This window comes from Nuphar pumila, chromosome 10 (genome assembly GCF_984573655.1).
Source record: "Nuphar pumila chromosome 10, dmNupPumi1.hap1.1, whole genome shotgun sequence".
Classification (NCBI taxonomy): Eukaryota; Viridiplantae; Streptophyta; class Magnoliopsida; order Nymphaeales; family Nymphaeaceae; genus Nuphar; species Nuphar pumila.
The window spans coordinates 79,880,217-80,024,395 of NC_143258.1; the positions used below are offsets into that span (position 1 = coordinate 79,880,217).

At 37.2% G+C, this 144,179-nt stretch overlaps 7 protein-coding genes and 1 pseudogene across 7 annotated transcripts in view; 4 read left to right on the top strand and 4 right to left on the bottom strand.

The window, feature by feature from the left end:
* Positions 1–12,051: 12,051 nt before the first annotated feature.
* Positions 12,052–16,898, bottom strand: LOC149826978 (protein RER1B-like). The gene is made up of 3 exons (XM_090019091.1): positions 16,221–16,898; positions 12,503–12,683; positions 12,052–12,414 (listed from the first exon to the last, which is right to left on the bottom strand). Exons 1-3 carry the CDS (start codon positions 16,565–16,567, stop codon positions 12,364–12,366), a joined length of 579 nt encoding a protein of 192 aa, XP_089875217.1. The 5' UTR covers positions 16,568–16,898; the 3' UTR covers positions 12,052–12,363.
* A 10,199-nt stretch (positions 16,899–27,097) lies between these two features.
* LOC149826979 (uncharacterized) lies at positions 27,098–32,536 on the top strand (annotated as a pseudogene).
* Positions 32,537–34,595: 2,059 nt separating this feature from the next.
* Positions 34,596–37,949, bottom strand: LOC149826980 (putative fructokinase-4). The gene is made up of 7 exons (XM_090020189.1): positions 37,687–37,949; positions 36,086–36,349; positions 35,906–35,977; positions 35,773–35,811; positions 35,250–35,357; positions 35,039–35,136; positions 34,596–34,944 (listed from the first exon to the last, which is right to left on the bottom strand). The coding sequence occupies exons 1-7, from the start codon at positions 37,846–37,848 to the stop codon at positions 34,755–34,757; spliced, it is 933 nt and encodes a 310-aa protein (XP_089876315.1). The 5' UTR covers positions 37,849–37,949; the 3' UTR covers positions 34,596–34,754.
* Positions 37,950–40,022: 2,073 nt separating this feature from the next.
* LOC149826981 (gamma carbonic anhydrase 1, mitochondrial-like) lies at positions 40,023–66,236 on the bottom strand. The gene is made up of 5 exons (XM_090019092.1): positions 65,974–66,236; positions 43,346–43,489; positions 41,074–41,199; positions 40,781–40,932; positions 40,023–40,591 (listed from the first exon to the last, which is right to left on the bottom strand). The coding sequence occupies exons 1-5, from the start codon at positions 66,086–66,088 to the stop codon at positions 40,310–40,312; spliced, it is 819 nt and encodes a 272-aa protein (XP_089875218.1). The 5' UTR covers positions 66,089–66,236; the 3' UTR covers positions 40,023–40,309.
* A 20,108-nt stretch (positions 66,237–86,344) lies between these two features.
* LOC149826982 (small ribosomal subunit protein mS77 (rPPR2)-like) lies at positions 86,345–86,953 on the top strand. Its single transcript, XM_090018406.1, has one exon. It carries the CDS (start codon positions 86,345–86,347, stop codon positions 86,951–86,953), a length of 609 nt encoding a protein of 202 aa, XP_089874532.1.
* Positions 86,954–120,361: 33,408 nt separating this feature from the next.
* On the top strand, positions 120,362–123,925 carry LOC149826983 (gamma carbonic anhydrase 1, mitochondrial-like). The gene is made up of 4 exons (XM_090019093.1): positions 120,362–120,596; positions 122,749–122,874; positions 123,016–123,167; positions 123,357–123,925. The coding sequence occupies exons 1-4, from the start codon at positions 120,473–120,475 to the stop codon at positions 123,636–123,638; spliced, it is 684 nt and encodes a 227-aa protein (XP_089875219.1). The 5' UTR covers positions 120,362–120,472; the 3' UTR covers positions 123,639–123,925.
* A 2,073-nt stretch (positions 123,926–125,998) lies between these two features.
* LOC149826984 (uncharacterized) lies at positions 125,999–130,182 on the top strand. The gene is made up of 8 exons (XM_090020190.1): positions 125,999–126,261; positions 127,599–127,862; positions 127,971–128,042; positions 128,137–128,175; positions 128,589–128,696; positions 128,810–128,907; positions 129,002–129,113; positions 129,665–130,182. Exons 1-8 carry the CDS (start codon positions 126,100–126,102, stop codon positions 129,914–129,916), a joined length of 1,107 nt encoding a protein of 368 aa, XP_089876316.1. The 5' UTR covers positions 125,999–126,099; the 3' UTR covers positions 129,917–130,182.
* Positions 130,183–134,704: 4,522 nt separating this feature from the next.
* The window catches only part of LOC149826985 (proteasome subunit alpha type-1-A-like), a 19,544-nt gene continuing 10,069 nt past the window's right edge, over positions 134,705–144,179 (bottom strand). The window contains exon 2 of the mRNA XM_090019095.1: positions 134,705–135,515. Coding sequence (XP_089875221.1) covers positions 135,084–135,515 — 432 coding nt within the window. The 3' untranslated portion in view covers positions 134,705–135,083. The remainder of the gene's footprint in view (positions 135,516–144,179) is intronic.

Sequence of the window (144,179 nt, forward strand, 5' to 3'; positions counted from 1 at the left end):
GACCAATTTTCACAAGATTATAAGATTGTATTTTTTCACGTTCCACTAACCTTAAGGGCACGTTTGAAAGTGGAAAAGATGTAGTAAAAGTGATACTAAGATAGAAAAATTGAACGGTTTTTAATCCTTCCAAACTAAAGAAATTTTTTTGAGAGTTTTTCTAAAAAGTACACTTTTTGATAGAAACATTTTTTCAAAGGGAGAGTTGGAGGAATGTTTACTGCCAATAGAAAATTGTGAGGTCCACCCACCATCACCATCACCCACATCAGGAAAAACTGTCATCCACACGATGATTTTCGAGTATCCATCACCACCATTCATCTTACTACTACCCACCTCACTCATCAATAGAAAATAGTGAGGTCCACTCCCCACCACCCACCATCACCACCACCATCACCATCACCATCACCCACATCACGAAAAACTGCCATCCACACGATGATTTTCCAGTATCCATCACCACCATTCATCTTACTACTACCCACCATCACTCACCATCACTAACCCCCCATCCACACGATGATTTTTCAGTATCCATCACCACCATTCATCTTACTACTACCCACCATCACTCACCTCATTCACCATCACTAACCCCCCCCCCCCCCTACCATCAATCACCACCTATCATCTCACCCACATCCCGAAAAATGGTGTTGACGCTCCTCCACCACCATCATCTATCTCACCATCACCCACCTCTCGAAAATTTGTGTAAGAGAAGCTCCACCACCCCCACTCCATCCTCTCTCTCATTTTTTTTAAGATTTTTTATTTTATTTTTCTCATGCTATACAAACAAGTAAAAAAATTTTATTTTAAAAAAAAATATCATATCAAAACTTCTCGTAGGCAAATTTTTTTGTTCCTATAAGAATTTTTCTTGCTTTCAAACGTGAGGGCACCTTTGAAAGCAAGAAAAACTCTCATGGGAAATGAAAAATTTGCCTATGAGAAGTTTTGACATGATAATTTTTCTAAATGAAAGTTTTTCACTTGTTTGGGTAGCTTGAGAAAAATAAGATGAAAAATCTTAAGAAAAATGGGGGGGGTTGTTAGTGGTGGAGTTTCTCCGACGTGGTTTTTCAAGAGGTGGGTGCGTGTGGTGGTAAGATAGGATGGTGGTAGTGAAAAATCAGCATTCGGGGTGATGGAGCTTCTCTGACACAGTTTTTCGAGTGGTGAGTGATTATGGGTGGTAGTGGTGGTGGTAGTGAGATGGATAGTGGAAAATCATCATGGGAGAGAAGTTTTTGGGGAGGTGGGTGATGGTGGTGGTTGAGCTTCTTTGGCATGATTTTTCATTAAGTGGGTGATGTTGGGTGGTAGTGGTACAATGGATGGTGAAAAATCATCCTAGGGAGGGTGGTTTTTCGGGAGGTAGGCAATGGTGGGTGGTGGTGGTAAAGATGGATGGTGGTGTGTGGTGATGGCAGTCAGATGGAGAGAGAGAGCTAGCAAAATTCTTTAAAAAACATTCATCCACCCCTTTGAAGGAATGTTTTTTTATAAAAAAAAAAATACTTTTTAGAAAAACTCCTCAGAGAAAATTTTTCTTTCGTTTGGAAGGGTAAAAAATTTGTATAGATTTTTCATTTTGTATCACTTTTCCTACATCTTTTCCACTTTCAAATGTGCCCTAAGAAAAGTATGGTGATTGTGATTTACAATTACAGGATCCAAGGATCATAGAATTTTTGTTATAATCAAACTCACGACAGGTGTAGAACAACACTTTGGGGGACTCCAGTCTTCCAATGTTTAGCACTATACACTGAGGTCAATCACACTCTCAATCTTGGTGGGTTTTCATCATCATCATAAAAAATGAGCTACCTGCTAGAATTGTTTTAGATTGTCAAGAAGAAAACACTTGCTACAATAAAGTAAATTAGCCGAAAGGATCGCATCGTGAGTCACCTAACACTTGTGTCATTCTGTCCAAACATTAATTTGAGCATTGTTTGGACTTAACTGCTAAGATGGCCTTAATCCCCAGCATTCTTATCGAAGAAAAAAAGATGGCAACACTCTTGGAACCCTATGGTGCCTAATTTCATTATGAATGGGGGTCATCGAATCTAAATGGGGTATGTGCTAGAAGGAGAGGTTGAATCTTCAACCTTGTAATGACACATGTTCGATCATTGAGCTATTTTAGTTCTCTGTGCATGGTGAGATTTCCTCAATTCTTTGTTAGAGTTCATTTCTAGCTCATGTCTATGTATGTCATATTGCCATGACTATGGATCTATATATAAGGATCCATGAAAGGATTGAGCTTAACTCCACTATTAACATTGAGATAATGCCTTATTAAACTTTATAACTCCCTCCACAACCATGTAAATTAGGTTATATGCATTTATTAAATAATATAATTAAATTACATAAATTATATTAAATGCATGATGCATTATGTTAAACATATTATATCTTAAATGGTGCATCATGTGTCATATATAATATTTTATGATAAAATATGCACCAAATAAACCTGCATGGTTTTTTGGATTATATAAATATCTAAATATGATATTTTTCTTACATGTGTGTTATGTTTTTAAATACTCATGTGAGTTTTTCATCATTCATTTTCAAGTACGAGGTTTTCACACATGCCATGAGTTATTTCTTATATAGCTATGTGCACTTTCCCAAGTATGATATTTTTTACACGAGTCATTTTCTAGATAGTTTTGTAGTCTTTTCATCATCATATATGAACCATGATTCTTTCCACATATAGTATGGATTTGTTATGTCATTATCTTTTCGTGCACTTATTTCACATAATTATATAGATTTTTCATCATGTCACAATTTAAATTGTAACCCTTAATGTGCAATGTCATATTAAACAAATACATCATATTATGGGTTTCATTTTTTAGTTAGCCATGAATTTCTTATGACTCTTTTATGATCATACAATTAAACATTATCATGTCAACAAGTACACTAGTGGACTGCTATGAATTTTTATAACTCATAAATTTATGATAAATTATGATTAGCCAAACATAATAAGGGATTCACTTTTTAATATTTCACCATAGTCAATACTCTCACTATCCATGTGCATCATCATCACATGCAATATGTTTTAACTCAGGTTAATCACCACCAGATTATTTTGGATTGATATATTTATATCCAAAGTCATAAATATGATTTCTAAAAATATGAATACAATCATGTTACATACCATACATAAAACTTCTAAACCATAAAAAAATATCATGTTGCATACTATGCATAAAGCTTCTAAAGTATGAAAAAATATTCATTCATGCATTCATACAAACAAACCATAAGAAGCATATTCTATCATGATTATTTATCATCATATGCAAAATATTCACATGCATGTGTAAAATTATAATTCAATTCTCACTTTTCCAACGCACTGCATTTAAGCAATATATGCATTAAGACATCACAAACTAAAACAAATATTTATTAAAGTAAAGCTTAGGCCCCCATATCCATATTAAATTTGGATATAGACCATATCCATAATTAATGGGAGTTGTTTTCTCATCTCATAACCATTTGGATATGCCAATAATGATAAAGTCATTCATTTTCGAAGGCTTTATTCTTATCAAATATGATAATAAGTAACAAACCATAAGCATGTCAACATATAAGTTCAGATCCATTAACAGATCCAAAACAAAAAAAATAACCATATCCAAAATTGACTTAAGATTTTATCACCAAGTTCAACATGATTCATAATGAGAAATGGATCTACTTGAAAGTTTAAGCAAAATCATGGGTCACAGGATTTGATTGTAGTCTAAATCCATATCCTTAGGATTCCAAATTCAAATGGATCTATATAATATATCCAACATTATATTTTTCTAGATGCCTTCTTTTCATTTTTTGTGGTATTTTCTTTCCTTCTTTATATATGTGTGTATTTGAGAGTGGTCATCAACAAAGGCTTACTTTTCAAGCAACTAATGAAGAGAGAGGCTCCATATGCATCATACAGTGTCCACATGACATCTATTATGAGTAGTGTGCCCCCCCCCCTTCATCTTCCTCTTTTCATGCATCCTTTACCAATACGAAGCTAGTGTTGTCGTTTCATGCCATCACCTCCTACTTTCTTTCTTTCTGTTTCATTCTCTATCCATGCACTACAATCATTCAAAAGGTTTTTATTCAGATGGTGGGCAACTTGAGATGGTTGCTTTACACGAAGCTTAAGAGAAGAGTAATGGTAGCAGAGAGAAGGACGTTGTTGGTCATACATGACCTCCATGGCTATGTTTCACAAAGAGTCTCACTCATTGAGAAGAGAGGTGGGCCAACTCTCTCTCTTCAATGAGTGAAACCGCCCAGAATAAGGCCTTATCCAAAATGAAGCAGCTCTGAACATGAAACAATTGCCCACTTTATGCTGGGTTATTGGCTACCCAAGAGGGTGTAAATCCCAGCATTGTTATCTCTCTTATTTAAAGAGAGAGACGGCTTACTCACAAGAGACATAAAAAATCAGTGAGAGCAAAACCCCTCCTGAAGAAGGTCATATACACTCTCTTCATGCACATCAGTGTGCATAGGGACATCTCTAGATCATCATTTGACGTTTGGAGCCATGAGTCATTGATCAACAATCACCGAAACAACAACAAATGTCAGTGCTCTTTCTTGTTTATTCGGATTTCGGCGACCCCTGTCTCTGTTTACAAATAATAATAAGGGAAATTGACTTTCGACTCGGGTCTACCCGTGACAGTAAAAAAAACAGAATTCCAACTAATCAGGTTCTTCATAGCCGCCTGATCGGTTTCACCGTCGCTGATTATTCAGATTCCACTCTCATCGACTGAGAAATCAACAAAAAAAAGGGAAGAAAAACTCGAAGCTTCCTCGCGAAGCTTTTGTTTCTCTCCAAAAACATTGAGCCTTTTATATGCATTTAAAGGTGATTTACCAAAAATACCCTACTCTTTTCAGGTAATGTTGCTGCCAAAATTACCTGTTACCCCTGGTCTTTTCAGGTATTTTTGGTCAAGTCCTACTCAGTTAAATTATGTGTTTGCCTCTGATTTTAATTTAATTATTTGTTCTGTCCTTCTGTAATAAATTTACTGTATTGCACTTAAACTTTGTTGTATTTGACCTATGTATCCTTGAATAACAGCAGAGGTCCTCAGCTTTTCTGGTAATTCTAGAAAGGGACGTGAACTCAAAAATATTATCCAGAACAGGCTTAGGTTTCTGATTTTTTGTAAAAAATCTCTTATTTTTTTAATTCTTGTTTTTTTAATAATATTTTTTTAGCAGTGCTCCTCTGATTTTTTTTTAAATTACAAAAAGTGCTTAGAAAATGCATATTTGCTTAGTACTTGCATGAAATAACAAGGTAGCTCATCATGAAATTATTGATTATGAAAGTTATATTGCATGAATTTATGGCTAATATTTTCTTATTCATATACTTGTTGCATGTTGGATTTACTTTTATCATGCTTTGCCATTTTAAAATATCTAAATTTAAAAAAATGACAACTAGGGCTTGTGCAACTGAATTGGCTAAAACTAACAAACTTAATGGCATCAATTTCCATACTTGAAATAGGAGAATCCCTATTGTTTTAACTTTAGAAGGCACTGAGAATGACTTCATTACTGAAATGAGAGACCTTGGCGCCGAAGCTACCAAAGCGGTCAAATCGGCTTTTATAAATATAAAAGGGATAACATGTTGGCCAGAACCATCATGCTCACCTATATGGATGATGACTTTATTACGGTGTTTGAAGATTACCCAACAGTTAAGTCAATGTTTGATGTCATTTCTAAGAAATATGATACTACTTTTAAAACATACATACAATTACTACTAGAACAATATAATTCATGTCAGTTGCAAGAACAGGATAATGGTGTTGATCATATGAACAAAATGCTTGTTATGGCAAAGGACATGACAATAGTTGGGAATATTATCCTTGACCATAAGCAGATATCCACTATTCTGCATAGTCTCTCATCTTCATGGAAGATGGTGTAAACGGCTTTTAGACTGAATTCTAAAAATCTAACCCTGAAAGAGCTTCCTACTTAGTTGAAAATTGAGCAGCAACATATGCAACAAGATAGAAAAACTTAATTACATTTCGCAATGGATGCTCCCAATCACAGTCATAGCCCATCTACACGTCCACCTTTTAAGAAGAATTTTTTTAAAGGTAATGGCAAATTTAATAAAAAGAAGGGTCTAACATTTTGCAAGCAGCAGGCAGTCGCCTCCCAGGTCAAGTGTTTCAAGTGTGAAAAATCTACACTTCAAGAAATATTGTTGGAGTCAACCGAACACCAACAATAGAAGAAACAACAAGAATCGCTAGCAAAAGGAGAGACGAGATATAATCTGTATGATATCAGAATGCTCTTATGTAGACCAGGCTCTTTTAGTATGGTGGGTGGACTTAGGAGCAACACGTCATATAGCAATGAGCAAGGAAGGAATGGTGGACATGGTCGAGTATAATACTTGTGAACATCTGGTGTACATGGGCAACAACGCATACTCTGATATTTTTTGTGTCGAGACTTATCGCATTGAAACTTTAAGAAATAATGTGTTGTTGTCAAATGTCCTGATTGTCCAGTCCATGTGACATAATTTAGTATTTCTCTCAGCCTTGGTTGCTAAGGGCTTTGAAGTTAGATTTCTCCCAGGGAAGGTTACTATGAGAAAACATGGTCGAGTGCTATTTGATGGGGTTTTTGATAAACATATTGGATTTCTAAATTAGTAATTCTGGTATGAATAAAATTCCTTAGATTTTTGCTTATATTGACACTATCCTTACTGTGGACGTAAATGTCTGGCATCAAAGACTTGGACACATTAACTTGAAGAAAATGAAGAAACTTTTTGAATTAAATCTAATACATGACTTTAATGAATCTTCATTTCGAATATGTGAACCTTGTATTTATGAAAAAATGATACAAAAACTTTTTTCACATAATGTAATTAGAGCATCTGAATTATTAAATCATTCACACTAGCATTTGTAGTCCCTTCAAGACTCAAGCTCATAAAGGAATGCAATATTTTATATATTTTATTAATGATTTCTCTATATATAGTTATGTATATCTTATAACTCATAAGTATGAAGCATTAAAAAAAATTAAAGAATATCGTAAAGAGGTCAAAAATCAACTTGGTAGGAAAATTAAAGTTTTACGGTATGATCGAGGAGAAGAATACACCTCAAATAAATTTTCTGAATATTGCAATGTCAATTTGATCAGACTGCAAACTATAACTCCTGGCACACCTCAACAAAATGGTGTGGCTGAGAGATTTAATAGAACTCTCATTTATATGGTTAGATGTATGTTATCTAATTCTTCATTACCCAAAGTATTTTGGGGAGAAGCAATACATACAGCAAAATATATCTTAAATAGGGTTCCTTGTAAAGCTATTGACTCTACACTTTATGAATCATGGACATGAATGAAACTTAATCTAAGTCACCTTTGAAGGTGGGATTCAGTAGCTCATATGAATGTTATAGAGTGATCTAGACATAAACTTAATATCAGATCTATAAGGTGTATCTTTATTGGATATCTCAAAGGATCCAAAGGCTATGGATTTTATATAAGGGTTTAATCGAAAGTAATGATATTATCTTCTTAGAAGATTAAAACATGGAAGAAATTATTCCTGAAATAAGCAGAGACAATCCACTTGATGTGTATTATGACTCTGGTGACATGCAAGAACATTCAAGTAATGACGAACCCCCTGCAATCTCTCCATCTTTTTCTAATCAGTCTCAAGTTGGGCACAAAAGGTCTAGAGTTCCTCAGTCTTACTTAGATGACTATTATGTCTATCTGTCGAATGAACTATGTTATACTTTAGATATGGATGACATAGAAGATAATATGCCATATGATGAGGCAATAAACTCACGAGAGAGAACAGACTAGGTAAAAGCCATGGATGAGGAGATCGAGTCCATTGAGAAAAAGCAGGTCTGGGAATTGACTGATTTACCTGAGAAAAGAAAATCCATTGGATGTAAATGAATTTTAAAAAAGAAATTCAAGTTCGATGGTAGTATTGATAAATTTAAAACAAGATTAGTTGCTAAGAGTTTTTCTCAGAAAGAAGAATTAGATTATATTAACAAATATTCACTACTTGCAAAATTTGCCTCAGGTAGGATAATACTCGTTATTGTAGTTCACTACGATCTATATTTGCATCAAATGAATATTAAAATTATCTTTCTTAATGATGTGCTTAAAGAAGCCATATTCATGAATCAATCTGAAGGCTATACAATAAAAGGCAAAGAAGATAAAGTGTATAGATTGAAAAAATCTCTATATGGACTCAAGCAATCACCACGGCAGTGGTACTTAAAGTATTATAAGGCAATTACGTCATTAGAGTTTGTGGCAAATAAATTTGACCACTTTGTTTATGTCTGAAAAAGTGAGAGTAAATTTGTTATTCTCTCGTTTTATATAGATGACATTCTTTTGACTGAAAATGACAACGAGATGATTGTCAAAACCAAATTATGGTTGAATGCTCAGTTTGAAATGAAAGACATGGGAGAAGCATCCTATGTTCTTGGAATTAAAATCACTCGAGATAGGAACTCAAAGCTTTTAAGCTTAAGTCAAGAAAGGTATCTAAATCATATACTCAAAAAAATTAAAATGAGTGATTGCAAGCATGTTAGAATACCTATAGTAAAAGGTGTCAAATTAAGTAAGAATGATAGTCCTGGTGATGGACAAGAAAGGCTAAATGTCTCATATACACAAGTCATTGGAAGCTTAATGTATGTTATGCTTTGCACAAGGCTTGATATTAGCTTTGTTGTTGGCCTCGTTAGTTGCTACCAAAGTAATCTTGATTGGCCTCATTGGCAAGCAGTAAAAAGAATTTTTTTATATTTAAAAGGAACTATAAACTTGAAATTATGTTTTTAAGCTGATACTTTAGAATTAACTGGGTATTCTGATGCTAACTTTATTGGTAGCAGAGATGATAGTAAATTCACTTCTAAATATATTTTTCTTCTTGGAGAATGAGTCATTTCCTGGTCATGTAAGAAACAAGGCTGCATAGCTCAGCATACTCAGGAAGCATAATATATTGCATGCAATGTAGCAACTACATTTGTCATTTGGATAAGCCACTTCGTTAATGATTTGAAGCAGGATATAACCAACGGGCCAGTCCAAATTTATTGTGATAATCAGGTTGTCATCTCTCTTAGGAAGAGTAGAGCGGATAATTCTAAAAGTAAACATATAATGGTAAAATACCATTATATTCATGATATGATTAAAATGAATGAAATCAAAGTCAATTACTTACCTACATCTGATAAGATTGTTGATCCCTTGACAAAGGGCATATAAGAGGAAATGTTTTCAAAACATGTATCCTATATGAGATTAAAATATGTTTAACAAAGACATATGTCTCGATGAAAAACTAAAGAATACAACTCATTCGAAGAATGTTGATGCAAGTGAAATACTCCAATAGTGAGAGGTAAAATTTTGCATCATGATTAGTTTCACATGGCCAAGTGGGAGATGTTGGTCATACATGACCTCCGTATCCATGTTTCATGGAGAGTCTTACTCGTTGATAAGAGAGGTGGGCCCATTCTCTTTTCAACGAGTGAAACCGCTCATAATAGGGCCTTATTTAAAATGAAACGTGCTTTATTTTGGATAAGCTCAGAACGTGAAACGGTTGCCCACTTTATGCTGGGTTATCGGCTACTCAGGAGAGTGTCAATCTCGAGCATTGTTATCTCTCTTATTTAAAGGGAGAGAAGGCTTACTCACAAGAGACATTAAAAATTAGTTGGAGCAAAACCCCTCTTGAAGAAGGCCGTATACACTCTTCACGCACATCATTTTCGGTTCATCAGACATACCCGCCTATGATGACAGACGATGATCCTTGGCAACATTTCATGGTGATTTGGCCAACAACATTGGCGATTTTGGGCTGATCAGGTGTTAAGGGAAAAAATCTTCTGGTACCGGTTTGATCATGGCCGATTAGGCCTTTAAAAGCCCTCAACCGAAAGTCTGCAAGTAAGGCTTCAAAAGCCCTAAACTGGGCAACACCACCAGGGCTAACAATAACCCAACACAAAATAGGATTTCTAAAACCTTCAAATAGAGCAGAGATGAAGTTATGAATGCATTCATGTGGGTATCGTGATATATATCCATGCGCTTTAAAAAGAAACGATTTTGCAAACTTTATATTGCATGCATATCTATAGATGTCCTGCATGCGTGAAATCAACATGATTTGCATATCAAATCTGTGCAGAATATTTATACAGGCATGATGAGCTTATTTTACATGCATTCAAGATGTCATGTATGTGCATCTGAACATGTGCAGGATGTGTGTGCTCGATTTGTCATGTTGAGACACTGTCGTACTAAGCACAAGTATATCATGCTTTCACAAAATAATTTGTTTTATGTACATATTTTAGTGTCGGTTTGTACATTTGTGCATTCATGAATTTTCTTTCATTTTTCTCAGAGCAGAAATACGGTAGTGTATGTGAAATTCTATAATGACACATATAAAGCATTTTTACTAAAGATTCCATGCTTGATTAGAATTTCATTTCAGCACGCTTGCACAACATAGTCAATCAGTACTTATCTGGTTTACGAAGGTTGGTGCAGAAAAGGCTCGAGGTAACAACAGTGTTCAAGCATCACGGATCGAGTGCAGGAACTCTGATACCACAGTTGGAACCTTATGGTTCCTAAATCCAGGATGAGGCATGTGCTAGTAGGGGTTGAACTTCCAACTTTGTTATGACATACATTCTACCATTGAGCTATTTCAGTTCTCTTCAATGGTGGGATTCTCTAAATCCTGCATTAGAGCTCATTCCTAGCTCATGTTTGTGTATGCTATGTTGCCATGGCCATAGATCTATTCATAGTGATTCATAGAAGGATTGAGCTTAACTCCATCATTAACATAAAGATAATGCCCCCATTAAACTCTATAACCTTTTTCATAATCATGTTCGATTAGGTTACATGCATTTTACTAAATAATATAATTAAATTACATAAAATATTTTAATGAACCCACCGTTCTTGTGGCTCTTGGGTCCTATTTGTGTGACCCTATGGCCAGAATCCGATACTAGATCCAAATCAAACATCGCAGCCACCAAATCTTGAGGATAGTGATCACTGGCGGTGATTACTCATTGATAAAGTTATGATCACTACAGTTTTGTAACAACTCTCAGTGGGTCTTCATTAAGCTACTAAATGTACGTTAGCTTTAATAGCACCTAATCATAATCTCAATAAAATCTAAAACCATTTTGTTGTAAACATGACACCGAATAATAATATGAAAATCATAAACTTGAGAGAGTGAGAGATGAGAGTGACCAAGTATCATGTACATAAACATACAAGATAGTCCAGAAACTCTTATCAATATGTCTACGGTTAGATGCCGGTGTTTTCAGAAGTCAGTCTGAACCACAATTAGCAGAAGCAGAAAGTAGTAGTTGGAGAACGCGATTTCCGTGCCTATATATTCTCATGATTAAGAAAATCCTGAATCTCCCAAAAAAACTGATTTCTTTGACAACCTCAATTCCTTTAAAAATCCCGATTTTCATGATTGAGAATCTTGGTTCCTAAAAGAATCCCAATTTTCATTTCTAGAGGATTATGACTTTTACAACTGCTTGTGCTCTGCTTTGGCCTCTTGAATCCTCTAAAAAATTGAAATAACCACTTGATTATGATTCCAATAATGTTCCCCGATTCTGATTCCCACTTTGGCAGCTGTGTTTTGGCCAAACAAGTCCATCCAACTAATAATTACATATCCAAGAAAACTAGTACCAAAAACCGTGCTGAACACATCAATGCAAGACTGCTTTATTCCAACGTCGATGAATATGCTAGCTTAATGAAAAGAGATCGCAGGGCATGAAGATACAAAAATATGAAAGTCAGATACCTTTGATACTACGCATAATAAAAGATGCCACGACCATGGAGTGGAAAATTACAGTAAGCATTTTCAAATGTCTTACAAGAGATATTTAAGCATTACCAACCATCAAAGAAACACAATATGAAGAATGAATCATCACATGGATAGAAGTCCTGGTCATATACTATGAAATGGATGAATAAGAGGGCAGCGTGGAAGAGACCGCATCCAGGCATTCAACCAAAAGCTTCAAAATGATTACAAATAGAACTGTGTGGCCTGGTTCATGTGTTCTTCCTTAGTCCTAGGCCAATATAGTGGGATCAATCTCTTGAAATGCCATCGTTAGCAGAAGATTTCTTCCCAGTGTACCTCTGTTAACACAAACAAGCAAAGTGAGAACCATCTTGAAACGAATTACAAATAACAAGGAGACCATAGTTAGGTGTTTTCAGAGCTCACCTGCTTGCCAACGCTAAATGGAACATACTTGTACTTGATCATGTGTAGAATCTGACGCTTCATGGTAAGGACAAAGAGCACTATCCAGTAACACAGTAGTATAGGCCAGAACACTGGAACATCAAATACTGAAAAGAACGTCATAACAAAAGCAATACAGAATGCCTTTGTTATGGAATACCTGAAAAAAAAAGTAGACAATCAGACATGATTCCAACACGATAAATCTGGCATGGTCCTACTCAAAACTTTAGCTGGACAGTGGAGGTCACTAATATCCAGGTTTAAATAATTCTTTGCCCCTTCAGATCTTAATTTCTTCCAAAGTTCAGACACTCCCATGCAATCTATGAATATGCATCAAAATCCAAAAAGAATCTTCACAGGTTTTAGATTTTCCAGAGTGGTGTTTCCATAGAACAACAAACATAACTATTACCAAAGTTTCTCGCAATTTATTAACCAAAGATGAATTTTTTATATGTAATGCATATAAAAACATATAGCTAGACACGATACACGTTAAATTGAAATGCATGTAATCAACAAACGATGTTAGGGACATGATAATCACCATGTCCAATACAAATTTAACAGTGTCAGTGAAACACACTTATGTGCCTGGTATCACGTCCCATGTTGTGTTGTGCTGTGCTGACACAGAAAGATCATGCTAAATTAAGTGTCAATGTGACCAGAAAAGTAGTCAAAATGCACCTAAGCACGTAACATAATATTATATGCAGATCAAAGCTAAATGATATGGGAAAGACCGACCTAAATTACATCAGAAAGGAATAACTGCAAGAAGCAACCATGTAAGAAACACATGCTACATACACTTCATATTTCCTATAGGAAATAACATAGAGAATAACCTTAAAATTAGGCATACAAAGTGACAAGCACAAATTGTCAAGTAAGATCATGCCCTTAACATCTATATAATGTTGGCAAACAACTAACCAAAAATCTGCAAAAGAACGACTAAAATGCTTCTTACTTTAAAGTGAGTTACAAAACCAAGCTATTGATTATTCTAAAGCCAACTAAAATAGAGCAAATCGAAGAATTATGATGTTCCTGATTCCTTATTTCCATCTTGATCTCCAGGTTTGAGTTGAAGCATCTCTGCACATGAAACTGCACTCAGATTCTCATATGGCATCCTAGATCAACAAGTGGACCCACTTGCAATGGTCCATCGTGACACTTGATGATGAGAAAGAATGACCACCATAACACAATCATCCCTTTGTTGAAGCAGTTAGACAGTAAGAAACCACCCAATTTTCATGTGACATATTGTTGTAAGAGATTATACATTCAATCTAGATAACATCTTAGCATCCAACAGTAGCTTTCAACAAGATTCTATGCACCATTTTTTCTGGTGCATGATACACTCCAAATCCTCGAGAGGACAGATTACTGCACTTGTCAAATTTGGACAACAACTGCAACCAAGGTAAGTCATATCTTAAATGGCTATGTCCACTGCACCATTATCAGACTATGGTTTAATTTAAACTTAATAGCAACACATGATTTATCCTTCCAGAAAAATGACCTTACCATGAACATCAATTATGTGCTCCATGACTGCATAGCATAGTCACAAATATCGGTCTCGGCAAGGTAATTTCTCGCGATAATATAGGTTTAGTTGATAAATCTTGGGAAAGACTCGGTGCTTAAAAAAATAAAAATATATAAAAACAAGAGATCAATTATGTGCTCCATGACTGTATAGCATAGTTACAAATATCGGTATCGGCAAGGTAATTTTTTGCAATAATATAGGTTTAGTTGATAAATCTTGGGAAAGACTTGGTGCTTAAAAAAATTAAAAAATATAAAAATAAGAAAAATAAGTAAGAAAAATAACATGTTTAGACAATAAAGTACTATATAATAAAAGAAATAAGTAAAGAATATAAATGAAAGAAGAAAAACATAGTTAAGATCATAGTCACAGATATCGGCGATATTTTGAAAATATCGCGATATTATCGTGATATGATGGAAAAACGATATTAAAGGTAAAATATCAGACTTATATATCGTGATATTATCACGCTAATATCACGTTATTATCAATTAGTTTTACTTTTTTATTTATTTTTTACATTTTAAATATATTTTTCTTCTTTCTTTTACATATTTTACTTATTTCCTTTATGATTTATGTACTTTTTTGTCTAAACATGAAATTTTCTTACTTATTTTTGTTATTTTTTATTTTTTAAGTTCGAATATTTTCCCGAGATTTATCACCAAACTGATAATATCGCGAGAAATAGCATCACTGAGATATATCCGATACCGATATTTGTGACTATGGTTAAGATATAGAAAAAGAGTAAAAGGTAACTCATAATATCGCAATAATATCATGACATATATAAATCTCAGATATTTTCAAAATATTGTGAAAATTTTCCTTTAATATCATTTTATGAATTTACAGCTATATTTTCAAAATATCATGATATTTTTCCTTCAATATAGTTTTATGAATTTACAGCTATATTATCGCTATATTTTCAAATTTCAAGATTCTCAAGTTCTTTCTTTCAGTTTGTGCAAGCCAAAATCCACGTGAATCCAATTCAGTGAAAGAATTTGTTGGCCGAGCCTTATGACATTGACTAGAGTAAACTTCTCATAATGTAACCAAGCCTCGACATCTTCTGATATCTCAAGTGCAATATGCTACTCATCTTACAGGTGGACCAGGACAGTATAATCTTGTGGCTGCACATGCTGATATGTTTCATCCTGGGTCCACCTGCTACACCTTCACCTTCCTGGTGTATCATGACAACCTAAAAACTGCTCAGCACCTAATTTCCACTATCTTCTCCATCGAGTGAATGTAAGCACAATAAGGCAAGCCACACATGGGCCATCATACTCGATCAAGATGATTTTCTGTGACAAATCATGAATGGTCCTGAAAGAAATGGTGGCTCCCACACACCCAGACAAGTTTACTCCTTCAAGGGCATGAATTAAATGAACACAGCCATCACCTCTGCATATCTCTCCCATGGCCTCCTCCACATGCCATGAATAGCCTGCAGCTTCTTGATTTTCTGTTCCATTTCTGAAATTATGAATGGAACACTTCGAGCATAAATTAGGTAGGAGAAAAATAGAAGCGAACACCCCCCATGCAAAGCCGGGTTCAAATGTGCAACCAACAGGTTCAGCCTTTACTACAAGCTGCAGTAAATTCAATTGTAACATCGACATGAAAGCAAACGAAACAGCAGATAGTTTAACTGGAAGAGACCAGACTTCACATGCACTCCCCCATACCTGAACTCTGTTCACTGAAATTACAATAACTGACAATTTAGAATACCAATCCAAAGGTTTTATCAATATTATCCTACCAACTTGACATTAGTTCTTATACAGAAACCACCACTTAAAATCCTGATATCTATGAATTTGCATCCGATACGAAAACTAACTGATTAAATACAAACCTTTGGTAAAGGCATTCTGTAGAACACTTATTATCATGTCAAATATACATTAGATTCCACAGAATACTTAGTATCGTGTCAAGCATATATTGGAGAGGATACTGTCAGGCTCACACAAAAGAGTCATTACAAGAGCTTGTACCATTAAACCAAAGAACTACTGCAAGAAGAAAGAGAAAAAATGAAATTCCAAAAGGAGACAATGAAGGAGAACAAAATACCAGAACTTGAACTCAGGGAGACGCCGAATGAAGGGCTTAAACTCGTCGGAGCCTTTGGTCGGCAATGACGCCCCATCGAGAACTTCGAGCTCCGGATCCTCCTTTGGCGAGAGGAACCCAATCAACAGGTTCAGCACGTAGATCCCAAGCCCATAAGAAACAATGTAGAACCCCTGGACGTAGTAGACCCGCAGGGAGTAGATCACGGCAGCCACGAGCGTGCCCAGCCACCTCCCGACAGGGTGCGGTGTAGATCTGTCCAGGTAGTACAGGAACGCCCTGGAGAAGTCGTTCCTCCACTTGGCGATCGGCACCTGAGCCGCCGCGTCGCCTGAAGACCCCTCCATCACTCCTCGACGCTTTCAGATCCAAGATGAAGGGATATCGAGAACGAAGACGGATAAGAGAGAAACGGTTCAAGACAGCCGAACGAGGAAAAGCTCCATCGACTATTAGGACTTCCGGGTAAGAAGAAGGGGAGATCCGAGACCAGATTCTAGGACTAGGGTTCTTTACCAGATGGCGAGATCTAAAAAATTTAGGGTTTCTACCGCGAGGGATCCCTCTATTGCACCTGAAGGAGGAGCAGAAATTTAGGGTTTGGAAGGAGTACCTGCCGGAGAAACGGCGGACTCCGGCGATTCGGGAGATCGGAGGCAGCTAATTTTTCACGCGCGCGCGAGAGAGAAGGTTGGGGATTTTATAACATGCTTGTGGTTGAGTTCAAGGTAAAACCATCCCTTGACACAGAAAACTATTTCAAAAATAAGCCCCCATTTTTATGGGTTTTACACAAAAGATACTGGATTATTTTCAGTATTTTTATGAAAAAATCATTAACCGTGAATAAATTGATGAACCTTTGGATGTTAAAAAGTATCTACTTTATACAAACTTATTATGGATCTAGATCTGGATCTAGATAGAAAATCCATAAGAATCAACCCTTCAAAATAAGTTTTAACTATACGTTAAAAATATAAAGCATTCACTAAATTTCTTGTTTTAGACGAATTTGGATTTAGCATATAATCCAAATCTAAGTAACCTCAAAACAAGGACTTGGATTCATTTAGTAGAACCGGTACAGGTTCTGAATAATTTAAAGACGGATCTATGAAGATATTCAAATCACTCAAAACCTTTAAGTATTAAGATTGGGTCCGTTAGATTAATTCAATTTCAAAACAAAATTGGATCCAAATAAGATCCATAGTGATAAACATTATAAATCCAGAATTGGATTTAGAAAAAATGGATCAATTTTCAAACGTGCTAGTATATATATATATATATATATATATATATATATATATATATATATATATATATATATATATATATATTAGTATTTTTTATCAAAAATCCAAAATGAGACCCAAAATAGGCTTCATATAAGATGATTTAGGATTTTGGGTTCATTCGAACCCAATCCAAAACAAAATGAATATATATATATATATATATATATTGAGTTGGGTCCAAATAACCCAATCCACTCTCACAGCACCTCCCTAGGTTAGACCCACTTATAGGGATGGCAGTGGATCAGGGTGGGGCGGGGGACAAGGTCTCCACCCCCGCCCTGTTTCAAAATTCTGCCCTCCATCCATGCCTCCATCTCCGCATAGGTTTTGATTTTAACCTACATCCTTGTTTCATGTCCTCCATCACTGGTCCAAACGAGACGAGGTGGGGCGGGGGCTCATTTTTCCTCTGTCCACTACCATCCCTAAAGAGTATTTTAGCATTTTATTAATCAGGATCGGGGACTGGGAGGGGTAAGGCAGGGAAAAACGTAAGTCCATCCTCGCTTCCATCCCCTCACGGGTTTTGATTTTAACCTCCATCCCTTGTCCAAACCAAGCGAGGCAGAGCGGGCCCCCATTAGGGGTGGCAATCGGGTCGGGTTGGCGGGTTGGCGTGTCAGCATACCTCAACCCGAACCCGACCCGTTTATTAAACGGGTCGGCTGTGGCAAACACGAACCCGGCCCGTTTAATAAACGGGTAACCCGACACGACCCGCCAACCCATTTAATAAATGGGTTGGGTCGGGTAAACAGGTTTTCAGGTTCGCGGGTCGGGTTGGCGGGTTGATGGATCGGGTTGGCAGGTAGGCAGGTTGGCGGGTCGGGTTGGCGGGTTGACGGGTCGGGTTGGCGGGTTGGGAGCCGGGTTGGCGGGTCGGGTTGGCGGGTCGACCCACCCGCCTAACTCGTTTATTAAACGGGTTGGCGGGTTGGCATACCCCCAACCCGAACCCTACCTGTTTAATAAACGGGTTACACGGGTCGACCCGTTTATTAAACGGGTTGGCTTAAGCCCAACCCGAACCCGCCTAAGAGGCGGGTTGGCGGGTCGGGTCAGAAATTGCCACCCCTAGCCCCCATTTCCCCCCAGTCCACTGCCATCCCGACACACTTAGGATCCAACTAGATCCTTACCCAAACTACCCCTATGGATATCAGTTTGAGGATGGATTTAGCCAGATCCAACCCAAACTGATCCACTACCCCCAACCGACCCCCCACGCAACTCCCCTCCCTCACTCGACACTCCCTCTCAGCCTCTCCCTCTTTGTGTCTCCTCAACCCCCAAGAACATCCCTCCTCCTCTAAGTACTTTTGGCGGGTCTCCACCTAAGCTGCCTCCCGACCACCACCAACATTGGTGCACCTGTGCCCCCAACGCAGGTAGACTGTCTCTCTTCTTCTTCTTCTTCTTCTTCTTCTTCTTCTTCTTCTTCCACCGGAGACAAGACCATCAGGGGGCACGACGATGCCACCTACGCCATCGTCACCCCTTCCTCTGTCTTTCCTGTGAATGCACATGACAGCCATTGCAACAGCAGCCGGAGCTGCAATTGCTGGCCACTGCCTCTGACAATGGCCCAACCAGGGGGAAGGGCGGTGCCCTTCTCTCACTTAGTCGGTGTTTTCATGTCTGCCTGAACCCGAGGCATGGGTTTTATCCACCCTGCCATGCCACCAAAGATGAGTAGGGGCCTTGGGTAGTGTCGAAGGAGCCATTGTGGCACTTGTGGCGCTGTGGCGCCCCCCTCCCTTTCTGGTTGCACGAGCAGCAGCAACAACTGTTGCTATTGCATGCATGGTGTTGTCGAGTTGAGAGCTCAGTTGAGTCCATGTTTACAAATAGAACTGAGCTCGGCTCGATCATGTTTGACCCCCTTTATTGGCATGCCTTTACAGGCACAGTCGAGCTTAACTCGGCTAACACCGAGCCTAGCTCGATCAAAGGCAACCTTGGGCTACCTCTTGCTTGGCTTAGCTGAGCTGAGGGGGAACTGAGCTCAGTCCCTATATGAGACACTGAACTCAGCTCAGTCAAAGCTTTTCAAAAAGAGCCCCCCTGCTTGGCTAGGCTCCTTTATGAGCCATTAGCATTAGGCTTGGCTCGAGCTCAACCAAGCCCTGCTCGGTTGAGCCCTCGCCAAGTCCCTTACCCGGTTTGCCTTCATTTTTTTTTAAATCGAGCCAACTCGGTCCTCCCTGTCACCCAACCAACTCGAGTTTAGCCTTGACGGACCTGATTGTTCAGGCGGCTCAAACAAGGTTTGAGTTTGCCCTTGACGACTCAATAGTTGTCTCTTTTGCCTTAAATGAATTTGCAAACCCTTATTCTTTATGAAGTTTGATAAAAACCACTAACACGAATACCGAGGCATGAAGAAGTTTGTACCTACGCTCAGAATCGTCAAGGATTTTGAACTATCTCTGAGGTAGAAAAAGTTTGCATACGATGACGGTGGATGAATATTATTAATATATATATATTTACATTTACGTCAAATATAAATATAGTACTATTATATGTATATATGCATATACATTTATTTCAAGTACATAGTTTTGTGTACTTTAGCTTTCTTTGAATTATGCATTTATTTCAAGTATGTAGTTTTGCGTACTTTAGCTTTTTTTGAATTACGCTTTTATTTTAAGTACACGGTTTCACATCATTTTGCTTTATTTATGATAGCCTTTTGGCTAACGCTGCTTTGATATATATGTGTAATTATATATATATATATATATATATATATATATATATACTTATTCAGACTACACAGTTTGTGTTTTTTTGTTCTACTTTAGATTATGCATTTATTTAAAGTATGCAATTTTATATACTTTTGCTTTATTTATAATGGCCTTTTGGCAGGCGTTGATTTGATATATGTTACGTATATACTTATTCAGAGTATGTAGTTTTGTGTATTATGTTCTACTTTAAATTATGTATTTATTTAAAGCATGTAGTTTTGCTTACTTTCGCTTTATTTATGTTTTGGACGTTGGTTTGATATATATGTATATACTTATTCAAAGTATGTAGTTTTGCATATTATTGTTCTACTTTAAATTACGTATTTATTTGAAGTATGAAGTTTTACGTACTTTCACTTTATTTATGATGGGTTTTTGAAAATTAATGTTTTGTTATATGTGTAATTATATATACGTATATAATTATTCAGAGTATTAAGTTTTGCATACTCCTATTCTACTTAAATTACACATGCATTTATTTAGAGTGCATAGTTTTGTGTATTCCTATTTACTTTAAATTACACGAGCATTTATTTAATGCCGTAGTTTTTGTGCACTTTTGCTTTAATTCAATTTCAAAAGAGCTCAATGTGAGATTTTAAGTTTATATGCCTCCATTGTTTCACAAAATAAAATTAGGGTTTTACGTTCGCATGTGTGAGATAATTGACATCCATATGCGCGGCTTATTCTGCAAATAAAATAAGACTTTCATGCTCGCATGCATCAAAGTTTTCACCCCTATATATATCGGACATCCTCCAAATGTTTGTGTGTTCTTTGAAACACTATTCCTACCTAGTTCGAACTTTAAATAAGATGAGATTGTCACGATTCAAATATTCGTAATTGAATCTTCTCTTCAAACCAACAAATGTGAGACTTCAACTATGTAGACTTGAGTCGTACTTACGTCAAGTCCTTCCATTTTGTATCCGGGAATGACCCAGATATGCCACCAACTTGAGATACAGGAAATCATTAAATTTTTAGATTTGGGGGGTTGGTCTTCTTTTTGAAAAACGAAGATTATTCTCATCGTAGTGGTACTTGGACTGCCTTCACAGACAAGATGCTCGATTCAGTTTAAAATACCAGAGCATGGTGAATGAGTTGTTGGATAAAAGAATACCTGGCACATTTATTTATCCTTAAGTTTTATCAAGAGAGAGGATAGGAGGTACAATCTCTAATGGACAATATTGTTAACAACTATGCTCCTTGAGTGACAATGACTCAGCATCTTCGGTCATCGGAGTTAGGAGATAGAGCTACAAATTATTATCCTAGGTGGTAGATCCCACTTTTTTTTATAAAAGTTAGGATGCATCTTCTGTTTATTCATGCCTCTGAAAAATTCTCTCTCGGTCTCTAAATAATCTCCTTTAGATTGGACTCAACTACCCATTCGGGTTATCAATTCACATATAATAATAAATCCCTGAATGATCTCAGTTGTTTGTATGATTTTATTCTGTGAATACCCATAGGTTGGTAATTATTGAAACAAAGATGTAATATATACCATGCTTATTCAAAATTAGAAAAGATACCCCGTCTATACAAATTCGTGGTTCGTTCAAATTGCATATGATTCAATATTTTGAACCATGACAGATACCTATATTAGTCTTGTTTTATTTATCTAACATAGTTAGTACCTACCAGGATTTCATAAGTCTGACATGTTTTATGAGATCCATGTCACGAATAGATCGATGTTGCAGGCGATGACACGATGTTATCAAGAATCGATTATCTCTATTGTTCACTTCTGAGCATATTTTGACTTTTTATAAATGACTTGTATAACTCTGTTTCAGCATAAGGATTTGTTTTGAATCTCTATGATTTTAATGGATGTGCAAAAATGCGAGTCCAAATCCAAGACATTTATGGACCCAATTCTTTTGTTAGTGCTAACTCGATCTTTGCAAACTACTATTTTGGCTGAACTATGTTTGTTAAAAAAAGATTGACTAATAATTTTCTTTTTTCATTAGGAACTTCCATTCCACCTTTTCTTTTTTTACAAAACTAACCAAGATTTTGTACAAGTGGCAACAATAAATAGCAGCTTTTATTTATTGGATCACAACGACGAAACATTTCCAGCCCACCTACCGATCTTTCTAAGATTTTGGTGGTGAATGGTGAGATTGACTGAGGGATTGTTTTGGATGGAACCGTTTGGATGTTGGATCCAATTCTTGGTTTAGTTGGTTTTATCTGTGGTGAGTGTCCAACTCTATCCACCTGAATTTTCAGAAATGGGAGTAAATTACTAAAACCTGAATATATTAAATTGACCAAAATAATGATTAAGCTTGGGTTCTAGGTTTTCAGCTATCATTACTGACTATAAATAAACACCCCATGTGTTTATCATGGCTTATTTACTAAGAAACAAGGTTTCTTTCATATTGATTTGATGTAAAAATATAGATATTTTATTATCAATATTTTCTTATAATATCAACCATTGCTTTTTTATGTAAAAGTATAGATATTTTATCATCAACATTTTCTTATAATATCAACCATTGCTTTTTTTACCTCTTAAAAATACACATCTGAAATTAAAAAAAAAGTTTGATCAAATACATGAACACACATTTGAATTGTTTACTCATGTCTGAATAAGCTTTTTAACATGAACTGAGCTACGAGTGGCTTGGCTTGCTTCCCAGTCCGTGCTAGAAACGACAATAAGAAGCAGAAAAAAGAGTGACAATTCCAATTAGTAGATGGGAAAAACATTGGCTACTCTAGATAGTTTTCGTACTTCCTAGCCACAAATCATCATAAGTATGAGCTTTATTTGCTCAATATTACCCTGCAGTTGTGTTTACCATGGTTCATTTATTAGGAACCACACTTTGGATTGAGAGGTTTGACATAAAAAAACATGTTTTTTGTTTAATCATGATATTTTTGCGCAATTCTTACCATTGATTTTTGCATCTCTCAAAAAACTTGCATATAGAGTGCAATTGTGCAATTCAAAACATGTTTTTAACTAAACAAACTATGTAGATTACATGCACAATACTTGATTTGCAACAAATTCATCACATGAACCTACTACATGACTTATTCAACAAGTATTCCCATGGACAACACGAAGTCACGAAGAGGGAAGAAAATCCAACTTTCCTTGGAATTTCAAGTCAGATGCAATCAACACTAAAGAATAAAAATCAAAAGGTCTGAAAGTTTTAGCAGCCCTTTTGGCCTTCCAACCCGCAAAAAAGTTGGAAGAGTTTAGTTTAAATGAAACCAGTTCGTCAGAATTGGGGGCTGACTCAAGCTCCCCCCCCCCCCCCTACTGAAACCGTTAATCCAGGTTCGATTCAGTTGTCTTGGGCCGAATTCACCCGGTGCTTCTTGAATTGGGCATGAATTGTTTACTCAATGAAGAACAAGAAGCAGAAAAAAGCTCATACCTATGATGATTTTTGGCTAGGAAGTATGAAAATTGTCTAGAGTAGCCAATGTTTTTCCCATCTACTGATTGGAATTGTCACTCTTTTTTTTGCTGTTGTTTGCCATTTCTAGCAAGGATTGGGAAGCAAGCCAAGCCACTCTTAGCTCAGTTTATGTTCAGCTCGTAGAGCTTATTCAAACTCGTAAAAAGTAGACTCTGCAAGTCAAATATGAATATTAAGTGCTTGAGTCGACTCGACTCGACTTGTAAACTCGTTGAGTAGTAATATCTTATTTTATATAGTACGGTTTAGACAGGAGGATGGAAGTATTTTGTTTGGAAGCAATAGGCTTATGGATAAGCACTGAAACAATGTAGTTTTATTACAATTATATAGCTTTTAGCTTTGAAACGATGTATTTTATCTCTAACTAATGCTTCACTAATGAATTTTCCAATTTTGTACCTCACTATTCAATATAATTTAGTTTCCTGCTATCTTTGCTTGAATTCACTCTGTCCTTGATTTTACAGAAATTACATTAAGGATGGCCCGTAGGATGAAGTATCCCACATGGGGCGGTTCACCGACTCACCTTGTGCCAAATTCAGCCAGTTTTGTTTGTCCCAATCAGGACCCAAATTAGCTTATCACATTCCGCCACTTGGGATAATCCAAATCCGAACCTGACCCATTGACGGCTCTGCCTCCATCTCAAAAACCTTCACTAGATCACCTTTCTGTGGACCATGTTTCTTCATCAAATATTGTTTCCACATTAAAGAGGATCTTGTTTTTGGACTTTGGTTCCTGATGATGGTCCAATCCAGGCCACAAATGCAGAGGCACTATTGTGTCTTTTAAGTTTACCCTCGATGTAAGAAGTGTCTAGGAAGCAACTAAGAACCGATTCCTCACATTAGCATATCCCCCTTGTTTGGTATTCATATTCTTTACTGCACCTTTCCCTGTCTTTGATTTGTGTGCGCTTCACTAAATCGAGCCGTCTACAGGCCGTTCGTTGTTGCATTTGCGCCTGCACCGCTCGCCCCAAGCCCACAACGTTGTCCAATTGTAGCCATCCGATTCACGACTAAAGGATCCTCGTCACGTGTATCGAATGATGTTGTTGTTGTAAGGAGGGCTCTTCCTCGCCCTCTACGGCTTTCCCTTCACTACGGGTACGGGTGCTTGCCTCTCTCCATCAGCGAATACCAAGTATGACTCCTCTCTCTCTCTCTCTCTCTCTCTCTCTCTCTCTCTCTCTCTCAACCATTGCAATTCTAAGTTAGCATGTTTACCCTCTCTCCTTGATTTAGCAGATTGGGGTCGCTTGTCATTCAGTTTTCGTCGTTTTGACATGACATTATGAGCACATGATGAAATCCTTCTATATTCTTTTACAAGTTCAGAGTGTGAATTGGGCAAATACTTCTTTGTTGAATCAAGAGCTGAATAATGGCCTTGGAGAATAATTTTGCACATCACATGGATAACAATGAAATATTTCTCAGATTCTATGGAAGTTTTTAAATTTATGTCCAATATTATTTTCAAATTCATGGGTTTTACAAAGAGTATGAATAAAAATAGTATAGCACCTCGATCCAGGACTTCTTGAGTCCAGATTTGTAGGTATTATTTTCCAAAGAGAATAGTCCAAAGTGAGTACAACGAATCCATGACATAACATTTTTTTTAAAATAAAACATCATCATTCCGTAATGAAAGCCCTCACAGGCTACATTATTCACACACATATGAGTTTAATAAAATAAAAAGCATAAACCAAATAAAAGTTAAGTCTCCATCTAGCTGATTAAGAACACTTGCTGAAATTGTGGCTAAGTCAACATGTTTTTGAAAGATTTCTTCAAACTTACAGCCTTAATTATTTAAGGGAGTGGATCTAAAACTTAGTAAGGAACAATTATAAGCAATATAGATATGTGATTTACAATTGTAGTGGGCTCTAAGCCCCTAGTCTTATTTTAGTTATTCATCACAAAAGATAAAAGTTTGTTTTTTAAAATCTTTCATTAACCTTCTTAAAACCCATAAATTAGTACTCACTCACTGCTAATTATTGTACTAAATTGGCTACACCGAAAATAGTCTACTATGGGCATAGCAACCCATGTAGAATACCCCAATTCTATAATGTTAGTCAGAGAGTGATCCCAGCTTGAATCACTAAGCATTGTAGTGAAAGAGAACCCAACGGTAGTTAGCCGGATAATCAGACTAAAGAGTTATACCTGCCTCTAAGGTTCATGGTTTATGGTTCATGCTACATCATGATATGCCTAGAGTTTCAAACGATGTGTGAAAATAAACCCTAGAATATTTTTATGCAACTCTTGCTTTCCCACATAAACTACCTCAAGTTTACTTTCTCTCTATCTCAAGTAAGTTTCTCAGAATATACCTAGGGTTATGATATTTACAGATATCTAAAAATAAAAAAGATATGGTGTTTCTACATCAATAAATCGTCGATGGCCTATGCTTATGGCAACTCTCACTCTGATGTCCATCAGGTAGCTATTTTCATTTGGCGCCTCTTCCATAATTTATGGGGTTAAGTCTAGCATACTAAGATAATTTAAATTTTGTAATAAAAAGAACTGAAAGAAAGGACTCAAGAAAATTACTCAAATACTTAGTTTTATTCTCATGCATGTAATTCTATGTTTTCGAACTCAAAATATGTATTTTTGTATAAAATATAATATTTATCTAATTATGCATATTATATTGAAGCTCAGGAATACATGAAATCATTTTCTACATGATAGCTAACTCATATGCATTCATTTTATTTCTTAATGATGCATAATTTCTATAAATATAACTACATAACATGCAAGGTAAAAACTACATTATCAAGTATGTATAATTTTATGCAACTATCTCGTACATGCAAACAAAAGCATTGTTTATTGTTAACTAGACATGCTTATAATATCTCTTACCTCTAATGCGAGCATTGAACTCTAACCTGTAATCGAGTCTCTCATAGTAGTAATAGGATTTTTTTCAGTACATAAAGACTCACTTAATTGCTAAAGAAACATCTCTTATATTTTATAAAATTACCAAACTACCTCTCTAAAAATGATTTGTCAGACTTTATTTTCTGTGTTGTGTGTTTGCTCTTGAAAACAGAATCTGAATCCTAATTCCAACAAATTAAACCATCCTAATTCCAACAAATTAAACCTCACCCGATTTTGAGTTCGATGTGAGAAGTTATGACTATTTTACTATTCACTTGCTATAAGGGTAATTTGGTCTTTTTCACTAACTTGATTCAGTTTAGGTCATAACGGGGCTCGTTCTGAGTTTAGTCCAAACTTGACTGACTGAGCTTAGGTATGGTTGACCCAAGGCTCCCTCTCTTCTCCTCCCCCCAAAACCCTTCAAAAACCCCTTCTCCTTCTCGACTCCTCCTAACCCCATCACCTGCTTTCCTTTTCTCCTCTTCCTACACCGCCTTCGATACCCCCCGGCTCGCCGATTCTGACCCTTCTTACAGCCTATGGATACCCATCAACTCCCCGTTTCTACCATCTTCTCCTCCTCTATCCTGGTCGATACGACGAGCGCACTCTCTGCAATATCTGCAGCGCGAAGATGAAGACCACCAAGGAGGGGAAGAAGAAGAAGAGGGCACCATGAACGAATTCATCTCCAGATTCGTCTCCATCATGCGAGAAAAGGTCTCTGAGGCCTACCCAGATTGCCACAAGGACACCATCAACGGGATGCTTATCGTCATAATCCAGAGGGTTGTCGCCGAGTTCGAGCAGGGTTCGATCGAACATATGGTCTCGGATCCTTCCGCTTCTGCCTTGGCCATGGGAGGAGTTCAATCCCACGACGAACTCAGCCATGACTTGTGGGCGACCGTCTGGGAGGTGAGCAACCTCATACTGGAAGACATGAGAAAGGCGAGGAAGAGAGAGGAGATGAAGAAGTGTTTGCAGTCGGAGGACGTCAAGGAGATGTGCCGGTTCGCGAGGGAGGCGGGAGTGAGGGGGGACATGCTAAGGGAGATGAGACTCAAATGGGCGGAAGAGAAATTCTCTGAACGCGACTTCTACCGGAGCTTGGAGCGTCTCAAGGTAGAATCTGATGTTGCCGATGCTCAGTTAATTGAATCATCGGATGACGGTGTTGGTGCCTCTGGTGTTGTTGCTGGTGAGAAAACGTCCCCTCCTTCGGTTTTATTGCCACAGAGACTTGGGAATATCAAGTATCGAATATATGGACTGGATATGTCATACCCCGAATGGGGCGATGTTGCAGAGAGGCTGCGCCAGGCTGAGAAGGTGATCACTCCGGAAGAATCCAAGTTGATAACTGGAAAATGTAAACTGGTTACGCAGAATATACTGTCATTATCGGACACCGAGGATCCATCAGCTTCGTTGGCAGAGTGGGCAGAACTTCTTGAACCAGTGAAGGTGGATTGGTTGGCTTTACTGGATAAGTTGAAAGAACGTAATCCCGCACTCTACTTCAAGGTCAGTAATTCTACATCGAGACCAATGTGGGCCATTTTGGTTTTTCTTAGTGTTATGTTGATTTTATCTATCCCTCACTGATTCTTCCTTGCTACCTTCCCACTACTAGAGTTTGAATTCACGGTGAAATTTTTGGATATATATGCTTGATTAGGTTCCAAAGTCTTCAATGTGTATCCTGAATGATGTTATTAAATGCGTACATCTTATCAACTGTGTATTCATAAACAATCACAAATTTTGGCGATATTTTCAATTTCTAGAGATTTTTAGATTGCTAGGAATTCAAAGAACATGACAAAATCACGAACTCAGATTTAAATATCATTAATTCAATTTAATGCTAGATCTTTTGCTGCCAAGAAAAACTGAGAACAAGATCTGTGATTTACCCATTCAATTCCCAACTATATGCTAGTGGACACTCATGTATTTAGGAGTTTCCTCCCACAACACTAAGACTCTTGCTCACATTGGGTCAGTATTGGTAGCCTTTGGCACATCTTTTGAACATGAAGACCAGCACATTATGACTGATCTAGCATATGGATGTTGTGTTATTGTATTTTTTTAACTCATACTGCTCTTTGTTTGCTGAGATGTAAGTAATTTTCAAGCTTGAATCGTGTATGCATGTTTATGTCTGTCTATGTGAGCAAATTTGTTAGATATTTTATTGAAAGTTACACAAATATTCTCATGTTCAACACAAAATTGCATGTGAAGTCACACTAAGAACATCAGTGATATGCCTAATAAGTGATTACTTTTATGTAATCAATCCCACATCATGAATTTTTCTAATAATGCTCTCATTGTCACTTCCTCCTTGACCATTTAAAAATACTTGACCCTGTAATTTATTTTTCTAGCTATAAATTGCAGAATATGTAGTTGAATGGTATTATTTTAGCTTTCATATACCAGATTTTATTTACATATATTCTTTATTTGATCCAATTAACATATGCACCAACATCAGTTCACTGTACTTAAGTGCAATTCACAACGATATTCTAGCCTCATTTTGGGGCATCTTATGACATGTTAGCCATAACTCTTTATCTTAGCTGGTCCTATGTCACAATGTCTGACAACCTAAACTAACAACAATGTGATGTACGACTACACAATTCACAATTCTTATGAGGCAGATTTGAAATTGGATGTTGCTAATAGTTTCGTATTGGAGGAATTTTATAGTTAAGCAAAGGGCATTGATACTGTGGCTACACTCATAAGAAATAACCAAACCCTATTCTACTGCCACATAATGTAGATCATAGAACACATGTTTCACCATTTATTCCTCTAAAATTTTTATGGATGTGAAAATTCCCTCTAAATGTTCATTAGCTGCTCCCTTTCGTTATTGTTAAAACTTGTACCTGTAACACTTCAACTTATGTATATGTATATGTATATATAGGGACAATATAAGGCGATTTGTACCAGGGTTACCGGAAGCGCCTAGCTAAAAGGGGAAGTGCGCTTCCCCGAAGCGCGCTTCCGCTTCGGAAGCGCGAAACGTCGTGCTTCCGAAGCGTAGGGGGAAGCGTCCCCCTTTTTTGGGAAGCGCGCTTCCCTTTAATGGGGGACGCGTTTCCCTTTAATGGGGGACGCACTTCCCTTTAATGGGAAGCGCGCTTCCCCCTCGCTTCCCTTGTTTTTTTCAATTTTTTGTATTTTTTATTTTTTTTATTTTATTTTTTTCGCTTCCCCCTCGCTTCCGAGACGCTTCCTAGGTCGCTTCTGAGACACTTCCTGAATCGCTCCTAAGTGGTCCCACGCTTCCCCGCTTCCTAAAATTTTGAAAGTGCCTCGCTTCCCGCTCCTGCTTCCTCAACTGGCAACCATGGTTTGTACCATGATACCATACGGTGGTACACACTCTTGTTTGTATGGATCTAGTGACCAAATGGTAGATCTAACCGCAAAAATGTGTTTAACATGGTTTATTTACTATGTTAAAAAGGTTTAGTCATGTCTAATACATCATATGATCCTATTTTTGAGATTGAAAATCAACAGCTCACAATTCATGAAAATAAGGGTGGTCTAGAAAAGGTATATAGAACATTTTCTGTCAACTTTGACATATGGAAATAGTAAATAAAACATGTTAATCATGATCCAAAGGTTGGATTTTGCATTTGGAGCTTACATCTATGTAAATCAAGTGTGTACCACTACAGAAGCTCGCATATATATATATATATATATATATATATGTGTGTGTGTGTGTGTGTGAGAGAGAGAGAGAGAGAGAGAATTTTTTTTAAAACTATACGATGTAGTTGTGAAATCATGGGTGCAAGTTGTATCCACTCAATCTTGCCTCAGAGATGTGTTCAACACATTTTTTGCTACGAAGCGCACCTTAGATCATATTTTTTTGACATAAAAATATGATTTTTTTCTTATTCTTGAAAATTTGGTAGATTGTGGGGTGCTGATTTTTGAAGCCCTTGAACCTTATTTAATTAAAGTAGAGGGCTGGTATCAGGAGCTCTGGAATTCAATTTCTCTCATCTTCCATTTTCTGTTGAAATGGTTTGTCTTGGTGAAAATTTTGGTAGTTGAAATCATGCTTAGATGTTTCATTGTGGGTCATCTAGGGCTTTAAGACGATCCTAGGTGGTGAGATAAACTTTGTGGTAATCTTAGACAAAAGGTAGCAGCAATGAAAAGCTTTGCGAAGCCTACATAGAGGCACAAAACTAGTCCTTTTTTGTCATATTGTATTCATGTCAAACTAGTAGCCTGAACAGCATATTAAGGCAATATTGATGTTAGTGGTGATTTTGAGTTAATAAAAAGCTTGCATCTTTATGTAAAGACTTGGCATGAATTTTTTAGCTGCTCTTTTTCCACATTCATGCTTTTGCTTTTTACTTGAAACTGTATTTATTTATTTATTTATATGATCTGGATAGAATTAGTACTTCAAGGTTATATTAGAGGGAAAAGGGAAACGTTTGAAAGGATTATTTTTCACGTAAGCACTCTTTTTCTTATTTAGTTGGTTTTACAGAGTAGATGCTTCAATGTTGCATTTGTATTTTGGGTTAACAACTTAATTCCCTTTTTTATGTTTAACTTGTTAATATCTTATCTGATTACAGGTGGCTGAACTGATATTGAGCGACCAGTCCTTTGAGGCTGACATTCGTGACTACTTAAAGCTAATAGATGGCCATGCAAGGGAAAACCGTGTAGAAGATGCTGAAAGGGTTATTCAGAAAATGATGGCAAAAGGGATTACTCCAGAGTCCCAGACATTCTGATGCACACAATATTAGTTCATATGTACAGCAAAGCAGGCAATCTTGACCGTGCCAAAGCAGCATTTGAGGACATAAGAAGCCATGGTTTCCGTCCGGATGCAAAGGCATACAACTCTATGATCATGGCTTATGTAAGTGCTGGACAACCAAAGTCTGGAGAAGCTCTCATGAGGGAAATGGAGGCAAGGGATATAAAACCTACTAAGGAGATATACATGGAGCTGCTGAGGTCCTTTGCTCAGCGTGGTCATGTTGATGGAGCTCAAAGAATTGTTAATACAATGCAGTTCGCTGGTTTTCAACCTGATTTGGAATCATGTACATTACTTGTTGAGGCATATGGGCAAGCGGGTGATCCTGATCAGGCGAGGAACAACTTTGATTTTATGATCAAAGCGGGTCACAAGCCTGACGATAGGTGCACTGCTAGCATGATAGCAGCTTATGAAAGTAAGAACTTGCTAGACAAGGCACTGGCCTTGCTGCTGGATCTGGAGAAGGATGGTTTTGAACCTGGGGTTGCCACCTATACGGTCTTGGTTGATTGGCTAGGCAAGCTGCAGCTGGTTGATGAAGCAGAGCAGATCTTGAATAAGATTGCTGAGAAGGGGAAGGCCCCTTTCAAGGTTAACATAAGCCTCTGCGACATGTATGCAAGAGCAGGCATCAAAAAGAAAACACTGGAAGCCCTGGGGATTGTTGAGGGTAATAAGAAAAGCTTGCGAGTGGATGAGTTTGAGAGGATCATACATGGTCTCCTAGCAGGTAGGCTTGTGAATGACGCTAAGAGAATCCATGAAGTCATGCAGGCACAGGATCATCCTTCATCAGAGCCAATCAAAGTGGCACTCATGGCAGCTCAAGTAATACCTCGTCAAAAACCAGTGACCAGATAAGGCAGCCGACCAAGATCACATATTGGAGTTTCTCTCCCTCCCTTGCTGTGTGTCAAGCGTATAACATGTATTACTTCTTTTTCTGGTAGTTTTCACATAATGTAAGGAAGACCATGCCTGGTTAAATATGATTTGAAAAAGAAACAAAAACGCCATCAATACAGTGATCTAACTTCAGAAGCTTCTTTCTTTCTTGTGATGATCTATAAACATTTGAACAAATTTAGGCATCCAAAAGACCAAAACAGAATGGTAGCTAACTGGTTAACGGTGTTGAAAGATATGAATCAGATAATCTTGGTGGAAAAAAAGAGAAATGGAAAGAATACAGTTGCCTTCTCCTGGACAGAAGAGCTCTCATAACCCGATATGTGGTCATGCATATCGGCCATGTGGTCTGTATTGGATGGCGTCTGTTCTCTAGAAATTGTTTGGTTGATTTTCATTTTATTTTGCTGTGCCAATGTCTCAAGAATGAAGGCCTTTAGCTTCCTCTTTTTAGTCCATGACCATGATTGCCCGTCCTCCTGGAGGCACTAGGTATAATGTGCAAGGAAGCGTACTACGCTATCTGATTCAAGTTCGTGAAATGTTTGGGACATGCAAAAATGGAAACTTCAAGCTCTCGATCATGGTTTGGGCTGAATAGTTTGATCAAATTCTTAATCAATTTCGATTCATAATCTTTTTTCTTTTCTTTTTTTGAAAGCCCAGCTGGGGTTAGGCGGACCCCTACCAGAATAGTCGCCGCCCCATGTGGCAGAGGGATTCAATCCTGGGCCTTCAGCTTGACATTGGACCCCATTTACCACATGGGATACCACCTCGGTGGTACGATTCATCATCTTGGTTTAGTCAGATTGTGTCAATTGAATTTGGTGAGTTGGTTGCACAATTTGTTAGGGAATGAAGCTTCGACCCATGGATCCAAGAGACAAGCATGAAAAAAAGCAAAAGGAGAAAAAATAATCACACTTGGTTCGACAAGAATTGCCTATGTCCACGAGAGCCTTCTTCTTTATTGAGAATTGCTTCCTTTAAATAGGAGTCTTTGAGTTTTACAATAAATCTGCCAGTATTGTTGAGTATAACAAGAAGTCTAGGATAAAATTATAGAATTACCCTCCCAAAAAACACGTCTCGGGGCTTAACACCTTCAAACCCCCACCTTACGAATAGGGCGCCGACCTTCTGCCAACTTACTACGAAGTTGGATTTGTATAAAATATAGATTTATATTCAGGTAGGAAACATGCTCCACACTCCTTCAACAATCTTTTATTATTGAGGGGGTTTACCACATTTGGTATATGCTTTGCTCGGGTAGGCATTATCTACCCGTTTGGGGTAGGCTTTCAAGTTATTTATTATTGTAACCCCATTCACTCAGGTCTTGAAACCAATAAATCATTTTGCTTGTGAAGGTGATCCCCGAATTTACATGTGTTTTTTTTATAGGATGGTGCATTATTGCACTACGAGGTTTATTATAAACCTCACCTCATTCATCAACATGTCTCGCATGTCTTATAGTACACATAAACAATCCGGTTTTCATAAAAGATTAATGCTTTTATTTTTTTTAATCAAAAGGAGTATTCTTGGAAATTAGCATTTATCAAAACGATATCCCAATCCTCAAGTCAAGGTAGACCTAAGTTATTCCCTTATACATATCGGGAAACTTGATGTACGTGCGATCGGAGTTCACTTAATCGAAGTTTCACATTTTTCTCGTTCAAAAATAGATTCTGTTGCATATTTCTGAAATGTATCAAACTTTTTCATTTTTGAACAATCTTTTGATGTTCGAACCACACAGGGTTAATGTTTCATAAAGTTCAATAATTAAGAATGTATGATGCATGCGAGCATAAAATCTCACACACATAATTTTTAAAAAGAGCATTAAAGCATGCGTACACATGTTAAAATGTGTGTACTTAAATAAATCACACGTAATTTAATAAAGTGTACAAAAAACTGCATACGTAATAAAGCATTCATTTTAACAGAACTCCTTCAAAAAGACAATAAATTATAAATGTCATGCTTTGAAGAAAGCACTCTTGAAGTTAAAAAACAGAATTTGACCATTCTGAATAAGATATAGCAGCACAAATTAACATAGTAATGTTAATTCTGTTTAAACAATTGAAAATGTTTTGGGAAAAGGAAAAATGAAAATGTTCTTTGGGATTTCATTGAAACAAAATAATGTGCAAAACAACCAAACCACGCCCTTTTGAGAAGTGGTACTTAGATAAATATTTTTCTAAAATGAGGTTGGCCCTCCTGAGCCAGCTCCTTGCAGTTGACGAGTTAACCCACTGTCCAACCCATGTCTGGATCATGAAGTGAATGGATGCCTATTACAACTGTAAATAAAATTTTACTAACCTCCTTGCCATGCTTAGCTATGCATCCTTTAGGACCTAATGTGACCACCGCCCATTGGCAATTTGCAGCCAAAAAATTCAAAGCAGCTTCTGCATCTGTCTTTTCCTGACCCCTAAAATTCAAGATTAGGCAATTATTCTCTCTATCACCAAAAAGAACTACCTCATATGCATAATAGATAATCAGATCAACCTAAAAGATAATACCTCATTAACTCTCTGGCCTCATCCTCATTGGCGAAACAGAGGTCGATAAACCCATTCTCCAACATATCTAGAAGTTGAGACTTATAGTCCCGAACCATCTGCTCAATGAAAACAGTTTGAATTTATGAATTCCACTTTACCAATTTAGAGTAGTTCTTCATACATTTACATCAAATGATTCAAATACATAAAAGGATTTTTGAAGCTTCACCTCAAAACTTGCCAGGTCCATAGACACAAGTACCCCTTCTAATTTTGCAATTCTAATAGCTGTGTGTATCAGTTCTAAGTTTAAAATCCCATATCTCAACACCAACCACTGCATATATTAAGGTAAATCAACTTATTTAAAAATTTAAACATTTAGCAGACACATATCACATACAATTATGGAATAGAGGTTCTTAATAGCATTTGTGCCATAAAATAGATGAGTATTTCTTAGCCCCGCCTTTGGACAGCATCTTCACAGTTTCAAGAAAACAATTTTTAAGAAGCATCTAAGAAGCGGAAAGGGAAAAATGCAAGTGGGGAAAAGAATCAGAAGAGACTGGAGTCACTGAACAACAAGAACCAAGCTAATATATACCAATTTCAAAATAAAATCTTCTGTTCAGGTTTTGTCAAAGAAAAAAAGCATGTCTGCAATCTCTGCTTGCTCAAAAATGAGTTCAAAATGTCACCATGAAGAAAGTGGTGATACAATGAAAATGAGAATATAGTAAGGAAACCACCTTAGAACCTCTCAGATCTTCCCTAGTAAATTCATTGGCCTGGACAAATAAGAATAAGATCAATAATGGGATAAATGTATAACTACCAATTATCTCAATTTTCCCCACAGATAGTCAAGCAGAGTGGATGCACCTGAAGTCTTACTGCACTTGACAGACATGGCCTCATGGTACGGTTGCCCAGTGCATCCACAAGGCATGCACACTGCAATTCACTCACGGTTAGTCCCTTAAAAGAGATATCCAGAAGATCTTTGAGAAGAAATACTCATCAAAAGCCGTGCAGAAACAAGTTGATGAAAATTTACAACACCTGAGCAGTTGGCCCCTTTTTCATCCTCAATCTTGATAAGTTTACTCCATTAGAACTCATGTTAGATACAAATAATTTCCCCTGCTCATCATCACCGCATGCCCCAACAATTGCACATGAAATACCAAATCCTGAAGACAAACCTCGGACGGTGTTGGCTACACTACCCCCTGCTATGGTCCTTATAGGAGAAATGCCTTCAGACAATGGAACAATATGTGTGTTTACTTCACTGAGTATATGTTCCAGTTCTGCATTCTGCACCTGTTTATCAATCAAACAATTTTGTAGATCTAGTTAAGGTTCACGATCATAAACAGAAAACCAGAGAGGACTGGCATTCAAACAGTATTCTTTGGAGCTATGAGGTTTAGTTTCAATTTCAACTGCAATTAAACAGTACACTACTATGGCATTGACTAACAGGAAATCCATTTCTAAAATGAAGAACTTGGATTTCTGAACCTTGGCATGGAAATCGCCATAAATGACATCAATCCCTAGATAACAAGGAAAAACTTTGTGACGATAAAAAGAAAAACATGGATTATGCCATGTGTACTCCATTTTACTGGATAGAATAATCATAATGAAACAAAATTCAGAGTCAATGATCATGTTCTCAAAGTCTAAAGGAAAATAGTAGGATCAAATCGGTTATATTAATGCATTAAAAAAAATTGGCATGTGGAGATGTGTTCTTACAGGGTTAAGACAGATAAGTAGGATTGGGTAGGGTAGTAACTGCAAAATATTACAATGTAACTTACCACCTTATCCCACTTTTTTAGGATAAATAGGTGCATCCAAATGTATATAAAAGTGAAAAACCAGAAAGCAAGTTTATCATGTATTCCACAATTCAACCTCATGAAGACCATTATAAAGAAACATCAAGCATACGGTCAATAATCCCTTCATTTGATAGCATGCAATCTGTGGCATTATGAGACTCGTTTTTGCATCCTTAGACTATCTTGCTAAAAAATACGAAGAAAAGCAGTAACATCAATCCAAATGCTAAAAGAAATTACTTGGAGCAAGATTCTGTAGTGTGTAAATGCCTCTTCTCACAACCGAACCTTACTGGTTTCAACCTCCGCATGCGGAATTCACATGAAACTAAACAACGGTAACCCAGGAAAGAAGAAAAAAACTGCAGAAATCTCGTGAACGTATAACAGTTTGAGAGTCATACAGCATTACATCAACAAAAAACAAGAAAAAACTGAATATGCTTCAAAATTCAGAGATCATAAATGCAAAACACTGCACTCCAAGAACGACTAGAACTCAACACCACCGACTTCCTCCTCCACATGAATCTACGCATCTTATATTACCACTCCAGAAATCAAAACTCAAATGTCGGTCGTAAAAGGGAAAAAATACCGTTAAAAACACCAAAAGTACCATCTTTTTTCTCCTCTCATATCTTTGCCTTGTGGGCAATATCAAAACTTAAAAAAGAGTCAGCTAACAGCATAATAACGAGACGCCCACATGACCGAAAGTGCAAAGGATATACAGAGAAGAGGAAAGCCCAATAAGAGAAGAGTTAATGGTAAGATTATCATCCGTTTGTTGGGTGTTTCTTTTACCTGTTGGGAACCTCCTCTGTCTCCTGGGATGGTGTCTAACAGATCCCAGTCTACCCTAATGACGTGATCGAGGAGTGCGGATGGCTGAAGGCCTACAACGAGTAGCCGAGCCGGACCTTCCTTCTTAGGGATGAAGGGGGTGGGGAGTTCTTCTGCCCCCATCTGCCCAGTTTCTCAGGAGCAGCCCTCCCCTCTCGCCCCACTGCACAAACCAGCTTATATAATACGTCACAAGGGAAGAGAGAGAGAGAGAGAGTAGGGGTACGAATCCAGACCAAGTCTTCAAGGACATAACAAAAATGCCATCATCCCTATTATTTCCTCGCCAAGAATTTCCTTTGTTATCCGAAACTTGACTTAGTTCGTGTAGGCCTTAATTTACCAACAATTCCTCTTACCCAATATGGTCCTGAGAAACTATAAATTGGATCATGTATAGGGTTTGCCAATTCATTCAGGTTCAATTTCCACTGGTCCTTTCCACGCTTTAGCTGGTCTGAGTTTTGTGCACCGAACCATGAATGAGTCTACCCCACCCCACCCCCCCAAAAAAAAAATCTAGTGTGAACTTTTTCTTGAAGGTGAAGACTGGGGCTCAAGACTTGCGCTGCAAGTTTGAGCCAAGTCAACTAAGTTGCCTGCATTGATGGTGGAGTTTTTTTTTTTTGAAGGATTAAATATCCCTAAAAATGGGGAGAAAAAATAGTCAGACCCCTGGGGGTCCGACTTTTTCTATTTTGATGTTTTGTCCAGTGGAAAAAAAAAAGAACCATGTGCTTTTATCGGTGTATGTATGAAACGCTTCTTATATCATATAATACTTTCCACTACTTTGGTTTTATTAGGCATGGATGCAGGACGGGTCATGTTGGTCGCATAAGCTCAGTTGACACACAAAGGTCTTCCCCTCGTGAAGGAAGCTAAGGTTTCAGAAAGATTTTATTAACGGTTGCATTGAGACCTGTTATTTTGTCCTTGGGGGCTACTCATATTGATGGTACAAGTGACCGCATGCCATCGATTTCAACTTTTCAATTGGAATTCAATGACTCACAACCTGACCTTGGATGGGTCATTACTCAATGTTGGTTCCTTTGCACAAAATTGCTAGTAGACTTGATTGGAAATCAATGGGTATGAGGGAACACTGTCAACCCAAATTCACAGATTGGGAATGCTCACGAATTATGAAAGAAGTTCAATGATATCATTTAGTATTTCGATGTATCATAAGCAAGACCACAACAGAAGATGTGGCAATCCTATAATAGGGTCATTCTTGCAAATTTTCCCATGCTCAGGATGAGAGAGAGAGAGAGAGAGCGCGGCGCCCACTAGCCGAAAGCACCAAAACCACAACTTTTGTCATTTTTTTTTATATCGGATCCCGCTCTCAAGATATCTTGATAGGAGCACTACCTTTCCTTTCACCAAACCCTAGGTGATCCAGTTGGGATTTTTTGCACTTTACACGCCCAGAAGCTCCCATCCATTCACTGTCCTGAACAGTTCCATCTTAGGGGCACAGTTCAGGCTGCAAATGGGTCGGATCCAGTGGGATCACATCCTCGTAAGATTGAGTTATTCCTTACAAGAAGGACCGACTACAGAATTCTTAAGAGGACACTTTGTCAAAAAAAAATGGTATTTGACAAATAAAACGTCTGTTCTGGGTCATTCCAAGCACAAATTACACGATGGATGGCGGCGAAAATAGGTCCAATCTGGGCATTCCCTTTAGCTCAACATGCGACCCAATAATAATTGGATGAATGGGCCTCGTAACAGGTCTAGCATTGTCCACAACGGATCTGAATCACAGTTGCCTCGCCTTGCCTTTGCTTTTTTTGCGGGTACCGTCATTCAAAGAGCGGATTGGGACATTCCTGCCCTAGGCTTGTGTGGGTTAGCCCATCATGGAACTGGTTTGGGGTTTCAGCTTCAGCAATCAATGCTCCAGAAGGCATACTTGTGGTGCCAGCTAATGCATGCGACCATTGCTCTAGGGATTTACCATCCCTAGAGGCTCATTGTTGGACTCCCTATAATGAAGAGTACAAATGTTATTATGTTAGCAGATATGGAAGTAATCAAGGACTCTTGAGTGGGTCCATCTAGTCTTGGCTACCACCTGGTGAGGCAATCCGAGTCATTGAGTCCAACAACTCTGGTGCAATACAAACCAAGAAGGGGCTAGTCAAGTCCATCTGTCTTCTGTGAAAAACTAGGAAAGAGAGAGATTCTAAATACAGCAAGAGGCAACCTTTTTCTTGATCAGGGTTTAGAAACATTTTTGCAAATTTGCTGTCTATAGTAGTAAAAGGTCCCATGCACGCAGCATCAAAATTTAGGTTATATAATAGAATGACATGCTTCAGATAATGCAAGCATGAAAAAACAGAATTCTGAAATTGGTAAACCTTAAAATACAGTTCTTAACAGAGCCAGGCCCCACCCTAAAATAGCAGTACACCACAGACAGCATCATGCTGATCAATTTGGATACTAAAATTTCAGTTAACTCTGTCCCAAAATTTATTAGAGAACTAATTTGCCAATTTCACAAAGAAAAATATTAAACCATCTTGCTAACTGGTAGCTTAATTATGTGCCCATAGAAAGATCAACGAGATGTTTTAGCTGATTTGTCAGGCAAAATATTTTCTGGAAGAACAAGCTCCGGTGGAACTTCACGCACAACCCCTAACATTGAATCATACTCCTCATCTAGTTTCACAAACTTTTTCCTCAGCACCTTCTCGAATTCAATCTCATCAAAAGTCTTGGCATTTTCTGCTGCATGTACCTGTGCTAAGTTGCAATAATTGGTAGCTGACTGAGAGATGAAAGAGATCTCCTCTTCTGTAAGTTTCCGGAGGAATTTCGCTGGATTGCCTCCCCAAACCTGGATTTTGATGACTGAAAATTCAGTAACTGGCTGGCAAAAACTCAATAACGAAAATTTCTGGGAAGTGCTGCACGATATTGCATGTGATGAACAAAAATTGACCACTGATTATCAGAATTATTATTTTCTCCCCCAAATTTAGCATCAGACAGCAATTGTGGGAGAAAAAGGGAATTGAGACAGTACCTCTCCGGAGGGAATTTTGGTATTCTGCCTCACCAGTGCCCCAGCAGCAACCATACCATGCTTCTCGACGACCACTCCATCAAGCAGAATTGAACCCATTCCAACAAAGGCCTCATCTTCAACAGTACATCCATGCAACACAGCACTATGACCTACTCACATGAGAAAAAACTATATTAAATAAAACTTGCTATTTCCCGAGATGAGGAAGTTTAAGAACTTCAATGAATATAGCATCAACATTACATAGAGATAAATGAAAAATTAAAAAGGCAAAAAATGAAGCAACTTGCCCACAGTGACATTGTCCCCGATGATAGTAGGCAGGACCTTCCCACTCAGATTAGATTTTGCAACGTGCACAAGTGAATTGTCCTGGATATTTGTTCTAGAGCCAATACTGATACTATTCACATCTCCTGTAATGGCCTCAAGTAGTCAGTATATGAAACAAATTAATTTACAAAAGAACAAGTTCGATAACAGCAAGATCTTAGACAGAACCATGAATAAACATAACCAGAAAAATACAACCAATTTTGTTTAAAAAGGGCCATCAATGGGGTTTCTGACAGGCTATTTATAGAGAAAAGTGATTCGACAAACTTAATTGTTGTACTATTCCAACTTAGAATGACTGAGAATTGAAATACAATTCACAGGTCCCAAGCGGCATTCACAACTTAGATGACAGAATTAAGTCATGTTTGTATGAGCAGCTAGACCAAAGAATATATCCACCTTTACATGGCTCAATGATGAAGAAAAGCATGGCTGAGAGATGCCTTTCTTTAAATGACACACTCGAGCAGATGATTGTCAATTTTTTTTATTGAGATAAAACACAGGAACCCATTTTATAATTAGAGAAAAAAGGTGGGGACAACAGGCCTTTTACACGAGCAAAAGATCAATTGGCCCTTGAGAACAGCTCAATATAAAAACAACAGGAAGAAATGCATTTTACATATAGCTGGATCCCTTCCCATCTATGTAACACACACTCTTCTAACAGGGCACCACACCTGTGTCACACCCGCATGGGTGCGACACTTGGACACGGCTTCCTTTGTCAGGTGAAGTCAACCACACTGAGGTCCATTTGTCTAAAAGTAGATTCAGTTAACCCTAACCAAGTCCGGTTTTATCTATATTATATAAATAAATACATAAATGCACATACACGTAGTGTTAATTTAAAACTGTTAAATATATATATATACCCTTCCTGCACCCCTGCACCCAAGTTTTTTTAAAGTGCCGCATCGCCACATTCGCACCAGTATCCGCACCCGCACCTATGTGACATAGCTTCCCATTTTCTTAATAAGCAAAAAGAATATAATTTATATTTGCTACAAAGTTGTTTGCATTTAAAAATCTCTTCCTATAACTGCGAAATGAGTCAAAACAGCTTTCTGTAATATAAGCAAAACATTTAAATGTGGTTGAATTCTTCATGTACTACTTAATGATCATTTAATTTGTTCAACTGCATGTTGTGTCTATCTCAAGTAAATACTCAGCTCAAGTGATATCCCCAGTGCAACACAAAAAGTGATGGCAGGGATATACGCTTTAAAATAGAGCAAAAACTCTCATAGAAAATGGCCACAAGAGTAGTCATCATTTCCTCAATAAAAAGGGTAAAAAGAGCACGCTTTCTCAAAAAAAAATGAAAAGCAGCAATTATGCAATCTTGCTACACTTAAATTTGACAAGTTTTCAAAAGTCATATTTTTATTACATATATTACAAATCTAAGAAACTTCAACTAAGCTAACAAAAGTTTTTTTTATAAGAAGCCTAACAAGATAAATTAGTGAACACATGATATTTTAAATCATTAAAAAAGAATACTAAGGGTAGAAAGTGTTTTATAGATCCATACCTATAAAATGATATCCAATCCCAATCTAAAGCATTGTTGTAAGAATCGTTGAGAATCAGCTCAAAATCAATTTCCTGAAGGGCCAATTCGGTTTAATATTTTTTAATATTAATATTTGTAAGGGGGCTTAAATAAATTTTTAATATTTTATTATTTATTTTTTAATGGCATGTGTCATCTGATGGTTAAGCTTTGACCAACTCCAATCGTTTCTGTTTGGTTTTGAATCAGTAGATCCTCTGAATCACTTTCAAAATTGATTCAGACTTTAAATCAATTCTAACAACATTGATCTAAATTAAGAAAATCCTTGATTCCTTTCATTTAAAAAGACAAACTTATGAAGCAATAATAAAATATATTCATATTATCCCAGAATTTATAAAAATAAAATTAGCACCCCAATAGTATCACATCACTAAAATAAAAACAGTGTGGTGAGTGAGAATTAGGATTCCCAACTGCTTCCTAGGAATCGGGATTCCTACTAAGTGCTTTAAATAAAGTTAATGTGAATCTTTTACTGACATGACAGCCTCGCATTAAATGCTAAAATGATAAACATACTCTGAACAGTATTCCTTGCCCGAATGCCAAGAAGACATATGAAAATGTTGCTTCATAACATTACAGTTTACACATAATCACAGGCACATTTCAACATTAACACATACCTCTCAAAACACAGCCATACCAAATGGATGATGCTGGCCCCACTTGTACATCCCCAATCACTGAAGCACTTGGAGCAACAAATGCATCTTTATGAACAGTTGGAACTTTGTCAAAGATATTCATGAGTGTCCGATGCCTTGATACTATGGTTATTTTGAAAATCAACAAGTTAGATTTTTTTCACATTGAACAAATTCAACCAAAAACCCATTTATTTTGGATCAATTTGAAATTTAGAATTTCAATGAGAAATAAACAAAGGAGAATAACTGCCTAAGAAAACATATATTTTCTGTTGCTAGAGAATATGCATTCTGTCCACAAAGAGAATGATCAGGGCAATGGCTATACAGAATCATTAACAAAAAGACAAAACAAAGGTAATCAAAAGGGAAAATCCAAAAAAGATTGGCCATGATATATATTTGTTGCAGGGCCTAGCATAGACACGTGCATGTCAAGGTTTAAGAATATGAGAAAATGTGAAGGAAAAGAGGATCAATTAAAATACATCTATTAGTCAAACATGAGAACAAAAAAGGAATGGTAAAGACTACAATGTTATAATTGAATAGGTATATATATAAACCACAAGGCAACATAAGAGGAATAATAAGCTCAAACTAATACTTTTCTTCCAATGATTTCTTTCAACTAATCGGCAGTGCTTTAAGACATTCTTTCTCAGCTTGATGTCCATTATTGAGATTTATGAAGGAATAAGTGAAACACGCAATGTTTCCCCTTAGTTGATGAAGAATCAAGACCAGATTTGTTATGGTAGATTTCTTCAATCATTGCACTAGATTTTAGAAAACAGATAGTGATCCATGAGTTCGACACCTACAAGGTAAACAGCAAAAAGGTAAATGAATCTTGTCGTACTCATGCCAGAGGAAAGCACTATGGGAAAGAGAGACTTAAATCAAATGAAGGATGATTATGGATGGCAGCATTGTGGTTTACAAAGCTACCAACTTGATGGATAAGAGCAGCATTCTTCCTTCCACTTAAAAGTAGAGGTGAACATTGGGGTGCATGGGCTTCAGGGAACCAGCCCAGGATGGGCTAGGTTTGGGTCTGGATAAACCCAAAACTTGGACCAGCATGAATGTATCTCAGCCTAGGCCTAGCCCAATAAGTATCAACCTTAGCTTGGATGTCATAGCCATTTTTTTGACAAGACCAACAGGATCATATTTTCAATCAGGCTTCATCTTGGGTTCATCACTGAATGTCACCAGCCCTATGCCTCAACCTGACGAATTGGGGTACAATAAGAGCTCTCTCCAAGCCCAAGCCCACTCAATGTGTGTTCAGAAGAGGTCTTTCCTTCTTTTCTCTGGAGATAGAAACTATGGCCAATGAATGCTGGACTAGTTCAAGAGGTTGGTGGTCACACCTACATACAGAGGTGGACATGAAGCAGCTCAAAAGGGGGGCAGGTTTGGGCCCGAAAATGATTGATCTGGGCCTAGGCTAGACCCAACATGAAGCAGATTCAAGCTCAAACTAGGCAGAACTTTTGCCCAAATGGGCCCCCTTGTCCATCCCAAACCAAGCCTTGTTCAATAGTACATAATGGGCCAAGTTTTTATTACTTGGCATATATAATGGGCCTGGCAACAATATATAATGGGCATAGGCTTGTGCCCAATCAGAACACAGTAGGTTCCAAGTCGGGTCTAATTGGTCTTCATGCCTGCTCTGACCATTGAGAGCTTAACTGGAGACCAGCCCAAGCTCAACCCTTGTCCACCCCACTACCTACATGAGGATGGGACTTGAAGGTCCTCTATTTTTCACAAACCTTAGATGCTCAAAGGTACTTGGAGGTATGAGAGGACATAATGATTATGAATGCTCCACTTGGTTTAAAAAGCCACAATTATCGGGCTGGAAACAAGCCAAGAAAGTCATGGCTCGGTTTAGTTTGTCTTGTGTAAGAGCAGGTTCAAGCTCCTGAGATGGGCTCAATGAACTGTATGAGATGGCTCATATAGACCACCAAGCCAAGCAAGTATATATATATATATATATATATATATATATATATATATATATATATATATATATATAACATGGACTCTTCTAACAGGACACCGCACCCACCTCTTTGTCAGGTGAAGTCAACCACACTGAGGTCCATTTGTCTAAAAGTAGATTCAGTTAACCCTAACCAAGTACAGTCTTATCTATATTATATAAATAAATACATGAATGTACACACACACGCGTAGTGTTAACTTAAAAATGTTAAAATATATATATACCCTTCCTGCACCCCCGCACCTAAGTTTTTTTAAAGTGTCACATCGCCACACTCGCACCCGTATCCGCAGTTCCGCACCGGCACCTATGTGACATAGATGTACACACATCTGCGAGGTATGTTTGAGTCAATTCAGCTTGTAATCATGATTTCCAAATATGACATGATGTAATGGCACCATTGTTAAAATGTAGTGTCTCTTTTATTTATATATATAGAGAGAGAGAGATACATATACATATATATATGTATATGTATCTATCTAAGTATATATATAAATATATATCTCAAAACCTGATAAGGGTATTTATGTAAATTCACAGATTTTACGCATATTCTCATTTGAGAATATGTTGTATTTTGTTTTTCTATTCTTTTATTTTCTTGTATTTTTTCTCTCTTTTTTGCTCTTTTTCTTTTTTTAATATGATGTGACATGGGGGGACCCCCAATACATAGGATGGAGCCCCCCCCTCCAACAGTTAGATTTTTAACCGTTGGACGGGCTCCAACCTATGTATTGGAGCCCCCCCATGACTCCAAAGCCTTATAAATAGGGGTGAAGCCCTTTAGGTTTCTCTATGCTTTTGTAAAGCCTCTCTTGGGACCCAATATATTGAAGTTGTTATTTTTTATGCTCTTGTGTATTTGTATCCGTGCCTTTGTGCACTTGTGAGAGTTCTCCCTTGTGCTTTTGTGTTTTTAGCATTGTGTTTATGCACAAAATCTCTTTTTAGAGAGATTTTCACATGGTATCAGAGCAAGGTTGCTTGAGAAGGAAAATCGTGTGATTCTTCACAATATCGAGTGCCTCAAAAAGTGTGCCTTCAATTTTTCTGAGATTGGCATAAAGATTTCTCTTCATCAAATATTTTAGAAGATTACTACAAGTAAGAGTTAAAAACTTAAAATCTCTTTGTGGTACGTATTTTTCTCCTTAATCTTATCTCTCTAATGGGTGAAAAAGACTCTCATTTCTCTCTTGGCTTTAAGCTCAATGGTTCCAATTATCACGTATGGGCCGGTAATATGAAAGTCCATATTAAAGGAAAAGGACTTTGGGGTTATGTTCAAAGCTCAATTCTGAAACCGAAGCCAAAAATTACTTTGGTTGAAAGAGGACAAATCAAAATTCTTGAGGGAGATGAAAGAACGAAGGCTCTTGAAGAATATAGCAAAAAAACATGAGTGGGATATGAAGAACTTCAAGATTTTGTCATGGATTTTCTCATCCGTTGAGACTAGAATCAACTCCAATATCATAAAGTTTAAAAAGGCTTCTCAAGCGTGGGAGTATCTGTAAGAAAGTATGCAGAAAGGTATAACAAGAATGCTTAATGCATTCGCACGGTCCAATGAATGGACAAACCCACAATGGAGAATATAGAAATAGTCCACTAAGGGACAACACAAGAAGCCTTCAAAGAGGCAACCCATAAAACATATATGAACTTTATTGAACGAGGGCTTGAAAAGCCATGAAGAATACAAGGAGAGCAACCCCTATTTATACACAGAGTGGAAAAGGAGAGGCTAAAAGGGGCTCCCCATAGAGACGTTGGGAGCCCCCAACGGTCACATTTGTGACCGTTGGAGGCCCCAACGACTCTATGTGGGGCCCCCACTTACGTGAAATAAAAAACAAAAAATAAAAAAACATAAAATAAACTAATTCTAAAAATAAATAAATAGTTGTTTTCTAAAAACAACTATATAGCTATGCAAAATGACAAAAATACCCCTATCGGGTATCACACACACACATATATATATATGTGTGTGTGTACGAGTACATGTATTTTAACAGTATCTTGAGAAGATGTATACTTCTAGGGACTTGTCCCACAAGTATTATCTCTAAAAGAGAGCGCTAACCCTTCTTCAAGGGGATATGACTATAAGAGAGTACTTTGTCGAACTCTCCCCCATTTGGGATGAGCTTGCTATGCTCGAACCCAAGTGGAGTGGAGAAGTCATAAAGCTTCGACATAAACAACTAGAAGAAGACTGGTTTTTTAACTTTTTGAATGAGCTAAGGCCCAAGTTTGAGCAAATAAGATCTTCTTTCCTATCCTCCTTCACTTCTCTCTCTCTTGAAGATGTCATTACTAAATTAAGTGGAGAGGAAACTCGTATGGGCATTAGCAAGCAAAATCCAAGTGTTCTTGAAATGCCCATAAACCAAGAGGAGTATGATGGTGCTAATGTCGTTTCTAGGCCCAGTAACAACTTGAGGACATATAAACCTCCTTACTTCAAAAACCAAAATCAAGGTTCCAATGGTGGTCAAGGCGGAAGAAGGGACTATAACAAAATTGTGTGTCGCTTTTGCAAGAAACCGGGTCATATCAAATCGGTTTGTCCCAAATGAAAGAAATTACTAGCAATGGCAACCACATCTCAACCATAAAAAGAGGAATCTACAAATAGAGCTCTCTCTTTAAATCAAATTATGGAAGCTCTTCAACCTCTTCTTAAGGGAGCTATTTCTGGTGTCGCCGTGTCCACTCCTTACCCTCCAGGCAAAACCTCTTGGCTTTTAGATTTGAGTGCATCATTTCATATGACCCCAAACATTTCTTCTCTTTCCGAATATTCTAAAAGTTTGTCACCATCTTTTGTTTCAACCGCGGATGGTACTTCTCTTGAAATTAAGGGAATTGAAAATTTTGAAACCCAAAACTTCTTTATTCCTAAAATTAGATTTATACCAAAATTGAATTTAAATTTATTTTTTGTCTCTCAACTCTAGGACCTCGGGTGTGACATTTAAATCTCATCTAATAAATGTTTAATAAAGGATCACCGGTCTGGGAGGTTGATTGGGGAAGGCTCTAGGAAATGAGACTTGTACTATGTAGACTCTCTTCAAATTCTTAAAACCACCTTTTGTAATGTGGCTCGACATAAATGTTTGGTACAAGAGACTTGGTCATCTCAACATTATCAAGTTGTCCTATTTGCATTTTGTTAAAAATCTTTGTAAAAATACTTTCTCTTGTAATGATTGCATTCTTGAAAAAATGAAAAGTATGCCTTTTGAACAAAGATCTATGTTTACCACTAAACCTTTTGAAATTATTCATTCGGATGTTTGGGGACCGGCACTCGTCATATCATAGGGAGGTTTTGCCTATTATGTGATTTTTGTGAATGATTTTTCACGGTATTATTGGATATATTTTCTTAATTTAAAAATATTTAGGACTGATTCCGGAGGTGAGTACCTCTCTAATGAGTTTAAAAAATATCTTGAAGACTATGGTATATTTCATCAAAGATCTTGTCCTAAAACACCACAACAAAATGGTTTGGCCGAAAGGAAGCATAAGCATATCATTGAAACCACTGGAACCCTTCTTATTTTCCAAAGTATTCCAAAAAAAAAATGGGCTGAGGCGGCTCTTGCTTCCATTTATCTTATTAGCCATCTTTCATCCAAAAATTTAGATAAAATATCTCCCTTTGAGACTCTATATGAAAAATAAATCGATTACAATATGTTAAGAGTTTTTTTTTTAAGTGTTTTGTCCTTACAGATAAAAATGATAAACTCTCACCAAAAGCCATCCCTTGTGCTTTTCTTGGCTATTCCAAAACCCAAAAAGAATTTCGATGTTATGATACTAAGAATGATAAATTATATGTCTCAAGGAATGTAACGTTTTGAAAAATGATAATGGTTTTGAAAAGAATGAATCTCATTTAGAAAATATCGACTATTCCTTTCTTTTTGATCTATTATCTAAGGATGATGATATCTCTAGTGATGATGAATCAACAGATAACAGTGATAATGAAGTGGTTGAAATCAACAATAGTTATAACTCTAATACCTCTCAAGAAGAAAATATAACTAGAGATCCTATCACCTATTCACGTAAAGATAGAAGCACCTTTAGAAGTGTTGTTGAGCAATATAGTGAACCTAGCGAATCTATCTCCTCACATGATTCAAATCTTAGAAGAACCAAAAGAACTAGAAGAACTCCCTCTAGATTTGTATCCTTTGATTCATTCTCTCCTAAATATCGAGCTTGCTTAAGTGTCATTCACTCATATTTTGAACCAAATAATTTTGAAGATGCCAAACGATGTATTGAATGTAGAGAAGTCATGGAGAGTGAACTCAAAGCACTTAGGAAAGCCAACATTTGGGAATTTCAAACGCTCACAAGTGGTAAGAAAACTATAGGATGTTGATGGGTGTTCAAAGTCAAAACCAAGAGCGATGGATCTCTTGAGAGGTATAAAGCTCGCCTAATAGCTAAAGGGTATAGTCAAGAATATGGGATTGACTATAAAGAGACATTTGCTGCAATAGCTCGTATGGTTACTGTCAAATGTCTCATCACCATTGTTTTTATTAGAAAATAGATTTTTTATCAAATGGATGTCAAAAATGTCTTTTTAAATGGTGACCTTAATGAAGAAGTATGCATGGATGCTCCACCTGGTATGGATATTCTTAAAAATAAAGTTCTTCGTCTTCATAAAGCTCTTTATGGCCTGAAACAAATTCCCAAAGCTTGGCACAATAGGTTTAACAAAGTAATGACTGAAAATGGATTTTCTTCATGTTATACTGACACTGCATTGTTTGTTAAAAAATTTGATGCAGGAATTGTTATATTATTGTTATATGTTTATGACATGTTGATAACAAGAGATGATACTAAAGGAATCAAAAGTATTAAATCCATCTTGACTTTAAAATTTTAGATGTCAGACTTAGGGTTTTTGTCATATTTTTGGGGAATTGAGATTACTTATTCTCACAGAGGTTACTTTTTGTCTCAAACTAAATTTGCTTGTGAGATTCTTGACAGATCAGAAATTACAAATGACAAAGTCTGTGAAACTCCTGAAATAGTGGGTTCAAAGATGAAAATTGATGACGGCATTATTCTAAAAGATCCCACACCTTCCAGGCAATTGGTTGGATCCCTAACATATCTCAGCATTACTAGACCTGATATTTCTCATGCAGTACATGTTGTTAGTCAATTTCAACATGCACCTACTTTAATCCATATGAGCGTCATTCTTCGCATCATCAGATACATAAAGGGTACATTAAACAAATGAGTATTTTTATCTTCTTCTTCGTAATTAAGTTTAATTGCTTATCCTGACTCTGATTGGGGAGGTGACCCAAATAACTGACCACTGGGTTTTTTATTTTTTTAGGTGAATCATTAATTTCTTGAAAATGCAAAAAGCAACAGAAAGTATCGCTTTCATCCACCGAAGTTGAGTATAGAGTCATGGTGTCTACCACCATAGAGATTGTTTGGATTCGCAGCTTGTTGGAAGATATGAATATTCAAGTTCAAGGACCAACAAAATGATGTGATAATAAAAGTGCAATCTACATTGCCAAAAATCACACATTTCACGAGCGCACAAAGCATATCGAGATGGACTGCCACTATGTTCGTGAAGAATATTTAAGAAGAACCATTGACCTTCCTTACGTTATATCAGAATATCAACTGGCAGACTTCTTCACCAAGGCGATGTGCTCTTCAAGATTTAACTTCCTTCTTGGCAAACTGTCGGTTGTGTCACCTTAAGTTTGAAGGGGGGTGTTAAAATGTAGTATATATATAGAGAGAGAGAGAGAGAAAGATACATATATATATATATATATGTATATGTATCTATCTAAGTATATATATAAATATATATCTCAAAACCCGATAAGGGTATTTATGTAAATTCACATATTTTATGCATATTCTCATTTGAGAATATGGTGTATTTTGTTTTTCTAATATATTATTTTCTTGTATTTTTTCTGTTTTTTTTTTCTCTTTTTCTTTTTTTAAATATGATGTGACATGGGGGGACCCCCAATACATAGGATGGAGCCCCCCCTCCAATGGTTAGATTTCTAACTGTCGGAGGGGCTCCAACCTATGTATTGGAGCCCCCCCCCCCAATGACTCCAAAGCCTTATAAATAGGGGTGAACCCCTTTAGGTTTCTCTATGCTTTTGTAAATCCCCTCTTGGGACCCAATATATTAAAGTTGTTATTTTTTATGCTCTTGTGTATTTGTATCCGTGCATTTGTGAGTTCTCCTTTGGACCTTTGTGCACACTTCGTGTTTTTAGCATTGTGTTTATACACAGAATCTCTTTTTAGAGAGATTTTCACAACCATTACCAAATATTAATCTTATTTTTCTACATTCATACATATGTACATGCATACATGTGTATGCATATATGTGTTAAAATGTAAACTGTAATATATATATATATATATATATTATTTAATATTATTATATTTTCTTTTTTTTTTCTTTTTTTTTCTTTATTTCCTTTTTTAGCATCTAGTTTAATAGAAACTAGATATTTGATCTAGTCAAGTTCCTGTTGGAACTTGACTGTGCAAATAGTTGTTGGACTACTATAATAAATGTTGTTGGACTGTAGTCCAACAGCTATAATAATAAATGTTGTTGGACTGTAGTCCAACAGCTATATTAAGAGACGTTGGAATCCAACGTCTCTTTTGGAGAGCTCAAAATGAGCTCTCCTCTCTCTTCCACTTTTTTGTATATATAGGGGTGAACCCCTTCAATGTAAACCATCCATGCTTCTTAAGCATTTTGTTCATAAATAAAGTATTATTTATTTTTCAAGTGTTCTTCCTTTTATACCCTTTCAAGGGTCATGCTTGTAGTGTCTCCAATAGACACTTGTTTGTGAGTTATTTGTGCATTTGTTGAAGACCACAATTTCATTACATGGTATCAGAGCTACGAAATCCTTAGATCTTGAAGTGCTTCTGCCTCGATTTCCGTGCCACATTTACAAAAGGTGTTTCATCACCTTGTTCTTGGCTCAAGAAGATTTGTTTGAAGAAAGGCGAACTTGTGCTACAAAAAAAATTGGTTTTGTATCCTCTCTTATTCCTTTGTCTACTCTTTTTCTTTTCTTTTTATTTTTCCCTCTCTCTCCTCCTATTTATTCCTCTCTTACCCTTGTAAAAGATGGATGACAACGATAAGATCACCATCATTCCTATGAAGCTAAATGATACAAACTATGTAATGTGGGCTTCGATTATGAAGCACCACATTTGGGGAAAAGGTTTATGGGGTATAGTGGATGGTTCCGATTTGGAACCTAAACTATCTCTTACCAAGAAAGAAGGTGATAAAGAGGTTCCTCTAACGGAAGAAGAGAAGAGTAAGGCGTTAGCCACTTATAAAAAGAAATGAAAAGAATGGAGGATAGGGCATGCAAAAATTATGTCATGGCTTATCAATAGCATAGACATTAAAAAATGCTCTAGTCTAGCTAAGTTTGAGCATGCCGATAAGGCTTGAGAATACCTCAAAAACATGTATTCCCTTAAAGATATTGCACATGTATGCAATTTACAAGATAAAGTTCGGACAATGACTCAAAAAGATAAAATTATTCGAGAATATTATAATGAGTTGTCCGAACTTTGGGAAGAGTTGGCTCTTCTTGAGCCCAAATGGCATTGTGCCGAAGACATCGAGCTTCGCCAAAAGCAACTAGATATGGAACATTTTTATCAATTTGTGAATGGTCTAAGGCCGGAGTTTGAATCCACCAAATCGGCCTTTTTACATCATGGAAAAATTCCTTCTATTGTTGATACTATAGAAGAGCTCACTATGGAGGAAAATAGACTTAGAAAAAGTACTCCAAAAGTTGATGATGACTCCGTTTTAGCTGTATCTAGACCGAGGAATCATACTCGTACTTACAATCCGCCTCATTTTGGAAGGCAAAACAGCGACTTTGATAAAAGAAAAGTTATTTGTCATCATTGTCATGAACCGGGGCACTATAGGCCTCAATGTCCAAAGTTAAAAAGAAGAGAAGAAAAAAGAGTTGCATCTGTTGAATCTGAGTCAAAAGATCAAGATGCACCTGTGTCTATGGCTCAACTGATGGAAATCCTTCAACCTCTTCTCAAAGGGGTATCCTCCTCAACCGAAGCCTCAACTGGAGCGACAGTTGCATCTTTCTCCGGTCCAGGTAACTTTCCTTGACTTTTAGATTCTGGTGCTTCTTTTCATATGACCCCAAATGTTAATAGTCTATCCGAATGTCTTAAAAATAACTCAAGTGTGTCAAAGGTTTTTACAGCCGATGGCACATCTCTTGAAGTAAAAGGAATAGGATGTTTTGAAAATCTTCAAAAATCCAAAAGATTTTTTATCCCAGAAGTTAGATATATCCCTAAACTTAATTTGAATCTCTTATCTGTCTCGCAAATATCTGATTATGGATGTAATATCTCCTTCTCTTCTCATGGTTGTTGGGTACAGGATCGCCAGTCAGGGAAGCTGATTGGGGAAGGCCATAGAGAAGGAGGACTTTATTACATGGACTTTTTGGAATTACCCAAGAATGCATTTTGTTATAATATTCAGAAATTAGAATTGTATTTATGGCACAAAAGGCTTGGCCATCCTTATATGTCTAAAATTCAATATTTTCCAAGTTTGGAAAAATTTTGTAATTCTGAAAATTTTTCTTGTAAAGACTGCATTCTTGGCAAAATGAAAAGGTTACCATTTCTTAGTAGAACTTTTGTTTCCTCACGACCACTTGAGTTAATACATTCGGATGTTTGGGGCCCCGCACCAGTTACTTCCAAAGGTGGTTATACATATTATGTCATTTTTGTTGATGACTTTTCTAGACATACTTGGATTTATTTTCTTAAACATAAATCTGATGTCTTTGCTAACTTCCAAATATTTCATAAAATGGTTAAAAATAAGTTTCAAAATGATATTTCTGTTTTTCGCACTGATTCAGAGGGAGAATTTATGTCCAAGGAATTCAAAGACTATCTCAATTTACATGGTATTACACATCAAAGATCATGTCCACACACTCCACAACAGAATGGCCTAGCCGAACGCAAACATCGGCACATTATGGAAACTACTAGGACATTGCTAATTGCAAATCAAGTTCCAAAAAGTTTTTGGGCTGAAGCGGTCCTAACTGCCACCTACCTCATTAATAGGATGCCATCTTCCTCATTAAAGAATACAACTCCAATAGAAAAGCTTGTTAATTTAACTCCAGATTATTCTAGATTAAGAGTCTTTGGATGCAAATGTTTTGTTTTCACCAACAGAAATGACAAACTCTCTCCTCGTGCAATCCCATGTGCCTTTTTAGGATATGCTGATAATAAAAAAGGCTACAGGTGTTTCGATTTTCAAAATGACAAATTATATGTGTCAAGAAATGTATCTTTTTTGGAAAAAAAAAGCTTCTTTGAATTTGAAAAATCCAAGGATGTTACTGAATACTCGTTTTTAATTGATCCAACTTCAAAATCCAATGAATGTGATGTTGGATGTGACCTTGACAATGATCAAAGTCCTATTGTTGTTGAAAATGATGATAATGAAGAGCAAATCCATAGGGATGTTAGTCTACAATATTCAAGACGTAGAGAGCAAAATCTTCCATGTGCATTACAAAAATACTCTAAAGTCTCACCTAGAAGAACGTCTAGAATCTCTAAACCTCCAGAAAAATTTGTGTCTTATGAATCTTTTTCACCCACGTATAGGGCCGCCATTACATTAATACAATCATATGTTGAACCATCATCCTATTCTCAAGCAAAAAATCATATAGAATGGATAGAAGCCATGAAAATAGAATTGGATGCACTAGAAAAGGCCAATACTTGGACGATACAAGATATTCCTCCGGGTAAGAAACCTATAGGTTGTAGGTAGGTATACAAAGTCAAAACCAAAAGTGATGGGACCCTGGAAAAATATAAGGCCCGTTTAGTAGCAAAAGGAAATGCCCAAGAGTATGGCATCGATTATGAAGAAACATTTGCTCCTATGGCCCGTATGACCATTGTTAGAACTTTAATAGCCTTGGCCTCCATTAGAACATGGCCTATCTTTCAATTAGATGTCAAAAATGCTTTCCTGAATGGGAATCTCGTTGAACAAGTATACATGGAAGCCCCACCTGGTATTAATATCCCTAAGGGTAAAGCTCTTCGTCTAGAAAAAGCTCTTTATGGTCTTAAACAGGCTCCAAAAGCCTGGTATGACCGATTTAGTCATGTTATGCTTGATATTGGTTTTCAACCTTGTTTAACTGACACTGTTTTGTTTGTTAAGAAATCTGATGCAGGCATCATTATTCTTCTTCTCTATGTGGACGATATGATCATCACCGGAGGCGACAAACAGGGAGTTGCAAATATCAAATCTCTTCTTAAAACTCACTTTGAAATGACTGACTTAGGTTTATTAAGATATTTTTTAGGCATTGAAGTTGCTTATTCCCCTCGGGGGTATTTGATATCTCAATCTAAATTTGCTCTTGATATCGTTTTCAGGTCTGGAATTACAGATGATAAGAAAGTAGACACTCCAGAAGTTGTCAATGTTAAAATGAAAATTGATGATGGAGAACTTCTTGATGATCCTACTCCTTATAGACAGCTTGTTGGAGCTCTTTCTTATCTTTCCATTACTAGGCCAGATATAACTCATGTGGTTCATACAGTCAGTCAGTTTCAGCATGCTCCCACCTCCGTGCACATGGGAGCGATTTTGCGTATTATTAGATACTTAAAATCCTCTCTTTCACGAGGACTCTTCTTGTCTGCTTCATCTTCATTAAATTTAATTGCATATACTGATGCTGACTGGGGAGGTGATCCCAATAATAGACACTCAACTACTGGTTTTTGTGTGTTCCTAGGTGAAACCTTAATTTCGTGGAGGTGCAAGAAGCAGCAGAAAGTCTCTCTTTCCTCCACCGAAGCTGAATACAGAACCATGGCAACCACCACTATGGAGGTTGTTTGGCTCAGACGATTGCTAGCGGATATGGGAGCTAAAGCAACGCAAGCTTCAAAGATGTGTTGTGACAACAAAAGTGCGATCTACATTGCAAGCAATCGGACATTCCATGAGCGCACTAAACACATTGAGATGGACTGTCACTATTGTTAAAATGTAAAACTGTACATATATGTATATATAATAATATTATATTATTATATATATATAAATACATTTTTAATTTCTTTCTTTTCTGTATTTTTTTTCCTTTATTTTTATTTTTTGTCTTTATGTCATCTAGTTCAGTTTGAACTAGAATGACTGTTGCTAGTCAAGTCATGTCCAGACTTGACTAGCAATAGAGTTGTTGGACTGACACAGTCCAACAGCTCTTAATAGAGCTGTTGGACTGTGCCCAACAGCTCTATTGAGTCCTCTTTCAGCTGTGTATATAAAGGGGTGCAGCCCCTCTTGTATTTTACTCCAATGCTTCTTAAGCAATTGGTTTTTCATATCAATAAAGAATACATTTTTATTTTTATTTTGTTTCCAGTTATACCCTTTTTAAGGGTTATGCTTTAGTGTCATTCTTGACACTTGCTCTTGTTAATCAAAGCTCGTGTTTCGAAGATCCCCATTTCATTTCATGGTATCAAAGCCGCGGAAGTACTAAATCTTGAGGAAAAGCTGCCTCGGTTTCCGTGCCCGTTTGCAAAAGTGTTCGCCACTTGAAGAGAAGTGTTTTATCACTTCATTGGAGAAGATTTCACATCTTGTTGTATTGTTTTTTTTCTTTCTTTCTCATTTTCCTTCTTGTTTCTCTTCTATCCCTATTCTTTCTCTCCTTGTAATCGATGGATGACAATGATAAAGTCACCATCATGCCTATGAAACTAAGCGATATGAACTATGTAACATGGGCTTCAATCATGAAGCACCATATATGGGGAAAAGGCTTATGGGGGATTGTGGATGGTTCCGATTCGGAACCTAAGCTATCTCTTACTAAAAAGGAGGGAGATAAAGACGTCCCTCTATCGGAAGAAGAGAAAATCAAGGCTATTGCCTCATACGAGAAGAAATGGAAAGAATGGAGAATATCTCATGCGAAGATAATGTCATGGCTTATCAATAGAGTTGACATTAAAAAATGCTCAAGTCTTGCCAAATTTGATCATGCCGATAAGGCATGGGAATACCTTAAGAATATGTATTCCCTTAAAGATATTGCACACGTGTGCAACCTCCAAGAAAAAGTTCGAATGATGACACAAGGAGACAAAACTATTCGTGAATATTACAATGGGTTGTCCGAACTTTGGGAAGAACTTTCCCTTTTAGAACCAAAGTGGCATTGTGCCGAAGACATCGAGCTTCGTCAGAAACAACTCGATGTTGAACATTTTTACCAGTTTATCACTGGATTAAGGCCGGAATTTGAAACCACTAAATCGGCCCTACTTCACCGGGGAAAAATTCCTTCTATTGTTGAAACTATTGAAGAGTTAACAATGGAAGAAAATCGTCTCCGGAAAGGTTCTTTAAAAATTGAAGATGATTCCGTTTTAGCCGTGTCTAGACCAGGGAATCATGTTCGATCATATAGGCCTCCTCACTTTAACCGACAAAATGGTGACTATGATAAGAAGAAAGTTATTTGTCATCACTGTCATGAACCGGGACACTACAGGCCACAATGTCCCAAACTTAAGGAGCTGAGAGAAAAAAGAGCTGCAATTGCTGGATCGGAGCCTAAAGATCAGGATGCACCAGTTTCCCTGGCCCAACTAATGGAGATCCTTCAGCCTCTCATCAAAGGTGCCTCTTCCTCATCTGAAGCTTCAACCGGCGCAGCAGCCTCATCTTTTTCTGATTTAGGTAAAATTTCTTGGCTTCTTGACTCTGGTGCATCTTTTCATATGACCCCAAATAATCAAAGTCTATCCAAATGTATTAAAAATAAAACAAGTGTGTCAAAGGTCTTTACTGCTGATGGGACTTCTCTTGAAATAGAAGGAATAGGAAATTTTGAAAAAATTTATAAAACAAAAAATTTTTTTATTCCAGAAATTAGACATGTTCCCAAATTAAATTTAAATCTTTTATCTGTATCTCAAATTTCTGATTATGGGTGTAATATTTTTTTTTCTTCTCATGGTTGTTGGGTACAGGATCGCCAGTCAGGCAAGCTGATTGGGGAAGGCCATAGAGAAGGAGGACTCTATTACATGGATTTTTTGGAAATGCCGAAGAAAGCTTTTTGTTATAATATTCAAAAAATAGAGTTGGAACTGTGGCATAAGAGACTTGGTCACCCACATATAGCCAAAATCCAACATTTTCCAAATCTAGGGAAATTTTGTAACTCTGAATCATTTGATTGTAAAGATTGTATTCTCGGCAAAATGAAAAGATTACCATTTCAGAACAGAACCTTTTTCTCTTCAAGACCACTTGAATTAATACACTCGGATGTTTGGGGTCCTGCACCAGTAATTTCTAAAGGAGGATTTGTTTACTATGTTATTTTTGTCGATGATTTCTCCCGACATACGTGGATGTACTTTCTCAAACATAAGTCTGAAGTATTTTCATACTTTCAAACTTTTCATAATATGGTTAAAAACAAATTTCAAAATGATATTACTATTTTTCGCACAGATTCAGGGGGAGAGTTTTTATCCACAGATTTTCAAAATTATCTTAAATTGCATGGCATCACACATCAAAGATCTTGTCCTTATACACCTCAACAAAATGGACTGGCAGAACGAAAACATCGCCATATTATAGAAACCACTAGAACTTTATTAATAGCAAATCAAGTCCCTAAAGACTTTTGGGCAGAAGCTGCCTTAACTGCCACCTATCTCATTAATAGGATGCCATCTTCTTCGTTACAAAATATCACTCCCATTGAAAAACTTATGAACATTTCTCCAGACTACTCTAGATTAAGAATATTTGGGTGCAAATGTTTCATATTTACTGACAAAAATGATAAACTTTCCCCTCGTGCGATTCCCTGTGCCTTTTTAGGATATGCTGAAAACCAGAAAGGTTATAGATGTTTTGACTTCAAAAATAATAAACTATATGTGTCTAGAAATGTTTCCTTTCTTGAAAAGGAGAGCTTCTTTGATTTTAGAAAATTAAAAGACGTCACTGAGTACTCCTTTTTGCTAGATCTAACATCAACATCTGATGAATATGACCTTGATTGTAACTTTGATGATGATCCAAGAATTATTGATCTTAATGTTGAAAATGAAGAAGTTCATAGAGATACTAGTATTCAATATTCCAGGCGACAAGAGTCTAATACTCCATGTGCACTTGAGAAATATTCTAACATTCCAACTAGACAATCATCCCGAATCTCGAGGCCTCCAGAAAAGTTTGTATCATACGAGTCTTTCTCACCCACATATAGGGCAGTTATTGCATTAATTCACTCATATGAAGAACCATCCACATATTTTCAAGCAAAAAATGATATCAAATGGATAGAAGCCATGAAAGTTGAATTAGATGCACTTGAAAAGGCTTCTACATGGAATATTCAAGATCTTCCTCCAGGGAAGAAAACTATAGGATGTCGATGGGTTTATAAAATTAAAACCAAGAGTGATGGTACTCTTGAAAGATATAAAGCCCGTTTAGTAGCCAAAGGTTATGCCCAAGAATATGGGATTGATTATGAAGAAACCTTTGCTCCGGTGGCTCGTATGACTATTGTCCGAACCTTAATTGCCTTAGCTTCTATCAAAAAATGGTCTATTTTTCAAATGGATGTCAAAAATGTTTTTTTAAATGGAAAGCTAGTTGAAGAAGTATATATGGAACCCCCTCCTGGTCTAAGTATTCCTAAGGGTAAAGTCCTTCGCTTAGAAAAAGCTCTTTATGGACTTAAACAAGCACCAAAAGCTTGGTATGATAGGTTTAGTCGTGTTATGATTGATATTGGTTTTCAATTCTGTTTAACTGACACTGCTTTGTTTATTAAGAATTCTGATGCAGGGATCATTGTGCTTCTTCTCTATGTAGATGATATGATCATCACCGGAAGCGATAAACAGGGAGTTGAAACAATCAAAACACTTCTTAAATCTCATTTTGAAATGACTGATTTGGGCTTGTTGAGATATTTTTTAGGCATTGAAGTTGCTTATTCTCCTAGAGGATATTTATTATCTCAGACTAAATTTGCTTTTGATATTGTTTTCAGGTCTGGTATTACTGATGATAAGAAAGTTGACACTCCAGAAGTTGTTAATGTTAAAATGAAGATTGATGATGGAGAACTTCTTGCAGACCCTACTCCTTACAGACAGCTTGTCGTAGCACTTTCCTATCTATCCATTACCAGACCAGATATAGCACATGCTGTTCATACAGCAAGTCAATTTCAACATGCTCCTACTTCTGTTCATATGGGAGCAGTCATGCGTATTATCAGATACATCAAGTCCTCTCTTTCACGAGGACTTTTCTTATCTTCCTCCTCTTCTCTTGATTTAATTGCATATACTGATGCTGATTGGGGAGGTGATCCCAATAACAGACACGCAACCACTGGCTTTTGTGTCTTTTTAGGGGAATCATTAATCTCGTGGAGGTGTAAAAAGCAGCAGAAGGTATCTCTCTCATCCACCGAAGCTGAATACAGAGCCATGGCAACCACGACCATGGAAGTAGTTTGGCTCCGACGACTGCTTGCTGACATGGGAGTTGGAGCAACAAAGGCTTCACAAATGTGTTGTGACAACAAAAGTGCGATCTACATTGCCAGTAACAGAACATTCCACGAACGCACCAAACACATCGAAATGGATTGTCACTACGTCAGAGAGGAATATCTACACGGGATAATTGATCTGCCATATGTCACTTCAGAATATCAGTTAGCAGACCTCTTTACAAAGCCTCTCGCTGCTCCCCGATTTCACTTTCTCTTAGACAAACTTTCGCTCATTGTACCGTAAGTTTGAGGGGGAGTGTTAAAATGTAAAATTGTACATATATGTATATATAATAATATTATATTATTATATATATATATATAAATACATTTTTAATTTCTTTCTTTTCTGTATTTTTTTTCCTTTATTTTTATTTTTTGTCTTTATGTCATCTAGTTCAGTTTGAACTAGAATGACTGTTGCTAGTCAAGTCCTGTCCAGACTTGACTAGCAATAGAGCTGTTGGACTGTGCCCAACAGCTCTATTGAGTCCTCTTTCAGCTGTGTATATAAAGGGGTGCAGCCCCTCTTGTATTTTACTCCAATGCTTCTTAAGCAATTGGTTTTTCATATCAATAAAGAATACATTTTTATTTTTATTTTGTTTCCAGTTATACCCTTTTTAAGGGTTATGCTTTAGTGTCATTCTTGACACTTGCTCTTGTTAATCAAAGCTCGTGTTTCGAAGATCCCCATTTCATTTCAACTATGTCAGAGAGGAATACTTACATGGAACCATTGATCTGCCATATGTTACATCAGAATATCAATTAGCAGACTTCTTCACCAAGCCTCTCGCTGCTCCCAGATTTCACTTCCTCTTAGACAAACTTTCGCTCATTGTACCGTAAGTTTGAGGGGGAGTGTTAAAATGTAAACTGTAATATATATATATATATATATATATATATATATATATATATATATATATATATATTATTTAATATTATTTAATATTATTTAATATTATTATATTTTCTTTTATTATTTTCTTTTTTTTTCTTTATTTTCTTTTTTAGCATCCAGTTTAATAGAAACTAGATATTTGATCCAGTCAAGTTCCTGTTGGAACTTGACTGTGCAAATAGCTGTTGGACTTGTAGTCCAACAGCTATAATAAATGTTGTTGGACTGTAGTCCAACAGCTATAATAATAAATGTTGTTGGACTGTACAGCTATATTAAGAGACGTTGGAATCCAACGTTTCTTTTGGAGAGCTCAAAATGAGCTCTCCTCTCTCTTCCACTTTTTTGTATATATAGGGGTGAACCCCTTCAATGTAAACCATCCATGCTTCTTAAGCATTTTGTTCATGAATAAAGTATTATTTATTTTTCAAGTGTTCTTCCTTTTATACCCTTTCAAAGGTCATGCTTGTAGTGTCTCCAATAGACACTTGTTTGTGAGTTATTTGTGCATTTGTTGAAGACCATCATTTCATTACAATATGTATGTGTGAATGTATGGTTGGATCTACTGTGGTACTGAACCACCATACCGTATGGTGGTACACCATTGGTTTACATGGTTTTGATCTCCAAAAGCAAAAGCTAACCTTTGGATCATGTTTAGCATGTTCAATTTACTATTTTCATGTGTTAACGTTGACTCCAGAATCATGTTATGGCCATTTTTAAACAATCCTCATCTTCATGAATTGTTGAGCCATAATCTTGAAAATTGAATCTTGTTGTACATTGGAATTTACTAAACCTAATAACTAGTAAATAATAAAATAAATCATAATAACTAGATCTCTCTCTCTCTCATATATATATATATATATATATATATATATATATATATTAGGTTCAAAAGTCAAATCCATTGTCAATTTTTCCTTAAAACAAATAAAGATTTAACAGTCCAAGTTCAACTAATGACTTGTTCACCAACCCTAGTGTCAACAAATACCTAGTGCATGCCATATACATCACCTAAGAGAACGAGGATTCATTTGTGGAGCTCAAGGAATCATGAACAATAAACCAAATATCTAGTTCTGATTTTTTGTAGGATCAAAACCAATATTAATATAGCGTTGTTTCAACCAAATGTATATAAGTATGAAATTTGGGAATGAAATAGAACACGAAGAACAAATTCTATCCTAATACTTTCCTAACAAGAAAACATATTTTCACACTCTAAAAATGGAATAATCAAGATCAGGCATTCTCATGAACCTAAGATACATGTAAAATTGATGTTTGGAAAATCCCCTCTTTAAGAGACCTAGAGATATTGTCTAGTGGAACCGTGGAAGCTTCTGAAGCATCAATGGGCTAAAAATGAATAGATTTACCAGCCCTGTCCCCAATAGCAATCCAGTGCATGCAATATTTGTCACCTAAGATGATGAAAATTTGTTGAGTGTTCCATTAAAAAGAAATCATATATCTAATTCTGATTTGCTGCAGGATCAAAACCAATCTTAACATGCACTAGTTTCAATCAATGGAATCTATAAGACTTGGAAAAGAAGCAGAAAACAAAGAACAAATTCTACCCTAATCCCTTTTTAATCAAAACAGATATCTTCACAATCTAAAGATGGACAAATCAAGTTCATCCTTCTCATGAACCTACAATATGCACATGAATTCAGTGATTGGCAAAAACCCATCTTTGACAAAATTAGAGATATTATCTGGCAGAAGCTTATTTAACATCATTAAGTTAAAAATGAATAGACAAAACATTATTGAGTTAAAAATGGATAGATCCTGAAGTTGTCAGTAGCAGAATAAGGGAATGACAGTTTGTAACACTCTCCCTGCATACAGTTGTGAGTTGTTATCAAGTTTCATCAAGCACCTGAAACAAGCAGCTGCTTGAGATACTATTGAAGATGAAATTGAAAATATCTCCAAGAAAATAGAAGTAATAGCAGAATACATACTTAAATGTAACTCTCACTAGCCTCATCCAGCTAGTTCCTTTCCAATTTTTGGTTCCACAAAGGCTTGATAAGTGTTCCTAACTTTGTACATGGAGGAATTGGCTATTGTAAAGGCTACCACTCAGTGAATTAATGATTAGTCTTTAGTGATGGATGATCTCAATTATGATCCCACAATTGTCTATCTTGCCAGAGGACATGCAACCACACAAGGACATAATAGGTTATGTGAACAGCCAGAATCAAGTGGATTCATACCAAAACATAAAGATATTAGCTTGCATAAGAAACGCAGAAGAATCAACAAGGCCTCATAAACATCTGTTTCTGATAAACCTCAAGTAAGATAGCAAGACTCAAAGTAAACCAGCCATTGAATTTGAACTACAATTCTATATACTGAAAAATTGATCTGAAAACTATACTGTCCTATTGATTGAAAGTACAAAAGCAAAATGGAATAAGTTTTTTTTTAATAAAAAGTTACTAGGAAACAACTTTTAGAGAATCAACCAGTTTTACTTCAAATATTTTGAATTTCTCATTGCACAATAAACTACACGGCATATAGCAATCTTTTAATTTATTAGTAACCGAAAAAATTTCTAAGCAGACAGCATTGTTTGTATGATTAGCATATAGCAACAAAACATAAAGAAGGAAAGCAACATTTAATTTGTGGCAAATGTTGCATAAATCATAATAAGAAATATAAGAATAATATAATAATCATGATAATCAAACATGAACATTTCTTTTCAGAATATATCAAATTGTGGTGAAACAATGAGTTCCATTTTCACTGGCAATCTAATTTGATCAATAAAATAGCACTTGTCTGACATTTGACTAAGAACTAACTGTTCTCAAACATCAAAACGGAAGCTTCTAAAAAGAAAAAGGAATAATCAAAATGTTAAAATTGAGAATGTTAAGAAGCCCAACAAAATGAAAATGTGAGGCAAAAACAAAAATGAAATGCGGCATTACCAGATATCAAAGTCCTTACTCAAATGAAACAAAAAACAAAGACCAAAATATTTGAAAAAAAATGAGAACGTCAAAAGAAATTCAGAAAGATTGAAGACTTTAAGAACATATATTTCTTGCTTACACATGATCAATGCAATCCACACATTCACGTACTTGTAAACATACTGACACAGACATTGGGAAAAAAGATGATGACAAAAGTTATAATTCTAGCACCTTTTTCAAACACCTAACGAGTGAAAAATATACAAATTTGCCGACATCTCCCTAGCATACTATTACCGGTAAACTTGCTCAAAATTTGACGATAGAATCCACAACATAACCGACACAAACCCAAATGGACACAATACACAGCCTATCCTCACTGTATCATTGGAATAGCAAGTTAAAGAACAATAAAAATGATCAATTGTCAACAGCAAAAGGAGCATTACAGCTAAAGCAACAATACGCTCACCCACCAAAATAAAATTAGTCAACGCTTAGCATGACCACCAATTCAACAGAGCCTCCCCAGGCTTAACCATCCATGGAAAGCTCTGCGCACAGAGTTTCTGAATCTACGAATAGCTTATTCAATATCCAAGCATCTCGGAAATCCTAACCCCATAAAAAACTCTTCTTTTCACAAATCGAATAATGGCGCTCACGATATCTGGGGGTTTACGCATCATAAAATCACAATCACTAATGAACTAAAATGTTCTCCTGTGTACCATCTCTGTGATCAAACAGAACCCATTCACTAGGCATTCATGAACAAACGACAACGCAAATCTAAATTTGGGAGGCCTAAAAAGCAACCGAAAGAAACGAATTCCTGAAGAGGGTGACAAAAATAAAAGGAAACCAATAAATGGGGACGTCCAGAGGAGACGTACATTGCTCTTGGAAGTAGTAGTTTCCCTGAAGACGGCAGCCTAGCCGATCGATTGCCTGGCCCGTCTCCCGAATCCAGAATCCGACGGTGTATATTGCTCTCCCCAACGTACCCATCTTCCTGTTGCTCGGAAAACGATCGCCCTGAGGAACTTCCGGCCAAAGGCGGCGCTCGGATGAAAGGCGATATTGGACCGCAAAAGGAGGAAGAAGAAACTCCCTCTGCCTCCACAGAAGCAGTGACACGGAGTCGAGAGAATCGAGTAGAAACGAAGGAGCAAAAGAAACGCACCCAATTTGTTGGGGGCGTTTTGGGTATGATGATGAGGGCTGGCTGAGCTCGCTCTTGCTGATGGACCAGAAGTGGTTGCACTTGCACGGTACGACCCGACACGTAAGTGTCACAATATTTTGAAGAAGGGGACACGAGGGTACAGGATTTCTAGTATTTCAAAATTTCAATTCAATGAGAAATAACTTTTTCTTTGGTCGACTAAGTTTCAAATTCCAAATTTTAAAACGGTTCTGTTAACTACAGTAGTCAATCGACGATAACTGTCAATCTGCTAATATTTGATTTTAGTCGACTAACTACTGTTTCAGTCGACTAATATAATCATTTTTCTGTAATTTTTAAAATGTATGTCTTTTCATTTTTCAAACGAATTGATTGTTCAAAAGTTATTGTTTTGATACCCCTTCGTACCCACAACGTATGAGATGTTTCAACTATAAATATGAGTACATTCCATACTCAAAAATATCAAATTACATTGAATTATAAAGATCGAATTCTTTATTTTAACTCTTCTTTATTCAAGTATTTGTTTTCTCACTCACTTGATATTTTCACTCAAATTTTCACTCAATTTTTTTTTAGAGATAGTGAATTCGTGAGTTTAATATTTCAACAACCTCAGAAGTCAATTGCATTCCATCTACATTTATAGGAAAGGCCCGTAAGTTGATTGTAAGGTTGCTTACTTATATTTTTTTGTAAAAGAAAATGATTTGTTGGTATAAAGGAGTTTATTGCTTTCAGTAGGGTTGTTACTAAAAGTGGGATCGGATTTAATCTGTATGTTCTTATAGTGACATAAGGTTGATAGTAGAAATCTCAAGCAGGTTTTGCTTGGGGGACTGGATGTAGGTCAGAAAGATCAAACCAGGATAAAATTTTGTGTTATTTGTGTGATTGTTGTGTGAAATTCAAAATCCTTCAAAATTCCAAAGACGTTATTTAAAAGCACTATTCACCCCCCTCCTCTAGTGATTGTTGTCTCGATTCTGGTGCACTTTCATTTGGTATTAGAGCAGGTTTGCTATATCATGATTTTACCATCATCTAGCATGGCAACAACATTGTCTTCTCAACACAAAGAAGGATATTCCTCAGTTCGTCCTCCACTCTTTGACGTAACGAATTATGGCTATTGCAAAGTAAGAATGACAATATTTTTACAATCTATGGATCTCAAAATTTTGAGAGTTGTTTCAGAAAAGTACCAAGCATCATCAACGGATTTCAGCCTATAGACCGATGAAACAAAGAAAACTGCTTCACTCAACGCCAAAACTATGAATGCGCTATATTGTGTCGTTGATAAGGTAGAGTTCAATCGCATATCTTAATATTCTACAACAAATGAAATTTGACATATTATTCTCGTTACTCATGATGATACATCAAAGGTAAAGGAATTTAAGATTGCTTCTTTAGTTCATAAATTTGAATTTTTTTAAATAAAGCAAACTGGGTCTATATAAGACATGGTAACAAGAATGACCGATATTACTAACACTCTAAAATCTCTTGAAAAAGAATATTCACAAGTGAATTTAGTTTAAAAAATCCTAAAGTGTTTAACTCCTGAATGAGAGAGAAAAAACACAGCAATAGAGGAAGCAAATGATTTAAACATCATTTATCTTGAAGATTTGGTTGACAACTTAATGACATATGATGTTCAACTTCAAGATAGACAACAAGAAGAACCAAAGAAGAAATCTCTTGTTTTCAAGGCTACTTCTGACTCTGAAGATTCAAAAGAAGATAAAAATATTGCCTACATCATTAAGAAATTCAAAAGATTTATCAAAAAGAGAAGATTTCAAGGGAAGGTAAAGAAAAAATGATTTTTCAATCCTAATTAAGTCAAGTGCTTTAACTGCAAAAAGGCATGACACATCAAGAAAGATTGTTTTCTTCTCAAAATCAAGACTAAAGACCAATTCAAGAAGAAAACGATGTTTCAAACTAATTGGAATGAAAGTGATTCCTCATCCGACGAAGAATCAAATGAAGAAGTTGCCAACGTGTGCTTTGTAGCATGATCAGATTTTTGTAAGTGTTATTTTAAAACATTATTTTATCGTTGAAATTGTTTTGAGAAATCACCAATCAAGTAATAAAATCGACTTTCCACGAATGTGGCGAGTACGGGTCGAATCCACAGGGAACGGAAAATACTCTAATTAAAACTAAAAGTTGCACTTTATTGATACTGAACTTGTTCAATTATAGAGAATATTACAATGAAAGCAAAATTGAACAAGAACTGGAAGGAAACGCGCAGTGACTTAAGCTTGCAAACACAATACTGCTTGGATGAATTGCTCTCAATCCCCAACTTGATATCACCTGCACGACACAGAAATGACGTTAGTGAAACTATTTAAGGAAATCAAAGTAACTATTTCTAAATTAATCCTAAAATTAATCGCTAACCTAATTCTACGTAAAACAAAAAATTACCAGAGCTAATTCCCTAAACTAATTATCCTAATGCTATAGTTAACTACGGACTAACGTTAAAAACCTAATAAAAATACTAAAAAACAAAAATAAAAAGACTACGTAAAAGTATAAATGACTATTTTGCCCCCACGCTATGTGAAACCCTAATTTCTAATAGGTAGTCGAAAAATGATTCATAGATGCTCTAAACGGAGTCCAATTGGAGCGATTTTTATTTTGTTGTGTTTCTCACAGAGTCAGAAATTCAGCGAATCTTTCGGATCCCAAATATCGCTCCGAGAGCTCCAGATATAAGCATCACAAATTCTATCAAAATGCGTGATAGGCCTATCTAGAAATATCAAGAGATGCCAAGGGCAAAACTACGAAGGGCTAAACCCTAAAATGCTAAGTATACTATTGAAACATACAAATACCACTTACTACACTACTAATACTCTAAACCTACGTGAAAATAATAGAATAAATATTAGCTCTCCTCTCTGATATCGACAAATTTGACTCGAAATGACATTCTAGACGGTTTTGGAGTAGGGGGCTAAATTAAATGAGATGAAGGTCTAAAACACAAAGGAAAACTAATTTAATCCAATTACAAGCTATGTCATATGATATACTACCTAAACAAAACTTGAAACATGTTGTGACAGCGAAATAATATTCAAACTACCCTACTGATGAAACACCTTAATCGACTAGAATAATTCTAGTCAATTTGGGGCTTTTGGGCAAAACCATGCTTCGAAACATTCGAAGCTACTAAAAGCAACTGATCGAAATCGTGTACACTCAGCACACAGCAAATCCTAGCTAATTAACACCTAAACACATGCCTGAACAAGACGTTAACAGCTACTCAAAACGGTTAAGCAAATATACAATGCTAAGTCAGTTCTGATGAAAATAAACCTAACACATACTAAAACAAAATGAAACAGCAAGCAAGGCCTAATCTAAATTATCATGAGCATTTAACACACTGTATATCAGCTAACATAACAGGAAAAACATGTTTACACACAAAAAAAAATTGAGCCACAAGAAAATGAACTATTCTACTAAGCATGCATTAAAATCTATTATACTGAAACTACTTCTCACACAATACTAATCTACAAATTATATTAGCATGAAACAACATTCAGCAGATGCTCAAACAAACACTGAATTAACTCGAAAAATATCCTAGGAATTATCAGCAACCTATCACTCAAACACGATTCCAAACATACATTAATAATCTATATCATTTTCTATAAAACGCCCAAATCGGGTAAGGTGAATTCTCACCAAATTTGTGCATTACAGCTATCATGCATACCTACTCGAATTTCAGATTACTACAGCTAATTAAACTACTTCCTAACAACTTAGAACTGAGTTAAATTACATAAAACAAGTACTAAATACCTACTAGCAATTGAACTACAACCGGCTAGAATCAACCTAGCCGGTTTGGATGCAATTTGGAGAAACGACTCCAAGTGAAATCCACACTGCAAATGGCATAGAAATTAACAAGGTCAAAAACACAGACAAATAAACAAAACACAGAAAACACACACGCACATATTGGGTTTTATCTAAAAGTAAGGGGAATGGAAAGACAAACCGCACTTTGGGGTTGTCCGACGAATGGTGAGGTAGAATAAGAGTTGGAATCTGCCAAGGATCTGCGTCTACACTTTCCTCGATGGTGTTGGGTTGCTCTCTTTGTTGTTGAGTGCTAGAAGTTGTCGGATGGAGGTACCCCAAAGCGTGGCGTGCTGGATGGTGGTGTAGAGGACCAGAGAGGAAGAGTCGACTGGCTATGGAGGGGCAGACAACACTCTTTCCACAGTTGATGCACTCCACGTCAAGCTTCAACCTACAAACACAACATGAGTCGTCAACTGCAGCAAGCGAAGAAGAAGGGAAGGTGTGAAACGAAGGGAAATGGAAGAAAAAGGGTGACGACTCCAATGGAGATGGTGATTTTTTCTACAACTCCCATGGATGAGGAAGAAGATGGATGTAAGGGGCAGCTGAGAGAGGAGAGGGAAGAGTGAAAGTCGGGCAGTGTAGGCATCTTCTCCAAGGCAAAAATGCTACATTAGGTTTAGGGCATTGTTTTTATAGTTCACGCCCTCTTTTCTGGAAATTCCAGAAAAGAGATTAAAAAACACTTAATTGTTGGGCGTCTATTCTGGAGGGGGGTTTTCGCAAATATTTTCTAAAAACCGTGAATGGGCTGAAGTGGGTTGGATCTTGGATATTTGGTATTGATCCATAGCCCAGATGGGCCAATTGGATCCATTTTTTATCCAGTTCACCCCGAGGTCTGAAACAATACACTTAAAATACGATATCTCACTCGTTTTAAGTCTGATTCGAATAAAATTTGAATCGTATCCCAATCATACCTAAATGCATCTAATTGTGTGTTACAAACCTATAAATGATGCATTTATGCAATAAAAATATATTATAATTACGAGTAATTAACACATCATTATAGCACAAGAAGACTTGGTAAGTCAAGTTGATTATGATAACTTATTAGAAGTTTGTAATGATTTATATACTAGATTTAAGAGTCTTGGTTCTAAAAACAAAGAGTTAAAAACTAAAAACTTAACTCTTGACTCTAAAAACAAAGTGTTATTTTAAGAGATAGAATATCTCAAGAAGGAAAACTTCTGTCAAGCATCTGAGATAAAAGAATTTGGAATTAGAACCAATGTCTTGCAAGAAGAAATATCAAGTCTGAAAGAAAATTCAAATGATTTTATTTCTATAGTGACTAAGTTCACTAATGACAAAGAGAATCTAGAAAGACTTATTGGTTCTCAAAGATGCTCGGTTAATAAAACTGGATTGGGATATAGTTTCTTTGATACTCAAAATAGACAAAAATATATGGTAAAGAATCAAAGTCAAAATTCTCAATCATTGGTTCAAAGAACTCAATTTTCTAGTCATAATAGAAATGCATCTAATCATGGTACTTATAAAGCTTATAAGCCTAGACATGATTATTCTAGAAATGTTAAATCTTTTTATAGAAAGAATATTTATTCTCAAAGAAAAAAAAATCTAAATGGATATGGGTTCCTAAGATTAACGCTCATAGACCCTGAAAATAAAAAGGGGTCAAATGCTTTGTCTTCCAATTTTGTTGTAGATACACAAAATAAGGAGCAAATGGATCTTGAACAACGGTTGTTCCAAACATATGACTAAAAGGCCAGAGTTATTTTCCACCCTCCAAAGTAAGGATGAAGGAACCGTCACTTTTGGTGACAATAACAAGTAAAAAGTAATCGGTATTGGTAACATTGGTAATCCAAAATTTCCCTCAATAGAAAATGTTCTTTTAGTAAATGGTTTAATGCATAATTTATTATCCATTAGTCAATTATGTGATAAAGGTTTTCTCATTTCTTTTGAATATAATTTATGTTTGTTTTGGGGGTTTTATTCTAAAAAGTTTATTTTTAAAGGTAAAAGAATGAATAATGTATATGAACTTTATCTAGACGAGTTACCCACTTTTAATGAAAAATGTCTTATTGATTCAAATGAATTTCAATGGTTATGGCACAAGAGACTTTAACATGTTAATTTTAAATTAATTTTTAACTTATCCAAGAATACCATATAAGAATGATCACTTATATGATGCTTGCCAAATGGGTAAACAAATCAAGAGTTCTTTCAAAGCAAAAGATATAATTTCAACAAAGTGTCATCTTGAACTTTTACATTTAGATCTATTTGGATCATCTAGAATTCAAAGTTTGAATGGTAGTAAATATGCTTTTGTTACAGTAGATGATTATTCATGATTTACTTGGATGATTTTTCTAAAAAGCAAAAATGATGTTTTTTCTGAATTTTCTAAACTTTGTAGAAAAATTACAAATGAAAAATCTGCATCTATAATTACCATTCGTAGTGATCATGGTGGTGAATTTAAAAATGAATCTTTTCTAAAGTTTTGTGATTTACATGGTATCTCACAACTTTGATTTTCCTAGAGTGGCTCCACAAAACAGAGTTATTGAAAGAAAGAATAGAACTTTGCAAGAATGTGCTAGAACCATGCTTAAAGGTAAAAATTTACCAAAATACTTTTGGGCTAAAGCAATAAATATAAAATGTTATGTTTTAAATCGTGTTCTTATTCGACTATTTTTACATAAAACATGTTTTGAATTGTATTATGATCGTATACCAAAAATCTCATATTTCAATTTTTTTGGTAGTAAATGCATCTTGTTAAATACCAAAGACAATATTGATAAGTTTGATTCAAAATCAAACAAAGCAATATTTCTTGGATATTCTTCTAGAAGTAAAGCTTATCGTGTTTCTAATAAAATAACATATTGCATTGAAGAATCTTTACATGCTATATTTGATAAGAATAGTGACCAGATTATACCTCTAAGCGAAGAAGAAGAAGACATACTTCAAGGAGAACCTTTGATGGAGAACACTTCTCAAAAAAATATTCCTCTTCCACCGGTTTGAAAGAAGTTTCAAATCATCCACATGAGCAGATTATTGAAGAGATAAAAAGTGGTGTTCAAACTAGAAGGCAATTAGAAAAATATATTGCAAATATTGTTTTCATATAAAAAATAGAACCAAATAATATCAATGAGGCTTGTGATGATGAATTTTTGCTTTTGGCCATATCTGAAGAACTTAACCAATTCGCTATGAATGATATATGGAATCTAGTTGATAGACTAAAGGATCATCTAGTAATTGAAACAAGACGAGTCTTCTGAAATAAGCTGGATGAAAATGGAGAAGTTATTCGAAACAAAGCAAGGCTAGTAGCACAAGGCTATAATAAAGAAGAAGGCGTATACTTTGATAAACATTTGCACCAGTGGCTCGATTAGAGTCAATTCGAATGATGTTTGCTTTTGCTAGCTATATGAATTTTAAGTTATATCAAATTAATGTTAAGAGTGCATTCTTAAATGGATACATCAATGAAGAAGTTTATATAGAGCAACCTCCAGACTTTGAAAATGAAAAATATCCAAAAAAAGTCTATAAATTAAAAAGAGTTTTGTACAAACTCAAACAAGCACCAAGAACGTAGTATGAAAGACTATGAATTTTTTTAGAACAATCTGGTTTTTCCATTGGTCGGGTAGACTCCACTTTATTTATTAAAAATCTTAATTCAGATATTCTTATTGTACAAATTTATGTTGATGACATAAAATTTGGTTCTATTAATGATTCTCTTTATAAAGAATTTGCTAAAGTCATGCAGGAAGAGTTTGAATTGAGCTTGATGGACGAATTGAACTACTTCCTTAGACTTCAAATAAAACAAACTGAAGAAGAAATCTTCATCAACCAAGCCAAGTACACAAAATAACTTCTTACAAGATTTGGCATGGACTTAGCGAAATCAAGAAAAAATCCTCAGCATAACTACTTATCTTGACAAAGATTAAAATGGTAAAACTGTAGATACTAAGCTCTACAAAGGTATGATTGGATCTCTATTATATTTAACTGCTAGTCGACCTGATATAATGTTTAGTGTTTGTATATGTGCTAGATTTCAAGCTAATTCAAAAAAATCACACTTAATTATTGTAAAACACATTCTTCGATACTTTAAAGATACTTCAGGCTTTGGTTTGTTTTACCCGAAATCATCTTTCTTCGATTTAGTTTCATATAGTTATTCAGATTTTGCTGGAAGTAAATCTGATCGCAAGAATACTAGTGAAACTTGTCACTTCTTAGGACATTCCTTAGTCTCTTTGGTTTAGTAAAAAGCAAAATTCAATGTCACTCTCAACAACTGGAGCAGAATGTATAGCGTCTAGTTTAACATGTTCACAAGTGCTATGGATAAAACAAACCTTACAAAAAATTGGTTTGAATTACTCCGCAATAACTATTTATTGTGATAACACTAGTGTTATAAATTTCTCAAAAAATCCTATTTAGCACTCAAGAACTAAGCATATTTAAATAAGACATCATTTCTTACGAGATCATGTGTTAAAAGTAGATATTTCGTTAAATTTTATACCCACTAATGCACAACATCTGATATTTTCACTAAACCACTTAAAAATGAAGATTTTATGAGAATTAGGAGAGAGCTAGGCATTTGCTCATTATTAGATTTATAAATTTGTTTTAGAACTTTTTGTTTTTTGAAAAATCTTCAAAATTGAACTTTTTAGTTGACTGACAACTATCAATTAGTCGACTGATGGTTGTTTTTAAATTTTAAAAGGAAGGGACCTGATACCCCTTGGTTTTGTTTAAAAGGAAAGTCGTTATTCTTTAAAAAAATACGCCTGCGTGTTTATACCTCTTATGAAGTCGAACATATCCTTTCTCTTTGTCATTTCTTTCCCTCTTTCATAAACCCTAGGAGACTCAATCTCTTGACGGTCGCACTCCTTTTCCTCGTCGAAACCTTATTGATTGTGACAGAGTGCTTATACAATAGCTCACGATTGCGATGCCTCAACATCCCTCTACAACACCGGTTATCCTCCATAACGCCGAACGACATCATCCTCTCACCAGACATCATTCTTGAAGCGTTGAAGAGATGACATCCACAGCGTATATGCCTGTTCCTCCCTGCGGCACTACTTCTCTTCGACGGGTTCATCTTTTCTTCCGGCCATGCCTCGTCAAAAAGTTGCCTCCGCACAAGGTTTTCCTCCTTCATATACACCTACAGGCAAAGGACGTCATGGATTCTCTCTTATCCTACTTAGAAATACCCTTCTATATGACACATTCAGATCTATTTTTGCCCTTCCCATCTTACTCGGTAGAAGTGTTTTTTTCACATTTATTCATGATATGATATTGAGGCATTGTTTACATGGATTTCACATGTTTTTGATGCATCTTCGTATCGCGATTATTATCCGTTCTTAATTTATTTGTTTTACACAAATTTGTAAATCAATCACGATACCAGTTTTATTTCCTCTCTTGTTAGAGACATTGAAATCGAGTTTGATTCCAAACTCTCTAGACAAATCCTCGATGTTCCATCTTTGGGAACTTCATTCAATTCTATTGAACTTAATGATGAAAATATTTTTGAACAAATTCTTCTTCCCAGTATACCTCATTGTCCTCCCTTTAAAAATACTAATCTTCAACCTCGCGCTCGCATTGCCAGACGAATTCTTGCCCATAATGTCATCAATAAAACTGGATCCTTTGATTACTTTTCAACAGATCTTTATACTGCTCTTTATGTCTTATTTGGAAATATTTATGCGAATTGGGGAAACATATATTTTACTATGTTATGGAAACAAAAACTCTTTCTTCCGTATGGATGTCTTCTTACCCGCATTTTCAAATATTTCAAAGTGTCTTTGTCTAATGAAAAATTTGTTTTGCAAAAAGAAATCTTTGATGAAATTGTTTTTAAATGCATGAAACTTACTTATCTAGTTCCTTCATCATTTGGATCTCCTACATCTTCTGAACTATCACCATCTCTTATGTCACCTACGTCTCAAGGCAAACTAATAAAAGTCCTTATTGATCAAGATCATGATGAAGTTTTGCAACAAATAGAAGCTTTGGAGCTACATCAACATACTTTTCGTGAGGATGTTACTCAGAAACTTTCATCCATTCAATCTGATATCATTGAACTCAAGGAGATGATCAAGCAACACTTCTCTTGAACTTTGTTTACTGTTATTGTTTTGATAAAACAATATTTTTTTTCTTGAACATTGATAATTTATGGGTTGTAATATTTTGAACTTGAATTTGCATTTTGCTTATACTACGACTGCACTTACTCATTTTGATTATGACAAAGGGGGAGAAAAGACAAACATGAAAATTGCATAAGAACTTGATACCAATTTCATGAAAAAGAAATAGAAATGCATGAAGTAATGATGAAAATACAAAACAATCAATATGTTATATATGCTTTGATTATACTAACTTCTTATGTTTTGCAACATATTGATAGAGGGAATAAAATCTCCATCCATGCATCTAAATGCTCCATCTTTGACTAGTTTGTTATCATTAAAAAGGGGGAGATTGTTATGACAATGAAGCCGCATATGACATTTCTAGAACTAGATTTTGATGATGAATAAGTAAATCAACTACATTTTAGCTAAGCCAATGAAGAAATATGACAAGAATTGAAGAATTCAATGAAGAATCTTTGAAGACAAATGTGCAAATGTAAATTTTATTAAATGTCTTAGATTCTTGTAAGAGCCTTACTTAGAGTGCATATTTCAATTGCATTCCATCTAAAAAGTCTTCAGAAAAAAAAAATCTAAAAGAACCCTTCATGAAAATCATTTTAGAAAACTCTTTACTTAATTTTTTATGTTTATTAGTCGACCAACATACTCACCAGTCGACCAACTTTTTTGCGCCAATTTTTCAAAGCAAAAATGTCAACTTTCTAAATTAATCGACTCTTAGTCGACCAGACAGAATGTTTGATTTATATAAAATTTAGCAAGAGTCGACTAAAAATTTTCTTAGTCGACCGGATATAATGTTTGATTTCTGAAAATTTAGCAGGAGTTGACTGAAAGTTTTTTCAGTCTACTGATGATTTCATGAGTCGACTAACTTTTTCTTTAGTCGACTAAGTTTCAAACTTCAGATTTTAAAACGGTTTTGTTAAACACAGTAGTCGACCGATAGTAACTGTAAGTCTGCTAATATTTGATTTTAGTCGACTAACTACTGTTTCAGTCGACTAATATAGCCATTTTCCTGTAACTTTTAAAAAGTGTGTCTTTTCATTTTTCAAACAAATTGACCATTCAAAAGTGACTCTTTTGGCACCTCTTCATACCCTCAATGTATGAGATGTTTCAAGTATAATTATGAGTACATTCCATACTCAAAAACATCAAATTACATTGAATTATAAAGATTAGATTTTTTATTTTTCACTTTTATTCATTCAAGTATTTGTTTTCTCACTCACTTGATATTTTCACTCTAGTTTTTTACTCAAATTCTTTTGAGAGATAGTGAATTCGTGAGTTGAGTATTTCAACAACCTCAGAAGCCAATTGCATTTTATCTGCATTTGTAAGAAATGCTCGGAGGTTGATTGTAAGTTTGCTTACTTATATTTTTCTGTAAAAGAAAATGACTCCTTGGTTTAAAGGAGTTGTTTGTTTTCAATAGAGTTGTTACTAAAAGTGGGATTGGATTTGATCTGTATGTTCTTGTGGTGACACAAGGTTGATAGTGAAAATCTCAAGCGGGTTTTGCTTGGGGACTGGATGTAGGTCAGAAAAATTAAACCAGGATAAAATCTTGTGTTACTTGTGTGATTGTTGTGTGAAATTCAAAATCCTTCAAAATTTCAAAGACGTTATTTTCAAGCACTATTCACCCCGCCCCCCTTCTAGTGCTCGTTGTCTCGATTATAGTGCACTTTCATGGTGGCCACCACATGATTTGTAATTGTGTTGTCTTAAATCACGTAGTGAACGGGCCACCAAACAAGCTCTAAGGGATTGTTTGATCTCTCATTCCAATTCAATTTTGGACAGAAATCATGCTAAGAACTTGGGGTTGCAACAAACCTTGGATGCGATGAACGTGTAGAATGTGTTTGTTTTATTGTACATTTTGCTTCACCCTCCCTATGACAGTTAGAATGGGAACGTTATTTAAAAAACAATTAAGGGAGAGGGGTCTATTGACCCTCTCATTCTTTTCTCTTTCTCTCTCTCCTTGCAGTCAGGCAATAAGGCCAACAAGAATCACCAACGTCGATGGTGAAGCTACCATTCAGTCCACATTTTCTTCATTAAACTTTCTATCTCTCAATTTTTTAATCATTTCTTTCCCTTCTTTGTTCTCTGCCATCTTTCTTCCATCTTCATTTTTCATTATTATTTTTTTCTCATTGTTTTCCTTTATTTTTTATTTTTGGTTTTTTTAGGGCTTTGATTAAATTTTTTAAAATTATATAGGGTTTTTTATTTTTAGTGATTAGGGCTTGTTAGTTGATTTTCATTGATTAGCGCTTTGGATCAAATTTCTCAAATTAGAGCTTTTGTAGTTAATTTAAATAGATTTTATTATTTGATTTTCTATGATTATGGCTTTCAATCAAACTTTTAAAATTATAGTTTTCTATAATTAATTTGATTATGATTTTTTAATTTGATTAGAGTTTTATTTTTTATGATTAAGGCTTTGAATCAAAAATTCTTAATTAAAGCTTTATATAGTTAACTTGATTAGGGCTTTTCTTGTAGTTGATTATTTTTTTTTATTAAGGTTTGAATTAAGGCTTTGTTTAATTTTATGATTTATTTTTCTTATAATTTATGTTTTTTTGTTTATTTATGATTTATTTTTTTGTATTTTAAGGCTTTATAATTTAATGGGATTTGATAATGTCAATTTTATAGTTAATTTGATATTTCTATGATAAACTTTCATAATTAAATGCAATATGACATTGATTAAATCATTTATATATAAAAAAATATCATTTCTTATTTTTTTCAAATTACTAATACAACATATGAATTTTGTTGCCCTACTAAGCGACGCTCTGTACTCTATAGGCCCGGAGGCAATGATAAGTGGGCAAGGGTAGCTAGGACATTGCCCAGAAGCGATGCATCAAACCGGCGCCCGGGGTGGGGTCAAATAGGCAAGAGTTCCCGCACTTTGGTGGACGGGTGAGGGTCAAAAAGATAGTTCAAGACCATACAATTAGGTTAGCCACTTGGAACATAGGGTCTTTAACTGGTAAGTTGGTAGAGTTAGTAGATGTTATGTGTAGGAGAAAGATTGATATTTTATGTTTACAAAAGACTAAATGGGTAGGTGAGAAAGCAAAAGTGATACAACCTTGGGGATATAAGATTTGGTATTCACGAAAATATAGGAATAGGAATGGAGTTGAGATTGTTATTAGTCGTGAGTATATAAATAATGTAGTTGAGGTCTGTAGTAAGGGGGATAGGATTATACTTATTAGATTAGTAGTAGGTACGAATATTATTAATTTTATTAGTGTTTATGCACCTCAAGTCGGTTTAGACGATTTCATTTAGCGTCAATTTTGGGAAGATTTAGACGGTGTAGTACAAGGGATATCTCATGGAGAAAAGATTTTCATTGGCGGAGACCTTAATGGACATGTAGGCATTAGTAGAGATGGCTTTGAGAGTATCCATGGAGGCTATGGTATAGGAGAAAGAAACGAAAGTGGAGAAAGGATTTTCGATTTTGGTTTGTCCTATGATTTGATCTTAGCCAACACGTGGTTTAGGAAGAGGGAGTCTCACCTAGTAACATTTAAAGCTGGGGTTAATAAGAGTCAGATATATTTTTTCTTACTCAGAAATAGAGATAGGGGTTGTTGCATCGATTGTAAGGTTATACCGAGAGAAAGTGTAGCTACACAACATAGAGTCTTAATTTTAAATCTTAAAATTAGAAAATGCCACAAAAGGAATAGACATAGGATAGATCCTATAATTAAGTGGTGGGCACTGAAAGGAGCTAAACAAAGAATGTTTGTAGAACAGGTAGCTAAGGAAGCTAATTGGTGTCTCGAGTAGGATGCAGAATCAATGTGGAATAAGATGGCGGGTTGCATGCGAAAGGTGGCTAAGGAAGTATTGGGTGAGTCTAAAGGCGGTGCATCGCTAGGTAAGGATACATTGTGGTGAAACGAGGATGTCAAATTAGCTATTATGGTTAAAAGAGAGTGTTATAGAAATCTAAGTAAGAGTCGTGATAATGAGAATTTGAAGAAGTATATGATAGCAAAGAAGAAAGCTAAAAAAATAGTTCGGAACGCGAGTGATAAGGTATATAAGGAGGTCTATGACAAGTTGGATACCAAAGAGGGCGAGAAGGATATTTATAGGCTTGCAAAGATGAAATATAGGAAATCGAGGGATCTGGGTATAGTTAGATGTATCAAATATGAAATGCAAAAGGTTTTAGTCAAAGATGAGAAGATTAAGGATATATGGAAAGATTATTTTGATAAGCTATTTAATGAAAGTCATGCTCAAGATCTTGGAGACTTCTCCATTCCTTTTCATGAGATGAATCGTGACTTCATGCGCAAGATTCAAAAGAAAGAAATTGAAGAGGCCTTGAAGAAAATGAAATCAAGAAGGGTAGTTGGCCCAGATGGTATTCCTATCGAGGCTTGGAAATGCTTGGGTGAGAAAGGTTTAGTCTGGTTGACAAATTTTTTTAACAAGATTTGACGGACAAATAAGATGCATAATGAGTAGAGGAAGAGTACTTTGGTGCCTCTATATAAGATTAAGGGTGATATACAAGATTGCACAAACTATCGTGGTATAAAACTCATGAGTCATACTATGAAACTTTGGGAGAGGGTGATTGAGTATAGGTTGAAGAAGATTATCATGATATCAGAGAATCAATTTGGTTTTATGCCTGAAAGATCAACTATGGAAGCTATACATCTTCTTAGACAACTTATTGAGAGATATAGAGAGAAGAACAAAGATTTGCATATGTTTTTTATTGATTTGGAGAAGGCATATGATAGAGTACTTAGGGATGTTCTATGGTGGAGAATGATGAAGAAAGGTATATCTCTCAAGTATATTAGTATAATTAAAGATATGTACGAAGGAGTAGTAACCAATGTCCGCACTTGTTGAATGGTGACAAACAATTTTCCTATAACGGTTGGGTTACATCAAGGATCTGCGTTAAGCCCTTTCCTTTTTGCTATAGTGTTAGATGAACTTACGAGATCAATTCAAGAAAATGTGCCATGGTGTATGTTGTTTGCTGATGATATTGTTTTAATTGATGAGTCTAGAGTTGAGATTAATGCTAAGTTAGAATTATGGAGACAGAATTTGGAAGCAAAAGGTTTTACGTTGAGTAAGAGTAAGACAAAATATATGGAATGTCGATTTAGTTAGCAACGAAGTATTGATGAGAGTGTAGTGAAGCTTGGTGAGCAAGAAATAGCAGTGGATGACTGTTTCAAATAGCGGTGGGCGACTGTTTCAAATAGTTTGGATCTATCATTCAAAAGAATGGAGAAATTGATGGAGATGTAAATCATAGGATTAAGGTTGGGTGGATGAAATGAAAAAGTGCAACTGGAGTGTTGTGCGATCGTAGAATGCCATTGCGGTTGAAGAGGAAGTTTTATAGGACGACAATTAGACCCGCTTTACTATATGGTACAGAATGTTGGGCTGCCAAGAGACATCATATTCAAAAAATGAGTGTAACTGAGATGCGCATGCTTCGATGGATGTGCGGAAAGACACTAAAATATAAGATTCAGAACAAGGAAATACGTAAGAAGGTAGGTGTTGCACTCATTGAAAATAAGACGAGTGAGAATCGTTTACGAAGGTTTGGGCATATTCGATGAAGGCCTAATGTTGCTCCAATTAGAAGGATGGAGAAATGGGAAAATATATTAGCTAAAAGAGGTCGGGGTAGGCCTAAGAATACTTGGATGCAGATGATAAGAAAGGATATGAAGGCTTTGAACCTCACCGCGGACATGACATTGGATAGAAATGATTGGAGGAGAAGGATTCATGTGGAGAATCCATTTTTTTTCATATCGCCGACCCCAATTGTTTGGGATGAAGGCGTTGTTGTTGTTGTACTACAACAACAACTACACCTTCATCCCAAAACAATTGGGGTCGGCGATATGAACCAAAAAAGAAAATCATTTTGGGTCTTCCCACATGAATCCTTCTCCTCCAATCATTTTTATCCAATGCCATGTCCTCGGTGAGGTTCAAAGCATTCATATCCTTCCCTATCACCTCCATCCATGTCTTCCTAGGCTTACCCCGACCTCTTTTAACTAATATATTTTTCCATTTTTCCATTCTTCTAATTGGAGCATCACTAGGCCTTCATTGAATATGTCCAAACCACCGTAAACAATTCTCTCTGATCTTATTTTCAATGAGTGCAACGCCTACCTTCTTACGTATCTTCTCGTTCCGAATCTTATCTTTTATTGTCTTTCCACACATCCATCTCAGCATATGCATCTCAGCTACACTCATTTTTTGAATATGATGTCTCTTGGCAGCCCAACATTCCGTACCATATAGTAAAGCGGGCCTAATAGTCATCCTATAAAACTTTCCCTTCAACCGCAATGGCATTCTACGATTGCACAACACTCCAGTTGCACTCTTCCATTTCATCCACCCAACCTTTATCCTATGATTTACATCTCCATCAATTTGTCCATACTTTTGAATGATTGATCACAAATATTTGAAACAATCATTCACCAGTATTTCTTGCTCACCAAGCTTCACTACACTCCCATCACTACTTTGTTGCTTACTAAATCGACATTCCATGTATTATGTCTTACTCTTACTCAACTTAAAACCTCTTGCTTCCATTGTCTGTCTCCATAATTCTAACTTAGCATTAACCCCAGCTCTAGACTCATCAATCAAAACAATATCATCAGCAAACAACATAACCACGACACATTTTCTAGAATTGATCTCGTAAGCTCATCCATCACTATAGCAAATAGGAAAGAGCTTAAAGCAGATCCATGATGTAACCCAACAGTTATAGGAAAATTGGTTGTCACCCTTCCACAAGTGCGAACATTGGTTACTACTCCTTCATACATATCTTTAATTATACTAATGTACTTGAGAGAAACACCTTTCTTCATCATTGTCCACCAGTGAACGTCCCTAGGTACTCTATCGTATGCCTTCTCCAAATCAATAAAAAAACATATGCAAATCTTTGTTCCTCTCTCCATTTCTCTCAATAAGTTGTCTAAGAAGATATATAGCTTCCATAGTTGATCTTTCACGCATAAAACCAAATTGATTCTCTGATATCATGATAACCTTCCTCAACCTAGACTCAATCACCCTCTCCGAAAGTTTCATAGTATGACTCATGAGTTTTATACGACGATAGTTTGTGCAATCTTGTATATCACCCTTAATCTTATATAGAGGCACCAAAGTACTCTTCCTCCACTCATTAGGCATCTTATTTGTCCGCCAAATCTTGTTAAAAAGATTTGTCAACCATTCTAAACCTTTCTCTCCCAAGCATTTCCAAGCCTCGATAGGAATACCATCTGGGCCAAATGCTCTTCTTGATTTTATTTTCTTCAAAGCCTCTGCAATTTCTTTCTTTTGAATCTTGCGCATGAATTCACAATTCATCTCATGAAAAGGAATGGAGAAGTCTCCAAGATCCTGAGCATGACTTTCATTAAATAGCTTATCAAAATAATATTTCCATCTCTCCTTAATCTCATCATCTTTGACTAAAACCCTTTGCATTTCATATTTGATACATCTAACCATACCCAGATCCCTCGATTTCCTATCTCTCATCTTTGCAAGCCTATAAATATCCTTCTCGCCCTCTTTGGTATCCAACTTGTCATAAACCTCCTTATATACCTTATCCCTCGCGTTCCGAACTATTTTTTTAGCTTCCTTCTTTGCTATCATATACTTCTTCAAATTCTCATTATCACGACTCTTAGATTTATATAACACTCTCTTTTAACCTTAATAGATAATTTGACATACTCGTTCCACCACGATGTATCCTTACCTAGCGATGCACTGCCTTTAGACTCACCCAATACTTCCTTAGCCACCTTTCTCATGCCACCCGCTATCTTATTTCACATTGATCTTGAATCCTTCTCGAGACACCAATCAACTTCCTTAACTACCCGTTCTATAAACATTCCTTGTTTAACTCCTTTCAGTGCCCACCACTTAATTCTAGGATCTATCCTATATCTATCCCTTTTGAGACATTGTCTAATACTAAGATTTAAAATTAAGACTCTATATTATGTAGCTACACTTTCTCCCGATATAACCTTACAATCGATGCAACAACCCCTATCTCTCTTTCTAAGTAGGAAAAAATCTATTTGACTCGTATTAACCCCACTTTTAAATGTTACTAGGTGAGACTCCCTCTTCCTAAACCAAGTGTTTGCTAAAATCATATCATAGGACAAACCAAAATCTAAAATTCTTTCTCCACTTTTGTTTCTTTCTCCTATACCATAACCTTCATGGATACTCTCAAATCCATCCTTACTAATGCCTATATGCCCATTAAGGTCACCGCCGATGAAAAGCCTTTCTCCATAAGATATCCCTTGTACTACTCCATCTAAATCTTTCCAAAATTGCCGCTTAGTGGAATCATCTAAACCTACTTGAGGTGCATAAACACTAATAATATTAATAATATCCGTACCTAATACTAATTTAATAAGTAAAATCCTATCACCCTTCTTACGGACCTCAACTACATTATCTATAAACTCACGACTCATAACAATCCCTACTCTATTCCTATTCCTATTTATTCCTGTATACCAAATCTTATATCCCAAAGGTTCTATCACTTTTGCTTTCTCACCTACCCATTTGGTCTCTTGTAGACATAAAATATCAATCTTTCTCCTACACATAACATCTACTAACTCTACCAATTTACCAGTTAAAGACCCTATGTTCCAAGTGACTAACCTATTTTTATGGTCTTGGACTATCTTCTTTACCCCCACCCGTCCAACAAAGTGAGGGAACCCTTGCATATTTGACACCACACCCGGGCGCCGGTGTGACGCGTCACTTCCGGGTGACAACCTAGCAACCCTTGTCCATTTATCACTGCCTCCGAGCCTATAGAGTATAACGCGTCGCTCAGTAGGGAATGCCCCAACGAAATTCTCATATTGGTTCATATTCATAGGGTATGACTAAGTTTTTATGCTGGCTGTCAGAGGCCTACCACAACCCTCCTCCTTTATCCGAGCTTGGGACCGAGCAAGCGGATTTATTTTTTTCAAATTACTATTTTTTTTTTAGTTTTTAAATTCAATCTAAGATCCATATCCTGACTAAAATTCATAATAAACAGGTTAAAACACGCAAATCTAGTCTTATGATCCAAAACAAAGTTTTCCGACCCATTATCCGTGTGTTCATGTTGTTAGCACATAGCGCAAAACAAAAGTTGAGACATCGTTGACCTTAATACGGTAGATTAGATAGGACACTTTTGTTCGTTAGTTCTGTCCAATCTTTAATGAGGCATCAAACAACCCCCTAAGGGCCTCAGTTCGCAACTATCATGCCTGCCAAAAAAGAAGCAATCTAGGGGGAAAGAAGAAAGGTTATCCTTCGTTTGCAGAGAGAGCCGCTTCAACCCCCATTTTCACCAGACGCCGATCCCGAGATCCTTTGCTCTTGTAGCAACCCATGAAGTCCCTCTTATCCAGGAACGCCCGAGCTCGCCTCATTCTCCTCCCCGAAAACCCTTCAAAAACCCCTTCTCCTTCTCCACTCCTTCGAACCCCATCACCTGCTTTCCTTTTCTCCTCTTCCTACACTGCCTTCTGTACCCCCCAGCTCACCGATTCTGACCCTTCTTACAGCCAATGGATATCCAACAACTCCCTGTTTCTATCATCTTCTCCTCCTCTATCCAGGTCGATACGACGAGCGCACTCTCTGCAATATCCGCAGCGCGAAGATGAAGACCACCAAGGAGGGGAAGAAGAAGAGGGCACCATGAACGAATTCCTCTCCAGATTCGTCTCCATCATACGAGAAAAGGTCTCGGAGGCCTACCCAGATTGCAACAAGGACACCATCAACGGGATGTTGATCGTCATAATCCAGAGGGTTGTCGCCGAGTTCGAGCAGGGTTCGATCAAACATATGGTCTCGGATCCTTCCGCTTCTGCCTTGGCCATGGGAGGAGTTCAATCCCACGACGACCTCAGCCATGACTTGTGGGCGACCGTCTGGGAGGTGAGCAACCTCATACTGGAAGACACGAGGAAGGCGAGGAAGAGAGAGGAGATGAAGAAATGTTTGCAGTCGGAGGACGTCAAGGAGATGTGCCGGTTTGCGAGGGAGACGAGAGTGAGGGGGGACATGCTAAGGGAAATGAGACTCAAATGGGCGGAAGAGAAATTCTCCGAACGCGACTTCTATCGGAGCTTGGAGCGTCTCAAGGTAGAATCTGATGTTGCCGACGCTCAGTTAATTGAATCATCGGATGACGGTGTTGGTGCCTCTGGTGAGAAAACGTACCCTCCTTCGGTTTTATTGCCACAAAGACTTGGGAAGATCAAGTATCGAATATATGGACTGGATATGTCATACCCTGAATGAGGCGATGCTGCAGAGAGGCTACGCTGGGCTGAGAAGGTGATCACTCTGGAAGAACCCAAGTTGATAACTGGAAAATGTAAACTGGTTACACAGAAGATACTGTCATTGTCGGACACCGAGCATCCATCAGCTTTGTTGGCATAGTGGGCAGAACTTCTTGAACCAAGGAAGATGGATTGGTTGGCTTTACTGGATAAGTTGAAAGAACATAATCCCGCACTCTACTTCAAGGTCAGTAATTCTAAATCGAGACCAATGTGGGCCATTTAGTTTTTTCTTAGTGTTATGTTGATTTTATCTATCCCTCGGTGATTCTCCCTTGCTACCTTCCCACTACTAGAGTTTGAATTCACGGTGAATTTTTTGGATATATATATATATATATATATATATATATATATATATATATATATATATATATATATATATATATATATATATATATATATATATATATATATGCTTGATTATGTTCCAAAGTCTTTAATGTGTATCCTGAATGATGTTATTAAATGCGTATATCTTATCAATTGTGTATTCATAAATAGCCACAAATTTTGGCGATATTTTCAATTTCTATTGATTTTTAGATTGCTAGGAATTCAAAGAACATGACAAAATCATGAGCTCATATTTAAATATCATTAATTCAATTTACTGCTATATCTTCCGTTGCCAAGAAAAACTGAGAACGAGATCTGTGATTTACCCCATTCAATTCCCAACTATATGCTAGTGGACACTTATGTATTTAGGAGTTTCCTCCCACAACACTAAGACTCTTGCTCACATTGGATCAGTATTGGTAGCCTTTGGCACATCTTTTGAACATGAAGACCAGCACATTATGACTGATCTAGCATAAGGATGTTGTGTTACTATATTTTTTAAACTCATACTGCTCTTTGTTTGCTGAGATGTAAGTAATTTTCAAGCTTGAATCGTGTATGCATGTTCATGTCTGTCTATGTGAGCAAATTTGTTTGATATTTTATTGAAAGTTACATAGATATTCTCATGTTCAACACAAAATTGCATGTGCTGTCACACTAAGAACATCAGTGATATGCCTAATACGTGATTACTTTTATGTAATCAATCCCACATCATGATTTTTTCTAATAATGCTCTCATTGTCACTTCTTCCTTGACAATTTAAAAATACTTGACCCTGTAATTTATTTTTCTAGCTATAAATTGCAGAACATGTAGTTGAATGGTATTGTTTTAGCTTTCATATACCAGATTTTATTTGCATATATTCTTTATTTGATCCAATTAACATATGCCCCAACATCAATTCACTGTACTTAGTGCAATTCACAACGATATTCTAGCTTCATTTATGGGAATCTTATGATGTTAGCCATAACTCTTTATCTTAGCTGGTCCTATGTCAGAATGTCTGACAACCTAAACTAACAACAATGTGATGTACAACTACACAATTCACAATTCACAATTCTTATGAGTCAGATTTGAATTTGGATGTTTCTAATAGTTTCGTATTGGAGGAATTTTATAGTTAAGCAAAGGGCATTGATACTGTGGCTACACTCATAAGAAATAACCAAACCCTATTCTACTGCCACATAATGTAAATCATAGAACACATGTTTCACCATTCATTCCTCTAAAATTTTTATGGATGTGAAAATTCCCTCTAAATGTTCATTAGCTGCTCCCTTTCGTGATTGTTAAAACCTGTACCTGTAACACTTCAACTTATATATATGTATATGTATATATAGGAACAATATAAGGTGGTCTGTACCGTGATACCATAAGGTGGTATCTAGTGACCAAATGGTTGATCTAACCGCAAAAATGTGTTTAACATGGTTTATTTACTATGTTAAAAAGATTTCATCATGTCTAATACATCATATGATCCTATTTTTGAGACTGAAAATCAACCGCTCATAATTCATGAAAATAAGGGTGGTCTAGAAAAGGTATAGAACATTTTCAGTCAACTTTGACTTATGGAAATAGTATATAGAACATGTTAATCATGATCCAAAGGTTGATTTTTGCATTTGGAGCTTAGATCTATGTAAATCAAGTGTGTACCACTACAGATCCTCCCATATATATATATATATGTATATGTGCGTGTGTGTGTGTGTGTGTGAGAGAGAGAGAGAGAGAGAGAGAGAGAGAGAGAGAGAGAGAGAGAGAGAGAGAGAGAGAGAGAGAGAGAGAGAGAGAGAGAGAGAGAGAGAGAGAGAGATTTTAATACTATACGATCTAGTTGTGAAATCATGGGTGCAAGTTGTATCCACTTAATCTGGCCTCAAAGATGTGTTCAACACATTTTTTGCTACGAAGCACACCTTAGATCATATTTTTTTGACATAAAAATATGATTTTTTCTTGTTCTTGAAATTTTTATAGATTGTGGGGTGTTGATTTTTGAAGCCCTTGAACCTTATTTAATTAAAGTAGAGGGCTGGTATCAGGAGCTCTGGAATTCAATTTCTCTCATCTTCCATTTTCTGTTGAAATGGTCTGTCTTGATGAACATGCATACACGATTCAAGCTTAAAAATTACTTACATCTTAGCAAACAAAGAGCAGTGAGTTCAAAATATACAATAACACAAAATCCTTATGCTAGATCAGTCATAATGTGCTGGTCTTCATGTTCAGAAGATGTGCCAAAGGCTACCAATACTAACCCAATGTGAGCAAGAGTCTTAGTGTTGTGGGAGGAAACTCCTAAATACATTAGCGTCCACTAGCATATATTTGGGAATTGAATGGGTAAATCACAGATCTTGTTCTCATTTTTTACTGGCAACGAAAGATCTAGCAGTAAATTGAATTAATGATATTTAAATCTGAGCTCGTGATTTTGTCATGTTCTTTGAATTCCTAGCAATCTAGAAATCTCTAGAAATTGAAATTGTCGACAAAATTTGTGGTGGATGGAAGGAATATGAAGATGGAGGAAATTTTTCTTTTGGCAGTTCATAGGATAAGAGTGAATAATTGCCCTAATAATATAAAAATAAAAAAACATTCCTCCATCCTTTCAGGTGAAAGAATCTTTACTATAAAAAATCACATTTAAAAATATCAAAATCTTTCTCTCATCTTGAATGATTGAGAAACTTGTTATCTTTTCTTTCCTACTTGCATTTTCTCACTTTCAAACATGGCTTAAAAAGGGTCGCCCAAAATAAAAAGAGATTCTACTGGAGCCAAAGTTACAAACACATTTTTTATAATACATTTATTACGTGGCACCACATATTTATCATGAGATGCTTGTTTCACTTTTTTCTTAACCAACCATGATTGGATCATCCCTAGACTAAGACTTACTGGCTCGAGCCCATGTGAAAAATCAAAGACAGATGGCAAAGTTCAGTTAGCCTTTCTACTTTAAATCCACAACCTCAACCCCGCCATAACTTAAAGACGGCTAGCTGATATATGCATGAAACAATGTTTGGCCAACCAGCCTCCTCAAAAGCTCAACGATACTCGACTCAAGTCGGTAGTAATAGCTTTCCTGGCAGCTGACCCACCCTTGTTTGATGCAACCCAAGCTGACTTCCTACAGTCGCTGCTGCTTAATAGACCCGGCCAGCCAGGAATGTGATTCTGTGAAGTGTGATCCACAAAAATAAATAAATAAAATCCAACCATGCGCATTTGGAATGCGTGTCATGCTCACGCGAGTTCGACACTAACATGCACCGTTGCACAGACTTATGTTTTATATTATTCATAATAAAACTACATTATATTATTATATTACATATAAAATAAAAAAATTTATTTCTCATTGAATTGAAAATTTGAAATACTAGAAATCCTGTGCCCTCATGTCCCCTTGTTCAAAATATTGTGACACTCACGTGTCGGGTCGTACCGTGCAAGTGCAACCACTGTTGGTCCATCAGCAAGAGCGATCCAGCCCTCATCATCATACCCAAAACGCCCCCAACAAATTTGGTGCGTCTATTTTGCTCCTTCATTTCTGCTCGATTCTCTCGACTCCGTGTCACTCCTCCTGTGGAGGCAGAGGGAGTTTCTTCTTCCTCCTTTTGCGGTCCATTAGAGCCTTTTATCCGAGCGCCGCCTTTGGCCGGAAAGATCCTCAGGGCGATTGTTTTCCGAGCAACAGGAAGATGGGTACGTTGGGGAGAGCAATATACACCGTCGGATTCTGGATTCGGGAGACGGGCCAGGCAATCGATCGGCTAGGCTGCCGTCTTCAGGGAAACTACTGCTTCCAAGAGCAATGTACGTCTCCTCTGGACGTCCCCATTTATTGGTTTTCTTTTATTTTTGTCACCCTCTTCAGGAATTCGTTTCTTTCGGTTGCTTTTTAGGCCTCCCAAATTTAGATTTGCGTTGTCGTTTGTTCATGAATGCCTAGTGAATGGGTTCTGTTTGATCACAGAGATGGTACACAGGAGAACATTTTAGTTCATTAGTGATTGTGATTTTATGATGCGTAAACCCCCAGATATCGTGAGCGCCATTATTCGATTTGTGAAAAGAAGAGTTTTTTATGGGGTTAGGATTTCCGAGATGCTTGGATATTGAATAAGCTATTCGTAGATTCAGAAACTCTGTGCGCAGAGCTTTCCATGGATGGTTAAGCCTGGGGAGGCTCTGTTGAATTGGTGGTCATGCTAAGCGTTGACTAATTTTATTTTGGTGGGTGAGCGTATTGTTGCTTTAGCTGTAATGCTCCTTTTGCTGTTGACAATTGATCATTTTTATTGTTCTTTAACTTGCTCTTCCAATGATACAGTGAGGATAGGCTGTGTATTGTGTCCATTTGGGTTTGTGTCGGTTATGTTGTGGATTCTATCGTCAAATTTTGAGCAAGTTTACCGGTAATAGTATGCTAGGGAGATGTCGGCAAATTTGTATATTTTTCACTCGTTAGGTGTTTGAAAAAGGTGCTAGAATTATAACTTTTGTCATCATCTTTTTTCCCAATGTCTGTGTCAGTATGTTTACAAGTACGTGAATGTGTGGATTGCATTGATCATGTGTAAGCAAGAAATATATGTTCTTAAAGTCTTCAATCTTTCTGAATTTCTTTTGACGTTCTCATTTTTTTTCAAATATTTTGGTCTTTGTTTTTTGTTTCATTTGAGTAAGGACTTTGATATCTGGTAATGCCGCATTTCATTTTTGTTTTTGCCTCACATTTTCATTTTGTTGGGCTTCTTAACATTCTCAATTTTAACATTTTGATTATTCCTTTTTCTTTTTAGAAGCTTCCGTTTTGATGTTTGAGAACAGTTAGTTCTTAGTCAAATGTCAGACAAGTGCTATTTTATTGATCAAATTAGATTGCCAGTGAAAATGGAACTCATTGTTTCACCACAATTTGATATATTCTGAAAAGAAATGTTCATGTTTGATTATCATGATTATTATATTATTCTTATATTTCTTATTATGATTTATGCAACATTTGCCACAAATTAAATGTTGCTTTCCTTCTTTATGTTTTGTTGCTATATGCTAATCATACAAACAATGCTGTCTGCTTAGAAATTTTTTCGGTTACTAATAAATTAAAAGATTGCTATATGCCGTGTAGTTTATTGTGCAATGAGAAATTCAAAATATTTGAAATAAAACTGGTTGATTCTCTAAAAGTTGTTTCCTAGTAACTTTTTATTAAAAAAAAACTTATTCCGTTTTGCTTTTGTACCTTCAATCAATAGGACAGTCATAGTTTTCAGATCAAATTTTCAGTATATAGAATTGTAGTTCAAGTTCAATGGCTGGTTTACTTTGAGTCTTGCTATCTTACTTGAGGTTTATCAGAAACAAATGTTTATGAGGCCTTGTTGATTCTTCTACGTTTCTTATGCAAGCTAATATCTTTATGTTTTGGTATGAATCCACTTGATTCTGGCTGTTCACATAACCTATTATGGCCTTGTGTGGTTGCATGTCCACTGGCAAGATAGACAATTGTGGGATCATAATTGAGATCATCCATCACTAATGACTAATCATTAATTCACTGAGTGGTAGCCTTTACAATAGCCACTTCCTCCATGTACAAAGTTAGGAACACTTATCAAGCCTTTGTGGAACCAAAAATTGGAAAGGAACTAGCTGGATGAGGCTAGTGAGAGTTACATTTAAGTATGTATCCTGCTATTACTTCTATTTTCTTGGAGATATTTTCAATTTCATCCTCAATAGTATTTCAAGCAGCTGCTTGTTTCAGGTGCTTGATGAAACTTGATAACAACTCACAACTGTATGCAGGGAGAGTGTTACAAACTGTCATTCCCTTATTCTGCTACTGACAACTTCAGGATCTATCCTTTTTTAGCTCAATAATGTTTTGTCTATTCATTTTTAACTTAATGATGTTTAATAAGCTTCTGCCAGATAATATCTCTAATTTTGTCAAAGATGGGTTTTTGCCAATCACTGAATTCATGTGCATATTGTAGGTTCATGAGAAGGATGAACTTGATTTGTCCATCTTTAGATTGTGAAGATATCTGTTTTGATTAAAAAGGGATTAGGGTAGAATTTGTTCTTTGTTTTCTGCTTCTTTTCCAAGTCTTATAGATTCCATTGATTGAAACTAGTGCATGTTAAGATTGGTTTTGATCCTGCAGCAAATCAGAATTAGATATATGATTTCTTTTTAATGGAACACTCAACAAATTTTCATCATCTTAGGTGACAAATATTGCATGCACTGGATTGCTATTGGGGACAGGGCTGGTAAATCTATTCATTTTTAGCCCATTGATGCTTCAGAAGCTTCCACGGTTCCACTAGACAATATCTCTTCTCTAGGTCTCTTAAAGAGGGGATTTTCCAAACATCAATTTTACATGTATCTTAGGTTCATGAGAATGCCTGATCTTGATTATTCCATTTTTAGAGTGTGAAAATATGTTTTCTTGTTAGGAAAGTATTAGGATAGAATTTGTTCTTCGTGTTCTATTTCATTCCCAAATTTCATACTTATATACATTTGGTTGAAGCAACGCTATATTAATATTGGTTTTGATCCTACAAAAAATCAGAACTAGATATTTGGTTTATTGTTCATGATTCCTTGAGCTCCACAAATGAATCCTCGTTCTCTTAGGTGATGTATATGGCATGCACTAGGTATTTGTTGACACTAGGGTTGGTGAACAAGTCATTAGTTGAACTTGGACTGTTAAATCTTTATTTGTTTTAAGGAAAAATTGACAATGGATTTGACTTTTGAACCTATTATATATATATATATATGAGATCTAGTTATTATGGTTTATTTTATTATTTACTAGTTATAGGTTTAATAAATTCCAATATACAGCAAGATTCAATTTTCAAGATTATGGCTCAACAATTCATGAAGATGAGGATTGTTTAAAAATCGCCACAACATCATTCTGGAGTCAACGTTAACACATGAAAATAGTAAATTGAACATGCTAAACATGATCCAAAGGTTAGCTTTTGCTTTTGGAGATCAAAACCGTGTAAACTAATAGTGTACCACCATACGGTATGGTGGTTCAGTACCACAGTAGATCCAACCATACTTTCACACATACATATATGCATACACATGTATGCATGTACATATGTATGAATGTAGAAAAATAAGATTAATATTTGGTAATGGTGCCATTACATCATGTCATATTTGGAAATCATGATTACAAGCTGAATTGACTCAAACAGACCTTGCACATGTGTGTGCATCTATGTCACATAGGTGCCGGTGCGGATTTGGGTTCGAGTGTGGTGATGTGACACTTTAAAAAAACTTAGGTGCGGGGGTGCAGGAAGGGTATATATATATATATATATATATATATATTTTAACATTTTTAAGTGAACACTACATGTGTGTGTGTACATTCATGTATTTATTTATATAATATTGATAAGACTGTACTGGGTTAGGGTTAACTGAATCTACTTTTAGACAAATGGACCTCAGTGTGGTTGACTTCACCTGACAAAGAGGTGGGTGCGGTGCCCTGTTTGAAGAGTCTGTGTTACATAGGTGTGCATATATGCACATGTATATATATATATATATATACACACACTTGCTTGGCTTGATGGTCTATATGAGCCATCTCATACAGTTCATTGAGCCCATCTCAGGAGCTTGAACCTGCTCTTACACAAGACAAACTGAACCGAGCCATGACTTTCTTGGCTTGTTTCCAGCCCGAAAATTGTGGTCTTTTAAACCAAGTGGAGCATTCATAATCATTATGTCCTCTCATACCTCCAAGTACCTTTGAGCATCTAAGGTTTGTGAGAAATAGGGGACCTTCAAGTCCCATCCTCATGTAGGTAGTGGGGTGGACATGGGTTGAGCTTGGGCTGGTCTCCAGTTAAGCTCTCAATGGTCAGAGCAGGCATGAAGACCAATTAGACTCGACTTGGAACCTACTGTGTTCTGATTGGGCACAAGCCTAAGCCCGTTATATAATGTTGCCAAGTAATAAAAACTTGTCCCATTATGTACTATTGAACAAGGCTTTGTTTGGGATGGACAGGGGGGCCCATTTGGGCAAAAGTTCTGCCTAGTTCGAGCTGGAATTTGCTTCATGTTGGTGTTAGAAACTGGTACTCCACTGTAAATCACAAGAGGGAGAGGAATAGAAAGGGAGAGAGGTGTCGGTGGCTGCAAGAAAACCCAAAATTGGGGTCTGCGGTTTCTTTTCATTCAATATATACATGTACAATGTAATTAGGGTATTACATGAAGTGTGTAAATTACAACACATGCCATTAATGAGCATGTGTTAAAGTAAAACTAAACAGATTGGGTCTGGATCCTGAGATCCACGCCCAATCGTGACATCTTTTCACCCTCCCTCAAGTTGTACATGGTTTTGAACCATGAACAACTTGCCTTTTAACATCCAAAATCTGTCCTTGATAAGTCCTTTTGTAAACAAATCAACAACTTGATCAGCAATCCCAACGTATTCTGGTTGAATTTCCTTTTCTTCGACCTCTTATCTTACAAAATGTTGGTCAATTTCAATATGCTTGGCACGACTGTGGTAGATAGGATTGAATGACATGTTGATGGCACTTTGATTATCACACAAGAGAACACTTTTAGAAATTGATTCTCCAACTTCTGTCAAGAGGTGTCTGACCCATGTTACATCGACTGTAGCAGCTGCCATTGATCTATATTCAGCTTCTATGCTCGACCTGGCTACAACCTTTTGTTTCCTACTGCTCCAGGAGACGAGATTTAGGCCAATGAAAACACAATATCCTGAGACTGATCTAAGCTCATCTGGATCTCCTGCCTAATCTGCATCTTTGTAAGTAAGAAGTTCATGCATGCGATGGATATGCATACTCTTTCTGTATAGAAGTTCATTTCCAATAGTTCCCTTCAAATAGCGAAGAATGCGTTTAACAACTTTCATATGTCCAATATGCAGTTCATGCATGAACTGAAACACCTGATTGATCGAATAGACAATGTCAGGTCGAGTGAAGGTAAGATACTGAAGCATTCCTACTACCTTGTGATATCCTGTAGGGTCCTCATACAAATCTCCATCTTGGGAACTGAGTTTCTGATGAAGTACACTAGGTGTGCTTAGAGGCTTGCAATCTGTCATACTTGCCTTGCTAAGAACATCAACAATATACTTATGTTGAGTGATTGCCATGCCTTCAGGAGTCCTATCAGCTTCTACTCCAAGAAAGTATCGCAGTTTATCAAGATCCTTCATCTTAAATCTACGGTTCAAAAGTTCTTTGACCTGTTCAATATGTTCATTAGAGTTACCTGTAATGATAATGTCATCAACATATATCAATAACAGGGTAACTCTATCTTTGCATTTAAATGTGAAAAAGAATGATCAAGAAGAGACCGATTCAAGCCATATTTTTCTACTTCAAGGGAGAAACTGTCAAACCAAGATCGAGATGCCTGCTTCAGATCGTATATAGCTCTCTTTAACCTGCACACGTATTCTTTGGAATTCCCTTCGGCATACCTCGTGGGTTGCTCCATGTATACTTCCTCCTTCAGAGTTCTATGGAGAAAAGCATTTTTTACATCCAGTTGATTGAGAGTCCACTGGTGCTCAACAACCAATGATAATATGATGCGGATAGTGCCTGTTTTCACAACTGTACTGAAGGTCTCATCATAGTCTTGTCCTTGCTTTTGTGTAAAGCCTTTGACAACCAGTCTAGCTTAGTATCGCTCGATAGTACCATCTGGCTTATACTTTATCTTATACACCCACTTTGAACCAACCACATTTCGATTGTGTGGTATGAGAACGATATCCCAAGTGCCACACTCATGAAGAGCCTCCATTTCTTCGTTTATAGCTTCAATCCATCTTTTAGAATTTATTGCTTGATGAAACATGGTGGGTTGATCTTCCTTACCCAAAGCGGTTAAGAAAAGCTGAAAATCCAGTGTGAAGTTCTCATAACTAACCCACCTATCAATAAGATGTAGAGGCCGGGTAGACCTTCTGTGAACAAATGATTTAATGGAAACAGAAGGAGAATTCGACTCCTGATTAGAGCTGAGGAATCTCATTCTCACATCGAGAGTAAACAATGCCTTTATACCTTTTGGGGGCCAATGATGGCTCAAAGATCACACTTTCTTGAGTTCTTTGCTCAACATTAGTCACGTTTTCCTCATCTCTTTGATTACAGTCTAAAGAACAAACATCGTCAATACTAGAAAAGGGATTTGAGTTCAACCAAGGATGATAAACTTCAATTTCAGGAGTGTCAACTTTATGACCAAAATTCGATTCATCAAATACAACATTTCTGGATATCTTGATGCGCTATCCTTTGTAATCATCAGCATATCCCACAAATCTGCACTGCAAGGCCTTATTCTGAAACTTGTGTCGCATTGAACTGTCAACATGAACATAACATACACACCCGAATATATGCAAATCATGATAATTTGGATGCACACCATATAAGGAGAAATGAGGTGATTTGTTTTCCAATATATTCATGGGCAATCGATTTATGACATAGACTGCTGTATGAAAGGCCTTTGCCCAGAAAGTAACTGGAAGATTACTATCATGCATCATGCCCATTGCACTTTCCACAATATGGCGATGCTTTCGTTCAACAACTCCATTTTGTTGAGGTGTATGTTGACAAAACACTTGCCTACTTATTCCATTTGTCTGAAGGAAATTAATAGTCATTTGAAGAGAACTCACCCCCTCCATCACATTGGAAACAAGTAATATTTTCAAAGAATTTATTTTGAAAGGAATGAAAATTTTGAAACAATTTGAAAGTTTCAGATTTACTTTTCATAAAGAAGATCCATGTATATCGAGAATAACTATAAAAAAAATGAGATAATATCTAGTGCCAGACATGGAAGGAATTGGAGTCGGACCCCAAACATCAGAACATATAATTTCAAATGGTCTTGAAGCTCTTTTATTAATGGAATGAAATGGAAAAACATGACTCTTACACTGAAGACAACTAAAACATTTCTTATTATCGACGCTTAAATACAGACTTGACTTGGGAATAAGACTGCTTGATACAAGCTTATCAATAAAACGGCTACTGCAATGACCCAGACGACCATGCCAAAGGTTTGACTCAATACATTCAGAAATATTAAGGACACTCTCAGGAAGAATTGAAGATGGTGATGTGAGCTTCAAGATGGAATCAACAGGTTGAACACGAGAGGAGTGATTCTCTTGGAATACGTACATATTCTCTTGTCGTTTTTCTTTAGCGAACGTTTCCCTCGTGAGAAGGTCCTTAACATAAACAGAAGGAGTAAATTCAACTGAAGCATTAATGTCATCGACAAGCTTAGAGACTGAAACAATATTTTTCTTAATATCAGGAGCATGAATGACATTTGAAAGAGCAAGGGAAGAATTGGACATAGGAACTACAAAATTTCCTATTTGTGAAATATGGTGATGAGACCCATCTCCAGTGACAATACTATTTCTACCAACATAAGGAACATGGTTTAGGAGCTTACCAGCATCGCCAGTGACATGAGTGGCTGCACCAGAATCAACATACCAAGTACCTTGATCATTCTGTTTGATGTTCAATTCAACCAAGGCAGATAATAACAACTCTTTGACTTCTCTAGTATTCTTCAATGTATCTGTACCTTTTCTTGACTCCAATTGTTTTTCTCTATTTTGCGGGTTATGTCAGCAATTTGCTTTGATGTGCCCCCTTTTGTTGCAGAGAAAACAAGTAGGTATTGTCCTTTGCCTTTGCAGATTAGGAGTCATACTGGGAGTAGGTAGTATTCCACGAGCTCCTTGTCCAGTCTTCTCTTGACCTCCCATTTCTCGAGATTCATACTTGCCATGTCCTCGAGCATAAGTAACTCCTGTGGCAAGAACTTCGTGTGCTCCAATGGGGTTGTGAATACTTTCGGAGAATCCCTTCAAGGTCATCTCATACTGTAAGAGCTTAGCACGTAGGTCTTCAAATATAGGTAAGTCTGGTAAACACAACAAAGAAGTAGCCATCATGTGATAATCGGGTCCCAACCCACTCAAAGTCTGCTGCACCATATCTTTGTCACTGACCGCGCAACCCACAATGGTCAATTGATCCGTGATAGTCTTGATTTTGTTTAAGTATTCCATGACAGTCATGGAGTCCTTCCTCAGCATTTGAAACTCTTTCTTTAAAAATAATATTCTAGCCTGAAAAACTTATGAATATGTCTGAGCAAGACAATGCCATAACTGCATAGCTGAGCAGTCATCTGAGATTGCCACAAGCACCTCCTGTGACAGTGTGGAAATGATGTAGGCAACCAAAGCCTGGTTTTGCTTCATCCAGGATACATACTCTGGATTTCTAACAAAAGTAATTGAAGTTTCACCCTCCCCACTCTTGTCTTCTTGTGATATGAACTCTGGAGGAACATGAACAGAGCCATCCAAATGTCCAGAAAGATCCTGACTCCTTATGAATGGGATGATTTGTCTCTTCCAGGTTAAAAAATTAGAATTGTTCAGTTTTTCATACACAAGCTGACTGAGAAAGTTGGAAGAAAGACCAGATTGCGAAGAAGAGAATGAATCCATAGACAATGGGAAGCGAAAACGAGGAGAATTAAGAGACCAAAAAATAAGAATTTATAACAGATAACTTTAAAACAGATAACTGAATTTCAGAAAAACTCGACTGTCTTTTTTTTTAAAGCCTGCAGAGCTGAGACAGAAAAAATAGAATACGCAGTAAATAAGAATTGCTCTAAATAAAATGAGTATTCAGTCGTCAAGAAAACACGTTAATATGAAAATAATGTGTTTTCTTCAATGTGTTTTCTTTCTAAATGGAAGAAAATTCAAGGTAGAGAGGAAGATAAAGTGCTGTCAACCAATCAAGGCAGAATGCAGATTCAGTTCAGATCAGATTCAGTTCAGACCTCTTTAGGCAAGAAAGGAAGGAACAAATTTGACGTGATTGTTAAGATATGATTGTACATATATATATATATTTATATATATAGATCACGACACACATATATAGATATATATTACATACATATATATATGTCTATGTGTCTATCTACATGTATAAATATATATATTTTTATATTTCCTTTGTAATACCCACTAGGGGTAAAATAGTCTTTTTACCATTTCACGCCATGTACATTTTTTCCTCTTTCTTTTTTCTTTTCTTTTTTCCTTTTCCCTTTTCCCTTGGAAAAGCCCCCCTTGAGGGACGTTGGAGCCTCCAACGGTCACATTTGTGACCGTTGGAAGGGCTCCAACGTCCCTTAGGAGCTCTTCCAAGGGTCCTCTTCGTGTGCCTATAAATAAAGGGGTTCTCCCCCATTGTAAGTACGCTTCTTTGAAGCCCTCTTGAGTGAAATATATTTTTTCACTTTATTTTGTGTGTGTTTACCACTTGACAAGTAATATCTATCCTCTCTCTTGCCTTTAAATCTTTTTTATAAATGGCCGACAAGGATGCAAAAATCGATCTCTCATTCAAATTAAATGGGACCAATTACCGAATGTGGGCGGCCGCTATGGAGAATAACCTCAAAGGTAAAAAAACTTTGGGGGTACGTGTGTGGGACCATTTCGGAACCTCAATTGAAATTAACTAAGTTTGAAAGCGACGAGGAAAAAACTTTGAATGAAGAAGAAAAAGAGAAGGTTATTCTTGACTTCTCTTAAAAAATGGAGGATTGGGAAAGTGAACATGCTAAAATTTTAGCATGGTTCATGAATAATGTGGATTTAAAGATTTGCGCAAATCTTGCAAAGTTTAAGAAGGCCAATGAAGCTTGGTTCTTTATGAAAGGAATGTACACGCAAAGAGATCTTGCTAGGCATTTCTTTTTACAAGAAAAGGTAAGAGAAGCCAAGCAAGGTGACATGAGTATTAGGGACTATTATAGTGCCCTATCTTCTTTGTGGGATGAACTTGTTCTCCTTGAACCTCAATGAGAAGGTAGTGCTATTGCCATGAGGCAAGAGCAAATGGAGAAATAAAGATTCTTTTAATTTATTCATGGACTTCGTTCCGAATTTGAGCAACTTAAAGGATCCCTACTTCATAGGGCTTCTACTCCTCTAAGTGATATTTTGGCCGACTTATGTCAAGAAGAAACTCGTTTGGCCTTGAAAATAGATGTTGATTAAGTTCATGCCGTATCTAGACCCAACAATAATGTTAGATCGTACAAACCACCCCATTTTTGGAAGAATAATGGTGGTGGAGGAAGAAAAATTATTTGCTATGTCACATGGGTGCGGGTGCAACACGGGTGCGGCGCAATTTCAAAAATTTTGGACACGGGGACTCGGCTATATATATATTAAAAAAAAATAAAATATATATATATAAGACTCGGTCAAAGTTGTGCCCATTAGGGGACAGGTGATGAGTTGTGAAGGCATTCTGTACACTTTCTTCATACAGGAATAATTCACTTTTGGGCACTTTCTTCATACACTGTAATAATTCACTTTCTTCATACAGGAAAAAACCACAAAAACTTGAGTTGTGCCCATTCTGTACTTAAAACTTGAAAGTGTACAGGTTTTTTAGTTGTGATGGGTTTTTTTCCTTACAGCTGTAGCCCAGAAAATTTTAAAAAAAAAATTTCAAATTTTTTTTTTCCAAAAAATGGACCAAAATGACCCTGGGTGCGTTGACCGCACCCAGGGTCGGGTTGACCGAGTCCGAGCCGCACTCGTGTCTGCACCCGTGTCGGTGCGTGTCGACGCGGGTGCGACGACCTTGGAGCCGAGTCCGTGTGACATAGATTATTTGTCATAATTGTAATGAACCAGGTCATATTCGCCCGGATTGCCCTAAATTCAAAAGGAAGGTTGCTTCCGTTGGTGAAATTCCTCCAAATACAAATGAAGATTCAAAGAAGGATGGAGACATAAAGGAGTCCATTGCGCATTGATGCAGTGAGGGCACGATGAAGCCTTCACGATGTTTTTGAATCTGATGTGGCTACTCTTTGCTGTCACGTGAGAACTCCCAAACAGCCACGTTAAGGGATTGTCACAGGGCAGACCTACCAACTGATGCCGTGTGGAAGGTCGGCTGCAATGTTCCTGTTTGCTGAGATGGTTGACGACGTTGGTGCTCTTTGAAACAATGACAGAAGGGATGTTGTCCACCCTTGGGGCTGACGTTGATGCTGAATCTCCAATGCACGAGTAGTTGTGCAGCAACAAATAACTTAATGGAAACGCTTACGCAAAGGATCAATCGATCCAGTCAATAATTTATTATTTGTTGAGAAAAACTACAACGAGTCAATACAACGTAACCAACAAGGAAAAATGGAAGAGTGCTGTATCAACTGGCAAGCAAACGAACAACATAAATGTAGTAGCCAAAAGGCTGCTGCCAAAGCTGACGTGAAGCTGAAACAAGCAATGAAGAAAAACCAGTAGGAAAGCAAAGAAGGAAATGACAAAAACCAAGGACTGACAGAGGAATAATAAAAAAACGAAAACATCAAAAGGCGTCAGACTGTAAAGGAAAACAATAAAAAAAAGTGAGGAAAAAGAAAACCGCTGAAGAAAGGAAAGCAGTGACTGTGATTTCTAAAACTTCTCTGCTCTGCACACGCAACCCTAGAGGGGTTTTAAAGGCTTCAGCCGGATCCGGGTATCGGGTCCGGACCCAGACCCGAAACAACGTCTGCGTGTTGTTGGGTCTGTGACGCCTGGGATGTTCTGGGCCTGCCCTGCATCACGCATCTTACCGAAACTCTTCAACAATTCATAAAGATTAACTCCTCTACATCATCTTCTTTGCCTTCCACTTATGGTGCTACGATTTTCTCTTTTCCGGGTATGACTTCTTGGATCCTTGACTTGAGTGCCTCCTTTCATATGACCCCAAATGCATCACTTTTATCAAAACCATGTCTAAACAAATTTAAATCATATGTTTTAACCGCTGATGGAACATCCTTGGATGTTGAAGGCATTGGAAACCTTGAGAAAACTTATGACCAAAACAAAGAGTTTTTTGTTCCCAAAATTCGAATTATTCCAAAACTTAATTTATTTTTTTTTTCATTTATCAAATTACCGATTTTGAATGTAATGTCTTTTTTTCACCAACCAATTGCTATGTAGAGGATCTCCGGTCCGGGAAGCGGATTGGGCAAGGCCATAGAAGAGGGGATCTTTACTATATGGATTTTTTGTCTTTGCCATCTAAATCATTTTGTAATCATGTTGAATCTAAAGATATTGAGACTTGGCATAAGTGGCTTGAACATCCTAGTATTTCCAAGTTGTATCTCTTTCCTTTTTTGAAAAAATTTTGTAATACAAATACATTTACATGCAATGATTGTATTCTTGGAAAGATTCATTCATTTCCGTATTCGCACAGTAATTTTGTGTCAAAAAGATCTTTTGAATTTGTGCATTTCGATGTATGGGGGCCAACTTCAGTTATGTCCAAAGGGGGATATTCCTACTATGTTACCTTTATCGATGACTTTTCTAGATATACATGGGTATACATTATTAAAAACAAATCCGATGTCTTCAATATTTTTAAAGAATTCCATGTTCTTATTCAAAATCAATTTCAACACAATATAGCTATATTTAGATCCGATAATGGAGGGGAGTACATGTCTAGAGATTTTCAAAATTATTTTAAATTAAGTGGAATTTTACATCAACGTTCTTGTCCTAAAACTCCGCAACAAAATGGTCTTGCGGAAATGATAAACACTTAATTGAAACCACAAGAACTCTTTTTGTCTCTAAAAATGTTCCTAAAATTTTTTGGGCCGAAGCTCTTCTTACCGCAACATATCTTATCAATCGTATGCCCTCCTCTTCATTAAAGAATGTATCACCTTTTGAAAAATTGTTCAAAATTACTCTCGATTTTAATAGGCTAAGGATCTTTGGATGTAAATGCTTTGTGCTTGTTCAAGGACAAGACAAATTATCACCAAATGCCCTTGAATGTGTATTCATTGGCTATGGTGAAAATAAAAAAAGGTTATAGATGCTATGATCTTCAAAACAATAAACTCTATGTGTCAAGAAATGTAAACTTTCTTGAGGATCAAAATGTTTTTGATATTCACATATCTAAAGAAGACATTGATTATTCTTTTCTATTTGATTTAACTCCTAGAATTGAGTCCGTAGATACAACTATTTGTGATAATACTTGTGATGAGATTTTACATCATAATGACATACCTCATCATGATGAGGTTTTTCAAAATGAAAACCCTAATGATTTAAATGTATATACCCGACGGTTAGGAAATGAACATCAATCGGCCTTTGAAAGATATTCTCAAAACTTAGAAGAATCTATTGATGACAACCAACCTAGAAGGTCTTCTCGTAATAGTAGGCCACCACAAAAAATTGTATCTTATGAATCTTTTTCACCAAATTATAGAACTTGCCTCATGATGATACATTCGTATCATGAGCCTACCTCTTATAAAGAAGCTAAGGATCATCCTCATTGGATTGAAGCAATGAGAATTGAATTAGAGGCTCTTAACAAAGCCCAAACTTGGAGCATTATTCGTTAACCATTAGGAAAAAATGCTATTGGGTGTAAATGGGTATATAAAGTCAAAACCAAATGTGACGGATCCCTTGAAAGATATAAAGCTCGTTTGGTTGCAAAAGGTTACACCCAAGAATATGGGATAGATTATAAAGAGACCTTTGCTCCAGTTGTTAGAATGACTAGTGTACGAACGGTAATTGCCTTAGCCTCTATTAAACAATGGTTGATTTATCAACTTGATGTTAAAAATGTCTTTTTAAATGAAACTTTATGTAAAGAAGTCCTTATGAATCCTTCGCCAGGTCTTGAAATTTGTAAAAGAAATATTCTAAAGTTAAACAAAGCTCTCTATGGTCTCAAACAAACACCAAAAGCTTGGTATGATCTTTTTAGCAAAGTAGTTCTTGATAATGGTTTTTCTTCTTGTTATACCGATACTGCTTTGTTTGTTAAAACTTCTAATGAAATGATAACAATTTTGTTGCTTTATGTTGATGACATGATTATCACAGGTAATGGTAAAAAAACTATTGATCTTATTAAGAATATTTTGAAAGAAAATTTTAATATGTCTGACCTTGGTTTTCTAAGGTATTTTTTAGGTATTGAAGTTGCATATTCTCGTAAAGGGTATGTCCTCTCCCAAATGAAGTTTTCCTTCGATATCATTGCTCTGTCTGGGCTCACATATGACAAAAAAGTGGACACTTCAGAAATGATCAACGCCAAGATGAGAGCCAGTGATGGCACTCCTTTAGAAGATCCCACACCTTATCGTTAGTTGATTGGGTCACTAACATATTTATCCATCACCAGGCCGGACATTTCTCATGCAGTTCATAGTGCAAGCCAATTTCAGACTGCTCCTTCTACCATTCACATGGTTGCAGTCATGAGAATTATCAGATATTTGAAGAACACCATAACTAAATGATTATTCTTACCCTCTTCTTCACCTCTTACTTTACTTGCTTATACTGATTCTGATTGGGGTGGTAAACCCGATGATCGTATTTCCATCACAGGTTATTGTGTGTTTCTTGGAGAGTCACTTATTTCATGGAGGTGTAAGAAGCAGTAGAAAACATCCCTCTTGTACAGAGGCAGAATATCGTGCGATGGCCACTACCACCACTGAGGAGATTGTATGGTTAAGAAGTCTGCTTAAAGATATGGGCGTTTCATTCTCAACTCTTTCGAAGCTGTGTTGCGACAACAAGAGTTCTATCTACATTGCCTGCAATCACACCTTCTATGAACGAACCAAGCACATTGAGATGGACTACCATTATGTTTGTGATGAGTTCCTCCGAAGCACTATTCACTTGCATATGTTCCTACCGAATACCAGTTGGCGGACTTCTTCACCAAAGCTTTGCCATCGCCTCGCTTTTACTTTCTTCTCAGCAAACTCTCGGTGATCTCCCTGTGTGTTTGAGGGGGGGTGTTAAAATATGATTGTACATATAAATATATGTCTATGTGTCTAATCTATATGTATAAATATATATATTTTTATATTTCCTTTGTAATACCCACTAGGGGTAAAATAGTCTTTTTACCATTTCACGCCATGTATATTTTTTCCTCTTTCTCTTTTCTTTTCTTTTTCTTTTCTTTTTTCCTTTTTCCTTTTCCTTTTTCCTTTTACCTTGGAAAAGCCCCCCTTGAGGGACGTTGGAGCCTCCAACAGTCGCATTTATGACCGTTGGAAGGGCTCCAACGTCCTTAGGAGCCCTTTCAAGGGTCCTCTTCTTGTGCCTATAAATAAAGGGGTTCTCCCCCTTTGTAAGTACGCTTCTTTGAAGCCCTCTTGAGTGAAATATATTTTTTCACTTTATTTTGTGTGTTTTTACCACTTTTGTGGTTTGTTGTATTTTTGCCCATTAGTGGCTACTTGTGCATGTGCGTGTTTTGCTCTTGGAGATATTGCTTCACTCATTTGGCACTTCATTACAGTGATTTGAATATTTGAAACCACGCAAACATGGGTTTTGATATTACGTGGGTAAATAAACAGGAGAAGAAGAAAATAGATGCAACAATATGAGATAGGGAAGGAACAACAAGAAATAAATCGGAGGAGAAGAAATCAATATTATGGATTGGCTGGAAAGAAAGGAACGATCTTCAAGGAAGAGAAAAATACCTTAGAAGAGGATGAAGGGGCTGAAACGATCTTCAAGGAAGGATCTGACTCTTTGATACCATGTTAGAAACTGGTACTTCACTGTAAACCACAAGAGGGAGAGGAATAGAAAGGGAGAGAGGTGTCGGTGGCTGCAGGAAAACCCAAAATTGGAGTCTGCGTTTTTTTTTTCATTCAATATATACACGTGCAGTATAATTAGGGTATTACATGAAGTGTGTAAATTACAACACATGCCATTAATGAGCATGTGTTAAAATAAAACTAAACAGATTGGGTCTGGATCCTGAGATCCAAGCCCAATCGTGACATCTTTTCAGTTGGGTCTAGCTTAGGCCCAGGTCAATCATTTTCGGACCCAAACCTGGCCCCCTTTTGAGCTGCTTCATGTCCACCTCTGTATGTAGGTGTGACCACCAACCTCTTGAACTAGTCCAGCATTCATTGGCCATAGTTTCTACCTCCAGAGAAAAGAAGGAAAGACCTCTTCTGAACACACATTGAGTGGGATTGGGCTTGGAGAGAGCTCTTCTTGTACCCCAATTAGTCAGGTTGAGGCATAGGGCTGGTGACATTCAGTGATGAACCCAAGGTGAAGCCTGATTGAAAATATGATCCGGTTGGTCTTGTCAAAAAATTTGCTATGACATCCAAGCTAAGGTTGATACTTATTGGGCTAGGCCTAGGCTGAGATACATTCATGCTGGCCCAAGATTTGGGTTTATCCAGATCCAAACCTAGCCCATCCTGGGCTGGTTCCCTGAAGCCCATGCACCCCAATGTTCACCTCTACTTTTAAGTGGAAGGAAGAATGTTGCTCTTGCCCATCAAGTTGGTAGCTTTGTAAACCACAATGCTGCCATCCATAATCATCCTTCATTTGATTTAAGTCTCTCTTTCCCATAGTGCTTTCCTCTGGCATGAGTATGATAAGATTCATTTACCTTTTTGCTGTTTACCTTGTAGGTGTCAAACTCATGGATCACTATCTGTTTTCTAAAATCTAGTGCAATGATTGAAGATGTAGAATGAAGCAGCCACCTGTGGAGAGAGAGAGAGAGAGAGAGAGAGAGAGAGAGAGAGAGAGAGAGAGCTGCACAGAAACTAATTTTGTTACCTTTGGATTAGGGCTTTTCTCTATATTAAATAGAGAGAGGCAAAAAGGAAAAATTACAACTAAGTCCTTATAAAAACAAAAATTCAAAACACCTCTAATATAAAAGAACTTAAACTAAAAACCACCTATTCTCAACACTCCCCCTCAAGCTGGAGCATAGATATCAATCATGCTCAGCTTATCACAACATTTTGAGAAATTTGGCCTAGCAAGAGGCTTTGTAAACATATCTGTAACTTGGTCTTCCGACTTTAGGTATTTGGTAGTGATATGACCAGCTTGAATCATATCTCTTACATAGTGGCAATCAACCTCGATGTGCTTTATTCTCTCATGAAAGACAAGATTGTTTGCTATATATGTCACCGCTTTGTTATCGCACATCATGGACATTGGTGAGGAAACCTTCACCTGGAGATCATGAAGAACAGTGCGAACCCACATCAATTCAACAGTTGTTTGGGCCATAGCCCGATATTCTGATTCTACCCTCGACCTGGAAACCACATTTTGTTTCTTCTCCACGAAATCAAGTTGTCTCCCAAAAACACACAGAATCCTGTGGTAGATTTTCTATCTACTATAGATCCAACATAGTCAGCATCAGAATAGGCTACTATCTCCAGAGTTCCACCTTTCCTGAACAATAACCCCTTTCCAGGAGAGGATTTTAGATATCTAAGAATCATTATGGCTGCATTCCAGTGTACCTCAGTTGGTTTATCCATAAACTGGCTAACTTTGCTTACTGCTAAAGCAATATCTGGCCTGGTCACAGTTACATATAATAGCTTCCCTACTAGGGAGTGATAGCTTTTGCTATCAACTGGTTTTGACCCTTCTTCAAACAAATGAACTTTATGGTCCATGGGAATATTTGCTGGTTTAGCTCCCAACATGCCCGTTTCCTTTAATAAGTCAAGAACATACTTCCGTTGAGACAAAACCATTCGTTCACGACTCCTAGCAACTTCTATACCTAGAAAATACCTGAGTGAACCAAGGTCTTTTGTAACAAAGTGTTTTTGAAGATGAGCCTTTGTGGTTTCAATAGCTTTCACATCATCTCCTGTAAGAATGATGTCATCCACATATACCACCATAACAACTATGCCAGAGTTAGTTTTCTTTATAAATAGTGTATGATCTGCTGCTGATCTATTAAAGCCAAAGCTTGACATCACTTCAAACAACTTTTGAAACCATGCACGAGGACTTTGTTTCAAGCCATAAATCGCCTTTCTCAATCTACACACCTTCTGACACTCCCCCTCAACCTCGAATCCTGGAGGTTGTTGCATGTAAACGGTCTCAGATAGATCACCATATAGAAATGCATTTTTCACATCTAATTGGAACATGCTCCAACCATGCTGAACAACAACTAAGAGAACAAGATGGATGATGCCCATCCGTGCAACCGGAGAAAAAGTTTCAAAGAAGTCAATACCATATGTCTGAGTATATCCTTTCGCTACTAATCTGGCCTTGTACCTTTCAATAGAACCATCAGATTTGTACTTTATTGTATACACCCATTTACATCCAATAATGTCAGCATCTGCTGGGGAATCAACTAGATCCCATGTATGCTGAGATACTAAAGCATTCATTTCTTCTTGCATAGCCAGCTTCCAGCGATTATCAAGTTCTGCCTGTTGATAGTTCAGAGGAATGGTTTCAGCAGATAAGGCTAAAATAAAAGACTTCATCTGATTTCCAATTCTGGCATCGGAGACAAAATGAGATATGGGATATACGGTACATTGTCGTGTCCCCTTTCGTAGAGCAATAGGCCTGTTATCATCATCCTGAAGATCACTATTGTCAGTAGAACTTACCTCAGGAGAAGAAGAAGATGAAGGCTCTTGCGTAGGTGGAGCTCTACACACATATACCAATGGAAGATTATTAAATCTGGAAGAGGATGAAGTTTGGTTCGGTAAGGAGGGCACAGATTCCAAAGGAAAAGGAGGTATAGGTAATGGAAAAGACTCAGCTGTATCAACCTGCAGCGGGGAACCAGAAATAGAGTAATATGGAGAGAATTCCAAGAAAGATACATCCGCACTGACATACTCTCGGCGAGAAATAGGATCATAACATCGATAGCCTTTTTGATTTTTTGGGTAACCTATAAATATGCATTTTGTAGCTTGAGCGGCTAATTTATCACGGTCAGGGCCAAGTTTGTGTACAAAACAAACACATCCAAATATTTTTGGTGAGAAAGAAAAAAGTGGGGCATTAGGTTTTAGGATATGTAATGGAATTTGATCACCCACAGAAGACGAAGGCATGCAGTTGATCAGATGACAAGCAGTGGTAATCGTATCACCCCAGTATAACGCAGGAACTGTCAGAAATATCAGAAATGACAGTCTGCAGATGTTAGAGATATCAGCCTGCAGATGTTAGAGAAATATCAGAAATAAAGAACGAGAAGAGAGAGAGAGGAATAGTCGGCGCAATAGGGTTTTCCCTTTTTACTTGATATTTATAAGTGGTACAATACACTTTACATAGGTAATAAGAACTAATTACAAACATGCCACCGCTGGATCTCGAGGTGGATCGTGGGTCGGGTCGGATCCACGATCCAAACTAACAGCCTCCCTCAAGTTGAGTATGGTCTTTGATCATGTTCAACTTGTCTTTGAGTGCCCAAAACTGATGAGTGGATAATCCTTTGGTAAAAATGTCAGCAACTTGCATATCTGACCTAACATATGCGGGTTCAATTTCTTTTTCTTCCACCTTTTGTCTAACAAAGTGTTGATCGATTTCGATATGCTTCGTGCGACAATGAAGAATGGGATTGAAGGCAATATTAATAGCACTCTGATTATCACAAAGAAGCATAGAGAACGAGATTGGTTCTTGTAATTCTTGCAGTAGGTGTCTCACCCACGTAACATCAGCTGTTCCTGCTGCCATTGCACGATACTCGGCTTCAGTACTAGATCGCGCCACTGCCTTTTGCTTCTTGCTACTCCATGTTACAACATTATTGCCGATAAGGATGCAATACCCTGAAACTGATCTGCGCTCATCAGGATCACCAGCCCAGTCCGCATCTGTGTAGGTGAATAGTCGATGTCCTGACGTATAATCTGTGTCTTTGTTATACATCAAACCATCTCCAATCGTACCCTTTAAATACCGAAGGATTCTTTTTACCGCTTCCATATGTGCATCTGTAGGAGCATGCATAAACTGAGAAGCCTGATTGACAGAGTATGCTATGTCAGGCCTAGTGAATGTTAAGTATTGTAACATCCCTACAACTCGACGATACAAAGTAGCATCATGATAAGTGGTGCCTTCTTTAGCACTTAACTTATGATTTAGAAGACAAGGTGTGCTAATTGGTTTACAATTCTCCATCCCCGTAGCGAGGAGGATATCAATAGTGTACTTATGTTGGCTCAATGTAATAGTCTCATGTCGACTATCAACTTCCACACCAAAAAAATATCACAAGGAACCCAAGTCTTTCATCTTGAATTTAGCCATCAGCATAGACTTAAACCAAGATATGTGATCCTCATCACTCCCGGTAATAATGATATCATCAACATATATAAGCACCCAAACAATAGCTGAACCACTTTTGAAGATGAACAATGAATGGTCTAGAACACTTTTATTAAAACCATGACGCTGGATCTCTGTGGAAAAACTTTCAAACCAAGATCGAGAAGCTTGTTTTAATCCGTAAAGAGACCCAATTTGATGAATCATGCATGCTATATCCAGGTGGCTGCTCCATGTAAACTTCTTCCTTTAGTTCACCATGCAGAAAAGCATTTTTAACATCAAGTTGACTGAGTGACCATCCATGTTGTAATGCTAACGCAATGACAATCCTGACTGTGCCCAGTTTTACTACTGGGCTGAATGTTTCATTGTAATCCTGCCCATATTGCTGTGTGAAGCCTCGTGCAATCAGGCGAGCCTTATAGCGCTCAACACTGCCATCCGGTTTGTGCTTGATCTTGTACACCCATTTGGATCCTACAATATTCTTGTTATATGGCCTTGGCACAATTTCCCATGTGTTGCATTCATGCAATGCCTCCATTTCCTCATTCATCGCCTCTACCCAAGCACGAGAATTTACAACATCATGAAAGGAGGAAGGTTCTGTTTCTTTGGACACTCTGGTTAGAAATGTTTGAAAATCCAAAGAGAAATTGTTATAACTTACCCAGCGATCTATAGGATGTCTAACCCGAGTGGAATGTCGTAGGGGAGTCTTAGCATTGACTGGGTGAGTTCTACGAGAATAAACAAGACCAGAAAAACGTGAGGATGTTGTTGTAGGAGGAATGTCTTCCATATGTGGTTCCACATCAAAAGTATAGGGTTCATTGTCTGTCAATAAAGATGAATCCTCATGAGGCAACGAGTCATATAAAAGTGAGTCACTGAGCCAAGGATCATAACTGTCCTGTGTATCTGTGGAAGATGAACCCAGAGTATCAAAATTTTCATCATCAAAAACAACATTTCTGGATATCCGAATTTTGCCTGTATGAGGATCATAACACCTGTATCCCTTATAGTCATCTGCATACCCAAGGAACTTGCACTGTATAGCTCTGTCTTGAAACTTATTTCTCAATGAATGATTAATATGAACATAACATACACAACCAAAAGGATGTAGTTCTTCATATGATGGATGACAATTATAAAGAACAAAATAAGGAGAATTATCTTCAAGGATGGTCATGGGCAACCTGTTGATAACGTAAACAGCTGTGTGGAAAGCCTCGGTCCAAAGGGAAAAAGGGATGCCCACAGTATGCATCATGCTCAAGGCTGTTTCAACAATATGCCTGTGCTTTCTCTCAGCAACTCCATTTTGTTGAGGGGTATGAGGGCAAGAAATGTTACGTGTAATGCCATGCTCCTTCAAATATTCACTAAAATCATGGGATATGTATTCTCCCCCCATCACACTGGAAATATACAACATTGGTATTGAATTGGTTTTGGACTAGTGCATGAAACTGTTTGAACAACTTGAAAACTTCATGTTTGTTTTTCATGAAGTAAATCCAACTAAAACGAGTGTAAGTATCAAGAAAGAGTACATAGTATCGAGATCCAGAAAGAGAAGCAGTGGGCGCAGGACCCCAAACATCTGAGCATATAATTTCAAAAGGCTTTGATGCTCTTTTATTGATACTATGAAAATGAAGTACATGACTTTTGCATGAATGACAACTTGGACATTTTGACTCTAAACTGACTACGGGTATTAGACCTTTAGCAGACAACTTGTCAAGAAAGACTTGACTACAATGACCCAAACGAAGATGCCATAAGTTTGGCTTATTAAGTTTCAAGACTCTAGATGAAGAACTATGATCTGTGGATCGACTCAAAAATGTTGGAAAAGAAGGAGCTGAAGAAGCCACGGCTACGGAAGACGACGTCTTCAAAGGCACATGAGATTCTTCAAAGACGTACATGTTCCCGCGCCGTTCACCTTTAGCGAGCGTCTTCTTGGTGTGAAGATCCTTAAGATAAACAGAAGGAGTAAATTCAACGGAAGAATTTGTTTCATCAACTAATTTAGACACAGATAGAATATTCTTTTGAATAGCAGGTGTGAGTAAGTCATTTGACAAGGGTAATTGAGATTCAGGAAAAGAAATGGAGACATTTCCAGTGTAAGAGATGGGGTGGTGAGATCCATCTCCTATGACTATAGTGTCATTTCCAGTGTAAGGAGTCAAGTGGGTAAATTTACCTGTATCAGAAGTAACGTGTGCTGTTGCCCCTGAATCAATATACCATATACCTTCCTCGTTTTGGCGTAAGTTCATCTGATTGAAAGTAGTCATAAGGATATTCTGTACGTCCTGTGGAAGAACCTGTCCCTGAGGAGTACGGGCAAACTGATGAGTGGCCTTCTGCCCTGGCCTACTATCTGGCCTCCCTGATTTGTTCCGGTTCTGAGGATTATACCAGCAGTTTGCTTTAACATGTCCCCGTTTGTTACATAGAAAACAAGTAGGAACACGTCCTCCTCGTGGTGTAGGCAGTAATCCTCCTCTGTTCATAGATGTTCCATTGGGGCGAGGGGGAGTAAATGAAACTCCTGTTTGGATAGGCGTATGTGTCATCATCACAGGATGAGCATCCTCTGACGCGTGTTCCTGATTTAAACTGACCTCATATTGCAAAAGCTTAGATTGAAGATCATCAAAACATGGAAGGACTGAGACAACCTGGAGTGCCGTGCAGAACATGCGATATTCGGGTTCAAGACTACCTAATACCTGTTGTACCATATCCTTATCTGATACAGGACTTCCAATGACAGCTAACTGATCTGTAATCACTCTGACATCCCCCATAAACTCTGTAATGGATTTGTTTTCTTTTTGCATGGATTGGAACTTCCACTTGAGTTGCAAAGCCCGAGATTCGGAAACCTGAGAAAAAGAATGAGCTAGTCCATTCCACAACTCTGCAGCGGATTGGTCATCAGAGATAGTTTGTAAAACACGACCAGAAAGTGTGGAGGTTATGTAAGCGACTAATGTCTGATCCCGTTGTACCCATATGTCATAAGCTGGATTGGTGCTTCGAAGTTGACTCACCTTCCCGTCTTCACCTGTTATTTCATGCATGATATGTGTAGGTGGGGCGGGCGATCGTCCATCTAGATGCCCATAAAGACCATGACTGCGAATAAAAGGCACAATTTGGCGTTTCCAAAGCAAATAGTTATCATGTGATAACTTGTGGGTCATGAGGTGAGTAAGAAAACTAGGGTTCAATTTGGAATCCATAGATTTTATGAAGAATGAGAGAACAAACTGTATTTAACAGTGTATTAATAGAAGAAGAACAACAATACTGTGTGTGCTGAAAATGATATCAGCAACACATTGCACATAAAATAATGACGTGTAATCCAGAAATTAATCTTCACACACACACGTTAAAAAAAAATTTTAATGCTGCATAACGTGTGAACCAAGCCAGGAATAGCAATGCTGTGTACACAGAGAAACAACAATGTTGTGTGCACAGAAAAACAACAATGCTGTGTAACGTGTGAGCCAGAAAAAGGATTTGAAAATAGAAGAAATCAAAATAGAAATAAGGATGCGCAATTTGAAGAAGGAGAAGAAATAACGTGTGAAATCAGATTTGGAGAAACTGAAGAAATCTGATTAGGGAAAAAGGAGAAAGAAATAACGTGTGAAATCAGATTAGGGAAAAAGGAGAAACTGAAGAAATAGGGATACGTGAGAGAAATAGGGATACGTGATTTAGAGAAACAGAGAAAAGATCAAAAAAGGGATAGAGAAAGCCTACGTCCTTTCACGCACTGGTCCTTATAGGCCTTCCAGATGATCGATTTCCGCGCCTGTGCTTTGATACCATGTCAGAAATATCAGAAATGACAGCCTGCAGATGTTAGAGATATCAGCCTGCAGATGTTAGAGAAATATCAGAAATAAAGAACGAGAAGAGAAAAGGGATACGTGAGAGAAATAGGGATACGTGATTTAGAGAAACAGAGAAAAGATCAAAAAAGGGATAGAGAAAGCCTACGTCCTTTCACGCACTGGTCCTTATAGGCCTTCCAGATGATCGATTTCCGCGCCTGTGCTTTGATACCATGTCAGAAATATCAGAAATGACAGCCTGCAGATGTTAGAGATATCAGCCTGCAGATGTTAGAGAAATATCAGAAATAAAGAACGAGAAGAGAGAGAGAGGAATAGTCGGCGCAATAGGGTTTTCCCTTTTTACTTGATATTTATAAGTGGTACAATACACTTTACACAGGTAATAAGAACTAATTACAAACATGCCACTGTTGGATCTCGAGGTGGATCGTGGGTCGGGTCGGATCCACGATCCAAACTAACAGGAACATTGGATTGAATCATAATGGTCCTGGCAACATCAAGCAGGTGCCTTTGTTTTCGCTCAGCCACCCCATTTTGTTGAGATGAATAGGCACAGAAAGTTTGGGGTTGGATGCCATGATCTTGGTAAAATTGTAACAGACCTTTTGATTTAAACTCGAGAGCATTATCAGTGCGAACAATCTTGACAATAAATTCAAACTGAGTTTTTATTTCAAGAATTAGGGATTTGATAATACTTGGAACTTCAGATCGTTCTTTTATTAAAAATACCCATGACAACTTAGAGAAATCATCAACAATAACAAGATAATAACGACACTGAGTCCTAGTAGGAATCTTACTAGGACCCTATACATCTGCATGAAGAAGTTCAAAAACTTTATTACTAGACTGACTCTGACTCGAAGGGAACGAACTTCAATGATGCTTTCCCAACTGACATGCTTCACATTGAAATGATGTGGTGGAAGAAATTTGAGGAAAGACCGAACGAAGCTTTGACAAAGAAGGATGACCAAGACGACGATGCCACTGAACAAGACTGAATGAGTGTTCCACTGCAGCATGAACAATACCCATTGGATGATGTAGGTAGTAGACTCTATTTTCTTCATAGCCTCCACCAATCTTCTTCCCTATCAGCAAATCCTGAAAATGACAACCCATCGGATCAAATATTACTCTACAGTTTTGCTCTCTTATAAGGCCACTAACAGAAAGTAAACTTTGAGGAAAGTTTGGAGCATGAAGAACATTTTTCAACTGTAATGAGGAAGATATAGAAATATTTCCCTGACCAACGACCGGGGAGGAACTCCCATTGGCTAATGAGACTCCTCGATGAGCATTAATATCCTTTATATATGAGAAAACAAGTGAATTTCCACACAAATGTCTGGATGCACCAGAGTCAATAATCCACTTACTGTCAGTCGGATGAAGATGATTTCCGGTTGAATAGGCAACACCAGCTACAGGAGGAGTGAAACTCAAAGGGCGAAGAGCTATCAACTCATCATATTCAGCACGACTTAGGGTGATACTACGATCACTTGCAGAGATATTCTCCTGTACATTTGTTGCCTCGATAGTAGTAACATTTGCTTTAGGAGTATATGATTTTGATGAAGAAGAGGTTGGCCGACCATGCTTATCCCAACAACGATCTTCTAAATGTCCAGATTTTCCACAGAATGTACATTGAAGCTTTCCTCTGCCTCCCATACCACATCCACGTCCTCGTCCTCTGATATTCTGAATATTTCCACGCCCATAACCAGATGAGACAATAAGAGCAGATGACTGAGTCACAGGCTGAGATTGTGGCAGAGAGATCGCAAGTCTACTCAGACGATTGTAAGCATCAACAAGAATGGGAACATCTGATCCAGTCAACATTTGAACTTTTGCAACAGAAAATTCTGAAGAAAGACCTGTAAGAAAACGAGCAACCATGGTTTGTTCTTGATGATCGTTGTGCTTCGAGCAATAAAGAGGCCTGTGAGCATTAAGTCTTTCAAACGCAGCTTTGACAAAGGCATAGTATTGGGCCAATGTCTGATCTCCCTGTTGCAAATTATATATTTCCTGTTCTACTTGCAGGATACGACTCACATTAGTTTCTTGTGAGTATGTATCACGAAGATTGTCCCACATCAGTTTGGCTGTATTATAGTAGATCAATCCATCTGCAATATGGGGTTCGACACTATTCATGATCCATGACATAACTATGTCATTATCTTCATCCCAAGTAACATATTTTCCCAATTTTTCAGAGGGTTCGTCTTCCAACAGAATATGTTTTCGACGATGTCCAGATACCGACATCATAAAAGTTCTGGACCACCTGGCATAGTTGGTTTCATTCAACCTTACAGAAGAGCTGTGCGAGAATGGGTTGGCAAAAGCCTTATACTCCCCAATATGTTCCATTTTAGAATCACATTTCGATTTTTCAGCCATACTACTCATTTGAACAACAAGTATTCAAGTAGAATTTTCCAACACTTGTAAGAAATCAGCCCTGCCGTTAAAAAAAACAGCCCACAACCAGCAGGGAATCACTCTTGCTGCTTTCACGACAGAGGGATAGCTTGAACTAACACAACACGAAACAAAACTCGACACAACAGGGAGTCACGACCATTGCTGTACCCAAACACACCACGATAATATTCAGTTGCAACACAGATGATCACGCCAACTGCTGTTCCCCAAACATATAAGGCATAACAGCCAATAAGACTTCAGAGGACAATTAAAGAGATCAATCATATCTCGATCACACACAACAAGTATAAAAAATAAATTTCAGAATCACGGCAGGTACTCAATCAGCAAAAATAAAAATAAAAATCACGGCTAGCACGCAGCAACACATAGACTTGCTGCGTGACCCAAACAGCCAACAACACAAACAGCACAGCAGGAACAACCAACAGCACAAACAACACAGCAGTCACGGCAGACACGCAACAGCAGGAACACAACTCGTCAATGTCCAGGAAATCACGACAGGAGATCACGAAGAAAAAAAAACTCCAGATTCCAAAATAAAAAAGAGGTTACGGCTCCAGGAAATCCTCGCTGGGAGCTCCATCCTTAGATCTGACGACAGATCTGGGTAACATCCCAGATCTGTTATCAGATCTTCCACAATCGCTGAACAACAAACCTGATTTCACGTAGTCAGGGTTTTTCTTTCTTCGTTGGTGATGACGAGCCTCTCGTGGGTGATGATGAGCCTCTCATGATCACGCTTCCGAGATCGAGGGCTCTGATACCATGTAGAATGAAGCAGCCACCTGTGTAGAGAGAGAGAGAGAGAGAGAGAGAGAGAGAGAGAGAGTCGGCTGCACAGAAACTAATTTCGTTACCTTTGGATTAGGGCTTCTCTCTATATTAAATAGAGAGAGGCAAAAAGGAAAAATTACAACTAAGTCCTTATGAAAACAAAAATTCAAAACACCTCTAATATAAAAGAACTTAAACTAAAAACCACCTATTCTCAACAGAAGAAATATACCATAACAAATCTGGTCTTGATTCTTCATCAACTAAGGGGAAACATTGCATGTTTCACTTATTCCTTCATAAATCTCAATAATGGACATCAAGCTGAGAAAGAATGTCTTGGAGCACTGCCGATTAGTTGAAAGAAATCATTGGAAGAAAAGTATTGGTTTGAGCTTATTATTCCTCTTATGTTGCATTGTGGTTTATATATATACCTATTCAATTATGTCCTATGTCACACAGACTCGGCTAGGGAGGCGCCGCAACCGAGTCGACACGGGTGCGGCTTCGGACATGGCCCGGACTCGGTCAACGCCGAGTCGAACTCGGTCAATGAGTCAAGGCCGAGTCTGTCCACATTTTGGACTCGGTCAACTTTGATCGAGTCCAAAAATGTTTATTTTTAGGGCAAAAAATATATTATATATATATATATATATATATATATATATATATATATATATATATATATATATTTTAAAAAATATATAACCAGACTGTGCAACTGCAACTGCACAGTCACTGCATTGCACAGTCTGTGCAACTGTTAACGCATACAGCAAGATGGACATGTCCTATAGCCCATTAGGAGAAGTCTAATGGGCTACAACAAGATGGACAGATGTACACAGTTGAAGTCTCCTAATGGGTTATGTTAGTCTACAGTTAACGTATGCAGCATTCCCCTAATGGGCTATAGCCGACTTATTATTGTTATATATATATATATATATATATATATATATATATATATATAGCCGAGTCTTCGTGTCCAAAATTTTTGAAATTGCGCCGCACCCACACCCGCACCCATGTGACATAGATTATGACATTGTAGTCTTTACCATTCCCTTTTTGTTCTCATATTTGACTAATAGATGTATTTTAATTGATCCTCTTTTCCTTCACATTTTCTCATATTCTTAAACCTTGACATGCACGTGTCTATGCTAGGCCCTGCAACAAATATATAGCATGACCAATCTTTTTTGGATTTTCCCTTTTGATTACCTTTGTTTTGTCTTTTTGTTAATTATTCTGTATAGCCATTGCCCTGATCATTCTCTTTGTGGACAGAATGCATATTCTCTAGCAACAGAAAATATATGTTTTCTTAGGCAGTTATTCTCCTTTGTTTATTTCTCATTGAAATTCTAAATTTCAAATTGATCCAAAATAAATGGGTTTTTGGTTGAATTTGTTCAATGTGAAAAACATCTAACTTGTTGATTTTCAAAATAACCATAGTATCAAGGCATCGGACACTCATGAATATCTTTGACAAAGTTCCAACTGTTCATAAAGATGCATTTGTTGCTCCAAGTGCTTCAGTGATTGGGGATGTACAAGTGGGGCCAGCATCATCCATTTGGTATGGCTGTGTTTTGAGAGGTATGTGTTAATGTTGAAATGTGCCTGTGATTATGTGTAAACTGTAATGTTATGAAGCAACATTTTCATATGTCTTCTTGGCATTCGGGCAAGGAATACTGTTCAGAGTATGTTTATCATTTTAGCATTTAATGCGAGGCTGTCATGTCAGTAAAAGATTCACATTAACTTTATTTAAAGCACTTAGTAGGAATCCCGATTCCTAGGAAGCAGTTGGGAATCCTAATTCTCACTCACCACACTGTTTTTATTTTAGTGATGTGATACTATTGGGGTGCTAATTTTATTTTTATAAATTCTGGGATAATATGAATATATTTTATTATTGCTTCATAAGTTTGTCTTTTTAAATGAAAGGAATCAAGGATTTTCTTAATTTAGATCAATGTTGTTAGAATTGGTTTAAAGTCTGAATCAATTTTGAAAGTGATTCAGAGGATCTACTGATTCAAAACCAAACAGAAACGATTGGAGTTGGTCAAAGCTTAACCATCAGATGACACATGCCATTAAAAAATAAATAATAAAATATTAAAAATTTATTTAAGCCCCCTTACAAATATTAATATTAAAAAATATTAAACCGAATTGGCCCTTCAGGAAATTGATTTTGAGCTGATTCTCAACGATTCTTACAACAATGCTTTAGATTGGGATTGGATATCATTTTATAGGTATGGATCTATAAAACACTTTCTACCCTTAGTATTCTTTTTTAATGATTTAAAATATCATGTGTTCACTAATTTATCTTGTTAGGCTTCTTATAAAAAAAAAACTTTTGTTAGCTTAGTTGAAGTTTCTTAGATTTGTAATATATGTAATAAAAATATGACTTTTGAAAACTTGTCAAATTTAAGTGTAGCAAGATTGCATAATTGCTGCTTTTCATTTTTTTTTGAGAAAGCGTGCTCTTTTTACCCTTTTTATTGAGGAAATGATGACTACTCTTGTGGCCATTTTCTATGAGAGTTTTTGCTCTATTTTAAAGCGTATATCCCTGCCATCACTTTTTGTGTTGCACTGGGGATATCACTTGAGCTGAGTATTTACTTGAGATAGACACAACATGCAGTTGAACAAATTAAATGATCATTAAGTAGTACATGAAGAATTCAACCACATTTAAATGTTTTGCTTATATTACAGAAAGCTGTTTTGACTCATTTCGCAGTTATAGGAAGAGATTTTTAAATGCAAACAACTTTGTAGCAAATATAAATTATATTCTTTTTGCTTATTAAGAAAATGGGAAGCTATGTCACATAGGTGCGGGTGCGGATACTGGTGCGAATGTGGCGATGCGGCACTTTAAAAAAACTTGGGTGCAGGGGTGCAGGAAGGGTATATATATATATTTAACAGTTTTAAATTAACACTACGTGTATGTCTGTGCATTTATGTATTTATTTATATAATATAGATAAAACCGGACTTGGTTAGGGTTAACTGAATCTACTTTTAGACAAATGGACCTCAGTGTGGTTGACTTCACCTGACAAAGGAAGCCGTGTCCAAGTGTCGCACCCATGCGGGTGTGACACAGGTGTGGTGCCCTGTTAGAAGAGTGTGTGTTACATAGATGGGAAGGGATCCAGCTATATGTAAAATGCATTTCTTCCTGTTGTTTTTATATTGAGCTGTTCTCAAGGGCCAATTGATCTTTTGCTCGTGTAAAAGGCCTGTTGTCCCCACCTTTTTTCTCTAATTATAAAATGGGTTCCTGTGTTTTATCTCAATAAAAAAAATTGACAATCATCTGCTCGAGTGTGTCATTTAAAGAAAGGCATCTCTCAGCCATGCTTTTCTTCATCATTGAGCCATGTAAAGGTGGATATATTCTTTGGTCTAGCTGCTCATACAAACATGACTTAATTCTGTCATCTAAGTTGTGAATGCCGCTTGGGACCTGTGAATTGTATTTCAATTCTCAGTCATTCTAAGTTGGAATAGTACAACAATTAAGTTTGTCGAATCACTTTTCTCTATAAATAGCCTGTCAGAAACCCCATTGATGGCCCTTTTTAAACAAAATTGGTTGTATTTTTCTGGTTATGTTTATTCATGGTTCTGTCTAAGATCTTGCTGTTATCGAACTTGTTCTTTTGTAAATTAATTTGTTTCATATACTGACTACTTGAGGCCATTACAGGAGATGTGAATAGTATCAGTATTGGCTCTAGAACAAATATCCAGGACAATTCACTTGTGCACGTTGCAAAATCTAATCTGAGTGGGAAGGTCCTGCCTACTATCATCGGGGACAATGTCACTGTGGGCAAGTTGCTTCATTTTTTGCCTTTTTAATTTTTCATTTATCTCTATGTAATGTTGATGCTATATTCATTGAAGTTCTTAAACTTCCTCATCTCGGGAAATAGCAAGTTTTATTTAATATAGTTTTTTCTCATGTGAGTAGGTCATAGTGCTGTGTTGCATGGATGTACTGTTGAAGATGAGGCCTTTGTTGGAATGGGTTCAATTCTGCTTGATGGAGTGGTCGTCGAGAAGCATGGTATGGTTGCTGCTGGGGCACTGGTGAGGCAGAATACCAAAATTCCCTCCGGAGAGGTACTGTCTCAATTCCCTTTTTCTCCCACAATTGCTGTCTGATGCTAAATTTGGGGGAGAAAATAATAATTCTGATAATCAGTGGTCAATTTTTGTTCATCACATGCAATATCGTGCAGCACTTCCCAGAAATTTTCGTTATTGAGTTTTTGCCAGCCAGTTACTGAATTTTCAGTCATCAAAATCCAGGTTTGGGGAGGCAATCCAGCGAAATTCCTCCGGAAACTTACAGAAGAGGAGATCTCTTTCATCTCTCAGTCAGCTACCAATTATTGCAACTTAGCACAGGTACATGCAGCAGAAAATGCCAAGACTTTTGATGAGATTGAATTCGAGAAGGTGCTGAGGAAAAAGTTTGTGAAACTAGATGAGGAGTATGATTCAATGTTAGGGGTTGTGCGTGAAGTTCCACCGGAGCTTGTTCTTCCAGAAAATATTTTGCCTGACAAATCAGCTAAAACATCTCGTTGATCTTTCTATGGGCACATAATTAAGCTACCAGTTAGCAAGATGGTTTAATATTTTTCTTTGTGAAATTGGCAAATTAGTTCTCTAATAAATTTTGGGACAGAGTTAACTGAAATTTTAGTATCCAAATTGATCAGCATGATGCTGTCTGTGGTGTACTGCTATTTTAGGGTGGGGCCTGGCTCTGTTAAGAACTGTATTTTAAGGTTTACCAATTTCAGAATTCTGTTTTTTCATGCTTGCATTATCTGAAGCATGTCATTCTATTATATAACCTAAATTTTGATGCTGCGTGCATGGGACCTTTTACTACTATAGACAGCAAATTTGCAAAAATGTTTCTAAACCCTGATCAAGAAAAAGGTTGCCTCTTGCTGTATTTAGAATCTCTCTCTTTCCTAGTTTTTCACAGAAGACAGATGGACTTGACTAGCCCCTTCTTGGTTTGTATTGCACCAGAGTTGTTGGACTCAATGACTCGGATTGCCTCACCAGGTGGTAGCCAAGACTAGATGGACCCACTCAAGAGTCCTTGATTACTTCCATATCTGCTAACATAATAACATTTGTACTCTTCATTATAGGGAGTCCAACAATGAGCCTCTAGGGATGGTAAATCCCTAGAGCAATGGTCGCATGCATTAGCTGGCACCACAAGTATGCCTTCTGGAGCATTGATTGCTGAAGCTGAAACCCCAAACCAGTTCCATGATGGGCTAACCCACACAAGCCTAGGGCAGGAATGTCCCAATCCGCTCTTTGAATGACGGTACCCGCAAAAAAAGCAAAGGCAAGGCGAGGCAACTGTGATTCAGATCCGTTGTGGACAATGCTAGACCTGTTACGAGGCCCATTCATCCAATTATTATTGGGTCGCATGTTGAGCTAAAGGGAATGCCCAGATTGGACCTATTTTCGCCGCCATCCATCGTGTAATTTGTGCTTGGAATGACCCAGAACAGACGTTTTATTTGTCAAATACCATTTTTTTTTGACAAAGTGTCCTCTTAAGAATTCTGTAGTCGGTCCTTCTTGTAAGGAATAACTCAATCTTACGAGGATGTGATCCCACTGGATCCGACCCATTTGCAGCCTGAACTGTGCCCCTAAGATGGAACTGTTCAGGACAGTGAATGGATGGGAGCTTCTGGGCGTGTAAAGTGCAAAAAATCCCAACTGGATCACCTAGGGTTTGGTGAAAGGAAAGGTAGTGCTCCTATCAAGATATCTTGAGAGCGGGATCCGATATAAAAAAAAATGACAAAAGTTGTGGTTTTGGTGCTTTCGGCTAGTGGGCGCCGCGCTCTCTCTCTCTCTCTCTCATCCTGAGCATGGGAAAATTTGCAAGAATGACCCTATTATAGGATTGCCACATCTTCTGTTGTGGTCTTGCTTATGATACATCGAAATACTAAATGATATCATTGAACTTCTTTCATAATTCGTGAGCATTCCCAATCTGTGAATTTGGGTTGACAGTGTTCCCTCATACCCATTGATTTCCAATCAAGTCTACTAGCAATTTTGTGCAAAGGAACCAACATTGAGTAATGACCCATCCAAGGTCAGGTTGTGAGTCATTGAATTCCAATTGAAAAGTTGAAATCGATGGCATGCGGTCACTTGTACCATCAATATGAGTAGCCCCCAAGGACAAAATAACAGGTCTCAATGCAACCGTTAATAAAATCTTTCTGAAACCTTAGCTTCCTTCACGAGGGGAAGACCTTTGTGTGTCAACTGAGCTTATGCGACCAACATGACCCGTCCTGCATCCATGCCTAATAAAACCAAAGTAGTGGAAAGTATTATATGATATAAGAAGCGTTTCATACATACACCGATAAAAGCACATGGTTCTTTTTTTTTTCCACTGGACAAAACATCAAAATAGAAAAAGTCGGACCCCCAGGGGTCTGACTATTTTTTCTCCCCATTTTTAGGGATATTTAATCCTTCAAAAAAAAAAAACTCCACCATCAATGCAGGCAACTTAGTTGACTTGGCTCAAACTTGCAGCGCAAGTCTTGAGCCCCAGTCTTCACCTTCAAGAAAAAGTTCACACTAGATTTTTTTTTTGGGGGGGTGGGGTGGGGTAGACTCATTCATGGTTCGGTGCACAAAACTCAGACCAGCTAAAGCGTGGAAAGGACCAGTGGAAATTGAACCTGAATGAATTGGCAAACCCTATACATGATCCAATTTATAGTTTCTCAGGACCATATTGGGTAAGAGGAATTGTTGGTAAATTAAGGCCTACACGAACTAAGTCAAGTTTCGGATAACAAAGGAAATTCTTGGCGAGGAAATAATAGGGATGATGGCATTTTTGTTATGTCCTTGAAGACTTGGTCTGGATTCGTACCCCTACTCTCTCTCTCTCTCTCTTCCCTTGTGACGTATTATATAAGCTGGTTTGTGCAGTGGGGCGAGAGGGGAGGGCTGCTCCTGAGAAACTGGGCAGATGGGGGCAGAAGAACTCCCCACCCCCTTCATCCCTAAGAAGGAAGGTCCGGCTCGGCTACTCGTTGTAGGCCTTCAGCCATCCGCACTCCTCGATCACGTCATTAGGGTAGACTGGGATCTGTTAGACACCATCCCAGGAGACAGAGGAGGTTCCCAACAGGTAAAAGAAACACCCAACAAACGGATGATAATCTTACCATTAACTCTTCTCTTATTGGGCTTTCCTCTTCTCTGTATATCCTTTGCACTTTCGGTCATGTGGGCGTCTCGTTATTATGCTGTTAGCTGACTCTTTTTTAAGTTTTGATATTGCCCACAAGGCAAAGATATGAGAGGAGAAAAAAGATGGTACTTTTGGTGTTTTTAACGGTATTTTTTCCCTTTTACGACCGACATTTGAGTTTTGATTTCTGGAGTGGTAATATAAGATGCGTAGATTCATGTGGAGGAGGAAGTCGGTGGTGTTGAGTTCTAGTCGTTCTTGGAGTGCAGTGTTTTGCATTTATGATCTCTGAATTTTGAAGCATATTCAGTTTTTTCTTGTTTTTTGTTGATGTAATGCTGTATGACTCTCAAACTGTTATACGTTCACGAGATTTCTGCAGTTTTTTTCTTCTTTCCTGGGTTACCGTTGTTTAGTTTCATGTGAATTCCGCATGCGGAGGTTGAAACCAGTAAGGTTCGGTTGTGAGAAGAGGCATTTACACACTACAGAATCTTGCTCCAAGTAATTTCTTTTAGCATTTGGATTGATGTTACTGCTTTTCTTCGTATTTTTTAGCAAGATAGTCTAAGGATGCAAAAACGAGTCTCATAATGCCACAGATTGCATGCTATCAAATGAAGGGATTATTGACCGTATGCTTGATGTTTCTTTATAATGGTCTTCATGAGGTTGAATTGTGGAATACATGATAAACTTGCTTTCTGGTTTTTCACTTTTATATACATTTGGATGCACCTATTTATCCTAAAAAAGTGGGATAAGGTGGTAAGTTACATTGTAATATTTTGCAGTTACTACCCTACCCAATCCTACTTATCTGTCTTAACCCTGTAAGAACACATCTCCACATGCCAATTTTTTTTAATGCATTAATATAACCGATTTGATCCTACTATTTTCCTTTAGACTTTGAGAACATGATCATTGACTCTGAATTTTGTTTCATTATGATTATTCTATCCAGTAAAATGGAGTACACATGGCATAATCCATGTTTTTCTTTTTATCGTCACAAAGTTTTTCCTTGTTATCTAGGGATTGATGTCATTTATGGCGATTTCCATGCCAAGGTTCAGAAATCCAAGTTCTTCATTTTAGAAATGGATTTCCTGTTAGTCAATGCCATAGTAGTGTACTGTTTAATTGCAGTTGAAATTGAAACTAAACCTCATAGCTCCAAAGAATACTGTTTGAATGCCAGTCCTCTCTGGTTTTCTGTTTATGATCGTGAACCTTAACTAGATCTACAAAATTGTTTGATTGATAAACAGGTGCAGAATGCAGAACTGGAACATATACTCAGTGAAGTAAACACACATATTGTTCCATTGTCTGAAGGCATTTCTCCTATAAGGACCATAGCAGGGGGTAGTGTAGCCAACACCGTCCGAGGTTTGTCTTCAGGATTTGGTATTTCATGTGCAATTGTTGGGGCATGCGGTGATGATGAGCAGGGGAAATTATTTGTATCTAACATGAGTTCTAATGGAGTAAACTTATCAAGATTGAGGATGAAAAAGGGGCCAACTGCTCAGGTGTTGTAAATTTTCATCAACTTGTTTCTGCACGGCTTTTGATGAGTATTTCTTCTCAAAGATCTTCTGGATATCTCTTTTAAGGGACTAACCGTGAGTGAATTGCAGTGTGCATGCCTTGTGGATGCACTGGGCAACCGTACCATGAGGCCATGTCTGTCAAGTGCAGTAAGACTTCAGGTGCATCCACTCTGCTTGACTATCTGTGGGGAAAATTGAGATAATTGGTAGTTATACATTTATCCCATTATTGATCTTATTCTTATTTGTCCAGGCCAATGAATTTACTAGGGAAGATCTGAGAGGTTCTAAGGTGGTTTCCTTACTATATTCTCATTTTCATTGTATCACCACTTTCTTCATGGTGACATTTTGAACTCATTTTTGAGCAAGCATAGATTGCAGATATGCTTTTTTTCTTTGACAAAACCTGAACAGAAGATTTTATTTTGAAATTGGTATATTAGCTTGGTTCTTGTTGTTCAGTGACTCCAGTCTCTTCTGATTCTTTTCCCCACTTGCATTTTTCCCTTTCCGCTTCTTAGATGCTTCTTAAAAATTGTTTTCTTGAAACTGTGAAGATGCTGTCCAAAGGCGGGGCTAAGAAATACTCATCTATTTTATGGCACAAATGCTATTAAGAACCTCTATTCCATAATTGTATGTGATATGTGTCTGCTAAATGTTTAAATTTTTAAATAAGTTGATTTACCTTAATATATGCAGTGGTTGGTGTTGAGATATGGGATTTTAAACTTAGAACTGATACACACAGCTATTAGAATTGCAAAATTAGAAGGGGTACTTGTGTCTATGGACCTGGCAAGTTTTGAGGTGAAGCTTCAAAAATCCTTTTATGTATTTGAATCATTTGATGTAAATCTATGAAGAACTACTCTAAATTGGTAAAGTGGAATTCATAAATTCAAACTGTTTTCATTGAGCAGATGGTTCGGGACTATAAGTCTCAACTTCTAGATATGTTGGAGAATGGGTTTATCGACCTCTGTTTCGCCAATGAGGATGAGGCCAGAGAGTTAATGAGGTATTATCTTTTAGGTTGATCTGATTATCTATTATGCATATGAGGTAGTTCTTTTTGGTGATAGAGAGAATAATTGCCTAATCTTGAATTTTAGGGGTCAGGAAAAGACAGATGCAGAAGCTGCTTTGAATTTTTTGGCTGCAAATTGCCAATGGGCGGTGGTCACATTAGGTCCTAAAGGATGCATAGCTAAGCATGGCAAGGAGGTTAGTAAAATTTTATTTACAGTTGTAATAGGCATCCATTCACTTCATGATCCAGACATGGGTTGGACAGTGGGTTAACTCGTCAACTGCAAGGAGCTGGCTCAGGAGGGCCAACCTCATTTTAGAAAAATATTTATCTAAGTACCACTTCTCAAAAGGGCGTGGTTTGGTTGTTTTGCACATTATTTTGTTTCAATGAAATCCCAAAGAACATTTTCATTTTTCCTTTTCCCAAAACATTTTCAATTGTTTAAACAGAATTAACATTACTATGTTAATTTGTGCTGCTATATCTTATTCAGAATGGTCAAATTCTGTTTTTTAACTTCAAGAGTGCTTTCTTCAAAGCATGACATTTATAATTTATTGTCTTTTTGAAGGAGTTCTGTTAAAATGAATGCTATTTGTCATTTTTGAAAAGAGTTCTTTTTATCATTACAGTAAAGTTAGTCCCTAAAAATCTTGTGCTTCTGTTGATACTAGATAGTGTATAGATTGTTGGTCACATGCTTAGGATCTCCCAGTTCTTAATTATCATTGGATACCCTTAGATTGTTCGAGTTCGGTCAGTTGGGGATGTGCAAGCAATTGATGCCACTGGAGCAGGGGATCTCTTTGCCAGTGGATTCCTATATGGTATGGTCAAGGGGCTCTCTCTCGAGGAATGCTGCAAAGCAGGTGCTTGCAGTGGTGGGTCTGTGATCCGAGCTCTTGGTGGTGAGGTGAGGCCTGAGAACTGGAGGTGGATGTACCGGCAAATGCAGTTGCACGGCTTCTCAGTTCCTGATCTCGTGAAGCATTGATTTGGAAACCAGTAGTACCGCAGATATTCATTTCAGCTGAGCTGTTTGTTTTTACTACGGCAGAAGTCCGCAATCATGTTGCATTTTTGGGTCTGCTAACTGATGTTACTGAAACCTCTTTAATTTTTTTTTCACTATTGATTGTTACCTGAAGGTCATAGTACATTGGAATTTGTCTCCTGGACTTTTTAGTTTTGGTCACCTAAGCATGTGGGCCGATGAGATGTAACTCTATTTAGTGGTAGAAATGCAATTTTTTCTTGATTTAGAAGCACCATTTGGTGCATACTTGCACTGCGAATGATGCAACTGCTGATGAATTCATCCAAGTTCGTGTTCTTGGTATGAGACCATCTTTCCAATTGCATTGTGACATGTCTTAGGGACTAGAAATTGCCCTTGCAAGGGGCCGTTAACATCAAGTAGAGGTAACTTGAGTAAACATTTTCATTCAAGTCTTTAATTTAATAACAAACTACTTCAATTCTGTAAAAACAAAGATGAGGCATTTTTACCAACGGGGGCTCCGCTTGTCTGGTAGGAGCAGCTAGTGCACGTCACCTTTTGTTGGGACGTTGCAAGTTCAAATCCCAAGGGTATCCATAACCGGTAGGGGTCTGCCTAAACCCAGATGAGGCTTTTTTTATGTAACAATTACCTGATACGTCTCTCTCTCAACACGAAGATCGAGATTTTATTTCATGAATAGTGAATAATGAGTGGTAGAAGAGGTGGCAATTGTTCAACTGATAAACAGGGCTTGGAACCATAGCAAAAGATTGGCGCTATCTGTTAAACGCAGGCGTCTTCCAATTCTCTCTCATCCTAATATCTGCTAAACGGAATTTCATGTGAATGGGAATTTCTTCTACCTTTCCCAACTTCACTCTACAATTCTACATTCCTATTCTTCCACGCATACCAGCATGTACGAAACAATCATCAATGCCAAATTATTGACAAAAATTTACCCACCTTTTGTAATGTATCTTTCCTTTCTAAACCAAAGCTTATATCAACCCATGCTAATTTAATTTGAATACAAGCAAGACTAAAAAAATGGGCTTATGAAATTCAGCTTTCATTGCAATATAATGCACATCTACAAACCGGGAGCAATCTCTTTTGAATTAATTTTAAAAGTGGCATATCGGAGATATGATCCAAGTGGTAGTAGTCAGTTTCGAATCTCGAATGTTTTTTATTGAAAATATTGGTGGCATGATCAACGGAATCTAACTCTATATCATGATTTGACTGAAAACGCTCCTTCATGAAAGCTACGTGGCTGTAATCTGTTTTTTTATTGGACTTTCAATTCTAGATTTTTTCATCAGTTGCTTTCTTCACAAAATTCATGAACTGTATCTCAAGCCATCTTCCATCCCAATAGTTCTCAACCAGCTATTTTTTTTGCAGTAACAAAGCCTCCTTCAACCATGGATCCTTTCAAAAATAATGAAATTCCCGACACCCAGTTTTGCAATCATCCTTTCTATAAAATATTCCGAGTACCTCACGATTCTCACCCACCTTTCTGCACACCCCATCTCATCTTCCATCCATTGTTTTCAATTTAACATGGCCAGTCTTTTAGATTGAGGTTTGTCCTTAACTTTCACATTGTTCTTTTCAGATAAAGAGGAGACTTCATCTACCTTTTTATATCTAAAGTACAATTTCTTTAAGTTGGACGTTTTAGATGGTTTTACTTATTGTTGTTGGGTCTTTTAAACCGAATCACACCTACCCCTCTCTCTCTCCAAAAGACCAAAATGGATGATTGGATCAAACAAATGCCATTCGGGACTGCGATTCATCAGTTCAGGTGAATCTTGCGTTTATTAATTAGCTTAAAATTACAAGTCTGCTCCCAGAATATAATAATATCAATTGAACATACCTTTTCAATATAGGTTAAAATATATTTAACTAAGTATCTTAATCATGAAATTAACTTGAGGTCCCTCTTCTACGATCTCTTTAAGAATATAAAGCAAAAGATGGGACTCTCTGTGGAAATTTCCCATGGTATAATTATTTTTGAGAAAAGTGAAACAGATAATATCCTCCCCGTCAGGATATAGTATCAATTTGCAGGTGTATAGGTACATCGTGCGTGATCCTAAAGCTGGCGATAGAGTCTGGCACAGAAGACCAACCATGTGAGAGCCAAACAGCCTTGTCTGCCTAGGCAACCGTAGACTTCAGTTGAGAATCTTCCTGTCGACACACCATCCGAGAAAAAAAAGAGAGACGTGGTCCCTATGCAGCCAATCATGCCAACCATTTAAACAGGATCATGACTAAATAACTAAACTCTCTCTCTCTCTCTGTCAATAATAATGCTGGGGTTTCTCTCATACCTGCTTAGTTATGTACCATTAGTCGGAAATTGCATCCAAAAGGCATCCAAAAGTTTTTCTTACTGCACCTTAAACGTCGATGACATAGATTCCTATCCGGAATATGATAAAATCAAGTGCAGCAGACATGTACTATGCTGTTGGTAGCCACATCAATGTAATTATTTCCTCATGTAATATATTTTTTCTTGGTACACCCATAGACGTCTATGCCAAACCCTACGTATCCTAGAAAAAATAAAATTCCTGCATTACGACAAAAAAGAAAAAGCCTTGTCCTTGTCAAGACAAATAAAAGGCTAGTAGCTGTGCTTCTGTTTTCAATTCACGAAAATGGAATTTCTGAAATTCGCTGCATATTTTGTTTTGCCATCCAATGATGCTTCTTCCATTTTGAGAGAGAGATTACAAAATTGTCCTGTTGGGGGGGGGGGGGGGCGACCTTCTCTCCCCACTGTGCAGCGGCCAGAGGAGAGGAGGGTTGGAAGGGAGGCCGGCGGAGGACTCTCTCTCTCCCCCTTTTCTTTTTTCTTCTTATTCTTGATTAGGTTTTTTTATTTGATTTTTTATTAGGTTAGATATTCTAAACAATTAGGAGTTTTTCTTTTATTTTCATTGATTAGGTTAGATCTTCTAAATAATTAAGGTTTTTCTTTGATTTTGATTGATTGAGGGGATTTTTCATTGATTTTTATTGATTAGGGTTTTTTCTTTGATTTTTATTAATTAGGGCTTCTTATACTTAATTTGTTAGGGTTGTTTTTCTTTGATCTTCTTTCATTAGGGTTTTTTATATTTAATTTTATAGTTTATTTATAGTTTATTTTTCTTGTAGTTAAGGGTTTTTTGGTTTATTTATGATTTATTTTCTTGCATTTTAGGATTTTATGATTTATTTATGGTTTTTGTATTTGTATATAAAAAAATATGAATTCTTATTTTTTCTCAAATTACCCTAAATTTAGATATTTTTTAAATACTTGGATCCAGTTTGAGGCTTGTATTTGAAGCTACAATCCATAAAATTTTGACAAACTTTCATAATTAGATCTAATATGATATCAATTAAAGCATTTATATATAAAAAATATCAATTATTATTATTTTTCAAATTAACCAAATGTTAAACATTTTTTAGTTTTTAAATCCAATGCGATATCTATATCCGAAGTTAAAATCTATAATAAACATGTTAAAACACTTTTATGGTTGGGCGAATCGGGTCATATAATCCAAAATGAAGTAATTCGACCCATTATCCATGACTATCCAAGTTGTCCGCACATCTTCATCAAACATCGGATATTTAGAATACAACATCCGAGTACACTTCAAACAAATGTTGGACTTGGTACAAGTTGTTCTTCTGTTTCATCTTTTTTGTTCATTTCGTTCAATCTGGACAAACTATCAAACATACCCTTGGAGGCATTTGTTTCAACTTGCATACCCTTTTCTATGAAAGAAGCTCCCTTAGGTGGGAGCGTAAGAAACGCCCGCTCAGTAGAATAGGCTAGGAACCATCTCCAGTGCATACCACAACATTCCTAAAATTGAATGAAGTGAAAGGAAATTTGCGTTAGACTAGTGAGTTCCAGTAGATTGATGGTTCATATTTTGCTGGGAAGGAAAAAAACGAGCTTGGAAAATATCTATTCACTCGCATAACAAGATAGACCGAAAAAAGAGATAGTCAGAAACTCTGAATTTGCTTGCCCACAGAAGAAACGGATGAATGACAACTTTACTGATTTTGTAAAGCTCTTCTTTCCTTTCCTGCTTAACAAGGAACAAACTCACTCCACCTTTCATATTTCGCCCAATAGATGTAGGGATGAAGAATTGGATGCAAAAGAGATGCTATGAAAAAACGAGGGCATATGCATAATATAGGTGCCTAGACACCATCCACTTTAGAGATGTGTGGCCGCCCTAAAGAACGGCTCAAGGCACAGGGCGACCTCTTGCTGAAACCATACAGCATGTTCAAGTATATGGCATTATGACCGGTTAATGGTTCTCTTTTTAATGGATCGCACTGTCCTCATGCATTGGATAGCATCAAGCCCCATCAACCATCCTCTCAGCGGCAAACGCCTTGATACAGACAACAAAATCAATTAAGCTAAAATTAGGCAACACCACCAGTATCGATGATCAATGGTTGGGTTCGTGGCTCATCAAACGTACCATGAGCCCGGTTACCTTATTACACCATTTCTGTTTTTTCTAGAACAGAAATAAAGTAGACGTTCTCAATTTCCCACGTAGCCAACAAAGCATATCATCAAATTTAAGTAACCTAAGGATACTACTAACAAACCTGTTCATCAACCAAACAGTAAAAGGAACGGGGCGCAATATTGCACTAGGCTTGACATGAGCTTGTTTCAGGCCCGTCTTTAAATTGAATAAACCAAGCTTAAATCAAAATCAATCTCATTTCATTTAAGAAAACAAACTAGATTACTTAACATGGTTAAGCTCAGAGATTGATAAGCTTGTTAACAATGGTTTGTGTGGCTGGAGAGAGAGAGAATTTAACAAAACTCCAACTGAGCTTGAGCTAAAACCAGATGCTGAACACCAGAGTTTGGTACATGTGCGCCCCTATATAACGGCTAAAACATGCACAACCAGAAAGAGGATTATACTAAAAGAGCAAAGTATATTCCAATTGGAAGAAAAGACGTCAACTAACAGTGCAGACTACTGTCATCTTCTTAACCACATGAGATAACACCTATTTCCCAATAAATGATTTAGAATTGAAAAATCAGATGGCTGCCTCTCTTTCATGATTAGATATCCATCGGAGCAATATCTGGGCTTTGTTCTTCTTGCATGACACTCTGGTCAGCTACTTCTTCCTTTGGCTCCAATGAATCAATTAACTGCTGTATGGTCTTCTGATCGATTGTCTGAAAAGGTTCATCTTTTCCGAGAATGGCAACGGTGCAAGTAGAGCTACTGAGCTGTTCCCCTTGCAGGGTCTCCTTGATTGCAAAGAGCCCATGCCTTATGAGCTCCTCACGAGAACAATCATTGAACGCCTCAAACTTCCTCTCCAGGTAGGTCTTTGCAGCTTGAGAGCGAGACCCAATGGCAAATGCTTGGTACTCAAAGTAGTTCCCACTTGGACAGTTGTAATAAAGATGAGCTCCAGATTCATCTAATCCAGCAACTAGAAGACCCACACCATAAGGCCTCTTCCAGGAACGCTGTGTACATACCTAAAACAGGAGCATGTTGGCCATTGAGCACAGCAATTATTGAAGCAAATGCACAACGCAACAGAAATATAATTTTGCATACAGCAACTGAGCTTTTCCATGTTGCACAACTAAACCTGCCTCAACCAACATGTTACACAAATAAACCTCAACCAAGATACTAATGCTGACAACGGACATTGGGAATCAAAGGATATAGCTACATGGTAAAGTCAAGGCATCTAAAAGTGAAGGATCTCATGTTCGAGGGCTACTGGCAACCTGTCCACCAGCAGCCCATCACACAGCTTCACCATCAAAACAAAAAGAAAACCGAACGGTAGGTGTGAGCGAGATTTATGAAACTACTAGAATAGCATCCGAAAAAACTCAGTTTTCTCTACAAATTAAGCAAAATGGCTGTAGCCATCCTGTCTTAAAAACTTTCATCATCCAACAAACAGGATGATCATAGGAGGCATAAGCATATGTGAACTCTGTAGTCTGTAGTGAAAGCCACCAGCTAGAAAACCAGGACCCCTGAACATGCATCAACTAGCTTAAATCCCTTAAAAAGATATTTTATTCAAGTAATAAAGAACACAAATAATAACTTAATAAACAATATCAGCGCATATCAACATCATGGAATTCAGATTTCAGAATGGACCCTCGACTCAAAAGCACCATTAGTTACATCAAACCATCACAGTATGCTCAGGGAGATAAACCTCAAAATTAGTTGATCAAAGTAGGGCTTGATAGTTCATGAGGGGATTCTGGTCAACTAGATAGCTGCCTAGCTCGCTTTTCATGCGAGTATACCAAAGGAACCTTCACACCAAATGCTCATTGAGTAAAGAATTTTCCATATTCATGCACTTTCTCATCAAATATCTCATTTCAATGCTATGAGAAAGGCCAAGGAACTTTTCAAGGAATTCTTTTGTGACAATTAATTTCCTATACAATATGAAGGCTATGAAAAACTCCAGTCATATTGCTATCCAAACAAATCATCAATCTGACTAGATAAAGTCTGATGCAAAGTAGAACTAGAACAGGCTCCCACAGACAAAGAAAGGATAAGTGGGGAAAGCTGGGAGAAATAGATCCCAAAATCAGATCCAGGAGAACATCCATCTGAGAGAAGGCATAAGAATTTAAGCCAGTTCTCATTCCATGCAAGCCTTCCCATGCACATAGCATGCAGCCTGCATGCCAACAGAAAGAACAGAAGGGGAAATCAAGGACTACCGTGCATGCTCACTGACAGCAAGCACTGTGTGGCAATAACATGAAGAAGGGCCAGTGCATGCTGAACTTCACAAGCCATCAAGAGGAAAGCTGTTCCACCAGCAACCACAGCATGAAGCTCTATACAACAACTTCATATTCTGAAGTGCGGACATCAAATAAAGATGCATCAAGTACATGTACATCCTCAGCTTCATATGACATAAAGAGGAGAGCCAACTAAACTGAATGCCACTCCACTACAAGAGCTTGACCAAGTGAGTGACTTTGCGAGTGGAGAGGAAAGCGACTGCGAGTGAGTTTGAGACAGCACAAACGAAAACGGAATAACAGTAATGGCGAGCAAAGCAGCCCTGCGAGACTCCATCCTTATCCCCGCGAAGCCTTCCATTGCAGACGGAGACTACAGTGCGGAGCATTTTGCTTTGAGACGAAGTCCGGTGTGAGCTTTAAGATTAAGAAAAGGTGTGGAGCCATCCGTTCTATGTTTACAAGGGGAAGGTGCAGAGCCACGATGCTCGACAAAGAAGACGCTATTGAGTGTTGCCACAATGCCCGACACGTTGGATTCGTTTTGGCTGCCTACGACACTCAAGTAGGCGAGCAACTTAGCGAAGACGTGACGGCTAATAGATAAGAGAGCGTCAGTGCTACACCTTCATTCTACTACGCTACGCAAAGGTTATGAAGTCACTTAGCTCGACGTTAGGAGAGTGAAGGGGGAAGACCCTACATAGAAGAACTGCTGTTCGCTAAAAACTTTCAAATCACACACTGCCACAATAAAAAAAAGGTCAGTGTACCCTGAGATTCATAGGCCATGAAATTAGGAGTCATCTTAACTTAATGCTGTCAAACAGCACACACAAGTTGGTTGTGTGACAGCATGAAAATCATGCACCAAAGCACAAGAATTTTGGGTTACAAGCTGGTCAATCCACAACCTTAGACCATCTGAAATGAACTAACAATCCAAGAATCTAGAGGTGTAATAGGATGACACTGCAAAACAAAAATAGTCAAAACATACCACCAACAAAGCCCAGCAAAACAGAAATCAGAACCTATATATATATATATATATATTGAGAAGCAGTCACCGTGTATATACATATGCATTAAGGGTAGTTTGGTAACTATTTAATGGGCTGGGTCTCTTGTTTATTTTATTCTAGCAAAGGCTATTATTGTAAATAATCTATTCTTGTCTAATCTTTATTTACGAGAGATTAGACCTAATGAGAATTAACGATTCCTTCTCTGCCGACTTCAACATGGTATCAGAGCAAGACGCAGCTCTAGGCGTCTGATCTGATCGATTCTTTCTTCATCCTACAGCATAAACGCAGATCGGGTTGCTCATAGCGTCTACAGCGACTGGTGTGCGTGTGGGAGCAGGGAGATTCCCGATTTCCTATCTGACATCAGACCCAAGCTGTCGTCTGGATCACGTCCTCTTCATGGTGACCAGACTGTCTTGGATCTGACGTCAGATCCTGTCGATGGTGGTAGTGTGAACATCGAAGAGGCCTGAAGCTTTCCTCATGATGCAGTCAAGTCACGATCTTGGTAGCCTCCAAGGTTGCAACCATGGATTAGATCAGATCTGATCTGGACAATTCAGATCTGATATTGGGTGTGTGGTTGTGGAATGCAGTTTGTCGCAGCCCTGGATGTTTTTAGGTAAGGTGGATGTTTTTAGGTAAGGTCCAATTCAAGTTAGATCTGCAAGCTTCAGATCTGAGCAGCGTGTTATAGTCGTAGGTTGTGTATATCAGATTTTATCGGTGTGATTAAAATCTGGTCAGATTCATAATCGGTTTCATAGTTGGTAGTTTGTGTGCACATCAGATCTGAGTTTTCAGCAGGCTGTGTTTGCGTGTGGTTGTGCCTGCGTTTTGAAACAGATCCATTATCTAATCTCATGACTGAAACGCAGAAGTCAGACCTGAAGACCGAAACAGTGACTGATTATAAAACCTTTGCAAATCCCTTTTCATATGGATCATCCGTAAAGCTGGACGAGACCAACTATGCTAGATGGTCTTGTACATTCATGATGTCTGTCTCAGGGCATTGCAGAAAACATATTTTGATGAAAAATGAGCCTAAAGACAAAACTGAAAAGTATGCTACATGGAAAGAGGACAATGATATCGTCATGTCCTGGATTATGAATAGTGTTCAACCTCACATAGCCGATGGGCTTATTTATTAAACGACTGCAAAACAAACGTGGGACAATTTACGAGATACTCACTCACAAAAAACTATTGTAAGTCGTATTCTTCAAGTGGAGCAGGAGATCTTTCAGTTGCAGCAAGGAGAGCAAACTCTAACCCAATACTGTGCCTCTGTGAAAGTAGCTTTTGAGAGACTAAATGCGCATAGACCATTGTGATGTGATAAACAGAAACTTCAGCAAGAGCACACCATGGTCGGGCGTTCCGTACTGGCTTGTCAGCTGAATTCTCAGTTGCCAAAGTTCAGATGTTAACGGGCTCAGATGTTCCCACTCTTGCTGAGGCATATAATCGACTGAGCAGGCTTGCCATGTCCCTTCCTTCATCCTAATTGGAATCACAAACCTCTATCCCGTTTGTTTCCTATGGTAGAGGCCAAGGTTTTACTCATAATACACAGGGCCGTGGTCGAGGCACATAAGGAAGAGGCAAGCTCCAATGTAACTACTACAGGAGATTTGGGCATTTAGAAGATAGATGCTTTGACAACCTCCCGCGCCTTCAGCTAAAGTTGTTCCTACGGTCAAGTTGTCAAACCTAAGTCTCTCTCTTCTTCTCCTAGTGATTTGGTTACACTTACTCGTGCTGAGTATGATGAGTTGCTGGCCCATCATCCATCTAGTTCCCCCGTGGGTGATGTTGCATGTTCTGCGGGTGATGGATTATCTTGTCAAGGTAATAGCTGGATTATTGATTCAGGGGCATCTAGACATTTGTGTGAAAATTCATATGATTTTTCAAATTTGAATAGTATTGCTAACCATAAAAAGGTAGTTCTTGCCGATGAAAGTTCCTCTCCCATTGTTGGCCAGGAAAATCTCTCCCATTGTTGGCCAGGAAAATAATTATATCTCCCCTACTCTTTAGCTATCAAATGTTCTTCATGCCCCTTCATTTCCTCAAAATTTGTTATCTGTTAGCCGTGTTGCCAAAGAATTGAATTGTAGAGTAATATTTGATCTTGCCTGTTGTAGTTTTCAAGACTTGCTGACAGGGAAGAGGATTGGTGGAGGCTATGAGGAAGGTGGAGTTTATTATCTACACCAACCGGTTGGATCTGTTCATTCGGCAGTTGAGTCGTCTTCCAGTCCACTGCTTTGGCATCATCATCTTGGTCATCTCCCATTGCTTAAACTGCGTAGAGTCATTCCTCGTATCTCTCCTTCCACTACCTTGCTGTGTGAAGCATGTCAGCTTGGAAAGCATCACAGGAGTTCATTTCCGTCTAGTCAGAGTCCTTCGAGTTAAAATTTATTTGATCTTCTTCACGTTGATGTTTGGGGTCCAAGTCGAATTCCTAGTCATTCTAAGTGTCGTTATTATTTAGTCATTGTAGATGATTTTTCCAAATTATTTTGGGTATTCTTTTTAAAAGATATGGCTGAAGCCCCCATTATTCTCAAATCCTTGATTATTGAAATAAAAACTTAGTTTAATTCTTGTGTCAAAGTTGTTCGCACTGACAATGCTCTTGAATTCAAATCCTCTGAATTACTTCAATTTTACAAAAATCTTGGAATCCAACTTCAGACTTCTTGTCCTCGTACCTCGCAACAGAATAGAGTAGTTGAGCGCAGGCATAAGCAAATTCTAAATGTTGCCCGTTGCCTCATGATCCAGTCTAATATGCCTGCGTCCTATTGGGGAGATGTGGTTCTAACTACGAGATACCTAATAAACCGTATGCCTTCAACCTTTGTAAGGGATCGTATTCCCATTCAAATTCTCAGTCCTGAAGCTCCTCTTTTTCCCATCTCTTCAAAGGTATTTGGTTGCGTGTGCTTTGTTCATAAACTGGGTCCCAACCGAGATAAATTGCCCCCTTAGTCTATAAAATGTGTTTTTGCTGGATATCTCAAGCACCAAAAATGATATCATTGTTATGATCCCATATTCCAAAGAGAGTAAGTCAATGCAGATGTTTCCTTTTTTGAGTCCATCCCTTATTTTTTTAGTACTTCTCCAAGATTACATGCTAGTCAAGGTGATTCCTATTCCTATTCCTATTCTTATTCCTCCTTTTCCATTAGAGTATGTTTGTCTTGAGCCTCTTGTTTCATGTCCGACTAAGTCCCGTTACAAAAATCCTTCCGTAGTGTACACACATCAAGCTCCACCCAACTCTATGCCTTTGCCATCAGCTCCTCCAGAGGTGAGTGTTCCTGATCCTACTGAAGAGCCTATTGTTGATGGTGATTTACCTATTGCTCTTCAGAAGGGCAAAAGGCAGTGTAGGCTTTACCCTATTTCTCAGTTCGTTTCCGAGGCAAGAGTTGGTGATAATATGAAGAATTTTGTATTAGCATTATCTCTAGAGGTTAATGATTGTTTCAAATATTTGGGATCTATCATTCAAAAGTACGGAGAAATTGATGGAGATGTAAATCATAGGATAAAGGTTGGATGGATGAAATGAAAAAGTGCAATTGGAGTGTTGTGCAATCGTAGAATGCCATTGCGGTTGAAGGGAAAGTTTTATAGGATGACAATTAGGCTCGCTTTACTATATGGTACGGAATGTTGGGCTGCCAAAAGACACCATATTCAAAAAATGAGTGTAGCTGAGATGTGTATGCTTAGATGGATGTGTGGAAATACAATAAAAGATAAGATTCAGAACGAGACGATACGTAAGAAGGTAGGCGTTGCATCCATTGAAAATAAGATGAGAGAGAATCGTTTACGGTGGTTTGAACATATTCGACGAAGGCCTAATGATGCTCCAGTTAGAAGGATGGAGAAATGGGAAAATATATTAGTTAAAAAAGGTCGGGGTAGGCCTAAGAAGACTTGGATGGAGATGATAGAAAAGGATATGAATGCTTTGAACCTCACCGAAGACATGGCATTGGATAGAAATGATTGGAGGAGAAGGATTCATGTGAAAGACCCAGAATGATTTTCTTTTTTGGTTCATATCGCCGACCCCAATTGTTTTGAGATGAAGGCATAGTTGTTGTTGTTTTGTTGTATTATCTGCTGCACTAGTTCCTCTCAATCATCATCAAGCTCTTCTGGACACCAGATGGGCGAAGGCCATGCAGGATGAAATGGATGCACTACTTTATAGGGGAACATGGGACTTAGTTGACCCACCGCATGAGGTCGATATTGTTGGTTGTAAATGGGTCTCTTTTGTTGCTCGCCTTGGGACTATTCGTCTTGTTTTGTCAATTGCAGTGCACCATGGTTGGTCTCTATATCAGCTTGATGTGAAAAATGCCTTTCAGTATAGAGATTTGGAGGAGACAGTTTACATGCATCAATCTCTGGAGTTTGAAGTTCAGAGGGAGTGTCAGAAGGTATGCAAGTTGAACAAGGCAATCTATGGTCTTAAATAGAGTCCTCGTGCGTGGTTCTCCAAGCTAGCTGAGGTAATGTCAGCCTTTGGGTTTGCCCGATCAGCCTCTAATCACTCTCTTTTTATTAAAAAGACTTGTGCAGGGATTGTGGTTATGATAGTATATGTTGATGACATTATAGTCACAAAAAGCAGTGAAAAAGACATATTAGAGACAATGTCCCATCTTCAGAAACACTTTGTGACTAAGAATCTGGGACCACTTAGATATTTCTTAGGCATAGAGGTTGCAAGGAGTAGAGAATGATTGGTTTTGTCACAACGAAAATATGTCTTGGATCTGCTGAAAGAGACAGGGATGTTAGGGGCCAAACCTGCAAGGATTTCTATGGATCCTAAGGCTCATCTGTTTGATGAAAAATCAGATCAGAGTATGTGGACAGTAGCAGTTATCGCTCCTTGGTTGGTAAGATATTATATGTGACCATACCTGACATATCTTTAGCCCTGACAAGCCTACAAAGGCTCACTGGGAGCCCATAATGATGATTCTCAAATATCTAAAGTTCTCCCCTGCTAAAGGATTGTGGTTTAAACAAAACCCTTCTTTAGATATTACTGCCTATTCAGATGTAGATTATGCAGGGTCGGTTGATGATAGAAAGTCAACAATTGGATTTTGTGTGTTTGTTGGAGGGAACCTGGTTACTTGAAGAAGTAAGAAACAAATTGTTGTTACCAGGTCGAGCGTTGAGTCAGAGTATCGGGCTATGGCTAAAAACTGTTGTCGAGATGAAGTGGATTAAATCTGTGTTGACTGATCTCCAAGTGAAAGTTTCGTTACCTATGGTGATGATATGTGATATTAGAGTTGCTACTTATATTGCTAATAACCCAGTATTTCATGAAAGAACAAAGCATATCAAGGCAGATTGTCACTATGTACGTGACCTGTACAGACTCGATACATTTGTACCAAGCACATAGCTTTAGAAAATCAAATTGTTGATGTCTTCACCAAGCCCCTAGCTAGTTCTAATTTTTCAAGATGTGACAAGATGAGCATTATTGATATCTATGCTCCAGCTTGAGGGGGAGTGTTGAGAAGCAGTCACTGTATATATACATATGCATTAAGGGTAGTTTGATAACTATTTAATAGGCTGGGTCTCTCTTGTTTATTTTATTGTAGCAAAGGGTATTATTGTAAATAATCTATTCTTGTCTAATCTCTATTTAAGAGAGATTAGACCTAATGAAAATTAACGATTCCTTCTCTGCCGACTTCAACAATATATATATATATATATCAAAAAACCATGCAAAGGGAATCTATGTGGTCAACTAGACAAATCTTGCACCTATGATTTCTAGCTAGATAGTTTGTATAACAGAAAGTAGAAGTTCACACACACACACACACACACCATCAAAAGATAGCTTTACTTCTTGGTCCAGTCAGTACTTTGAATCCTTCCCAGTCAAATTTGAAGGCCAAGATCAGATTGTGAGCAAGAGGCAAAATCCCCATCTAGGGATGCTTAGAAAACCCAGAAAAGATGTATAATCCTGTTTTTTTTAGTGCAAAAGGTGATGAAACATACAACCATATGATAAATACATTGCCATGTACTTCTATGCAGAATATGTATATGCACTGCTAAGGAACATTCCTTTGATATAGGAGAGTGCATCATACTGTATAACTGAATGATACCATGTTACCATATCATACAGTTTATAGAGAATTTTTAGACAACTAGTTATCAGCATTGTTTAAAAACCAAATTTAGACGGAGTAGTACAAGGGATATCTCATGGAGAAAAGATTTTCATCGGCGGAGACCTTAATGGACATGTAAGCATTAGTAGGGATGGATTTGA

Excerpts from the sequence above, each read along its gene's own strand:
- LOC149826978 (XM_090019091.1), bottom strand. The coding sequence starts at position 16,567 with ATGGAGGGGTCTTCAGGCGACGCGGCGGCTCAGGTGCCGATCGCCAAG. Across the intron at positions 12,684-16,220 it reads CTCCCTGAGTTCAAGTTCTG|GTATTCCATAACAAAGGCAT; the intron begins GTATTTTGTTCT and ends TTTTTTTTTCAG. Across the intron at positions 12,415-12,502 it reads CATTTAGCGTTGGCAAGCAG|AGGTACACTGGGAAGAAATC; the intron begins GTGAGCTCTGAA and ends TTGTGTTAACAG.
- LOC149826980 (XM_090020189.1), bottom strand. The coding sequence starts at position 37,848 with ATGGGGGCAGAAGAACTCCCCACCCCCTTCATCCCTAAGAAGGAAGGT. Across the intron at positions 35,137-35,249 it reads TGGACCTGGCAAGTTTTGAG|ATGGTTCGGGACTATAAGTC; the intron begins GTGAAGCTTCAA and ends TTCATTGAGCAG. Across the intron at positions 34,945-35,038 it reads GAGGCCAGAGAGTTAATGAG|GGGTCAGGAAAAGACAGATG; the intron begins GTATTATCTTTT and ends CTTGAATTTTAG.
- LOC149826981 (XM_090019092.1), bottom strand. The coding sequence starts at position 66,088 with ATGGGTACGTTGGGGAGAGCAATATACACCGTCGGATTCTGGATTCGG. Across the intron at positions 40,933-41,073 it reads CGGGGACAATGTCACTGTGG|GTCATAGTGCTGTGTTGCAT; the intron begins GCAAGTTGCTTC and ends TCATGTGAGTAG. Across the intron at positions 40,592-40,780 it reads CCAAAATTCCCTCCGGAGAG|GTTTGGGGAGGCAATCCAGC; the intron begins GTACTGTCTCAA and ends ATCAAAATCCAG.
- LOC149826982 (XM_090018406.1), top strand. The coding sequence starts at position 86,345 with ATGAACGAATTCCTCTCCAGATTCGTCTCCATCATACGAGAAAAGGTC.
- LOC149826983 (XM_090019093.1), top strand. The coding sequence starts at position 120,473 with ATGAATATCTTTGACAAAGTTCCAACTGTTCATAAAGATGCATTTGTT. Across the intron at positions 120,597-122,748 it reads GTATGGCTGTGTTTTGAGAG|GAGATGTGAATAGTATCAGT; the intron begins GTATGTGTTAAT and ends AGGCCATTACAG. Across the intron at positions 122,875-123,015 it reads CGGGGACAATGTCACTGTGG|GTCATAGTGCTGTGTTGCAT; the intron begins GCAAGTTGCTTC and ends TCATGTGAGTAG.
- LOC149826984 (XM_090020190.1), top strand. The coding sequence starts at position 126,100 with ATGGGGGCAGAAGAACTCCCCACCCCCTTCATCCCTAAGAAGGAAGGT. Across the intron at positions 128,697-128,809 it reads TGGACCTGGCAAGTTTTGAG|ATGGTTCGGGACTATAAGTC; the intron begins GTGAAGCTTCAA and ends TTCATTGAGCAG. Across the intron at positions 129,114-129,664 it reads TAGCTAAGCATGGCAAGGAG|ATTGTTCGAGTTCGGTCAGT; the intron begins GTTAGTAAAATT and ends GGATACCCTTAG.